Source organism: Schistocerca cancellata, chromosome 6 (assembly GCF_023864275.1).
Source record: "Schistocerca cancellata isolate TAMUIC-IGC-003103 chromosome 6, iqSchCanc2.1, whole genome shotgun sequence".
Taxonomy (NCBI): Eukaryota; Metazoa; Arthropoda; class Insecta; order Orthoptera; family Acrididae; genus Schistocerca; species Schistocerca cancellata.
In genome coordinates, this window is record NC_064631.1 from 216811868 (window position 1) to 216956046 (window position 144179).

The following is a 144179-nucleotide window of genomic DNA, read 5'->3' on the forward strand; positions in this document are numbered from 1 at the left end:
TTCATTCTAGAAACATCCCCCAGGCTGTGGCTAAGCCGTGTCTCCGCAATATCCGCTCTTCCAGGAGCGCTAGTTCTTCAAGGTTCGCAGGAGAGCTTCTGTGAAGTTTTGGAAGGTAGGAGACGAGGTACTGGCGGAATTAAAGCTGTGAGGACGGGCCGTGAGCCGTGCTTGGGTAGCTCAGTTGCTATGCTTAATAAATTACGTGCTGCTTTGATACTTCACTACTACCGTGACTTGAACATGCTACAGAAAGTCAAGACCATCGAGATCGCCATTACGAGCAAGATGAATTATTTGGCGCAAATTCTTCCAATCTCCGACCATCTAGCCAAGAGTATACAACAAGCGTTATGTTGGTTTCTTTTTAGGGGGCACATTTTCAAAGTTCAATTCGATCCCTTAACCTTACCTTCGTCCAAAGGTGGCCTTAACCTCATTAAAGTACACAAACAATGTGTCACCCTGCTCCTAAATCGCATCAGGAAGGAGTGTCGTACCCGTAGGACCAGTATCATCAGAAACCTCATTCAGCCGTGGAAGCCTCATAGCCTTGACCCACCCGTTAATATCGCCGGCATTCCACTTTCTTACCGACATGTGCGACTGTATTACATGGAAATGAGCTACATTCGACACAACATCGTCGATAACGGAAGCCTGACGAACAGGAAGCTTTATGACCTTCTCATGACAACAAACTACAGGAATGGTCTCGAAGAAAAACATCCGCATACACACTGGAGTATAGTATGGCGGAATGTGCACAGCGACATGTTACCATCACGCGGCATAGCCGACTGGTATCTAACAGTCAACGATAAAGTAGCAACGAATGAAAAGCTACATAAAATAGGCCTTCATCCAACGCCCAACTGTGACGCATGCGGAAGAGTCGATACGCTTCTTCATAGGTTCACGTGCGGGCATGCAGAAGAAATTACAACATTTCTTCGTCAACGATTGTCGGTGATAGACCGTACGACACCCTGTGGTGTAGAACTTTTAGAGATCATTCAGCCACAAAAACTGAGATACCCACGAGCAAAAAACAACGCTGCAACGTGGATCATGGGCCACACAGCATCTTTTATTATGCAGAATAGGCATGCTACTTTCCTTGACTATTATTCTTACGTAGAAACTGAACACTTTAAAATGAGACAACATTGAGACTACAGGAGGATATTTGGAAATATGCTGAAAATCATAATTAACGGTTAAATGCTTCAAATACAATATTTCGGATAGCAGAGGTTGCCAGTGACCTGTATGTATCAATCCTATTTGCTTCCTGGGACTTTAGTTCTTGCCGGAATTTTAAGATACTATTCAGACGCTCACCAATGCAGAAGGCATTTTTTCTTTCCCATTTTTGTTTTAACATTTCCTTCTCTCGCAGAGCAGCGGAGCAACTTTCCTTCAACAATGAAGTGCTAGTCTTTTGTGCACCATAAAATTTTCAGTTTACGACTTGGCCAAAAAAAAACTCAAGAAGACATTTCATTTCTTATATTGCGCACCGGCAGCCTAGACATGATTTTAAAAAAAAGTTGCTAGAGCATTTTCCCGCGAAAGGTAAAGGTCCCGAGTTCGAGTCTCGGTCCGGTACACAGTTTTAATCTGCCAGGAAGTTTCATTACAACGACTTGTTAAGTCTATGCCTCATTGAGATTCTGCATTACGCCGGACACGATATTAGCAGGTATCCCATGTGTGGTGTCACCGCCAGACACCACACTTGCTAGGTGGTAGCCTTTAAATCGGCCGCGATCCGTTAGTATACGTCGGACCTGCGTGTCGCCACTATCAGTGATTGCAGACCGAGCGCCGCCACACGGCAGGTCTAGAGAGACGTCCTAGCACTCGCTCCAGTTGTACAGCCGACTTTGCTAGCGATGGTTCACTGACAAATTACACTCTCATTTGCCGAGCTACCTAGCCTAGCCTTCAGCTACGTCATTTGCTACGACCTAGCAAGGCGCCATTATCATTTGCAATTTATCTTGTGATGCATGTACCGTCAGACCGATGTTCACCAATTATGAATTAAAGTTAAGTATTCCAGTAGTTACTTACGTTCTTTGCTACTATAAATGTTCCAGACCACGCACCAGCCTGCGTGAGCTTAAACGCGTGCCTTTCGGCTTCCTCTCCTAGTGGCTTGGCTGTCTTGCCAAGTCACAACACCATGATTTTTGTCACCTCAATGACGAGTGCCGTTCTTCGACTTCTATCTTCTTTCCTGATCCTTCCTCTCACTCACTGCAAGCATTGCTCTCTCTGTATTGCAGTTTGACAGATCTGGAGCTGATTTGTGCTGCTTGTCTCAGGCGTCATTGTTTCGACCCCGTATGTTGTTACTGGCAGATAGAGATCCTGCAAATCCCAGTACTGGATCGCTGTTCCTTCCTGCTGACCAGGCCTCATTTCAACAGTAGTAGCGCGGTCTACGATTGCGAGGTTTTGCACGCACGCAGCACCTGCTGTTGGCGCCGGCAGCTGGGCGGGTTAGTCAGCGCGTTAAGTAAGCTCTCGGCGCGGCGGGTAGCCGGCTGCCATTGTGCGGCCCCCGCCTTGTCTGAGTGTGTCATCGCAGCTAATGCGCCGCTGCGGCCGCCGAGGAGATACATTGTGCGCGCGCCTCGGGGGATCAGCTATATTAACAAACAGCAGGCCAAGGAATGCCCCTGCCCCCTGCCCCTGACCCCTGCGCCTAGCCGGGATAATGGAACGCGCGACCGCGGCCGACACCGCTGCGACTGCTTGACACGCAGAGCGGCACCCACCTTCATTAAACCGACACCGCTCGCCTAATCCGATTACAACAGCGCGTGCGCACGCGACACCAATCTGCTTCTGCACTTGCGCTCATCAATCACTGCCCGGCTCCTTACTCCGCATACACTCGGCTGCCGGCGTCATTGACACCGAGCCAGGTGGCGCACTGTCCGAGGCGCTGGATATCTATCCGCGGAGTGCGGGATTCTAACCGACGTTTGTTAGGACAGAGTTAGTTTTGGCTCTGAGCACTATGCGACTTCACTTCTGACGTCATCAGTCGCCTAGAACTTAGAACTAATTAAACCTAACTAACCTAAGGACATCACACACATCCATGCCCGAGGAAGGATTCGAACCTGCGACCGTAGCGGTCGCTAGGCTCCACCCTGTAGAGCCTAGAACCGCACGGCCGCTCCGGCCGGCAGAGTTAGGTTTCTCGTTGTTATTCTAAACCACTTGAGGCTAAGACCAGGTGGTCAATTTGAATGGTCTCGAACCATTTCCTCCAGAGCAGGCGTCAGTTACAAGCTCCAATGACGTAGACAGAATGCTAAATCCTGATCAGTCTGAAAGTTATCCTAATAAATAAAAAAGATAAATGAGATTGTGCGAATATGCACATTTTTGCTTTACTTCTACGTTGCATCTTCCTGAATGTATAAATCTCTTTATGAACGTAAGCCATTGTATACAAAAAATTCAATTCGTAGAAAAGAAATAAGCATAAGCTAAGCTGACGTTTACAGTTGAGAGCTAAAATTATCTGCAAGAACGAGAAGCTAATCTCGGTCGCAGGTTCGAATCCTGCCTCGGTCATGGATGTGTGTGATGTCCTTAGGCTAGTTAGGTTTAATTAGTTCTAAGTTCTAGGGGACTGATGAACTCGCATAGGGCTCAGAGCCATTTGAACCATTTGACAAGCTAATCTGACTGAAGGAATGCAAATGAAACATGCTCTGTCCAAACCTACATTGACGGAAAAAAAACCACCTCTGGTCTTTAATGAGAATTATTTAAGTTAACACTTCTAAATGACACTGTGAAATTGAAAAGTCGTATCTCCTGTATTTAGCTTACCTGTGTCGCAATGGAAGACACCGTGCGACTGCTCTTACTTATAGAAAAGGAAGAAAAGACGTATCTTAATTTCTGGGCTGCTACTAACTACAGAGGATCGCGGTAGTGCAGTGCGATCTCTTAAGTACGTGCAATGCAAACTTGGTATTCATAAAATTTATCTCTCCTAAAAAAGAATTTTCATCAGGCAATGGGAGCTGGATAGTGACACAGGATAATCGGAGTTACTTTCCAGACAAAAATTCTACTCAAGAAATTATATTAAGAAAAGTTTCATCTCCAAAAAAAGAAAGAGAAAAAATCTTGACACTGTTCCATTTACAAAATTTCACCCTGGAAAGCTTAACAACCATAAGAAAATATTTCATTGCAAATTAGAGTTATGTAAGAGCAACGCTACAGAAATACAAAAATGTCACTCAACATAAAAATTTATTTCAAGACAAAAGTCACCATACTAATGAATAAATTCTTTTCGTCTTTCCAAATCCATTAACATTGACTGTGACAAAACTTCATAAAAATAGCAAGAAAGCCCTGATCTGGATGTCTGTGTCGATCTAAAATTGCCTAACTAATGACTGCCGCAATAAAGTAAAATATGTTCATACGTGTCCGCAGCTCATGGTCTAGTGGCTAGCGTTGCTGTCTCTGGATCGCGGGGTCCCGCGTTTGATTCCCGGCCGGGTTGGTTATGTTCTCTGCCTGCGGACTGGCTGTTTGTGTTGACCTCATCATTTCATCATCATCGTCATCATTAGTGCCAGTGGCTAGATTGGACTGTGGAAAAGCTGGGACTTTGTACGGGCGCTCATGACCGCGCAGTTGAGCACCCCACAAACTAAACATCATCATCATAATGTTTATTCGTCATCTTAAACCTTAATGTTCTCAGAATAATATCTGCCTTAGGCAATCCATCTCATTAAATACACAATGATTTTATTTCTTTTGTAATAATATGTTCCATCAGATCGATAAAATATTTCCCAGGAGCACCATGTTCTGCGTCCTCCCTGTACAAGTTCACTGCCACGACACCCCGATACATCTTCCCCTTTCCCCTCCTCGCAAAGAAAAGACGACCTAACTAGTCTCTGACAAGGCTACGCGCACATAACTAAGACATCCAAAACCAGGAAAATTACCGATACAGTTATACACACAAACCTTTCAAGTCTTTTGTCACTGAAAATGCAGTTCATATTAATAGAAAAAAGTCCGTCGATTGTTTGTTTTTCGATTTTTTTGTTTACTTCCGATATATATTACGGAAAGAAACCTCTGTCGTCTGGATTTCCAAAATCATACAACGGTTGCCGTACCCACATCAGACGAACGAAAGCTCCAGGTTACAGAGGCAAGGATGTTACGTTGATCTGGAGGAGTGACTCTAAAAGACAAAGTAAGAAACGACCAAATCCGAGGTTCGTTTTGACAGCAAACAAAGCGGAATACCTTCAAGAGAGTCATCTACGCTCTTACTAGCATTCCATGCGCCGTGAACTGTACTTGACATAAAAGGACTTAAAAGAAGCCCCAGACGCCCAGCAAGAGATGGCTTGGGACCCTAACGGAAATCTGAAAATTATTGGGACAGTACCGTGAAATGAAGCAACTTAACAAGACTAGGAGAGCCGACTTCAAGAGACATCCGAAATAAGGCACGAAAGGAAAAGATGTATATGTGCCTTTCCGTCAAGATCTGGTGAAGAAGTAATACCTTAGAGGTATTAAGTTACATAAACAGAAAATCGCATGAGGGCTGTTAAAGACAAATTACAGCACTATATAAAACCTGTATAATTAGGGATTCTGCTTCACTAGCGGTTGATAGCGAAATTACTTTATTTGATTTCCATTGTACATACACCAACAAAAACATAAGTGTGAAAACACTCAAAATAAACGTCCCGTATCATCGAAAACAGTCACTTAAAATATTACTCTGTAGCTGTGATACAACTCAGAAAACGAGTACTGTAAAGAGGATAACTTTCTACTAGTAAGGAAAACTGTGAGATTACAGTGAAAAGTCATACAGAACATTTTTAAATTTTTGTGCTGGTTTTTGAAGAAACAGAAGATAAGCTGTAACAACACTGCAGTTTGTCTTTACTGGCGCTCATACGTGTTACATATATATAGCACGACAACATTTCTCAGCCAAAATGCGTCATGTGAATGCTGAAAACCCTGATGGCGAAGCTTTCATTTTGAGACACATGTCGGAAATAAAAATTTGAAAGCGTAAACACAGACAGACAGTGGACTTTCATTTATAAAGTATATACCTTTTACTGCCTCTGTGTTATGTAAAACTATTATGGATTGGCCAATAAAATGTAGTTCACCTCCATTAGAAGCGCAATAGTATCCTTTCTGTCAAATAATTACTCGGTTTCAAAATTTCATCTCCATTGGTCTTAAATCAGACCAGGTTGCTTTATATTTCTATTTAGTGGCTTGTTTCGGTTAAATTTGTCTGTCCCTGCTGTATAAAAGGGCAGTACAACAACCTCGACAGGGAGAGTTGTGCGAATTTTAAGTCACATAAGTTAACCCGTTAGCCCTACGCGATGCTACAGTAGATGATATAGAACACGTAACATCATAATTATATTTATCATTTGTGTATTCTATACCTTAACAGCATGTTTATTCCTTGTGCCATATACCACCACTATTTGGGACAAAGTGGGGAGACTGTTGATTGGTACTCAGTACATTAGTGCACACTCTGGAGATCTGGGAACTGAACTCCACAATCTCTTCATCCCTTATACCTCAAATTCTGGGAATGGACTTGTACATTCCTTTATTTCAGCTTCTCCACCGGTGTATGTTGAACATAACTGCAACGTAATCGCGTTGACTAAACAAACATGTGAGGACTCACGCTGTTCTTCTCTGCACTTTCTCGACCACTTCTGGTGCGTAAGGGTCCAGAGTGACAGATAACTCTGAACGACTCGTTCAATAAGAGAATGACATTTTATTAGGATTCATCTAATAAATCTAAGTCCAGGACTTAAGGTCTACTTAGTTAAATTTCGGTGATCAAACTTCTTTTAGGCGCTGCTATTTTAAATCTCTCAGTATTTGATGTTTCTGATTCATTCCTATGCTCATTACTGGAAAGTGGACCAATGGAAACGTCTCGCTTGAACGTATGAACCATATTTCTTGTTACAACAGGTCGATGGTCGTGTCTAGGTAACGCCGTCATACAATAGGACGGCTGCTCGTAACATGCACCACGTCACGGACGCAGGCTAGTGGATAAAGTGTTGTGCAATTGGGAATATTCACCGTGGCATCCATGGGACCTGTGGCAGTAATCGAAGGCACAATGACAGCTGTGAACTACGTGAACGTTGTGAGTCTCACTTGCATCCCTTCGTTCAAATGGTTCAAATGGCTCTGAGCACTATGGGACTTAACATCTGAGGTCATCAGTCCCCTAGAACTTAGAACTACTTAAACCTAACTAACGCTGATACAATAGCTCCCTACTTAGCAATCATATACAACCGCTCGCTCACCGATAGATCTGTACCTACAGATTGGAAAATTGCTCAGGTCGCACCAGTGTTTAAGAAGGGTAGTAGGAGTAATCCATCGAACTACAGACCTATATCATTGACGTCGGTTTGCAGTAGGGTTTTGAAGCATATATTGTATTCAAATATTATGAATCACCTCGAAGGGAACGATCTATTGATACGTAATTAGCATGGTTTCAGAAAACATCGTTCTTGTGCAACGCAGCTAGCTCTTTATTCGCACGAAGTTATGGCCGCTATCGACAGGGGATCAAAGTTTTTTCCGTATTTCTAGATTCCCGGAAAGCTCTTGACACTGTTCCTCACAAGCGACTTCTAATCAAGCTGCGGACCTATGGGGCATCGTCTCAGTTATGCGACTGGATTCGTGATTTCCTGTCAGAAAGGTCGCAGTTCGTAGTAATAGACGGCAAATCATCGAGTAAAACTGAAGTCATATCAGGTGTTCCCCAGGGAAGCGTCCTGGGTTCAAATGGCTCTGAGCACTATGGGACTCAACATCTTAGGTCATAAGTCCCCTAGAACTTAGAACTACTTAAACCTAACTAACCTAAGGACATCACACACACCCATGCCCGAGGCAGGATTTGAACCTGCGAACGTAGCAGTCCCGCGGTTCCGGACTGCAGCGCCAGGACCGCTAGACCACCGCGGCCGGCGAAGCGTCCTGGGACCTCTGCTGTTCCTGCTCTCTATAAATGACCTGGGTGACAATCTGAGCATTTCTCTTAGGTTGTTCGCAGATGACGCTGTAATTTACCGTCTAGTAAGGTCATCCGAAGACCAGTATCAGTTGCAAAGCGATTTAGAAAAGATTGCTGTATGGTGTGGCAGGCGGCAGTTGACGCTAAACAAGAAAAAGTGTGAGGTGATCCACATGAGTTCCAAAAGAAATCCGTTGGAATTCTATTACTCGATAAATAGTACAATTCTCAAGGCTATCAATTCAACTAAGTACCTGGGTGTTAAAATTACGAACAACTTCAGTTGGAAAGACCACATAGATAATATTGTGGGGAAGGCGAGCCAAAGGTTGCGTTTCATTGCCAGGACACTTAGAAGATGCAACAAGTCCACTAAAGAGACAGCTTACACTACACTCGTTCGTCCTCTGTTAAAATATTGCTGCACGGTGTGGGATCCTTACCAGGTGGGATTGACGGAGGACATCGAAAGGGTGCAAAAAAGGGCAGCTCGTTTTGTATTATCACGTAATAGGGGAGAGAGTGTGGCAGATGTGATACGCGAGTTGGGATGGAAGTCATTAAAGCAAAGACTTTTTTCGTCGCGGCGAGATCTATTTACGAAATTTCAGTCACCAACTTTCTCTTCCGAATGCGAAAATATTTTGTTGAGCCCAACCTACATAGGTAGGAATGATCATCAAAATAAAATAAGAGAAATCAGAGCTCGAACAGAAACGTTTAGGTGTTCGTTTTTCCCGCGCGCTGTTCGGGAGAGGAATGGTAGAGAGATAGTATGATTGTGGTTCGATGAACCCTCTGCCAAGCACTTGAATGTGAATCGCAGAGTAATCATGTAGATGTAGATGTAGAACCTAAGGACATCACACACATTCCGCGGTAGGATTCGAACCTGCGACCGTAGCAGTCGCGCGGTCATACCTTCGTGTTTTATGTCTTCTCCAACAGCAGTGGTATCTCCCAGGAGGATAGCTGCCGTGTTACAGGGCCAGAATCGTGCCCCAGTGGTTTGACGAGGATAATGATGAAGCCATGTTCGTGTTTCGGCCATCCAGTTTGCCTGATATAAACCCTATGGAACACATCTGGGACACTAACGGGAGCCAGCTTCGCGCCCACAAAGCATCGGATCGTAATTTACGGAAATCATGTATGTAGACATCTGATGCTACATACTTCCATAAACCTACTAGTGAATTGTTGAATCCATGGCACACAGATATAGATGTCAATAGGGTTCCTTTTCTCTTTTTTTTTTATCGAATCCTAGTACAAGTAATCCACAACAATGGCAATTTGAAAATTGTGAATACTTGCAGTATAAAAGAAAACTTTGTGTGCTGAAGAAGAAATAACTGACCCTGAAACGTGGTGTTTATAATGCCGACCACCAGCTTTAATACAAACGTCCAGTTTGCTTTGTAAGGAGTGATGCACATGTTCTAGGATTCCATCAGAAAATTCAGCACAGACATCAGTAACAAGTCGTTTCATATCATTTGCTGTACTCTTTTATTACCTTGTACACAGCTTCCTTTAGCTTTACGCAGAGAAAGAATCTAAGAGGGTCAAACTGGTAAAGAAGTCCGTCAAGGATAGGCCCCGTTTGTTCAAGCAAAGGATTAGAAAATAGCCTGTACGACAAGTTGTATTACGTTATGCACTACGCGCGGGCCACTACATTTTTAGCAACGCACTTTTGCTTTTACTACATGCACTTACGTTATTTACTTTTGTAAGAAATCACATGTATTGTCTTCATATAAATTTTACTATGGTTTGGCTTGCCTGGTACTAATTTCATCAAATAACATACATAGAAATATTTTATTTATTCAGTGATTCTGGGACACCTTTCCTGGTTTCGAGGTTAAAAGTTTCGTGTAGCTGTGCATGACGAGTATTGTTAGAGTCCAGTGTTCTTTGTGCTGTTGATTATGAAATGAGAGACATGGCAAATCTCGCGTCAGTCATGGTTTGCTTATTTCGGGCAGGATTAAGGGGGTCGCCAAGCTCCATCTCATCATCCAGTGCAAGAATCATTATTATTATTATTATTATTATTATTATTATTATTATATTTATTTATGATAATACTGTTTTATTATGGTACAAATAATAAAAAAAACGGACAAATGCGTGTAGGACTAGCACGCTGAGGGTTGCGTATAAATTTAATTATGTATTGCTCAGTGTCCTGGTGACAGTCCTCCTATTGGACGCCAGTTCGGCCACATGCATGCCCCGAATCTACTCCATTTATCCAATCAGGGAAGGGAAAACCACAGTTAAACCTGGATTCCGAGCCACGTGGTATTTCTGGGGACTCCTCACACCGTTGAGAGGCGATGGCTAGGTTAAATCGAAGACTGAAAAATCCGTTATCCGACTGAGACTCGATCTCGCAATATGACTGCTTTGAGACAAGGGATTTACCCTTTCATTTTTTCATTAACACTGTTTCTCATTTTTATTTTAACAGGTTTTTAGATTCCGTGCCTCCATATTTAAAAACGGAACCGTTATAGGATTGTTTTATGGCCTGTCTGTCCGACTGTTGAGTCCCCTTCTTTTCAGGAAAGTCTAGACATGTCAAGTTCAAATTTATGTCACATATTAAGGTCTATAGTCCCCTGGTTGCGCAAAAATTTTAAGCTTCTAAGTCAATGCACTCAGATGATACGGCCATTTATGTCACATATTTCGATACTCGAAAACTTACACATCAAAACCTCTAGGATACTTCCCGTTGACTTAGAATCATGAAATTTATCGGTAAGGAAGGTTTCACAGTATAAGTAAAGGAAAAAATACGAAGATCGTTAATTCGTAATTATATCATACGAAAAATATATTTTTTTTGTCATTCTTATCCATCTGTCTGCCTGTTCTTCTGTCAGGACCCGTTTCTCCCAGAAATTGGTAGGCATATCAAGTTGAAATTTATGGCACATACTAAGATCTGGTCCATTGGCGGTGTAAAAAATTTAATCTTCTAAGTCAGTGCGATGAAAAGATTGAGTCATTTATGTCACATGTTTTGAGACTCGCAAACTCACTTATCAAAACCTATTGAGTACTTCCCGTTGGGCTAGAATCATGAAATTCAGCAACAAGCAAGATTTGACAGTACAGGTGCAGTAAAAAATCCGAATACTGTTAATTTGTACTTATATCACGCAAAAAACAATATTTTTAGTTATTTTTTATCCATCTATTTGTCCATTCGTCTTTTAAAACCCCTTTTTCTCTGGAACAGATTAGCCTACTAAAGTCCTTGTTCATTAGATACATAAAAATATAAGCTCCTAAGTCTATGCAATTAAAAGATTAAGTCATTTATGTTATACCTGTACATTTTGATACACGCAGTCTCACTCATCAAAACCTAATGCGTATTTCTCGTTCATCTAGAATCATGAAATTTCACAGAAAGCAAGGTTTAACGGTACAGCCAGAATGTGTGCTAATAGCACCACATGGTGCGCTAAGTAAGTAGAAAATAATCCCGGGTTATTCTAAGCCAAGGCAATACATATGGGGAAACGGAAAGTGTGCTACGTAGCACAATGCAGAGGCGTGCGCCGCTGCTCTCCTTACGCTTGGCCATTCTGGTATGCCTTCAGGAATGTCTTAGGTTATTCCACTGGTAGCCCGTCGTGTTCTCGTCAGCTCAGTCAGTGGGTATCTTCTCCTACCTGCTGACGATCAGCTGCATGGAAGGTCGCGTATGTTGTTGTTGTTGTGGTCTTCAGTCCTGAGACTGGTTTGATGCAGCTCTCCATGCTACTCTATCCTGTGCAAGTTTCTTCATCTCCCAGTACCTACTGCAACCTACATCCTTCTGAATCTGCTTAGTGTATTCATCTCTTGGTCTCCCCCTACGATTTTTACCCTCCACGCTGCCCTCCAATACTAAATTGGTGATCCCTTGATGCCTCAGAACATGTCCTACCAACCGATCCCTTCTTCAAGTTCCGTACAATCTTAGTATAACGTTTTTTGTAGAACCTTTGTCCACCAGGCCCTTCATGTTTCAAGATAGTTATCTATAGGTTTGGATCAGTCAGTTTGCGAATATAAAAATGTGTGACATGTATCTGTCTCTTTTGATTTTACTGACTTAGAAGCTTATACGAGGGCTGTTCAGAAAGTAAGCTCCGATTGATCGCGAAATGGGAACCACAGTGAAAATTAGAAATGTTTTATTTTTAACAGTTAGCTACACCATCCAGCTACTTCTCTACGTAGTTGCCGTTCTGACTAAGACATTTGTCGTAGCGTTGTACCAACTTTCCAATACCCTCATCATAAAAGACAGCCGCCAGTGCTTTCCGCCAATTCTCTACGCTGGCCTACAGCTCGTTTTCTGTGCCAAAATGTTGTCTTCATAGCCAGCGGTTCATGTGAGCAGAAATGAAACGCAGGGGGAGTCAATTACGGGCTGTATTGTGGGTAGTCAAACATTTCCAATTGAAAACGATGCAGGAGCATCTTCATTGCCCCTTCAGAATGCGGCTGAGAATATTGCCTTGTAGAAGAAACTGCACGACAGTTATGTAATGTTGGCTGTATAGCTTCAGGCGAAATTTCTCACCAGGTCCTCGTACTTGGCGGGAGACACTATTCTCTAGCCAACTTTACGCGATCACTGTGAGCTCAGAAATGAGAGGAGTGACGTGATTCTATCTAGGGTCATACTAGAGACACTGCCCAACACATCTGTGCAAAGCTTTATCGGATTATCATAGTCGTTTCCATTTCGCGATCAATCGGAGCTTACTTTCTGAACAGCCCTCGTATTTTTTAACCTCCAAGGCATCGTAGGCCTTAGTACTTGGCATAAATTTCAGTTTGACGCCTCTACCCGTTCTTGAGAAAAAGGGGTCTTAACTATCAGACACACATTCAATCGGACGGACAGGCAGAGAGACAGCAGGAGAATGAAGGCGCGGGTGGGCAACCGGAGGCCCGCGGCCGGATCCGGCCCGCGATTGGTTTCGATCCCAGTCCAGACCGCTAAAAAAATTTGCGGGACAGAGCGGGTGGTGCTCGCATTGTACTCTGCCCGGGACGAATTTTCGGATATTTCAGCTGACGCTCGGTTCGATCGTGAGAACTGCTAATCCATTCGCCGTATAGTCTGTAACAGCTTTAGTGAGTTCTGGTGCCATGGGTTTAAGCGCTTTCGGCCATTTTGTAAAGTACTAAAAACATACGATTCGTATCTACAATTTATAGTGGTAGAAACATCACACGGACATTAAGGAGCTCTCACACATTCAATAGCATTCTCATTATAATTACCGTCTAAGAGCAAATATTGTCATTTGTCTTTATGTGAAAATTGACGAATAGTAATGATGTGCGATAAAAATAGTCTCAGTATTATCAATACGTATTCGACCAAAAAATTCTCGGCATTATCAGTACGTAGTAAGCGTGTGAGGCAGTGCATAGTTCACTCAGTATTAATCACTGTCTTTTTGCAGTTCACATCTATACGGCGCTCATACTCATTCCAAATACGTTACCCGTGCCTTTATGCACATAAAATCAATTCACCAGCCGGGTAGTCACGTTCAACAATTAGCAATCCTCCGCACCATATACTCGATTGTTCAGTCTCGATAATCGAACACAGAAAAACTGGAAATTAAAATTCTGCTATAGAAAAAGAACGATTCCGCAAATCTCGTTGGACAGCAACAAAAAAAACAACAATGACGTAATAATCGAAGAGGTAAAACAGGGACTAAACTTTATTATAGGCTTATTCAACTCTGATGGCATCTACAACATTTTTGCCATCCATAAATTTAATGTATTTAGTCCATTACTTTCATGTTTTCTACTTTTTAGCGTTGAGTGGCGTAGCTAAAGCTGAACAAAACGTGTTTTAAAGTTAAAATTTTTTGGGTTAGTCAGATAAAGTGTAGCCTACGGCTATTATACGAATAGATGAACGTGAGAAGTCTCCCAAAATCCATCTTAAATTGGCCGGTAGAATTGATATTCAGCAGCTGAACCAATGTAATACCGTCTGAAGCTTGTCATATTGCTGTGCAACCATGTCAACTGGATACAGAATTCATCGGAAAGTATGTGGAGCTGGGTTGCACCTGACAGAGTTTGAGAAGGTCTCAGATCGTGGAGAGAAGAGGACGATTCTGTCATCTGCAGTTTGGCAGAGTTGCAAGCAATCATGGCTAGAAATTCATGAAAATACGATGCTGTAATAAAGTGTTCTAAAGTGACGTGTAATTACCATACGATTAATAATGTTGTTATCTTCAATCCGAAGAGTGGTTTAATGCAGCTCTCCTCGTTACTCTATCCTGTACAAGCCTGTTCATCTCCGAATAACTGCTGGAACGCACTTTCTTTTGAATCTGCTGACTGTGTTCACGTTTTGATCTACCTCTACAATTTTTACCCCTTCCCCCCCCCCCCTTTCCACACACACACACACACACACACACACACACACACACACACACACACACACACACGTACTTTCCTCCGGTTCTAAACTGGTGATCCATCTACAGAATATTCATCATTTTCCGTTACGCCATGTTACAAAAGCCTCTATTATCTTCCTGTCTGAACTGTTTATCCTCCACGTTTTACTTCCGTGCAAGGCTATACTCCAGACTAATACCTCCAGAAAAAACTTCTTGACACTTAAATTTATATTTGTTGTTAACAAATCTTCAGAAACGCTTTTCTTGCCAGCGCCAGTCTACGTCTTATATCCTCTCTATTTCGGCCATCATCAGCTCTTTTATCGCTCAAATTGCAAAACTCATCTACTACTTTTAGTGTTTCGTTTCCTAATCTAATTCTTGCTGCATCGCTTGACTTAATTCGCCTACATGGCATTATCCTTCTTTTCTTTCTTTAATGCTCACCTTACAACCTCCATTCCAGAGACTGCCCATTCCAGTCAATTGCTCTTCCAAGTCTGTTGCTGTCCCTGACACAGTTACAGCGTCACTGACGAACCTCAAAGTTTTTATTCCTTCTCCCTCAACTTTAATTCTTTCTCCAAATTTTTCTTTCGTTTCCTTTGTTACATGTTCAATATACAGGTTGAATAACATTGGGGATAGGCTACAACCCTGTTTCAGTTCCTTCTCAATTGCAGGTTCCCTTTCATGTCTTTCGTCTCCCGTAACTCCTTTGAAAACTGAAGGTGGAGGGAAAAGAAAGGAAAGGAAAGGGGAGAAACTAATGGTATCAAGTGCGTAGGGATTTTGTGCGGAATCAGCTGCGATGAGTAAAAATGTGTGCTGGACTGGGACTCGAACCCGGGATCTCCTGCTTACTAGGCAATTGTGTTAATCACTGCACCAGCCAGACACAGTGTTTATCGCAAATACACGGACTATCTCGGTAAGCTCCCTGACTGACCCACACTCCTATGTACCGCCACCTATCTGCAGTCCCCATCCGTGTACTCCATGCTCGCTAATTTTAGGTTACCGCGGGAGGTCCAACATAAGCGTGCATCCGAACAGAAGGCTTTGGCCTAATTGCCCATCGAGGCGAATCAGTTACGTGAATGTGTGGCGTCTGTTCTTTCGGACATGTCCAAAAGAACAGATACCATGCATTTATATAATTTTACAACTGTCTTCTGGTTTCTGCGCAAGTTGTATAAAAACCTCCGATCCCCGTTGTGACGTCCCCTCTCCGCCGCGTGCTGGTGTTGCCGACGCCGTGTAGCTGTTATTGCTACAGCTCGGTCGGTGGAGTCGAGACGCGATGCGCGATGATGGATGTCTCCGTCGGAAAACGAGAGACAAGATCTGAAAAAGCTCTTAAGAAATCGTTCCTCGTGTAATAATTAAAGTTTGATTGAAAGGCCGCACAGTTTCCTTATTAATGCGAACCGCGCACTCTGATTGTTTCTTATGGTTTTAAGTTGAATTATTATGTGCCCGCTTAACACTTTAGTGCAGTAATTGATGAATCTTCCCTCATGCGCTTCGTTCATATCACCAAAAGCGAGGAAAAAGTTCAATTGCAGATCGTATTTGTCGTTGTTTGTTCGTTGCTAAGTAAAATTGTTCGCTCTATATGACGCGAGATCCACAGATACTCTTTAACAATCTCTTAATTATTTTGCGTCGTAATATTATGTATGTCCATACCTTCCTTGTCATAACTAACAGTCCATGAATTTACTTCCAAGTTAAATAGTCACTGTTCATTAACTTTTCATGAGCAATTGCCAAATATTCATAGAATGATGGAGGCGACACGATGAATTTCCACTTTTGATGAACAATTTTATTGTTCCTTTTCGCTAAATACTTTATAAACATCACACCACACGCGCACGCGGTTAATTAGCAGTGGCAGTTCTGTTAGTTTCAAGTATCGTGACAATTACGTCAAGCTTAACCCTCGGCGTAATTGTATCGTCTTGTCAATGTCTCCTACTCGAGACTAAAGGTGTATTATAGTCTTTTGAAACTTTGTCCATTCCTTTCTATAAGTTCACTTATATGAATGTTGAGTCCAGTATTGCCTACTTCCGTTAATAAAGTCCAACAACTCAGTATACACAGTCAGCATACTATCTCGGTTCAAGTCTCTAGTCTGAATATCAGTTCATAAAATCCATACGTCTACGTCACGCAAGAACGACTCTTGAAAGGAAAACAATCTCGTCGCGCTCCGTTCGCTCAACTATTGCAAGAGCTGCCCTCCTATGATTTGATAGCACGATAGCTAGCAATCGACTTACTTTTTCCGTGAATGAGTATTGTAGACGCACTGAATTTCTTCGTTGCGTTTACAACTCTCTTCCACATAAAAGTTATCTCTGAGTGACATTTCCCTGGACTTAACTTTCATGGAATTAATTTGCAATTATTACTTAGATGTTTGGCAAATGATTAAATATGACCTTTCTTTATTCTTGCTTTCTACCAAAACACACTCTGTAATGCTTAATGTTGGTGTTTATCAAGACTTTCTAATGTGTTATATCATCGGCAAAGTTGTCGTACCTGTCAGGATAACTTTTCCCTACCTTACATCATGATGGTCTTTCCTAATTTTTACACCCTCTACCTTCATAATTTCGAAGAGGGAATGCCAGTTAAAGTTTTCAAAAGTTTTATCGAAATCTACAAAAGCTATAAACGTCGGTTTGCCTCTCCTTAACCTAACTTTCAACATACGTAGTAGGCTTAGTATTGCTTCGCGTGTTCCTACATTTCTCCAGAATCCAAACTGATCCACTCCGTGGACGGCTTCTACCAGCTTTTCCATTCTTCTGTAACTACTACTAGAAAATTTCAAGTTAAGTATCAATGAAAGGGCGAGACAACTGTTTTGTGAAACAGTGTTTCGCAATTGTTGATGAGGCAAGTTTTGCTTAGTGCAAACACACCTTTAACGAGATGGAACGAATTCAGAGGTCGTGGTGTGTACAACGATGACTGGCACCCCAGAGGGACGCACAACGTGTGGTAGGCGGCGCACGCCCCACCGTGCGCTCGCGACCGCTTCCTTCCTTCCTTCCTGGGGAAACAATTAGCGCGCAGCCCGCGCGATGACCGAGCAGATAGCATTGAGTCGGCCGCCGGCTGTCGGCGCCTTGCGACGTTCCCGAGATGGACGACTCAATTACCGGCGCGGCGCGCTAATAACACGTGCTGGCCACGTGCGCGGGGCGCCTTTCGCCTTTCCTGGCGGGCGCGCCGCTCCCAGCGGACCCGGGCCTCCCCGAGGTTAATTTCGCCGCTGCGGCCCGCCACCGAATCATTAATCCCCTAATGCCGGAATGATACCCCATTTACGAAATCTCCCCGGCCTCCGCCGGCGCTGACGTATAGGGGAGCCGGCGGTCCCGGCGCCGTTAAAGCCCAAACGTTAACACCCTCACGTGACAAATCACTGCCGGCGCGGTAACCTACTGCTTTCTGAGCAGCGTAATGCCTCTTTTTTGCCGCCGCCGGCCCCCGCCGCGCCGCGAGGGAGGGTCACCGGCGCCGTGTTTATACAGCTAACGCCCCCTCGGTTTCTGCCATGAATATTGCCACCGACCCCTGCAGCCGCTGCTGGCCGCTCCCTGGGCCGCCGCAATAGATCCCCAATCTAATTACAGCGGGGTTCCCCGCGCAATATCGCGCCCGAGCAATAAATAATAACCAACAGGGCGCACGACCGCGCAACACGTACCGCGCCAAGCGGCCACTCACTCCTCTGCCGTTTACTGCCGGGCGTGAGCCTGCCGCCGAGACTCAGTAGCCCCACTACCGTAAGCATTCTCATTACTAGGAAACCTGTCAGCTGCAGCGCGTGTGCATTAGGCCTTCAAAATGCTGTTTTAGTGTCGTGTTTCGACGTGTTGTTCCACAACCTGTGGAGCCCACCACACCGAGATCTACTTCATAGTGCTCAAACTCAACTGAACTCCATCTGTATCTTTACCTCAGTGCCCTGTCGAACAACGGGTATACTCAACATTCTGCAACATCAGGAGGAAGAAAAAACGTCATGGCCGCTACCAGTTTTCCACTCCAGAATTTAAAAAGCTACAGTCGTGAAACTACCTTGGGCATACGTAGACTGTCACAACTAAGCGTACACTACGTTAGCTCTCCTTGAACCATGGTCAGTTAACATTGTAACCGCGTTACCTGTGTGTTACACTACTGGCCATTAAAATTGCTACACCAAGAAGAAATGCAGATGATAAACGGGTATTCATTGGACAAATATATTATACCAGAACTGACATGTGATTACATTTTCACGCAACTTGGGTGCGTAGATCCTAAGAAATCAGTACCCAGAAAAACCACCTCTGGCCGTAATAACGGCCTTGATACGCTTGGATATTCAGTCAAACAGAGCTTGGATGGCGTGTACAGGTACAGCTGCCCATGCAGCTTCAACACGACACCACAGTTCATCTCGAGTAGTGACTAGCGTATTGTGACGAGCCAGGTGCTCTGCCGCCATTGACCAGACGTTTTCAATTGGTGAGAGATCTGGAGAATGTACTGGCCAGGGCAGCAGTCGAACATTTTCTGTATCCAGAAACGCCCGTACAGGACCTGCAACATGCGGTCGTGCATTATCCTGCTGAAATGTAGGGTTTCGCAGGGATCGAATGAAGGGTAGAGCAACGGGTCGTAACACATCTGAAATGTAACGTTCACTGTCCAAGTGCCATCAATGCGAACGAGAGGTGACCGAGACGTGTAACCAATGGCACCCCATACCATGACACCGGGTGATACACCAGTATGGCGATGACGCATACACGCTTCCAGTGTGCGTTACCGCGATGTTGCCAAACACGGATGCGACCATCATGACGCTGTAAACAGAACCTGGATTCATCCGAAAAAATGACGTTTTGGCATTCGTGCACCCAGGTTCGTCGTTGAGTACACCGTCGCAGGCGCTCCTTTCTGTGATGCAGCGTCAAGGGTAACCGCAGCCATGGTCTCCGAGCTGATAGGCCATGCTGCTGCAAACGTCGTCGAACTGTTCGTGCAGATGGTTGTTGTCTTGCAAACGTCCACATCTGTTGACTCAGGGATCGAGACGTGCTGCACGATCCGTCACAGCCATGCGGATAAGATGTCTGTCATCTCGACTGCTAATGATACGAGGTTGTTGGGATCCTGCAACGGCGTTCCGTATTACCCTCCTGAACCTACCTATTCCGTATTCTGCTAACAGTCATTGGATCTCGACCAATGCGAGCAGCAATGTCGCGATACGATAAACGGCAATCGCGATAGGCTACAATCCGATCTTTATCAAAGTCGGTAAAGTGATGGTACGCATATCTCCTCCTTACACGAGGCATCACAACAACGTTTCACCAGGCAACGCCGGTCAACTGCTGTTTGTGTATAAGAAATCGGTTGGAAACTTTTCTCATGTCAGCACGTTGTAGGTGTCGCCACCGGCGCCAACCTTGTCTGAAAGCGCTGAAAAGCTAATCATTTGCATATCACAGCATCTTCTTACTGTCGGTTAAATTTCGCGTCTGTAGCACGTCATCTTCGTGGTGTAGCAATTTTCATGGCCAGTAGTTTAGATGTGTTGCATACCTATCGGGTGTTACCTCATTTCGATCGCTTTGTTTGCTTATGCGATAGTTCTCTTCGCTTTTTGTTTGTTTGTTTTGCACGTAATTAGGACGGCACATTGTTCAGTGTTAGTCCATCACGTAATCTATATCCTTACGAAGTGTAAATTGATTGCATTTTATAAGTAATAAAAATTAATTTGTTGCTTAAGTTCCTCGCTTTGGGGTAACCAAAGCAATTACTTTTAATGTAAGTATACTTTACACACACAAACATAAGCGTTACCGCATTTCGATTGCTATGCTCGGTATGCGATCAGCGTCTTCCTAGATTCCTCTAGAACTCAGAAGTGATGAATCGGCTGGAAACTGAGTGTGAATATACGAAATGCTTCGTAACACACGGAACATTTTTGTTCTGCATAGTTATCCTCCTGTCTTACACTTAAAAATAAACACTGTTAATAGCTAAATTGAAAATTTCAACATTTAATTGAGATTGTATTCGAAAATTGATGATTTCTAATGTAAAACAGAGGGACGTTTCAGTAAAAATTTGAAGAAAGAATACAGATTTGTCATCCAGCGCAAGAAAACTCAATTTCCTCAACAGAAATGTAAAATTAAGAAAAGAGAGATGCGAAACGATATCATACATCGCTCCAGTACCTCGTCGAGCTTATATCAAACATGTGTCTCTTATTCAGAAACAACATTCGTACTTCTCTATATTAACAAGAAGCTCTTGCCTTTGATCATGATGAACAACGTACTACGCAGTACAAAATACAACAATAATAATGTAGATTTACGTTTCGTTCCCTACCAATGCCAACAATACTGCCGGTAGTCCTACTATTTACTGTGTCACTTATGTGCTGTACCGAAACTACCGAACCACAGTTTTGGTAGAGCACAACTCTAAATGAAGCTAAGTCAGGGTAAATCTAATTTTACTGTAATTGTGACACCTACCTGCAATACATTTTGATTAACTTCGCCGGAATTCTATTTATATCTAAAGATTCCATTATTTGCACACAGTGATGTCCGTTATTGTAGTGGAAGCCGTCCTCCAATTCGGGAGAGCCGAGCCAGCAGTCTTGCGCGTCGGCCGTTCTCGAGTGCCCAGGACGAAGTGACCTTACGAGAGGTATCTTTTCCCGACCAGCTGCTACATCGAATGCCTGGACCAGCCAATCAGGGGCCTGTACTACCTTCCAAGCAACTTTAGTCTGTAATGTCATTTTATATCAACTGTGGTTCTGCAAAAGTTATTACTCTTTCCAGATAAATTGGTGGGAGATCAGCTCACTTTGAGTTTGTGTCTTCAACTTAGGAACCAGTTTTAATATTAAACTAGAGACGGCTGTCCCCTCCCTCCCCTCCCCTCCACCCCCCCCCCTCACCATTTCACGTGGGTGACACTAAGTATGTGCAGCCGGATGACTTGTTTGGTGTAGCGGTTATTTTGTTTACGGTCCAATGCGTAGAGCTATGATTAAAATTTAGGGAACTGAATGCTAGCTCCATATTCCAGCATAACTTTAGAAATGTAAGCATCACATGCCAGGAAAATTCTTAGAACAATGGTGCGTTGTATTTCGATCAATAACTTTTACAATGGTGTGACTGGACAGTTTGTTTGTTTTAGTTTATGTACGAAACAGAAGCGGCAATTCTGATTCAGGATACATTCTTCGTATCCGATCAGGTTATTTACTTACTGTGTTTGTAATGTCGGTTTACAATAAATAAAACGATACGAAATCAGATTATAAACATCAAAACTTCCGTAGTAATGTCCTTTCACGTCAGCAAGGACTGCAACTTATTGTGACGAAATGAATAACGCAGCGGGACGACAGTCCTTTTTTTCCTGTTTTGTGTGGACAGAGCTACTGAATTATCACAGCCAAAGAGTATCCTGTAATACAACCGAGGTACACAGACGTCCCGACAGGATGTCAGTGAGAGAATTCAACTGTTTTATGACTAGAAAGTGGACTGGATCTCCAAGTACAGCCGGGCAGTAACGGCATCTAACAATTCTCGCCACCTTTTTTCAACGTTTTATTTAAAGAAAACTGCTTCAACATGACATAAGAGTGAAACAATGTAAATGACATTCGGCATTATCGTATGGGATATCCCATGGGGTGGATTGAACCGCCTATCGGAAAGGTGCTATTCCTCCTTGCCCATGCACCCCTTGCCTTACGAAAATGTAATAAGCGTGACGTATGTGCATTTATAGAGTGCAGGTGAGTGTAATGGATGCGTCGTATAGTGTAGTGTTGATGCTGCATGACCGTGAGAGAAAGGAGAGGGTGAAATCCGATGCCGTTGCATAGCATACTCCTCTCGAACAGCAACTATGGGGCTGCTGAGATTAAAAACCTCATCCAACGGACGGATCACCATGAACAGAGTCATATGCCATCACTTCTGAGATACTGCGGAGAGGTTTGGAATTTAATCCAGGACATTGGCGCAAAGACTGGTGATCAGAAACTTAACGCCGACACCTCTCCTCCCCTTGCCAGCCAAATACTGGCAGTGAAAATTTCATCTACCATCAGCATTCGCCGAGTGCCACCACAAGCGTCGTGCATTAGCAGCCTCGGCTCGGTAGGCGGGTAGCGGTGCTGAACGTCGTTTAAAACGCTTGTACTATAAATCTGTCGCTGCCCTTTGTATTGGCTGCCTTATGTGAGCGTAGTTTTATTTGTCAAAGATGAGAAACACGTAGAGTACCTTGACGAGGCAGCCTAATTAGCACGAAGGAACCTCAATGAAAGAAATTACATAAATGAAGTAAGAATCCAGACACATAATAAAATAGATATATGCATGAATGAGTGTGTGTCTTCCATATCTCCTCCTAAACCAGTGGACCGATTTCAATGAAACATTGCACGCATATCCCTTACTGTCAGGTAACAACCAGCAGCCTCTCACAGATATGACGTCATGGGAGATATGACGTCATAAACAATGAGATGCGTGAAAGACTGCCTTATCATGAATGACTTTTAAATTTATCATTTCTGTGCTAGTAACCGTTTTCGCAATAAATTTCCCATACAGTATTCACACATGCCGTTAAATGCACCTACAAAATCCTATCATGATACCACACATAGTTCAGGTGGTATGTCGTCGTAAACACTGAGAAGCGTGAAATATTGCCGAGTTGTGTGTTCTGTTTAAATTTGTCACTTTTTTGCTAATAACTCAACTAGCAACTTATTTCGAAGACAGTACCCACACATGCCGCTGAAAGTACCTTCACACATATCCTTGTGCGGCACGTAGTTTAAGAGATACGGCCGCATAAACATTGAAATGCTCAGAAATGTCGGATCACGCATGAAGTTTTTATACATTTATTCTATACTACGAAGACACTCCTACGACCGAGTCAACTTAAGGAAACCTCTGAGATCTGGCAGCTCTTTTAACAGATTTCAACTGCGAAGCGCAAGCCTCCATGGGCGAAAACGTTTACAACATCGCGATGTAGACTTGCGTAGCAGTTGCGTTCAGAGTACAGAAACATTCCGGGATCACGTTTCTTAATTTGGATACCGTACGTACACATTTATACATTATGCACATTACTTTGTTCGATTGTTTCATAATTTCAAATCGACGCGCAAGTCACCGAAGTGGCGTCACCTCAAAAGACCTGCACCAGGCGATCGGGTCTACCCGCCGGAAGACCCTCGCCACACGACATTTAATTTTCATTTTCATAATTTCAAATTTGTCTTCAAGAGTGCATGGAAATGAAATTTTTTCGATCCTTCCCTACAAACACAATCCAGTCTTTGTTTTCTTTGCTAATAGAAAATTGGCTGGGTTTTTCCCACCTGGTATGGTAACAACTTCGCCAACCATCTGGCCTCTAGCGAATTTTAAACTGGTGAAGGAGAAATAAATCTTAAAACCTGACGCACACTCGTCATCACAGTTTGTAGACACGGTGCAGTAGGAAGGCACTGGAGCCGTGTTCGGGACAACGGTGGGCCAGTACGGTCGTCCGAATATACAATTGAAGCGATTCCCCTAAGTCGCTTAAAGTAAGTTACGAGACGATTGTTTTGCACGGGTGAGGCGTTCGTTCCTCCAGCTCTCGTCATTGGAAGGAGGTAGAACCTCAGCCTTACTTCATTTGATAGAACTAGTGATAGAGAGGGAGTGGTCTAGCAGACTTTTAAAACTCAGTTCTTCCAAATACCCTAACGGAAAAAAATCGTAGCACCAAGAAGGGGTTTTGCGACATAAACGAAAGTTCGTAGGCGTGTTTCTACAAGTAAAAGATGATGTCTATCAAACTGCACGCCAATCGCATAAGCGTGGCGCTAGTAACGCCACTATGAGGATGCAAATCAGGTATGCTTGAAATACCCGCTGTAACGGTCGAAGGGTTAATTACCTTTGATATTGGACATGGTGAGTTGATGTTAGTCAGGAATGCCTTTTAGGCGACAAAGACGCCATTAGCAACATCTCACAGAAATTAACGAGGTCGTCTAATGAGACTACGGGAAGTTGAATGTTCCTCCTGCGACACTGCAGAAAGACTTGACAGGAATGTAGCCACTGTACTTGATTGATGGCAGCGGTGGTCACGGGAATGTACGGTAGTACCAAGATCGGGCTCCGGACGCCCACGTGGCCCTACCGAGAGGGAAGAGCGTTGTTTTCGGCGTATGACTCTGGTGCGCCGTACTACATCTGCAGCTGCAGTTCCAGCGGTAGTTGCCACCACAGTGACACAACGAACTGTCACCAATTGGCTACTTCAAGCTCAGCTCCGCGCCAGACGCCCTATATCGTACATTCCACTGTCCCAAAACCATCGCCATTTGCGACTTCAGTGGTGTCAAGCGAGAGCTCGTTATTGGCACGGTGAAGGTCTATTGTGTGTCTGAGGAAAGTTGGTCCTGCCTCGGTGCCAGTAATGGCCGTGTGTTGATTAGAAGGAGGCCAGTTTAGGGCCTGCAACCAAACGGTATGTGTGCTAGACACACTGAACCTACAACTAGAGTTATGTTCTGAGCTACGATTTCGTACGACAGCAGGCATACTCTCGTGGTTATCCCACGCAGCATGACTGCAAAATTGTACGTCAATCTAGTGATTCGACATGTTGGGCTGCCATTCATGAATAGCATTTTAGGGGGGTTTTCCAACAGGATGACGCTCGCCCACATATAGCTGTTGTAAGCCAACATGCTCTACAAAGTGCCAACATCACCAGATCAGTCTCCATTCGACCACGTATGAGACATCATCGGACGACAACTCCAGCTTCGTCCACAGACAGCATTAACCGTCCCTGTTTTGACCGACCAAGTGAGACAGGCATCGAACTCCATGCCACAAAATGACATCCGGCACCTGTACAACAAACTGCATTTGCGTTTGCATTCAACATTCTGGCGATTACAACGGTTATAAATGTACTAGCCTTTCATATTTGCAATGGTTTATCTTGCACTTACATTAACTTGTGATCTTGTAATGTTAATCACTTAAATACGAGAATGTTACCTAGACAGATAAATCGCCAACGGCCTTGCCGCAGTGGTAACACCAGTTCCCGCCCGATCGCCGAAGGTGAAGGCTGTCGGGCTGGGATAGCACTTGGTTGGGCGACCGTCAGGTCTGCCTAGCGCTGTTGGCAAGCGGGCTGCACTCAGCCCTTGTGAGGCAAACTGAGGAGCTACTTGATTGAGACATACGGCTGTGAGAGCGGTGTGCTGACCATATGCCCCTCCATATCCGCATCCAGTGATGCCTGTGAGCTGAGGATGACACGGCGGCCGGTCAGTACCGTTGGGCCTTCATGGCCTGTTCGGAAGGTGTTTAGTTTTAGTTTTTAGACATATAAATCCCCGGAATTTCATTACTCTTCTTTAATTATTGTTTGCTGTTCCGATTTTTCCCGTGAGTGTTTCAGTGTAATATCTTAGTACCCTGGCCATCACGCGACACATGCCTATGGGACATGTTCATTTGCGACATGGCTGGCAACAGAACTTGATGTTTGCATGTTGCACTGTGAAGTCTGTAACTGCAAGACCATTGAAGGCATAAACCAGCATTTACGGAAACAAGCACTAGAACATTATTGACATTCCCGATGGACATTTGATAGTCAACTACACTCCTGGAAATTGAAATAAGAACACCGTGAATTCATTGTCCCAGGAAGGGGAAACTTTATTGACACATTCCTGGGGTCAGATACATCACATGATCACACTGACAGAACCACAGGCACATAGACACAGGCAACAGAGCATGCACAATGTCGGCACTAGTACAGTGTATATCCACCTTTCGCAGCAATGCAGGCTGCTATTCTCCCATGGAGACGATCGTACAGATGCTGGATGTAGTCCTGTGGAACGGCTTGCCATGCCATTTCCACCTGGCGCCTCAGTTGGACCAGCGTTCGTGCTGGACGTGCAGACCGCGTGAGACGACGCTTCATCCAGTCCCAAACATGCTCAATGGGGGACAGATCCGGAGATCTTGCTGGCCAGGGTAGTTGACTTACACCTTCTAGAGCACGTTGGGTGGCACGGGATACATGCGGACGTGCATTGTCCTGTTGGAACAGCAAGTTCCCTTGCCGGTCTAGGAATGGTAGAACGATGGGTTCGATGACGGTTTGGATGTACCGTGCACTATTCAGTGTCCCCTCGACGATCACCAGTGGTGTACGGCCAGTGTAGGAGATCGCTCCCCACACCATGATGCCGGGTGTTGGCCCTGTGTGCCTCGGTCGTATGCAGTCCTGATTGTGGCGCTCACCTGCACGGCGCCAAACACGCATACGACCATCATTGGCACCAAGGCAGAAGCGACTCTCATCGCTGAAGACGACACGTCTCCATTCGTCCCTCCATTCACGCCTGTCGCGACAGCACTGGAGGCGGGCTGCACGATGTTGGGGCGTGAGCGGAAGACGGCCTAACGGTGTGCAGGACCATAGCCCAGCTTCATGGAGACGGTTGCGAATGGTCCTCGCCGATACCCCAGGAGCAACAGTGTCCCTAATTTGCTGGGAAGTGGCGGTGCGGTCCCCTGCGGCACTGCGTAGGATCCTACGGTCTTGGCGTGCATCCGTGCGTCGCTACGGTCCGGTCCCAGGTCGACGGGCACGTGCACCTTCCGCCGACCACTGGCGACAACATCGATGTACTGTGGAGACCTCACGCCCCACGTGTTGAGCAATTCGGCGGTACGTCCACCCGGCCTCCCGCATGCCCACTATACGCCCTCGCTCAAAGTCCGTCAACTGCACATACGGTTCACGTCCACGCTGTCGCGGCATGGTACCAGTGTTAAAGACTGCGATGGAGCTCCGTATGCCACGGCAAACTGGCTGACACTGACGGCGGCGGTGCACAAATGCTGCGCAGCTAGCGCCATTCGACGGCCAACACCGCGGTTCCTGGTGTGTCCGCTGTGCCGTGCGTGTGATCATTGCTTGTACAGCCCTCTCGCAGTGTCCGGAGCAAGTATGGTGGGTCTGACACACCGGTGTCAATGTGTTCTTTTTTCCATTTCCAGGAGTGTAATTAAAAAACTTTGTAGTGGAGAGAGAACTGCCGCCCCTCCGTCAGCAGGAAAGTATGTCTTCTTAGTTTTGGCTCGCACCATTACCATACAGGTATGTTCATAGTCATAGCTACATGTCTACGGGTTAATTCTCTTTCTATAAGAGCTTCAGCATGGAACTTCCTGGCAGATTAGAACTGTGTGTCGGACCGAGACTCGAACTTGTGGCGATTGCCTTCCACGGACAAGTGCTCTATCTACTGAGATATCCAAACACGACTCACGGTTCCCCCCGTCACAGCTTAATTCCACCAGTACCACGTCTCTTACCTTCTAAACTTCACAAATTTAAATTGCGGAACTGCAAGGTAGGGGACATGGTACTGGCGGAAGTAAAGCTGTAAGAACGGATCGTGAGTCGTGCTTGGTGCTTAGGCAGCTCAGTCGGTCGAGCACTTGCCCACTAAGGGTAAAGGTGCTGAATTCGAGTTTCGGTCCGAAACGCGCTTTTAATCTGCCACGAAGTTCCGCATCATCGTGCTCTCCGCTGCACAGTGAAATATCATTCTGGAAACTTTAGTGTCTTGCGTAATCTGCTCTATATACTTGGATAAGAATAACAAAGTGATGTTTCGATGTTACACACTGAAACGGCCTCTCACAATCGTCGCAGAATGCGAGTAACCGTATTTCCAGTCAAGCAGTGCAGTGCAGTTTGCAGTGATTTACGTAGGTTCTCTTCATGTCTGTTTCTTCCCTTATATACGTAAGTTACTAGTCTCTGTGTTCCATTTAGCGCTATACACTGAAGCACCAAAGAAACCGGTATTGGCATGCGTATTCAATTCAGAGATATGCAAACAGGCAGAATGCGGCGCTGCGGTCGGCAACGCCTATACAAGACAACAAGCGTCTGGCGCAGTTGTTAGATCAGACACTTTCGTTTTTTTTTTATTGAGGCATCATTTTAATTCTTTCCTGATGAGTCCTCTTTTTTATGAAACTGGACACTCCGTACCGTCAGTGCAACACGATAGAGGCATCACTTTTTTTTAGTCTCGTAATATTTTGTTTAATTCCCGCAGCGTGTCGGTGAAGCAGTTGTAGTCCAGAGGGGGCGGGTCTGCGAGGAATATTTAACGGCGCACATGCGTGATTCAGGCGCAGTCTTGGGAACAGGGCCGGCCGGTGCCGATGTTTAAAATGTGTCGGTACCAGCGGTGAGCGGAGCCGGGCTGTCTGGCGGTGGCGCCTCGTGCAACATTCAGTAATTCGGCGGCGCCGCGGCCGGCGCCGACACGAAACTCCCACCAATTAATTTAGCGGACATGTAGCTCATTCTCTCGACGGCTCACAACGCTCCGTTCTACGTGCAAAATTAACCGCGATCATTCGTTAAACAATACAGTGCAGTGTGGAAGGCACCTGCATTCCGAGTGCTGTTTTATCCGGCGAGGCTCCTGCGAAAGTCACATGCACCGCCACCGGAAACGAACATCTCCCTTCCCTGTGGCTGAAAGCTCGACAGAGCGAGCAGATGCTGTCATTCATTCCATTCAAAATAAAGTACTAAATCTTGTTGATGACTGTCTGGAAAACATTTAGTCTTCTCATACCGCAGACATTATTGAGCATATTCACGATGGCACCTGATAAATGGTGGCTCTGTCAGCTGAAGAGATAGTCAGACGGTCAGAGAAACAAAAAATAAAATAGAAAAAAAATACGAATACAAAGTGAAAATGAGGAGTTCGGTTTTATGGCAGAAGAAGAATTAATGATTCCAAATGGACGAAACGCATCTTCAATATTTTTCTCGAAAGTGAAAATAGGAACGTAGTGACACATCAAAATAAAAGAGCTAAGTGAAATATGAATACAACCGGAAGACGCCTACAACCGAGATATTTTCAGAATAGCTATAGTGACATTTGGCACTTTCTGGGACACGAACAAATGGTACCAAATGTCCAGGTGAAGACTATGCTAACATAGTGCAGTGATGAAAAACATCTGGCTCAAATGGTAGAAGAAGAAAACGAGAACAACGTTCGTAGCAACTGTAAGCCTGTTGTAGTCAGATTTCCGACCAATGAAAAATACGAGGAGCGTTCAGGAAGTTCACTTTTTTTCTGTAACCAAAGTGATTTTATTCAGGATTCCAATACACCACATTAATCTCCACTCTTTTGGCTACAAAATCCTATTTTTCAATGTAATCTCCGTTCAATGAGATAGCCGTACACCATCTTACTGGGAGGGCCTGTATGATAGCATAGTACCACTCTACTCGTCAACGTCGGAACCAACGTCTTGCTGTATCAATAACCTTCACATCAATAACGTACTGCTTCACGTGGAATGCATCCTTCATTGTTCAAGACAGATGGAAGTCGGAAGGCGAGAGATGCTGGTTGTAGGGTGGATGAAGAAGAACAGTCCTATGAGGTTTTGCGAGCTCCTCTTGGTTGCGCAGACACGTTAGGCCTTGGTTGTCACGGAGGAGTTCGTTTGCATTTTTGTGGCGAGGACGACGGTAGGAGGAGGAGATTAGTGTTTAACGTCCCGTCGACAACGAGGTCATTAGAGAAGGGGCACAAGCTCGGATTATGGAAGGATGGAGAAGGAAAACGGCAGTGCCCTTTCAAAGGAACCATTCCTTCATTTGCCTGAAGAGATTTAGGCAAATCACGGAAAACCTAAGCTATGTGATCAAAAGTATCCGGACACCCCCCAAAAACATACGTTTTTTTTTCATATTAGGTGCATTGTGCTGCCACCTACTGCCAGGTAATCCGTATCAGCGACCTCACCAGTCATTAGACATCGTGAGAGAGCAGAATGGAGCGCTCCTCGGAACTCACGGACTTCGAACGTGGTCAGGTGATTGGGTGTCACTTGTGCCATACGTCTGTACGCGATATTTCCACACTCCTAAATATCCCTAGGTCCATTGTTTCCGATGTGAAGTGGAAACGTGAAGAGACATGCAAATGCGTACAGGCCGACCTCGTCTGTCGACTGACAGAGACCGCCGACAGTCGAAGAGGGTCGTAATGTGTAAAAGGTAGACGTCTATCCAGACCATCACACAGGAATTCCAAACTGCATCAGGATCCACTGCAAGTACTACGACAGTTAGGCGGGAGGTGAGAAAAATTGGATTTCATGGTCGAGCTCATAAGCCACACGTCACGCCGACAAATGCTAAACGACACCTCGATTGGTGTAACGAGCCTAAACATCGGACGACTGAACAGTGGAAAAACATTGTATGGAGTGCCGAATCACGTTACACAATGTGGCGATCAGACGGCAGGATGTGGGTATGGCGAATGCCTGGTGAACGTCATCTGCCAGCGTTTATAGTGCCAACAGTAAAATTCGGAGGCGGTGGTGTTATGGTGTGATCGCGTTTTTCATAGAGGGGGCTTACAACCCTTGTTGTTTTGCGTGGCACTATCACAGCACAGGACTTACACTGATGTTTTAAGCACCTTCTTGCTTCCTATTGTTGAAGAGCAATTCGGGGATGGCGATTGCATCTTTCAACACGATCGAGCACCTGTTCATAATGGACGGCCTGCGGCGGAGTGGTTACAGCATAATAACATCCCTGTAATGGACTGGCCTGCACAGACCCCTGACCTGGATCCTATAGAACACGTTTGGGATGTTTTGGAACGTCGACTTCGTGCCAGGCCTCACCGACCGACATCGATACCACTCGGTGCAGCACTCCGTGATGGATGGGCTGCCATTCCCCAAGAAACCTTCCAGCACCTGATTGAACGTGTGCCCGCGAGAGTGGAAGCTGTCTTCGAGGCTAAGGGAGGGCCAACACCATACTGAATTCCAGCGTTACCTATGGAGAGCACCACGAACTTGTAAGTCATTTTCAGCCAGGTGTCCAGATACTGTTGATCACATAGTGTAAATGAGGATGGCTGGACGTGGGTTTGAGCCGCCGTGCTCTAAAATGTGAGACTAATGTGCTGACCACTGCACCACGTCACTTTTTTTTTCCTACGTGTAGCGCAACACACTTCAGAGTCGATCACTGTACCATGAGGGAGGACATCGAACAGAATAACCCCTTCAGAGTTCCAGAAGACCGTCAGCATTCCTTTACCGGCTGAGGGTGCAGCTTTGAACTTTTTCTTCGAAGGTGAGATGATGGTGCCCCACTTCATGGTTTGCCGTTTTGCTACCGGTTCGAAGTGATGAACCTATGTTTCATCGCCTGTGATGATGTTAGACAGTAAATTGTCACGATCAGCCTCGTAACGCTCAAGCAATTTCGCATAGATCGTTGCTCTTTATGATCTTGTGTTAGGCGGCAAGGAACCCTGCGGGCATACACCTTCGAGTACCCCAACTGGTTGACGAATGTGTCAGCACTACTAATAGAGAGTCCATTTCAGTAGCGAGGTGTTTGATTGTGATCCGCCAGTCAACTCGAAAGAGAGTGTTCGCACTTTCCCACGTTGCAGAACTCACAACTGTGCAGTCGGTCAGCACGCGGGAGATCGGACAGGGCCGGCCGGAGTGGCCGTGCGGTTCTGGGCGCTACAGTCCGGAGCCGAGCGACCGCTACGGTCGCAGGTTCGAATCCTGCCTCGGGCATGGATGTGTGTGTTTTCCTTAGGTTAGGTTTAATTAGTTCTAAGTTCTAGGCGACTGATGACCTCAGACGTTAAGTCGCATAGTGCTCAGAGCCATTTGAATCATTTTTAGATCAGACAGGTTTGCGCGACCTTGTTGCGATGAAGACAAACGCGTCGCCTAACGACGCACCGTGTTTTGTTCTCTGCAAGTTCTTCGTAGACATTCCGCAAGCAGCTATGAATATTTTCGATGCTCTGGTTTTTCGTCAAAAGAAACTGCATAACAGCTCTCTTCTTGGTACGCACTTCTGGTATAGATGGCATTTTAAAAGTTACTTACAGCGGCACCTCTTTTTGGCTGTAACTAGACAAACTCAGTGATGTGACTTGATGGAGAAATGAAAGTGTAAATCTGACAGTACCACATGCATTGTTCAGCAGACATCTATGATCATTGCGTGTGTTACTGTTTCCCATTCGTACAATTGCGGTTTCATCATTAAGTAGTGTTAAATGAGGGAATACATCATTGGTAATTTGTTAAATTCAAACAGAGTAACATCAGCTCCAGTGTGAAAATGTTGCATATTCTGTCTGTGTTATAAGTTTAAGCGTTCTGCACGTAATATTTTCCATAGACGTGGTTCGTTAGCCATATAGATTCGTGCGGGAATCCGTCGCGTGCTGGTTGTAGGATTACGCAGGGTAATTTTAATTCCGTCGAACTTGTCGGTGTGTCTGGACTTATTGTTGTTCCTGGCGTTGACGAGACAAGGCCACTGCGCAACCTACTTCAATGACGCGTGTTAAAATCACCTCCAGAAACTCAGCGTTCCGTTCATTCGGCGTGTCACAAAGCGCGGAAGGTACTGTAACAGAAATCGGAAACGTGCAGTTGTAGAAGCTGAGTATGCACCTCGCCTGAATAATCTGCGTTCATGAAAACAAAAACTTGAAGCGACCGTTTCTATAATACACTCCTGGAAATGGAAAAAAGAACACATTGACACCGGTGTGTCAGACCCACCATACTTGCTCCGGACGCTGCGAGAGGGCTGTACAAGCAATGATCACACGCACGGCACAGCGGACACACCAGGAACCGCGGTGTTGGCCGTCGAATGGCGCTAGCTGCGCAGCATTTGTGCACCGCCGCCGTCAGTGTCAGCCAGTTTGCCGTGGCATACGGAGCTCCATCGCAGTCTTTAACACTGGTAGCATGCCGCGACAGCGTGGACGTGAACCGTATGTGCAGTTGACGGACTTTGAGCGAGGGCGTATAGTGGGCATGCGGGAGGCCGGGTGGACGTACCGCCGAATTCCTCAACACGTGGGGCGTGAGGTCTCCACAGTACATTGATGTTGTCGCCAGTGGTCGGCGGAAGGTGCACGTTCCCGTCGACCTGGGACCGGACCGCAGCGACGCACGGATGCACGCCAAGACCGTAGGATCCTACGCAGTGCCGTAGGGGACCGCACCGCCACTTCCCAGCAAATTAGGGACACTGTTGCTCCTGGGGTATCGGCGAGGACCATTCGCAACCGTCTCCATGAAGCTGGGTTACGGTCCCGCACACCGTTAGGCCGTCTTCCGCTCACGCCCCAACATCGTGCAGCCCGCCTCCAGTGGTGTCGCGACAGGCGTGAATGGAGGGACGAATGGAGACGTGTCGTCTTCAGCGATGAGAGTCGCTTCTGCCTTGGTGCCAATGATGGTCGTATGCGTGTTTGGCGCCGTGCAGGTGAACGCCACAATCAGGACTGTATACGACCGAGGCACACAGGGCCAACACCCGGCATCATGGTGTGGGGAGCGATCTCCTACACTGGCCGTACACCACTGGTGATCGTCGAGGGGACACGGTACATCCAAACCGTCATCGAACCCATCGTTCTACCATTCCTAGACCGGCAAGGGAACTTGCTGTTCCAACAGGACAATGCACGTCCGCATGTATCCCGTGCCACCCAACGTGCTCTAGAAGGTGTATGTCAACTACCCTGGCCAGCAAGATCTCCGGATCTGTCCCCCATTGAGCATGTTTGGGACTGGATGAAGCGTCGTCTCACGCGGTCTGCACGTCCAGCACGAACGCTGGTCCAACTGAGGCGCCAGGTGGAAATGGCATGGCAAGCCGTTCCATAGGACTACATCCAGCATCTCTACGATCGTCTCCATGGGAGAATAGCAGCCTGCATTGCTGCGAAAGGTGGATATACACTGTACTAGTGCCGACATTGTGCATGCTCTGTTGCCTGTGTCTATGTGCCTGTGGTTCTGTCAGTGTGATCATGTGATGTATCTGACCCCAGGAATGTGTCAATAAAGTTTCCCCTTCCTGGGACAATGAATTCACGGTGTTCTTATTTCAATTTCCAGGAGTGTACATTGAATAATTTTTTGGTTCTTCACTGTCTTGCAACTGCAGTTGCTCGACCTCAGTCTCTTACACGACCACATCAAAAACAGTCATACTACTTACAGTGCCTGTGTTTAATGGTGTACTGTGCGATGTCCTTCAGGCATGTGTGCATGTCTGAAGGAACAGACTCTGCTGCGATCTACAGCTGTGTGAGGAACGAGAAATGAAATCACTATTGCAAAAAAGGGGAGGCTCCAGATGCATAATTTATTGGCGGCATATGAAAATTTGAGCCGGACTGGGACTCAAACCCGGCTATCCAGCTTCACGCAAGCGGTCGCCTTAATCGCTTTGGCTATTCGAGCACACTTCCAGGACTGATCCAAACTTCTATACGTCACCCTGTGTCCACATCTTGCATTCACACTATTGCTGTGATTCCCGCACATGAAGTAGCTTGTTATTGGCGCGGCGCGGCGCGGCGCGGCATTTGCATTGTTTGTGTTTAGACGTTTCTAGGCAATGTCCTACAGACATGAATGCATGTCTGAAGGAACAGACACTGCTGTGATCCTCGGCTGTACTAGATACAAGAAATGTATTCGCAGCTGCGAATACGTTTCCTGGCCGACTGGTCTATCCGATGCCGGCACGGTAACTCAGCGTGTTTGGTCAGAGGGCTAGGTACCCTCTGTATAAAAAAAAAAAAAACTGAGTTAATGTATCAACAACGAACTGACATGGGTGTCTTTCGACGTCCGCCCCGAGCAGATACAACGAACGAAAACGAACAAAATGAGATTTAAAAAAAAAAAAGCGTTTCCAGGCACTTCAGTCTGGAACCGCACGACAGCTACGGTCACAGGTCCGAATCCTGCCTCGGGCATGGATTTTTTAGGTTAGTTAGGTTTAAGTAGTTCTACGTTCTAGGGGACTGATGACCTCAGATGTTAAGTCCCATAGTGCTCAGAGCCTTTGAACCATTTTTTGAATACGTTTCCTGTAAACAGCAGTCAGCCGTGGATTTAAAGGCACTGTTTCAAAGCAGCAAACAGCGTAGAGGAAGTGGAGGTAGAAACTGCACGACACCAGCCGAAAACGAATCTACATCCATAGCTTGCAAATCCCTGTAAAATACATGCAGGAGGATGCTTGATCTTGCGCACGTAATCAGGACCGGACCCTTTGTGTACGGAGCGAAGAAAGAATAACTGGTCAAATCCTCTGTGCGTGATGTGATTAGTGTAATATTGTTTTCTTTGTCCCCATTGAAACGATGCGTAGGATACTGTAGTATTTTTCTATATTCCTCTAGATACTGGCTCCTCAGACTATTGTAAGTGCGCTACCGCAGGATTATTTAGCGTGTATCTTCAAGCGCCGCCAGTTCAGACTGATAAGCGTTTCAAATCCGTCTTTTAAACAGAAATTATGTTGTCCAGTGTAATAAACCTGCGTGTTCACAATTCTTCAAACGTTTTCGTGACACATTTCCGTGAATCAAACAAATCTGAGGTTATTCGCAGTACCCTTGTCTGTATTCGTTCAGTATCCTTAGTTAGTTCTGTTTTGTGCGGGTCCGACACACTTCTAGGATGGGTCGTACAAACCTTTTGTAAGCATCCTACTTTATAAACTGCGTTTTCCCGGTATCGTACCAATGAACCGAAGTATGTTACCTGTTTTATCTACATCGAATGATGATACTACGTTGATGCGTATCGTCAAGATCAAAATTTTACATTTCCGAGTTAGTAACATAAAATACCAATCTTTGCGACCTTTAGAAATCTTATCAAGATTTGCCTGACTGTTCAATCAACATACGGCAACGCAGCCGGGGGATGTCTTTGATGACAGCAGCTATGACAGTTGATCATTCCGTCATTGTCAAGACACTACGAGAAAGCGCTGTGACAGGAAATGTAAGCCCTCCATAGGCGGGGCTACGCCGACCAAGAATCATAATGCGACACATACAGAAAAATACCGGAGTTCAGCTGTCTAAATGTGGTTGTCGGAGACGTTACTCTGTTGCATTGTCGCAAGTTGTTTGAACACTTTATTCGGCGGCGGACACTCAAGTTTCACTCTTTTTTACACCGCTGATTTCGTATAGTACGTCTTTAGAGATACGTTGATCATCCACAAATAGTCTGAGGTTACTATTAATGTTGCCTACTAAATCATTAATATTCAATATGAACAGAAAGGTCCATACATACTCTCCCTGGGCACACCTGGAATTATTTCTGCATCTGTGAGAGACCCTCCCGCCGAAGACAGCATGCTGTGTCCCGCCTACCAAGAAATCCTCAGTCGAGCCTCAGATTTCCTTTGATCCTCCACATGACCACATATCACCTACAGTGCTACTGAATCGAATGCTTTTCAGAAGTGAAGAATCCTGCATCGACTTGATTTCTTTTGACCACTTGCTTTGCGGATGTAATTTTAGGGAAATACAGTTTGGTTTTAGCATCGATTGTGTTTGAGGAATCTGTGTCGGTTGCCATGGAGAAGGTCATTTGCTCTAGGCACATCAATACGTTCGAGCTTAGAATATGTTCTAAGCTTCTACAACAGATGGATGTAAAAGATATTGAATGCTAGTTATTTGAATCAGTTCTGCTGCCATTCTTGCAGATGTGTGTGACCTACGCTTTTTTCTTTCTCTCGATAGTTCTACTGTGTATCACAGTTAAAAGAGGGGATAAATTAGTTGCACATTCCGTATAGAATCTGACAGCGATTCCCCTCGGACCTAGATCAGTTTCAGTGATTTAAACTGTTTCTCGGTGGCGCTGATACTGATATCTAATCATTCATTTTTGAATGGGGCAGTACTGCTGGATATACGAAATCTGGTATGTGTAAGAACAACGGATGTGTGTATGTTAGCTTTTTCACAAAAATTACCAATTTTGGTACATCCCAGAATAATGTCCTTTCCTCCCACGCACGGGGCAGTACGCTGTGCGAGAAATTCCTGCGTGTTGTAATAATTCTGCGACATTGTGTTAGTGTTCTCCGTCACAGCGTATACATGTCAGCGTTTGACAGGCGTGTTGATTGAAGATCTGGACTGGTCCTGCTAAGAACGTGGGCAAATACTGGTCTGCAAATGCTACTGTTGGGCCGTCAATCGCCGTGTTTAGCACCTGCGGTACAACTACTAGCGTCAACTGTCCACGGGCGAGGCGGGCGCCTTCGCTGGCTGGGCTCGTCCACACGTCTCCAGCTCCCCGCGCCTCCCTCATGCAGCAGGTCTACACACACACACACACACACACACACACACAAACAGGCGGCACCCCCTGCTCTCTTCCGCTTTATGACGTACGCCAAATATTATTTAAAATTTTATTCGATATGCGATTTACCGTTCAAACCTTTCGGTTGTTCAGAGAGTCTAGAGAGGTGTTCAATAAGTAATGCAACACTTATTTTCTCGGCCACTTTCGGCTGAAGAAAATGCGAACTGTTGTGCGACATCGTGAAATATTCGCACTTCAGCCCCTATAGCTTCATGAAGTTCCGATAGGTGGCGGCGCTATACGCACCCTGCCGCGCGGGGTAGCCGAGCGGTCTCTAGCGTCTTGTCACGGTCCGCGCAGGTCCCCCGTCGGAGGTTCGAGTCCTCCCTCGGGCATGGGTGTGTGTGTAGTTCTTAGCGTAAGTTAGTTTAAGTTAGATTAAGTAGTGTGTAAGCTTAGGGACCGATGACCTCAACAGCTTGGCTCCATAACACCTTACACAAATTTCCAAAATATACGCAACCTTCGAAATGGAGTCTGTAACGAAGGTACGCTCCAAGAAGAGAGCTGTCATTGAATTTTTTTTAGTGGAAAACCAGAGCATCACAGATATTCATTGGCCGTTGGATAATGTCTACAGAGACATGGAAGTGGACAAAAGCACGGCGAGTCGTTGGGTGAGGGGTCTGCCATCATTGCAATGAGGTCGTGCAAACCTGTCCGATCTCCCCCGTGCCGGCAGGCCGCACATAGCTGTGGCTCCTCCAATGTTGGAACGTGTGGACACTCTCATTCAAGCTGATCAAAGGATCACAATAAAACCTCTAACTGCTCAACTGGACGTCTCTGTTGGTAGGCTGATACGTTCGTCCACCAGTTGGGGCACCAGAGGTGTGTGCCAGCTCTGTTCCTCGCCGCCAAACAGAAAACCATAAAGAGCAACGAAGAACAATCTGTTTGTACCAATGAAGGATGCACTCCATGGGAAGCATTATGTGAAAGATAGGGAGGCTATTGGTGCAGCATGACGTTGGCTTCGATTCCACCAGTAGAGTGGTACCATGCGGACATACGGGTCATCCCAGTAAAGTGGCGTAAGGCCGTCGCAGTGAATGGAGATTATGTTGAAACAAAGGATTTTGTAGTCAAAAGCGTAGGGAGTAATATGGTGTGTTGGAACCCTAAATAAAACCAACCTGCTTTCATTAAAAAAAGAGTTACATAACTTATTGACGCCCCTCGTGAATTGGGCAGATGGCACTAGAGAAAATATTGGAGCAACAGTGATTCGTATGGATGAAAACGGTAATCCATGATGAAGTCTGGAAGAGAACTTGATCCATCACTGGGCGGTGAAATTATGTGACGATGACGATGATGATGATGATGATGATGATGATGATTTATGATAGTGATGATTTATGATGGTGATGATTTATGATAGTGGTGATAATTATCTCAATGACCACCCTTCGATTTTCAAAAGTCGTTTCGGTAGCGAAATGAGGCTTGTAATTTCTTTTTAACTGTAGATTACATTACACTACCTTGTTAACAACTATCATAACGCACATTTACAAAGAATTTTGAATTTGTTGTTTGCGAAATGTGAAAACTAAAAGATTTGAACGTGTAGGAGGAAGATATACCGCATCCGTTTTCTTAATGATAGCAAACATTTACATTTGCTAGCGTTCGTCTTGAGGAAGAATACGATTTTTGTGGCGTCGAACTTCCCTGTAAATCCCAAGAACATTAACTACGTATATCTGCTGAGATCGCTCTGTATGAAAGTGTCAAAGGGCTTTTTAGAAGGATATGACAGGACAGCACAACAGAATCATAATAATTCGCAATACGCATGAAACAAAATTGTAAGTGGCTCGATCACCGGCGGCTTATATGAGCCTGTCGAGGGTGGATCTTTGATCCACAGACCGTGTTGTCGTGATCGTAGAAGTATCCAACATACTCTCAATGGAAAATATTCATCCGAAACTTCTGGAAGACGCATCTGCTTGGTCTTTTTAGCGACACGCAGGAAAATATAGAGAACATATGCCATCTGGGAATGAAAGCCTCACTGAAGGTAAGTGGAGGTCCCGACCGTCGCTTATGCGTCGCAAGAAGAACTCTAGAAGGATGTCAACATGGACGTGTAGAGACAGAAGATTCCGGAAGCCGTGAAAATAAGTTGGTAATATAGGGACAAGTGAGGCAAGATACCATAATCGAGTGAGAAAGGCCTTCGAAAGTCATATAAAAGGGTAGGAATGGCAAAAGTAGTATCAGAAATGAGAAGCGATGCTGGAGAGCAGCACTACAGTCGTAGCCACAGCAGCTGTCGATGTAGAGGCAGAACTTCATTTACAAGAAGACAGTAATAATTTGGCAACGGAGACTCCACTGATAAATAAGGAGCAAGCGTACAAGTGTTTGACACACGCAGAGTTGTAAAACTACCGTATGCTACCACAGACTATCACAAAAACACGTACACTACGATAGTTTTCCTAGTAGCTTTGTTCAGTTAAGATCATAACCACATTACCTGTACGTTAGGTGTGTTGCCTACCTATCGGGCGTTACCTCATTTCGATTCCCATTGTATAGGATCTGTGTCTTACTAGATTCCCCCAGAAACCGGTAGCGGAGATCCGCCGAGAAACTGAGAGAGGATATATTAAGAACCGTGTAACCTACGGAACATTTTTGATCTACTTGGTTATCCTCCTTCGTGTTACTTGACAGTATCTATAGCAAAACCGAAATCGTCAGTATTTAACACAGCTTTCATTCGAAAAATTATGATTGCTAAAGCGAAGCAGGGAGTTGTTGCAGGAAAAATAAAAGCAATGTAGATATATCGTATAGCCCTAGAAAATATAATTTCCCCAAAAAGAAGTAAAATTTAAAAAAAAAGCACAAAACAAAAGCGCTTCAAACACCCCTCGAAAACTTCATCAAGCTCATATAAAGCACTTATCTATTGCTCATAAACAACATTCGCACTTATGAATAATAACAGGAAACTCTTGCCTTTGTTTGCGATTAAGAACGCTATAATGAGTAAAAAAAACAGTGTTAACATAGATTTTAAGTTTGTGCATATACACTGTACTTGCATCAAATGCAATTGCTTTGGTTGTACAAAAGTACAGAAGTGACGCGATCAACGAATTTTTTTTACTCATAAAATGCAATTCACACTATGTGATCAAAAGTATTCGGACAACCCCAAAACATGTTTTTCATATTAGGTGCATTGTGCTGACACCTACTACCAGGTACTCCATATCAGAGACCTCAGTAGTCATTAGACATCGTGAGAGAGAAGAATGGGGAGCTCCGCGGAACTGACGGACTTCGAACTTGGTCATGCGATTGGGTGTCAGTTGAGTCATACGTCTGTACGCGAGATTTCCACACTCCTAAACATCCCTAGGTCCACTGTTTCCGATGTGATAGTGAAGTGGAAGCGTGAAGGGACACGAACAGCACAATAGCGTGCAGGCCGACCACGTCGGGTGACTGACAGAGACTGCCGACAGTTGAAGAGGGGCGTAATATGTAATAGGCAGATCCCTCTCCAGACCATCACACAGGAATTCCAAACTGCATCAGGATCCACTGCAAGTACTACGACAGTTACGCGGGAGGTAAGAAAACTTTGATTTCATGATCGAGCTGCTGCCCATCAGCCACACATTACGCCGGTAAATGCCAGACGACACCTCGCTTGATGTAAGGGACGTAAACATTGGACGATTGAACAGTAGAAAAACGTTGTGTGGAGTGACGAATCACGCTACACAACGCGGCGATCCGATGGCAGGTTGTGGGTATGGCGAAAGCCCGGTAAACGTCATCTACCAGCGTGTGTAGTGCCAACAGTAAAATTCGGGGGCGGTAGTTCTATAGTATGGTCGTGTTTTTCATGGAGGGGGCTTGCACCCCTTGTTCTTTTGCGTGGCACTATCACAGCACAGGTCTACATTGATGTTTTAAACACTTCATTGCATCCCACTGTCGGTGAGGAATTCGGGGGTGGAGAATGCATCTTTCAACACGATCGAGCACCTGTCCATAATGCACGGCCTGTGGCGGAATGGTTACACGACAATAACATCCCTATGAAGGACAGGCCTGCACAGAGTCCTGACCTGAATCTTAGAGAACACGTTTGGTATGTTTTGGAACGCCGACTTCGTGCCCGGCCTCACTTGACCGACATCGATACCTCTCCTCAGTGCAGCACTCCGTGAAGAATGGGCTGCCATTCCCCAAGAAACTTTCCAGCACCTGATTGAACGTATGCCAGCGAGAGTGGAAGCTGTCATCAAGGCTAAAGGTGGGCCAACACCATACTGAATTGCAGCATTAGCGTTGGAGGCCGCTACTAACTTGTAAGTCATTTTCAGCCAGGTGTCCGGGTACTTTTGATCACATAGTGTATATCTTGGAAGGATATAGAATACACAACTGATTAACACTGAACGATAGTTATATGCAGAACAAACAAACGAAAACAATGAGAAGTTGTCGGCTCCTAGTTTCTCTTCATTTATGTATCATTCTCTACCAGTGCTAGCATTTACTACGTCATTCATGTATTGTACTAAAACGACTGAACTGTAGTTTTGATGGAGCGCAACTCTAGATATATTTTCATGGTTATTAAGTTAGCTGGTCTTTGTCGTTAGTACTTAGTGCTCAGTATTCATTTGTTAGTAGGAACAAATAGCTGCATAGTATTTGTCTCCAGTGAATTAGACCACTGAGCCAGTTGATTTAACACGGGATATAACGAGCGGCAGTAATTGCACTTATCTCTGAGCCCCAATTTAGTGCGTCTAATAATGTAGAGCTAGACGGTAGGTGACTCTTGTCTCTAGGTGGCGTGGTGCCTATGCGTAATCGGATGTAGCAATAGTAAAAGGGTTTCCGGCTGATACATAAGTGTTTGGGGGCTTGTTGGTCAGACACCTCGTATATAAAAGTACTAGCTGTACCCGACCACTTGTGGCTCAGTCTGCTTAAATGTGAAGCGAAAAAAAAAAAGAAGACACACGTTTCTTATATGTATGGGAATTGGATATACGTCCTAATCTCCTTCTCTTCCCTTTCTCTGTCCGTCTCCTCCTCCTCCTTCCTTTGTCCGTCTCCTCTTCCTTCTCCCTGTCTCTGTCCATCATCTCCTCCCTTCTCTCTCTCTCCATCTCCTCCTGCCCCCTCTCTCCGTCAACCTCCTCCTTCCCGATTTCTATGTTTATTTCCTCCCACCCCTCCGTCCATCTCCTCTCCCCACCTCTCTCTGACCTTGAGCCTTGTTTATTGATATTTAAAATTCAGATTCTGTTAAAGTATTCTAATCATAAACCATTAAGCCATAAATACAACTTTCCTATTTGTTAACAACGTTTCACTAATGTGTACTGTATTTATATATTAAAAATACATAATCTTTATGTGTCTAAACTTTCATTACAGTAACGTGTAAAATTTGAAATAAATCGTAAAGGTACATTTTGAAATTTTTGGTAACAATGTTTTCCCCTAAAATATGCATAAATTTAAAAAATTAAGTACCTAAAAACACTCCCGTATTAGAATTCAATGCTGAGTCAAAATTTCAAAGCAATCGGCCAAGAACTCTCGGAGATCAACGATTTTGAAGAAACCAACTTTTCCATTTGGTATTTTTGACTCAACTGTCATCAAGGAGTGTGACTAGATGAAATAGTGCCACACACAGTTGCACAGCAGATTTGGATGTGTCTATGGTCTAGGGGATTTTCTACCTACGACGGTGCGTTCATTGTGGTACGTGGTTGTGAATGGGAAGTTCGCTACTCGTCAGAGGCTACATTCCATACATCTGACGGACGACCCCTTGTGTCCGACATGCTCAGTCGCTGACTCGGACGCACACCGTCTGACGTGTGCCGCGACCAGCGAGTGCTGGCTACTGACGCAGCGCATGCTGGCGTTACTCTTGCGGCGATTGCCGGAGTCTATCTCCCCTGATGACGTATTGCGCCCCGACGGCGTATACTTTCCATCAACCAGAACGAACGCCGTTAACTGGCTAAAAGGCATGGCCGTTTACTACATATTTTGCGATGCTCCCAAAGGCACACTCGACTTTTGGTCCCTATTGATGACGACACATGCAGCTTTCAGCCGCCACCCGAAGTACGGAACTCGTTTCGCAAATTATTTAGGTTCATTATTTGCGGATCCTCCTGCTCACTGGGGCGTTCCGGGTATGAGACGCTGAAAATGAAGAAGAATCCTGGAGCATATTGATCCTCTACGGACGGAATAGGGGGGAACCCCTCCCAACAGACGAGAAGACGACTCGGACGCTTGGCTACGGCAGTTGTAGGATCTTTCTTTGTAACGAAACGAAAATAAATCTATAATACAAAAAAAGTTATAAAAATTAAAGACATAAATAAATAAAACAACATCGACAAACCCACTACATCCTCTTCCTGATCCTTCGATCCTCGAACTCGAACACGTTGCTTGGGCGTGGCGGCGGCATGGCCAGGCTTCGGGTGTCGACCCCTGCCCTACCCGTCGTCCTGCTCCTGCAGCGGTTCATTAGCTTAAAAAAAAAAAAAAAAGGTGTAGCGTCTTTGATTCATAATCAAAATGTCTTCGGCCCGCGTTCGATCCCCGCCACTGCCTAAATTTTGATAAATAATCAGCATTGGTGGCCGAAGCCTTCCGGCATAAGAAGTCAGCCTCATTCTGCCAACGGCCTTGTGGAAGAGGGTGGAGGAGCGGATAGAGGTTCATGGCACTCTCTTGTCCTAGGGGTGGGAAATTGCCCCTAAAGGCAGAAGAATCAGCAATGATCAACGACATGAGGATGCAGAAGGCAATGGAAACCACTGCATTAAAGACACGTAACGTGTATCCACAGGACATGTGGCCTGTAATTGAAGAAGTGTCATGATGATCTCTCCATTGGCAAAAGATTCTGGAATAGTCCCCCATTCGGATCGACGTCCAAAAAGTTCAATCGCACCGGAAATCATCGACATAGTGCATGATATAATTTTGTAAGATCGGTGTATAAATGTGTGTGAAATTGCTAATGCTCTAGGAATATGAAACGAACATGTTGGTCACATCTTGCACTTGGAATTGAACATGAGAAAGTTCTGCGCAAGATAGGTGCCGCGTGTGCTCACTGCGGATCATAAACACATTCGCACTACACTTTGTGAAAAGCGTTTTAATAAAAGCAGAAGTGGCTTTTTGCGTCGATGCGTGACACCGGATGACACACGGATTCGCACTAAACACCCGAGCCGCGCGCGATTAGCCGAGTGGTCTGAGGCGCTGCAGTCATGGATTGTGCGGCTCGTCCCGGCGGAGGTTCGAGTCCTCCCTCGGTCATGGGTGTGTGTGTTTGTCCTTAGGATAATTTAGGTTAAGTAGTGTGTAAGCTTAGGGACTGATGACTTTAGCAGTTAAGTCCCATAAGATTTCACACACATTTGAACATTTGAACATAAACACCCGATTACAAATTGCAGTCTATGCAGTGAACAGAAGCAGGCTCTTCAGCTCCAAAGAATGCAAGGACGGTGCCATCAGTGGGAAAGTTGGTGGCGTGGGTGTTGTAGGAAACGAAAGGAATTTTGTTAATTGGCTATCCTAAAAAAGTTAAAACCGTAGCTGCAGAATACAGCTCTCAATCGCTAACGCAACTGGACGCAAGCATTTGTGAAAACAGATCAACCTAAAGAAAGAAAAAGTCATCTTACATCAGGATAACGCACCTGCCCACAGAAGTGTCTTGGGGAAATTGAGGGATTTACACTGTGAAGTGCTGAAACATCCACCGTGTTCCCCGGATTTCGTTCCCACAGACTTCCATCTATTCTCAAAACTGAAGAAATTCCTTGCTGGTCTTCGCTTTTCGTCCAATCAAGAAGCCATAGCGGCTGTAGATGGGTACTTTGCAGCACTTCCGGAGGAACATTACGGAGAGGGGGTAATAACATTTGAACAGTGCTGAATGAAATGTATTGTTATTGTAGGAGAATGTGTTGAAAAATAAAAGTTCTTTGAAAGCATAAATTGTGGCTTTCATTATCAGTCCGAGAACTTTTTAGACCAACCTGGTACATACATCCCGTGTAGATCTGAGGTTTCATGTTTGAAAAATGTTTAAGAAATTGCCATTATATGAACGGCAGTAGTATTGTTGCTGATCAGCGTAAATAGTAAATCTTGTTATCTATAGCGAGACTAGTCCCGTGCAAGGCTACACAAATATAGTACTACGATGCTTACGTCATACATTTGCACCTCCAAATTTACTGTGGTATTTGTAAATTTATCTGGGAGGAGACTGAGCAGTGGAATATGTTATATTCACATACAAACAAGAACAACTTGTCATACAACACCTTCAAAGACATTTTTATACGTAATTGTTATCATACAGTTTCCAGATCCACATCCGCCTCCTTTACGTAGTGTATATCATGTCTTAAGATATTGTCATCTCCTTCCCTTCTGGTATGAAAGGATGAATGAGAGTGAGTATTTGTAGTTGCATGCTCGGTGGTAGCAGAGAAGTTCCGTCTGCTAGATAACAGTAGGACCAACGTTTGAGCAGGTAGATACGATTTCTAAGGCAAAGACGTATGTCTCCTTCGTGTGGTTCTGTCCGTCCCTTGTCAGGTTGGTGGAGGACACTTCCTATTGCACCTGTGGGACACCCTCGGACGGGGTCCACGCTAGCCAGTCTGCGGACAGTTTCTCAAGTGGTAACATCTCCGGGTAAGCGTGTGTTTGCTGAGTCCGAAGGACGATGAAATTCTTAAGTTTTCAGCCTAACTGAAATATCAATTACTTTTCTACATCCAAAATGTTTTATATATTATTTTAAATCGGGATGCAGTGCGATTTCAGTCTTGGTTTCGGAATGAATTGCGGCAGTTGCTTTGTTTCCACTCCAACAGAGGAAAGTGGAAACACGTTGTCATGAGGCGTAATTCTGATTAAAATCGTCGCTCTTTATTGTGAATGTGCGTATAAGTGTTTTCTCTCGTTCAAATTCTTCAAATTCATAATTTCTCTTTGTGTTCAAGCGACGTGCTGTGTGCATTGTAGTAGCAGTACCACGTGCTCGTAAAATTGTTTGTGGCATCAGGTCAATACTATGCCGTTATTAACGCAGTTCGGAATTTCTTCTGTAACTAATGTGTTAGGATTTGATTTCGTCATTAAAATCGTTGTGGGATTACACATTTTCTGTAAATGTACTTTTGCACGTGGAACATGTGTCGTAGTGACAAAACTAGCCCTCAGCTACTCTTTTGCATAATATTTCGATTATTCAGACTTAACTAATTGGTGTCGCGAGCTGTTTTCTTATTTCACAATTTCTAGAAAGATTTTTATAGAGCATTTTGGTAAGATTGTGAATATATCGAACCACGTGATCTTTGTGTAAACTTCCAATACCAGTCTGTGGTTATCCACTGGGAACACGACTACGCCAGGAGCGGAATTTCCTTGCCTTAAATAGAATGGATTGGTGATGGTTCAGTTCCTTTTTCGTGTACCCTTGAACTATCTGTGTGTGTTTGTTTGAATGCTGTTTCTCATCCTGTTTCCTATTCTTTCTGTTTCCTATTCTTTGAAACTCACATTTTTGTCAACTGAACCCCTCTGAGTAACACTTTTCTTAATTAATTCGCAACAGTAAATAAGGCACCGGCTTTGAGACAGACTTAGCACGTGTTATGCGTTTTATTGGACACCGATGAATTTTAAAATAAATATCAAAGTTTAAGCTTACTTCAGTTTTCTTCAATCTAATTTACCCCATCATCTTTTTATTTGAAATAATAGTAAAATTATAAAAAATGATAAAAAAATGAGTTGATAGTGCGGGTGGCTATTGCATAGATTGAAAAATTTATAACAGTAATAAAAATTCATATGTCAGTGACCCACACATACTTTCCACACTATGTTCGTAAGGTGTTTTAAAAACACCAGGCTCATTATAAATGTTATTGATGAGCTGATCCTGCACGTGGTGCCCCTGCATAGGTATCTGAAATAGGTACTGAACTCAACATCAGCATTACAGAGCACGAATAAATAAATCATTAATGTTGTAACGGTTATAATACGCTGTGATGCACCGATGGTCGAGAACACAGTGTTGTGTTTTTCAGAATACACGGAGTAGGTGGAGCAGTGACTGCCGCCCAGCATCTGAGCAGCGCAGGCGCAGAGGAGAGCCCGTGCTTCCTCGGGACGCAGCGGCGGTCATGTTTATTCCAACGGCGAGGCTGCGGCAAGCAAGTTGCGGGGCTTAGCGCCTGGTCTGGGCGCTTGCTAAGTGATTATTTTACGGCGCGCTCCGTACTTAGTGCTGCGTCCGCAGATGAAACTTGCAGCAGGTACGCGCCATCCCGAATTTAGCGCAACAGCCTTGCGGACCAGACCGGCCGCTGTGCCTCGGCAGGCTACACACGCTGCCCTGGAGCGCCACCTTCCCTCTGACAGTGAGCTAGTGAACCCTCTATGGACGAGACCGACAAATTTGTAACTCTCACAATACACCGCTGTACTTGCAAAGCGAGAAGCACTTTCTCGCAGTCGTCATGAGTAGCAGATTCGTAACGTTTCAAATTATTGTAAGTTGCACTGGACTGTAAGAATATCTTTAAATACTTGAACAGTTGAATTTTTGGAGTTCCGCGTAGCGTGGACGCGTGTATTTCAGCTGTTGATATTTACACTACTGGCCATTAAAATTGCCACGCCAAGAAGAAATGAAGATTATAAACAGGTATTCATTGGACAAATATATTATACTAGAACTGACATGTGATTACATTTTCACGCAATTTGGGTGCGTACATCCTGAGAAATCAGTACCGATAACAACCACCTCTGCCGTAATAACGGCCTTGATACGCCTGGGCATTGAGTCAAACAGAGCTTGGATGGCGTGTACAGGTACAGCTGCCCACGTAGCTTCAACACGATACCATAGTTCGTCAAGAGTAGTGACTGGCGTATTGTGACGAGCCAGTTGCTCGGCCACCATTGACCAGACGTTTTCAATTGGCGAGAGATCTGGAGAATGTGCTAGCCAGAGCAGCAGTCCAACATTTTCTGTGTCCAGGAAGGCCCGTACAGGACCTGCAACATGGGGTCGTGCATTATCCTACTGAAACGTAGGGTTTCGCAGGGATCGAATGAAGGGTGGAGCCAAGGGTCGTAACACATCTGAAATGTAACGTCCACTGTTCAAAGTGCCGTCAACGCGAACGAGAGGTGACAGAGACGTGTAACCAATGGCACCCCATACCATGACACCGGGTGATACACCAGTATGGCGATAACGAATACACGCTTCCAGTGTGCGTTCACCGCGATGCGACCGGATGCGACCATCATGACGCTGTAAACAGAACCTGGATTCATCCGAAAAAATGACGTTTTGCCATTCGTGCACCCAGGTTCGTCGTTGAGTACACCGTCGCAGGCGCTCCTTTCTGTGATGCAGCGTCAAGGGTAACCGCAGCCATGGTCTCCGAGCTGATAGTCCATGCTGCTGCAAACGTCGTCGAACTGTTCGTGCAGATGGTTGTTGTCTTGCAAAAGTCCCCATGTGTTGACTCAGGGATCGAGACGTAGCTGCACGATCCGTTACAGCCTTGCGGATAAGATGCCTGTCATCTCGACTGCTAGTGATACGAGGCCGTTGGGATCCAGCACGGCGTTCCGTATTACCCTCCGGAACCCACCGATTCCATATTATGCTAACAGTCATTGGATCTCGACCAACGCGAGCAGCAATGTCGCGACACGATAAACCGCAATCCGACCTTTATCAAAGTCGGAAACGTGATGGTTCGCATTTCTCCTCCTTACACGAGTCATCACAACAACGTTTCACCAGGCAACGCCGGTCAACTGCTGCTTCTTCCTGTCGGTTAAATTTCGCTTCTGTAGCACGTCATCTTCGTGGTGTAGCAATTTTAATGGCCAGTAGTGTATTGTAACTTACCTTGAAAATCGTAAGTTATGAAGTTTAAATAAATATTACGTGATGGATGTGATTTTGAGGTATTTATGGATAAAAAATGATTATTGTAGGCATTATTTAGAATTTGTGAGCCTATTTTTTAAAAGGTACAAATTTGTCAACTTGGGCATTCACATGCAAACTGTTGCTTTTATTTGGATACTGAATCCTGCAGTATATTGCGGAGAGAAGATGAATGTTGTTGCTCTTGAGACTGGTGGAGAGAGTCATGACTGCTTCATCAGTGTCTCCTCTAGTGATACCTCTAACTAAGATGAACCGATTGGTTAATAAAGCCTAAGAATGGCTTAAAGTTGACTGTCCATCAGTTATTCTCCACAGCGAGATTACGGGAGGAATAGACCTCTTAGATTCTCTAACTGCATTATACAGAGTCAACATCAGATCAAGGAAGTACTGACATCGGCTATTTTTTAATATCTTGATATTATGGTAGTAAATGCGTGGCAGGAGAAACCGTGACTCTCTTGGCGTACACAAAAATAAGGCGACGCCACTTTGTCAGTTCACAGCTGAAAGAGCTGATGATGTCATGCGCAAAATTAACAAGACGTAAGTGGGAGAAAGAGGAGATGACCTTCTTCCAGGCTAGATAATGAATATGCAAAGAAGAAGAAAATGGGACACGCATCAAAGACAGTTCCCCAAAAGGTTGTTTGTCAGCACACTGTTGGACAGTATCCAGTTGTGTCTGAGAAGGGAGATGGATGCAAGACGCCAAACTGCAAAGGAAGTCCATTAGTTATCTGCCAGAAATGTAATCTTAATTTCTGCACCGAGAGGAAATCAAACTGTTTTCAGGACTTTGACATAGAATAAAAACTATGAAGATCAAAAGTTTCTTATTCCTAAATATTCTCATATGTCAGAAAAGTATACATGTAATTATTCACAAGCCAAAAATTAATTTACCTATATCCTCAAATGTAACGGTACAAAATATACAAACATGAATTAATGGATTTTTATCAAAATTTGTTTATTATGAGGCGAAAGTAACACAAATATAGCATTTAGAATTTTTTGTCTTTATTGCTTCATAATTCTGTCCATAGACGGTAATGATTCAACGTTACACGGTCACTTATTTATCTCAGTCTTCCATCTCAACAGATCTGAAATCTGTGACAGCAGCCTTATTTTCATCACTTGTTTAAAAAAATTCATAACGCAAACTCTTATATAGTCTAGGCATACTGTCCACGAGTAACAAAACGATGTTCTTGCAACCCAATTCGTTTGCTGCATTCCTCGCGTCGGCTCACCCAAATATGTAGTTTCGTAGTCTGTTTCAGCTTCTAGTAGGTGATAACCAGATGGCTTCAACCCTCAGTTGAAAGTGAGAGAGCACATCACAATGTAAATGCTTCTCTTGGCCTCTTCAGTTGACAAGTTATCACCTAGCGAATTTAAGTGCGTAAGAAAAATGAATTCGAATGCAGTATTATAGAAACGGAAGAAGAAGGAAATGACAATAAGGTGGAACATACGATGCCAGAAGAATTTGACAGAGCACTGAGAGACCGAAGTCCAAAAAGGCGCCCGGAGAAGATGACATTCCCTCAGCAGCCATGACAAAGGCATATGAGAAAGGCGAAATACGTCCAACATTCAAGAAACATGTAATAACTCCAATTCCAAAAAAAGGTAGATGATGTTAGCTGTGAATATTGCTGAACTATCAGTTAAATAAATCATGGTTGCAGAATACTGATACGATTTATTTACAGACGAATGGAATAACCGGGTAGAGATCAACGTTGGGAGATATCGGTTTAGGTTCCGGAGAAATCTAGAAACATGCGAGACAGAACTGACCCTACGACTTATCTTAGAGGTTGGGGAACAGCTAACATACGTTTAGACTTTGTGTTTAAGACAGAACTTTATTTATTTTAATACCTAGTTCTCCAATTTTATTTCCATTGTTCTTGCACTTGAAAAGACTCATGTATTGTAGTGTAAATTGGCCAATCAAGACTTTTAATGTAAGTGTATAGTGAACACAAACAGCGTCGCAGGAAACAGTTTTATTTAAATGCATTACCTTCCTCGACCCAATAATTACACCTACACGATTCCATATTTTTAGAGATTCCGTATGTTTAGATTTCCAGAAGGCTTTCGACACCATTCCTCACAAGCGTCTTCTAACCGAACTGCGTGCCTACAGAGTGTCGCCTAGTTGTGCGACTGGTTTCGTGATTTCCTGTCGGAAAGGTCACAGTTCATAGTAATAGACGGAAAGTCATCGAGTAAAACAGGAGTAATACCCGGCGTTACCCACGGAAGTGTTATAGGCTCTCTATTGTTTCTGATCTATATTAACGACATAGGAGAAAATCTGAGTAGCCGTCTTAGATTGTTGCAAATGATGCTGTCATTTACTGTCTTGTAAAGTCATCAGATATTCAAAACGGATTGTGAAATAATTTAGATATCTGTATAGTGCGAAAAGTGGCAATTGACCCTGAATAAAGAAAAATGTGAAGTACGAAAAGAACTCCGCTAAATTTCGATTACACAATAAGTCACACAAATCTCTTTTTAATTGCCGATAGTTAACAACATTATTACTATCTAGTCACTTTACAGTTTGATGAATTGTAAATAATATTGCATGTTTCACCAACAGGACGCGTTCCAGATTTTTCTTACTTATTTAAAAGTACTTCTCTATCAATGGAAGTGCCATATTAGTATGTGAAAAGCAGAAGAAACGAATTAACGGTTCGGAACAGATACATCTTTTAAGCGGTGATAGTTTTTTTTTCCATGTAGAGCAACAATACAGATACAGTTTATTGCAGAATTTGATTTCCTGCGTCTCCACTTACAATTATATTTCGTTCGTTACACTGAAAGTCGAGCCTACTTATTGAATTTAGTTTAAGTACTGTAATGTTCTCCTGTAGCGACACTGGGTACCACTTTTGCTCGTCATCGGATAAAACCATTCTGGTCTTTCGCAGCTCTCTACAGACGCGAACGCCTCAGACTATTTTCGGAGTTCATCACATTACGGCCGCCGGGGAAGCGACTCCGGTGGCAGCGAGGCGCAGCGCAACCGAGCGGCTAATTAATGAATCAGGTGTCCATTAGCAGACGAGTATAACGTAATGTCTCCGTGATCACAGGAGACGTAATTTTAAAGGGCGTAACCTAGGGAGCCATGCTTTCATTTCACGGACACTTCACCTCATCAGAAGGTGATCCCCCACAGTGTAGCCTGTTAAAGAAGTATTACGAAGCTCCGAACATTGCCACCGAGAAATAACCAAGTAGAGCATCCTGACATCAAGACAGAATCGATTTCTTTTTCTTTGTTTTATATTAACTGTTATAATACACAACTGAAAATCTTTAAGCGCTGTGTTTTCAAAATTATAATATTTATTGCTCCACAAGAGCGCTAATTTTTATTTTTATTTTTCCATAGTACCCTACAATAAGGTAGTGCCATGCTTCAGGCGTACATTTTTAGGTCTACTTGAACCCATCTACAAATTTCAAACCTGCACTAGCTCTATTCGAATACACGACACAATCAAATATGCCTACATGAGATGAGATTTGTATCGTATTCAGTCTATGTGCTCACTTTCGTGAGCTTTTTACTAACGTTTGATTTTTATCTTCAGTCTGACAGTGAAATTTTGAAAGACGTAATGCTTAATAAAGAATTGTGCGATCAAGATCTTTCTATATTTCAAAGGTGTGCTAAATCTGAATGGTTGCCTGCCTCTACTATGGAAGCATTTATATAAGCTCGATGAAGTATTGAAGCGATGGTTCTTATGTTTTTGTTTTGTAGTTTTCTAGTCATATATGATAAAGCTACATTTTTCTTTTATTTTTCTGCAATATCCCTCTGTTCCATGTTACGAAAAAAACCTGTATTATACACTGACAATTTCAGTTTTGACATAAATATTGTTTATTTTCATGTAAGATACAGGAGGATAACTATGCAGAACAAAAATGTCCGTAGGTTACACGGCCCTTTATATGTCGTCACTAAGTTTCTTGATAGTTCACAACTTCCAGTTCCTAGAGGAATCTAGTAAGATAGTGATCACATATGGAAAGAAAGCGATCGAAATGAGATAGCGCCTGATGGGTATGCAACACACCTAACGTGCAGGCAACGCGGCTATGGTATTGTCTGATCAAAGTTACGTACTAGAAAAACCGGGAGAGGTAGCACAGTGGTTAGCACACTGCTCACGCATTCGTGAGGGCGGCTGTTCAAACTTGACTCCGGCTACGAGATTTAGGTTTTCCGTTGTTTCCCTAAATCGCTCAAGGCAAATGCCGGTAGGGTTCCTTCGAAAGGACACGTCCGATTTCCTTCTCCCTCCTTGACACAATCCGAGCTTGTGCTCCGTTTCTAACACCCCGGTGTCGACGGGGCGTTAAATCCAGTCTTCCTTCCTTTCTACTAGAAAAACTATCGTACTCTACGCTTACTTGCGAAAGTCTACAGTAGTCTATGGTAGTTTTACCACTCTAGTCAGAATTTTGATCCAAATTTTAGAGCGGGATCGATTGCTGGGGCTGTTGTCTTGCAAGTATTCTTTTTTCTCCCTAATATAAAAGGTCAGTTTCGTGACGGTTCCTTTTAATATAATTCAATTTCCGTTTCTTTTGTATTAATATTTAGGTTACTGATGGATGTATTGTCGTGTTGCGTTGACCAGAGGCTGACAGAGAGCGGCGCCACTGTTTCAGGTGTGGTTCCAGAACAGGCGCGCCAAGTGGAAGAAGCGCAAGAAGACGACGAACGTGTTCCGCACGCCGGGCGCTCTGCTGCCCTCCCACGGCCTGCCGCCATTCGGCGCCATGTCGGACGGACTCTGCTCGCCAGGCATGTTCACCGGGGACTCTCGCTGGGGCGTCTCCAGCATGGCGCCAGGTAATTACCTGCTTGCCGCCGCCTCAGATGCACGTTTTGTTAGTGCACTAACTCTCGTATCGAGTCACAGTGTGGACCTGAGACAACAAGCTGTCCCCACCATTTGTGTAACTCAAAAACCTGGTCCAGGTCTTTCTATTGGATGCCACTTAAGCGTCTTGTATGTCCCTAACTTACCCCCAGTTAACCAACTGCGAAAAAGAGGCCTACATTTTGACGCCGAATCCGAACACGTGTCTTTTCTGGCGCCTCCTCACATCGTTGAGAAGTGCAGGCTAGAATTCGATACCTCCACCTCTTGGTTTCCACGCAAGCGATTTTCCGCTCCACCGCCAAGCCCGACATCTCCACCGTGAAGGTAAACAATATAAAAAAATTTGCCAGGTGCCAGAAACTTGAGCTCAGAGGGTTCCGTAAAACTAGATTATGTACAAGGGATAGTCGGAAAAGAAGTTCCGATTGGTCGCGAAATGGAAACCACTGCGAAAATCCGATGAAATTTTGCACAGATGATGAGCAGTGTCTCCAGTATACCCGTCGATCGCAGCATTTGTCTCTTTTCAATACTGAGAGCACAATGAGCCCGTAAAGATGCCTAGAAACTAGCGTCTCCGCCAAAAATGAGCGTCTGGTGAGAAATTTCGCCTGATGTCGTGCAGTCCACATACACTCCTGGAAATGGAAAAAAGAACACATTGACACCGGTGTGTTAGACCCACCATACTTGCTCCGGACACTGCGAGAGGGCTGTACAAGCAATGATCACACGCACGGCACAGCGGACACACCAGGAACCGCGGTGTTGGCCGTCGAATGGCGCTAGCTGCGCAGCATTTGTGCACCGCCGCCGTCAGTGTCAGCCAGTTTGCCGTGGCATACGGAGCTCCATCGCAGTCTTTAACACTGGTAGCATGCCGCGACAGGGTGGACGTGAACCGTATGTGCAGTTGACGGACTTTGAGCGAGGGCGTATAGTGGGCATGCGGGAGGCCGGGTGGACGTACCGCCGAATTGCTCAACACGTGGGGCGTGAGGTCTCCACAGTACATCGATGTTGTCGCCAGTGGTCGGCGGAAGGTGCACGTGCCCGTCGACCTGGGACCGGACCGCAGCGACGCACGGATGCACGCCAAGACCGTATCCTACGCAGTGCCATAGGGGACCGCACCGCCACTTCCCAGCAAATTAGGGACACTGTTGCTCCTGGGGTATCGGCGAGGACCATTCGCAACCGTCTCCATGAAGCTGGGCTACGGTCCCGCACACCGTTAGGCCGTCTTCCACTCACGCCCCAACATCGTGCAGCCCGCCTCCAGTGGTGTCGCGACAGGCGTGAATGGAGGGACGAATGGAGACGTTTCGTCTTCAGCGATGAGAGTCGCTTCTGCCTTGGTGCCAATGATGGTCGTATGCGTGTTTGGCGCCGTGCAGGTGAGCGCTACAATCAGGACTGCATACGACCGAGGCACACAGGGCCAACACCCGGCATCATGGTGTGGGGAGCGATCTCCTACACTGGCCGTACACCACTGGTGATCGTCGAGGGGACACTGAATAGTGCACGGTACATCCAAACCGTCATCGAACCCATCGTTCTACCATTCCTAGACCGGCAAGGGAACTTGCTGTTCCAACAGGACAATGCACGTCCGCATGTATCCCGTGCCACCCAACGTGCTCTAGAAGGTGTAAGTCAACTACCCTGGCCAGCAAGATCTCCGGATCTGTCCCCCATTGAGCATGTTTGGGACTGGATGAAGCGTCGTCTCACGCGGTCTGCACGTCCAGCACGAACGCTGGTCCAACTGAGGCGCCAGGTGGAAATGGCATGGCAAGCCGTTCCACAGGACTACATCCAGCATCTCTACGATCGTCTCCATGGGAGAATAGCAGCCTGCATTGCTGCGAAAGGTGGATATACACTGTACTAGTGCCGACATTGTGCATGCTCTGTTGCCTGTGTCTATGTGCCTGTGGTTCTGTCAGTGTGATCATGTGATGTATCTAACCCCAGGAATGTGTCAATAAAGTTTCCCCTTCCTGGGACAATGAATTCACGGTGTTCTTATTTCAATTTCCAGGAGTGTAACATAACTGCAATGTGTTTCGTTCTTCTTGATAGTTCTCGCTTGCGCTCTGCAGAGGCAATGGAGATGCTTTTGAAGCAATTTTGACTATTTTTCGACCGTGACTGTCTCAAGAAATATGTAAAGGTTTTTAAAATTACCGCTACCAGTCACAAACTGCGTCAACTATTGTATTATTTATTTAGCGACATGTTTCGAGGTAAACCTCATCTTCAGGCAAAATGGCTTTACAAAAACAACTTTAAAATAAGGCCATACAGATGTTACATAGTCTTTTCATGAATACTGTGGTCATCCTGTGGAAGAAGAGAAAACTCAGTAAGGGGTGATGTCACTTTGGAAGCTGGACTGATGTTTGCACGAAAATGTTTTGTAACGATCACTCACTTTTTTCTTCATACTCTCAGAGAATGCTGATACAATAGCTCCATATTTAGCAGTTATATACAACCGCTCACTCACTGAAAGATCCATACCTAAAGAATGGAAAAATGGTCAAGTCACACCAATACCCAAAAATAATCCGTTGAACTACATGCCCATATCACTAACGTCGATTTTCAGTAGTGTTTTGGAACACATACTGTATTCGAACGTTATTAAGTACCTCGAAGGAAACGATTTATTGACACATGGTCAGCACGGATTCAGAAAATATCGTTCTTGCGAAAGACAACTAGCTCTTTATATTCATGAAGTAATGAGTGCTAACGACAGCGGATGTCACATTTATTCCATATTTTTAGATTTCCAGAAGGCTTTCGACACTTGCGTCTTCTAACGAAACTGCGTGCCTATAGAATATTGCCTCAGTTGTGCGACTGGATTCGTGATTTCCTATCAGAAAGGCCACAGTTCGTAGTAATAGATGTAAAGTCATCGAGTAAAACAGTAGTAATATCCGGCGTTCCCAAGGAAGTGTTATAGGCCCTCCATTGTTCCTGATCTATATTAACGACATAGGAGAAGATCTCAGTAGCCGTCTCAGGTTGTTTGCAGATGATGCTGTCATTTACCGTCTTGCAAAGTCATCGGATGACTAAAACGAATTGCTTAATGATTTAGATAAGATATCTGTGTGGTGCGAAAAGTGGAAATTAACCAAGAATAGAGAAAAGTGTGAAGTTATTCACAAGAGTACTAAAAGAAATCCGCTAAATTTCGATTACGCGGTAAGTCACAAAAATCTTAAGTCTGTAAATTCAACTAAATACTTGGGGATTACAATTACAAATACCCTAAATTGGAACGATCACATAGATAATGTTGTGGGTAGAGCAAACCAAAGTCTGCGATTCACTGGCAGAAGGTGCAACAGATCTACTTGGCCGCCGTATTCTGCAGTATTGCTGTGAGGTGTGGGCTCTGCATCATATGAGACTGACGGATGACCAAGAAGGGCGGCTCGTTTTGTATTATCACGAAGTATGGGAGATAGTGCAACAGACATGATACGTGAATTGGAGTGGCAATCATGAAAACAAATGCGTTTTTCGTTGCGACGGGATCTTCTCATGAAATTTCAGTTTTCTCCTCCGATTCTGATGGCACCCACCTACATAGGGAGAAATGATCATCACGATAAAATAAGAGAAATGAGGGCTCGCACAGAAAAATCTAAGTGCTCGTTTTTCCCTCGCGCCGTTCGAGAGTGGAACGATAGAGAGACAGCTTGAAGGTGGCTCATTGAATCCTCTGCCAAGCAGTATATTGTGAAGAGCAGAGTTTTCACGTAGATGTAGAAGTACTTGCTGTACACTATTCGTGCCCCCAACTGTGACCATTCACAGCTATTCCTCTGCAAAAGCTGGGAAATCTCATTCAGTGCTATTCTCTTTACAAAGATGATGATGCCGATGCACAACAAGCTGCGTATGCGCCGTTCGACGACCATAAAATCTCATGTGATGTGCTGTGGCCCATCTCGACAGTATTTCTGCAGCATTCTTCATTATTTTATTGCAAGTAAGTGCATCCCCCTCTGTACTCTCCGGGACTGTGGTCCAAAAACTGATGGCAGCACATTTTCTCTGGTAATTCAGTGCTAATTCCTCTGAAGTGAATACCGTGAGAACAGAGCATTTCATATTTCATCTTCCGATATCTTTATGTAGCAGGATGTCGACATCACATTTAACCCGAGAAATTGCAAAGTGGTACGCTTACCTGATTCTCATGGAGACCTCTGAAGTCCAATCAGTCATGACTGCCGATCAGATTGGACCCTCATGGAACTCCATTGACACCATGCATTTCCCCTTGGAGTTGCGATCAGTATTGTCTTGATTACGAATTCATATTCAATAGACAGGTTATGTATAAAATCCCGCTTGTCATAGCTGCTAAGCTCTTATACGTTACTACTGTGTCATCATGTACTCTTTAATGCCAGACTTTCCTATGGGGACAGTACGTGGAACAGTGAAGTAAAGGAGAGGGACACCGATAGAAGAGACAGCGGAAAGGATTGGAGTCCCCCTAGCAAAATGTGTAGTCCATTACCAAATTTATAATTATCTGTAGAACCACACAACATAAGATCCGTTCGCAATCTCAGTGTCTTTACAATTCGATCCGATGATATGAATCGCGAAACTGAGGAAGAAATTTCCGACAGTGTGGTGTAGAGATCACAGACAGTGAGCAAATCGGAAATTAAGAAATTGATAACCTTGTAAATGTGGTGGTAAAGAAAGAAGTAAAAAAATTAAGTGGCAAATAAAATAGAAAATAAATAGGTGATGGATGAAGTCTACGGATAAATCTCATACTTGGTTGCACACATGGTAGAGCAATCAAATATACACGGTGGTTCATTGATCGTGACCGGGCCAAATATCTCACGAAATAAGTGTCAAACGAAAAGACTAAAAAGAACGAAACTTGTCTAGCTTGAAGTGGGAAACCAGATGGCGCTATGGTTGGCCCGCTAGATGGCGCTGCCATAAGTCAAACGGATATCAACTGCGTTTTTTTAAATGGGAACCCCTATTTTTTTATTGCATATTCGTGTAGTACGTAAAGAAATATGAATGTTTTAGTTGGACCACTTTTTTCGCTTTGTGATAGATGGCGCTCTAATAGTCACAAACATATGGCTCACAATTTTAGGCGAACAGTTGGTAACAGGTAGGTTTTTTAAATTAAAATACAGGACGTAAGTATTTTTGAACAAATATCCTTCAACTTTACCCACAGAAAGAAATCCGGGGACGTCAGATCCGATGAACATGCGGGACATGGTATGGTGCTTCGACGACCAATCCACCTGTCATGAAATATGCTATTCAATACCGCTTCAACCGCGCGCGAGCTATGTGCCGGACATCCATCGTACATCGCCATTCTGTCATGCAGTGAAACATCTTGTAGTAACATCGGTAGAACATTACGTAGGAAATCAGCTTAAATTGCCCCATTTAGATTGCCATCGATAAAATGGCGGCCAATTATCCTTCCTAAGATAAGGCCGACCATATATTAACACGCCAAGGTCGCTGATGTTCCACTTTTCGCAGCCATGGTGGATTTTCCGTTGCCCAATAGTGCATATTATGCCTGTTTACGTTACCGCTGTTGGTGAATGACGCTTCGTCGCTAAATAGGACGCTTGCAAAAAATCTGCCATCGTCCCGTAATTTTTCTTGTGCCCAGTGGCAGAACTGTACACGACGTTCAAAGTCGTCGCCATGCAATTACTGGTGCATAGAAATATTGTACGGGTGCAATCGATGTTGTAGCATTCTCAACACCGGCGTTTTTGACATTCCAGATTCTCGCGCAATTTGTCTGCTATTGATGTACGGATTAGCCGCGACAGCAGCTAAAACACCTACTTGGGCATCATCATTTGTTGCAGGTCGTGGTTGACATTTCACATGTGCCTGAACACTTCCTGTTTCCTTAAATAACGTAACTATCCGGCGAACGGTCCGCACACTTGGATGATGTCGTCCAGGATACCGGGCAGCATACATAGCACACGCCCGTTGGGCATTTTGATCACAATATCCATACATCAACACGATATCGACCTTTTCTGCAATTGGTAAACGGTCTATTTTAACACAGGTAATGTATCACGAAGCAAATACCGTCCGCACTGGCGGAATGTTACGTTGGCTCTGAGCACTATGTGACTTAACATCTACGGTCATCAGTCCCCTAGAACTTAGAACTACTTAAACCTAACTAACCTAAGGACAGCACACAACACCCAGCCATCACGAGGCAGAGAAAATCCCTGACCCCGCCGGGAATCGAACCCGGGAACCCGGGCGTGGGAAGCGAGAACGCTACCGCACGACCACGAGATGCGGGCGGGAATGTTACGTGATGGCACGTACTTACACGTTTGTGACTATTACAGCGCCATCTGTCACAAAGCGAAAAAAGTGGTCCAACTAAAACATTCATATTTCTTTACGTGCTGCACGAATATGTAATAAAAAATGGGGGTTCATATTTAAAAAAACGCAGTTGATATCCGTTTGACCTATGGCAGCGCTATGTAGCGGGCCAATCATAGCGCCATCTGGTTTCCCCCTTCAAGCTAGACGAGTTTCGTTCTTTATATTTTTTTTCGTTTGATGCTTATTTCGTGAGATATTTGGCCCAGTCACTATCAATGGACCACCCTGCATAATCAACTTGACACCGCACGGAGCATTAAAAGACAGAAATTGTGCGGCATAGCAAGATCAGAAATTGTTAAATACAGTGAAGTCACTGGATGTAATGAGTATTTAAAGATGAACGATTTAACACAATATAGGAACAGAAAAAACTACAATTGAAAAATCATGTGCAATCTCAGCAGAGGAAATATAAAATTGCTGCAGCGGAGGAAATACGGAAATAATGGGAGATTGGAATATGTAGCGAGGCACCAAATAACTCAAGACAACAAAAACACACATCCAATGTTCTTACTGTAACACTGAGAGTAACATTTACAATGACGACTGTGAACCCGGCGGGGTCAGGGATTTTCTCTGCCTCGTGATGGCTGGGTGTTGTGTGCTGTCCTTAGATTAGTTAGGTTTAAGTAGTTCTAAGTTCTAGGGAACTGATGACCGTAGCAGTTAAGTCCCATAGTGCTCAGAGTCATTTGAACCATTTGAACGACTGTGAAGTGGATCGTTTGTGTGCAGGACTGGGCCAGCTGTCACAAGGCGGCGTGTCCATGGGCAGCTTCGGGCAGTCGATAGGCCAGCTCAACCAGGGCTCGCCACTCGCGTCGGGCCTCAACTCGGGGCTGCCCATCGCGTCCAGCATGGCGTCCAACGGCTCCACCGTCTACCAGGCCCACTACGGCCTCAACACGCTGGGTAAGTCACACTGGTCTGTACTTCGCAGTTTCAGTACGTACGTAACTGGGGTCTCTGGGAAACAGTTTCACAACCCTGAAGAGTAACAGGTTTGGAAATAACTGAACAGCAGAGTGATGTAGAATAATATTGCTGATACAGATAGCTTCGAGGTTTGAACACCAGTGTCAGTGTAAGTATTATTTAAAGAAGATATCATGATTTTGCTCAATAGCCAAACAATGACTTTGTCACACAATAGGTACAAAAAACTGCATTAACTATGGAATATGTGTCCAGTCATGTTTATTTGTATCTATATCAACGAAATAAATTAACTGTATAAAATTATAGAATGCGAGACGCTGTCCGAATTAGACACTATTTGAAACTTCCTGGCAGATTAAAACTGTGTGCCCGACAGAGACTCGAACTCGGGACCTTTGCCTTTCGCGGGCAAGGCTCTACCATCTAAGCTACCGAAGCACGACTCACGCCCGGTCCTCACAGCTTTGCTTCTGCCAGTATCTCGTCTCCTACCTTCCAAACTTTACAGAAGCTCTCCTCAGATGGTAGAGCACTTGCCCGCGAAAGGCAAAGGTCCCGAGTTCAAGTCTCGGTCGGGCATACAGTTTTAATCTGCCAGGAAGTTTCATATCAGCGCACACTCCGCTGCAGAGTGAAAATCTCATTCTGGAAACATCCCCCAGGCTGTGGCTAAGCCATGTCTCCGCAGTATCCTTTCTTTCAGGAGTGCTAGTTCTGCAAGGTTCGCAGGAGAGCTTCTGTAAAGTTTGGAAGGTAGGAGACGAGATACTGGCATAAGTAAAGCTGTGAGGACCGGGCGTGAGTCGTGCTTCGGTAGCTCAGATGGTAGAGCACTTGCCCGCGAAAGGCAAAGGTCCCGAGTTCGAGTCTCGGTCGGGCACACAGTTTTAATCTGCCAGGAAGTTTCATATCAGCGCACACTCCGCTGCAGAGTGAAAATCTCATTCTGTGTACACTATTTGATCAGAAGTATCTGGAGACCTATTGGTTGACATTAAATGGGGTGTGCCCATCCTTCACCATTATGATGGCTTGAACTCTGCTGGGGTCAGTGAGCTGTCTGAATGTCTTTGGAGGAATGGTAGTCCATTCTTGCTCAAGAACCGAAACCAGAGAATTTAGTACTGTTGGACGTCAGGATCTAGAGAGAAGTCGACGTCTAATTCATCCCGAAGGTGTTCCATTGGGTTCAGATCGAGACTCTGGGCAAGCCAGTGCATTTCAGGCATATTATTGTCCACAAACCATTGCCCCACAGATGCCACTGTATGACTGTATGACAGTATAGATTGTTATGCTGTTATGCCATCATCTTCGAACTTTTTCCCTACTGAACGGAGTAATCATTGCTGTAGGATGTGTTCATCTTTCATAGTCAGCAATTTCTTTAGCGCAATAGGGGGACCAAACCCTAACTAATAAAAACAACCGCACACCGTAACTCAACCTTCTCAGTATTTCATTGCTGACCTCACCAAATGATGGCAGGTAACTTTATACAGGCATTTGCCAAATCCAAACCCTTCCATCGGATCACCGAAAGGGTATAGTGAGATTCATCACTCCAAATCACTCGTTTCCAGTCACCCATTGTCCAATGGCGTTGCTCTATATTCCACCTTTAGCGTCTCTTGGCACAGACTGCAGATATGTGTGGCTTATGAGGAAATGCTCTATCGTTGAGCCCCATTCTTTTCAAATCCACACACACAGTCATTGTGCCGGCTCGACCGCTGGTGGCACTTTGTAACTCACGAACGGTTCCTTCTGCTGATTACACTCGATTTTTACAGCTGTTTTCCGCCAGGCTCAACGGTCCCTGTTCCTCAATACATGATGCCTGCATGGTCTTAGTTCAGCTGCGGTCCTTTGTGATGGATTTGTTACTCACGTGATAACCAGTGACTAGTCCACGTTCGAAGTCATTGAGCTCTCGGGACCGACCCATTCTGCTGTTCTGCTGCACTGCTGACAACGCAACACTCTCCGCTTCTTTTTCTAGTGGCGGATTCGCCAATTATGACATCTAATGGCCAATTGTGCATTACATAGGAGTGTTCGGATACTTTCCATCAGATATTTACCTTAGGCAGTACGCTCACCGGCAATGTGTTTCACCCGTTAACGTAACTGCTTAAATTTAAATCGGGTTCTCCCTGCATTGTCCAGCATCCTTACAGTTAATGTACCGAGTGTTCCAGAAGTCTTTCCGTGTTTACAAAAATGAAGTCCAGGTAACATTCACTATTGGCCATTAAAATTGCTACACCAAAAAGAAATGCAGACGATAAACGGATATTCATTGCATAAATATATTATACTACAACAGACATGTGATAACATTTTCACGCAATTTGGATGCATGGATCCTGAGAAATCAGTACCCAGAACAACCACTTCTGGCCGTAATAACGGCCTTGATACGCCTTGGTATTGCGTCAAACAGAGCTTGGATGGCGTGTCCAGGTATAGCTGCCCATGCAGCTTCAACACGATACCACAGTTCATCAAGAGTAATGACCGGCGTATTGTGATGAGCCAGTTGCTCGGCCACCATTGACCAGACGTTTTCAATTGGTGAGAGATCTGGAGAATGTGCTGGCCAGGGCAGCAATCGAACGTTTTCTGTATCCAGAAAGTCCCGTACAGGACCTGCAACATGCGGTCGTGCATTAGCCTATTGAAATGTAGGGTTTCGCAAGGATCGAATAAAGAGTAGAAAAATGGCTCTGAGCACTATGGGACTCAACTGCTGTGGTCATCAGTCCCCTAGAACTTAGAACTACTGAAACCTAACTAACCTAAGGACATCACACACACACCCATGCCCGAGGCAGGATTAGAACCTGCGACCGTAGCATGAGCGCGGCTCCGGACTGGAGCGCCTAGAATCGCACGGCCACCGCGGCCGGCAATAAGGAGTAGAACCACGGGTCGTAACACATCTGAAATGTAACGTCCACTGTTCAAAGTGCCGTCAATGCGAACAAGAGGTGACCGAGACATGTAACCAATGGCACTCCATACCATCACGCCGGGTGATACGCCAATATGGCGATGACGAATACACGCTTCCAATGTGCGTTCTCCACGATGTCGCCAAACACATACGCGACCACCATGATGCTGTAAACAGAACCTGCATTCATCCGAAAAAATAATGTTTTGCCATTCGTGCACCCAGGTTCGTCGTTGAGTACACCATCGCAGGCGCTCCTGTCTGTAATGCAGCGTCAAGGGTAACCACAGCCAAGGTCTCCGAGCTGGTAGTCCATGCTGCTGCAAGCGTCATCGAACTGTTCGTGCAGATGGTTGTTGTCTTGCAAACGTCCCCATCTTTTGACTCAGGGATCGAGACGTGGCTGCACAATCCTTTACAGCCATGCGAATAAAATGCGTGTCATCTCGACTGCTAGTGATACGAGGCCGTTGGGATCTAGTACGGCGTTCCGTATTACCTCCTGAACTCACCGATTCCATATTCTGCTAACAGTGAGACGGCCGAAGTGGCCGTGCGGTTAAAGGCGCTGCAGTCTGGAACCGCAAGACCGCTACGGTCGCAGGTTCGAATCCTGCCTCGGGCATGGATGTTTGTGATGTCCTTAGGTTAGTTAGGTTTAACTAGTTCTAAGTTCTAGGGGACTAATGACCTCAGAAGTTGAGTCCCATAGTTCTCAGAGCCATTTGAACCATCTGCTAACAGTCATTGGTTCTCAACCAATGCGAGCAGCAATGTCGCGACACGATAAACCGAAATCGCGATAGGCAACAATCCGACCTTTATCAAAGTCGGAAACGTGATGGTACGCATTTCTCTTCCTAACACGAGGCATCACAACAACGTTACACCAGGCAACGCCGGTCAACTGCCGTTTGTGTATGAGAAATCGGTTGGAAACCTTCCTCATGTCAGCACGATGTCAGTGTGGCTACCGGCGCCAACTTGTATGAATGCTCTGAAAAGCTAATCATTTGCATATCACAGCATCTTCTTCCTGTCGGTTAAATTTCGCGTCTGTAGCACGTCATCTTCGTGGTGTAGCAATTTGAATGGCCAGTAGTGTATTTAAGTTTTTGTGTACACACAATTAATAAATTTCGACGTTGCCCGATGAATGTCCAAGTAATATTCCAATTCCAACCATGTGTTGGTCAATAATTCGTGAGGGGTGGATGTTATGATGTCAGTAATTCTGCGCTGTAATGCTGCGATGTCATTCACTTGTGTTTGGTAAACGTGATCCTTGGCCTATCCCCAAAGAAATAATCCAGTGGTACTAATGTCCGGCGATCGCAGAGGCCAGTTGATGGCACACCTGGTCCATCTTCTCAGAAATGTTGTGTCTAAACAGGCACGAACTTCTAACCCTCAATGTGACGTTGCACTGTGTTGTTAGAAGATTAAGTCCAGAGTGTCCTGAATCTGGGTCACAACAAATAACTACATTATATTAAGATAAGGCCGGGCTTTTATTTTCGTTTCCTTGAAGAAAAAATTCCTATGATCTCAGTGTGCAGATGACCGCATGACACGTTCAGCCTAATGTGGTCTCGGACTGTCTCAAACACAGTGTGGGGGATCTTGGACTCCCAGATCCTAGCATTTTGTCGGTTGACAACACCGTTGGTATTAAATGTGACCTCGTCTGAGAAAAGGTCACGTTTCAGATAGTCATCACCTTTCTCAATATCAGCCAGAATGGCAACAGCAAACTCATAGCGAGTAGTATAGCCTTTCGGTTGGAGGGACTGAGCGGTCTAGACGTTACACGCACAGAAAAGAGGTTGTTTATGAAGAATGCGGTTCCCTGACGTCTTTGGAATCTGCAACTCACTTGAGTCTCTGCGAACTGACTTCTTAGAGCTTCTCGCAATGGCGTCTCTCACTGTCTGAATTGTCTATGCACTACTTCCAGGTTCCAGGGAGATCACAGACGCTCCCTATGTCTTAATCTTCACATACAACATCTTAATGCTTTTAACATCTGGTGGCAGTGATTGGTACGCCGTCTGGAATTTTCTCTCGACTGTTGTTGACGACTGTGTCTCGTGATACCAGAGGACACATCAGGCTTTCTACTGGTCTGAGACCATTTTGTTTGCAAATGGTTTCCGATTCCGCTGTTATTATGTGACTGGGCCCTATAACAGTTAAAGTAACAGTAAGTATGTATGTACAGAAAAACTCGAATACGTCGCATGCAATTCAAGATAAAAAGTATTTGTCCATGTAAAGTTTTATGCCTTATGAATGTTTGTAATCGGGTAAAGACTTCTTGGACACCCTGTATAATAACATACATATATAAATGTTCATGGTTTGATGCACGTCCTGTAAACAAGCTTTTTTTGTACCTGAGGATGGTCTATTGTCTGACTAAAGCTACTCGTTTTATTAAAGTATCATACAGCTATTGTGCCAAATCATGACATTTCAAAATAAATTAATATTTTTTTGTGAATGGGCGTGGCATGTTCATGCATATACACTATTTTATTTCAGTGCAACCAAAATTACCAAATCAGATAAAGCTGGAACTTGCGAAGTTGTACCTGTTTCCTTAGTCGAAGTCATTCACACATGTAAGTGCGGTGACGCTGAATACAAATGTTATCATTTGGAAGCTTGGTTGAGTGAGATATTTTGTATCACAAGAATAGTGCCAAAATGCTAGAAGAATTGGTAATGTGTATCCAGTTCCAGTGATCATCGACTGACGATACGCCGATTTGCTTAGTTAAATTACAAACCTTTCCAGACAGTCTTAGCGAGTGAGGGTATGAATGACTCTATTGATGAGCTATACGTCAGAAAGGTTTAGTTTGCTACAACCACCTACGCATCTTCTGTCCTCCTAGTCTACATTCTCCATGGCAGAAACACAGAAACAACATAACTCTTCACAGGCCGTCGTTGATGGCTTCCACTTTCTGCTTTTCCCTACCACCAGAATCATTGACTGACTGAGCTAAGAAGTGGCAATTACCCTTCAATCACATCTTGCCAAGAACAGTGATACGCAGCTTATGCGTTTCTGCCAATATCCAGCGATTAGTATTCGAATTCCTGTACCATGCAACCGGTACTAGTTGTGTAATACAAAATTACATCGAAATCTTTGTACTCTCTCAAATGGAACACTTGCTTTACTAGTTTCCTGTGAAGGAATTTTTATGTAATATCGCAACAACCGAGTTCAGTGACACCACCAGTGTATAAAACACTAGATTAGCTTGCGAGACACTGCAGTAAAAAAGATCAAAAAAATTCGTGAACTGGATTGACAATCCTATAGAACAGTTGACAGGAGTGCCATGAGTGTTTTTTGCTCGAAGTCTTATATAGTTTGATAAGTAATTTTTTTATGCAAAGAACATATTTTCATTTGGACCTCTAAATATACTTATGTATTACGATAAGCAACCTGTGTGTGTGTGTGTTTTCGTACTCAAAATCTTTGCTTATTGTGATAAATAAATTGTAATAAATTTTTGTCAAAGATCATATTTTCGTGGTGTAATAATAGCATTTTCGAGATATCGACCTTTCATCTCTTGTTCCACCATTGTCTTTGGCTATGTTGCTTGTAAACATTTCGTTTTGTTGCATTATGTAGGTTTCCTTGCGTATTACGAAAATGTGAAGTTTAAGTGTCACAAGACAATAAAGATGTCGTCAAAACACCTTCTTCCTCTCCTAAAATGGTGACTGGTGAGTTCTTTTGTCGTTGCGTACGTTGCATGTTTTTACATTTCGTATTTTGGAGCATTATGATTAATCGATTATGAAAACACGGTCTATAAAGCACGGAAGCTCAAATCGTTATAGGGACTGAAAGCTGGTTAAACCCAGTTCAGCCGAAATTTTTGCTAAGAACATAACGGTATTCCGAAAAGATAGGTTAAACACAGTTGGCTGCAGCGTGTTTGTTGCTGTTGGAAGTAGTTTATCATGCAGCGAAATTGGGGCAGATAGTTTAGGTGAGTTAGTAAGGGCACATGCCATTCTTGACAAACGGAATGAAATAACAATTGGATCCTTTTACCGACCTCCCAACTCAGATGATATAATTGCTGAAAGGTTCAAAGAGAACTTAAGTCTAATTTCAAATACGTACCCTGAATATACAATTATAATTGGTACTGACTTTAATTTACCCTCAGTACGTTGGCAAAAACATGTTCAAATCCGGAGGTACACATGAGACATCATCCGAAATTGTGCTAAACACATTCACTGAAAATTATTTCGGGCAGTTAATTCATGAGCCTATGCGAATAGTGTACGGTTGTGAAAACAGACTTGGCCTGCTTATAGTGAAACTGAGTGCTTATGGAATATCGTCTCAGTTACGTGATTGGATTCATGATTTCCTGTCAGAGGGATCACAGTTCGTAGTAACTGACGGGAAGTCATCGAGTAAAACAGAAGTGATTTCTAGCGTTCCCCTACGTCATATTATAGGCCCAATGCTGTTCTTTATCTATATAAACGATTTAGGAGACAATCCGAGCAGGCGTCTTAGGTTGTTTGCAGATAATGTTGTCATTTATCGTCCAGTAAACTCATCAGAGCATCAAAACAAATTTCAAAACGCTTTAAAAAAGGCATCTGAATGGTGCGAAAATTTGGCAATTGATCCTAAATAATAAAAGTGTGATGTCATCCATTTGAGTGTTAAAAGAAATCCGTAAACTTCGGTTACACGATATATAAGCCTAATCTAAAGGCCGTTCAACTAAATACCTAGGAATTACAATTAGGAACAATTTAAATTGGGAGAACACACAGAAAATGTTGTAGCAGAACACTTGGAAAATGTAATGGATCTACTGAAGAGACTGTCTACATTACGCTTGTCCCTCCCCTTTTGGAGTACTGCTGCGCGGTCTGAGTTCCTTACCAGGCCACGAGAAAGTTCAAAGAAGAGCGGCGCGTTTTGTATTATCGCGAAGTAGCGGAGAGAGTGTCACGGACATGATACAGGATATAGGATGGACAGCATTAAAAGAAAGGCGTTTCTCGCTGCGGCGGAATCTTCTCACGAAATTTCAATCACCAAATTTCTCTTCCGAATGCGAAAATTATTGGCGCCGACCTACGTAGGGAGAAACGATCATTATAATAAAATAAGGGAAATCAGTTGTGCTGAATACCTTGGTACACAGAGCAAGAACTATTTCTGACAAGGATCATCTCGGCTCCGAAATTAACCATCTGACGACGGTATTCAGTAAAAATGGATATTCCAATCGTGATATCAGATCTACTCTGGCGAAGAAACCTAGGAAGGATGTTGTTCGAACAGATGAAGAGGACTAACATATCGCGCGGCTACCATTCTGCCCTGCAACAACCAGCAAGATCGGCAGAGTCCTGAGCCGGCAGGGAATCATACCAGTCTTCCAGCCACTTAGGAAGATTAAGGAGATGTTGCGGCCCGTGAAAGATAATCTTGGCCTGAGAGAGCCGGGAATTTACAGCATTCCTTACGAGTGTGGCAAAAATTATGTGGGCCAGTCTATAAGAACTGTTGCCGATCGCTGTGTGGAACACCTGAAAAACAGGTATCTAGAAAAATCAGCGGTGGCTGAGCATAGTTTGTTAAATAAACATAAGATCTTATTCGATGAAACAAGACTACTTGCTCACGCTTCAAACTATTGGGACTCTGCCATCAGGGAAGCAGTTGAAATTAGACTCTGTGAAAATACACTCCTGGAAATTGAAATAAGAACACCGTGAATTCATTGTCCCAGGAAGGGGAAACTTTATTGACACATTCCTGGGGTTAGATACATCACATGATCACACTGACAGAACCACAGGCACATAGACACAGGCAACAGAGCATGCACAATGTCGGCACTAGTACAGTGTACATCCACCTTTCGCAGCAATGCAGGCTGCTATTCTCCCATGGAGACGATCGTAGAGATGCTGGATGTAGTCCTGTGGAACGGCTTGCCATGCCATTTCCACCTGGCGCCTCAGTTGGACCAGCGTTCGTGCTGGACGTGCAGACCGCGTGAGACGACGCTTCATCCAGTCCCAAACATGCTCAATGGAGGACAGATCCGGAGATCTTGCTGGCCAGGGTAGTTGACTTACACCTTCTAGAGCACGTTGGGTGGCACGGGATACATGCGGACGTGCATTGTCCTGTTGGAACAGCAAGTTCCCTTGCCGGTCTAGGAATGGTAGAACGATGGGTTCGATGACGGTTTGGATGTACCGTGCACTATTCAGTGTCCCCTCGACGATCACCAGTGGTGTACGGCCAGTGTAGGAGATCGCTCCCCACACCATGATGCCGGGTGTTGGCCCTGTGTGCCTCGGTCGTATGCAGTCCTGATTGTGGCGCTCACCTGCACGGCGCCAAACACGCATACGACCATCATTGGCACCAAGGCAGAAGCGACTCTCATCGCTGAAGACGACACGTCTCCATTCGTCCCTCCATTCACGCCTGTCGCGACACCACTGGAGGCGGGCTGCACGATGTTGGGGCGTGAGCGGAAGACGGCCTAACGGTGTGCGGGACCGTAGCCCAGCTTCATGGAGACGGTTGCGAATGGTCCTCGCCGATACCCCAGGAGCAACAGTGTCCCTAATTTGCTGGGAAGTGGCGGTGCGGTCCCCTACGGCACTGCGTAGGATCCTACGGTCTTGGCGTGCATCCGTGCGTCGCTGCGGTCCGGTCCCAGGTCGACGGGCACGTGCACCTTCCGCCGACCACTGGCGACAACATCGATGTACTGTGGAGACCTCACGCCCCACGTGTTGAGCAATTCGGTGGTACGTCCACCCGGCCTTCCGCATGCCCACTATACGCCCTTGCTCAAAGTCCATCAACTGCACATACGGTTCACGTCCACGCTGTCGCGGCATGCTACCAGTGTTAAAGACTGCGATGGAGCTCCGTATGCCACGGCAAACTGGCTGACACTGACGGCGGCGGTGCACAAATGCTGCGCAGCTAGCGCCATTCGACGGCCAACACCGCGGTTCCTGGTGTGTCCGCTGTGCCGTGCGTGTGATCATTGCTTGTACAGCCCTCTCGCAGTGTCCGGAGCAAGTATGGTGGGTCTGACACACCGGTGTCAATGTGTTCTTTTTTCCATTTCCAGGAGTGTAATTTCAACAGAGACTCCGGTTATGCACACAGCAATGCATGGAAGCGCGCAATTGATAAAGAAAGAGTACAGAGGGAGACTTCTTACATTCCTCGCAGTTCTTCGCCTGTTGCGATGGATGGCGCTGCAAGCAACGCTGGATAAAGCGCGCAAAGAAAATCTACGGGTATAGAGGCCGCCACCTCGGTACGCGCCGTTTTCACCGGAACGTCATCCAGCCAATGAGAAGCCGTCCACTGCTTATAAAAGCGGAAGCCTCACCGGTCCACGACAGTCAGTTTTACCCCAGACGAATATAACGGAGGTAGTCATCGAAGGCTTGGGATGTTATCCAAATTTGACGCGGCAAGTAAACCGAGAAGATTTTATGCAAGGGAAATCAGAGTTCGCACGAAAAGATATAACTGTTTGTTTTTTACCGCGCGCTGTCCGGGAGTGGCCTAACAACTTTGGAAACTTTGTAGGTAGAGTTTAGCTTCTGTGACTTTAGGTTTGTGTTCAGAGTGTTGTGTCGAATAGCTGTTTCTCCGGCTATTACCTCGCCGTGTCATCTAAATCGCTCGTGTTTTATCCGTTTATCAGGAACATTTCTCAGATTCTGTTTTCAATTCGTAATGCCACGAGAGTCTCGGCCTCCCATGCTCACGCGACTGGCTTCCCAGAGCACGTCAGTAGCTCGGGAGCTGCCTCCTGCGGCAGCCACCCGCCAGATCAGCCCGCCGGACTCGGCGGACGCATTCCTGGTGGGGCCGCGGGCTGGCGTGGCGCCCGGGGGCAGCCGACGCCACTTAGCACTGTTAGCGCCGCGCGTGACGTCACGGCAGCGGTCGTGTTTGCGTTCCCAGCGCCGCCCCGCGCCGGGCATAGCGCTGCGATCGCCGGGCGGACTCGGCCACTGCGGGGAGGAGCGACTGCATAAGCGAGGGCCGGTGGTAACACTTCATGATCTGCCGTGACTCGTGGCTTCGAGTCCCACTCAAAAATCAGCATATAACATTGCATGTCGCTTGAGACCTAACGGAACCGCGGCGCCCCCTTTATTCTTAGTATGTTGCATTGTTAATTTATCGCAGAACTTTCGTGGACTTATTATCTGTGATTCCATCCGTAGAATACGTATCTATGCAGCGAGCATAGTCTACTGCACATGTTCTCAACATCAAACCGTGTTAGTCATGTGACTTTAGGACAACGCTGCTCCTCTACAACTTGCGGTAAGAGCATAACATGAATATTATACGTATTCGCCTTATTTTATATACGTCGCAGCACGTTGAGTTCTACTGACAGCTATAGTGCGGTACTGTTGTTGCTACAAATGTAAAGAGAAGAGCCGGCCGCAGTGGCCGAGCGGTTCTAGTCTACATCTACATCTACACACATACTCCGCAATCCATCATACGGTGCGTGGTGGAGGATACCTCGTACCACAACTAGCATCTTCTCTCCCTGTTCCACTCCCAAACAGAACGAGGGAAAAATGACTGCCTATATGCCTCTGGACGAGCCCTAATCTATCTTATCTTATCTTTGTGGTCTTTCCGCGAAATATAAGTTGGCGGCAGTAAAATTGTACTGCAGTCAGCCTCAAATGCTGGTTCTCTAAATATCCTCAGTAGCGGTTGACGAAAAGAACGCCTCCTTTCCTCCAGAGACTCCCACCCGAATTCCTGAAGCATTTCCGTAACAGTCGCGTGATGATCAAACCTACCAGTAACAAATCTAGCAGCCCGCCTCTGAATTGCTTCTATGTCCTCCCTCAATCCGACCTGATAGGGATCCCAAACGCTCGAGCAGTACTTAAGAATAGGTCGTATTAGTGTTTTATAAGCGGTGTCCTTTACAGATGAACCACATCTTCCCAAAATTCTACCAATGAACCGAAGACGACTATCCGCCTTCCCCACAACTGCCATTACATGCTTGTCCCACTTCATATCGCTCTGAAATGTTACGCCCAAATATTTAATCGACGTGACTGTGTCAAGCGCTACACTACTAATGGAGTATTCAAACATTACGGGATTCTTTTTCCTATTCATCTGCATTAATTTACATTCATCTATATTTAGAGTTAGCTGCCATTCTTTACACCAATCACAAATCCTGTCCAAGTCATGTTGTATCCTCCTACAGTCACTCGACGAAGACACCTTCCCATACACCAAAGCATCATCATCAAACAGTCGCACATTGTTATCCACCATATCCAAAAGATCATTTATGTAGATACACTTCCCTGGGGCACTCCAGATGATACCCTCACCTCCGATGAACACTCACCATCGAGGACAACGTACTGGGTTCTATGTCGCTTCAGTCCGGAACCTCGCTGCTGCTACGGTCACAGGTTCTAATCCTGCCTTGGGTATGGATGTGTGTGATGTCCTTAGGTTAGTTAGGTTTAAGTAGTTCTAAGTCTAAGGGACTGATGACCTCAGGTGTTAAGTCTAGTAGTGCTTAGAGTCATTTGAACCAATTTTTGTAAAGAGAAATAGGCCTATGTGAAAAGAGGACCAGTTACTCTTCATAGATACGTACAACAAATGTGTAATTGTAAATGTCATATTGATGTGAGGCACTTCACATGTTGAAAAATATCGAGACACGGTATTATAAATTCTTATACTGTAGAGATAATTCCTGCGTGTTTAAGGTCATGTGTTTACAAGTCGCGTGTTAGATAAATTTGCATTTAGTGTATACATATTGATCCTACGTTCACAAGCAGATAAAATTTATACACGATAGTCTGATTAATTTACTCCGTTTTATGCAGATTCTCAATCTCTTCTGTGTATCTAACTATCTATTAGTGAGACAGTGTCTTATGCGCTTTCATTGTAACGTAACTAATTGGAACAGGTTCGACAATATGAATCAGCACAACAGAAAACTAAAAGCATATTGTTGGCTGTTGCCTGTTTTATTATTACAAAATTCGAACATTTGCGACTGATTGCTGTGCGCTTCACTGCTTAAAATGAATACAATCACTGGATACGACGGTTTCCCTATGGAATGAAACCTGATAAAATTAAGTGTTGCTTCATAACTCAAAGTCAGTTATTGTTAATTTGTGGGGTTGCGTATTCATCTGTAAAAACGGAACCCTTATTCACTGAAGCGCCAAAGAAACTGGCATAGGCATACGTATTCAAATATAGACATACGTAAACAATCAGAATACGGCGCTGCGGTCGGCAACGCCTATATATGACAACAAGTGTCTGGCCCAGTTGTTAGATCGTTTACTGCTGCTACAATGACAGGTTATGATTTAAGTGACTTCTGAACGTGGTGTTATAGTCGGCGCAAGAGCGATGGGACGCGGCATCCCCGAGGTAGCGATGAATTAGGGGATTTTCCCATACGATCAGTTCACGAGTGTGCCGCGAATAGCAGGAATCCGGTAAAACATCAAAACTCTGACATCACTGCGACCGAAAAAAGATCCTGCAAGAACTGGACCAACGACGACTGAAAAGACTCGTTCAGCGTGATAGAATTGCAACTATTCCACAAATTGCTGCTGATTTCAATACTGGGCAACCAAAAAGCATCAGCGTGCGAACCATTCAACGCAACATCATCGATATGGGCTTTCGGAGCCGAAGGCCCACTCGTGTACCATTGATGACTGCATGACACAAAGATTTAAGCCTCGCCTGGGCCCATCAACACTGACATTGGACCGTTGATGACTGGCAACATGTTGTCTGGTCGGACCACTCTCGTTTTAAATTGTATCGAGTGGGTGGACGGGTACGGGTATGGAGAAATCTCATGAATCCATGCACCCTGCGTGTCAGCAGGGGACTGTTCCAGCTGATGAAGGTTCTGCAATGGTGCGAGGCGTGTCCAGTTGGAGTGATATGGGACCCCTGATACGTCTAGATACGACTCTGACAGGTGCCAGGTACGTAAGCATCCTGTCTGATCACCTGCATCCATTCATGTCCATTGAGCATTCCGACGGACGTGGGCAATCCCAGCAGGACAGTGCGACACCCCACATGTCCACAATTTCTTCAGAGTGTCTGCAGGAACACTGGGTATAAACTCTTCCACTGGCCACCGAACTCACCAGACATGAACATTATTGAGCATATCTGGGGATTCCTTGCAACGTACTGTTTAGAAGAGATCTTCACCCCCATCCCTACTCTAACGAATTTACGGACAGCCCTGCAGGATTCGTGCTCCCGCAATACTTCAGACATTAGTCAAGTCCATGCCACGTTGTGTTGCGGCACTTTTGCGTGCTCGCGGGGGTTACACGAAATTAGGCAGGTGTAGCAGTTTCTTTGGCTCTTCAGTGTAAGATCGCTTTGTTCCCGTCCGTCCGTTTATCTGTCTGTCCGACTGTTAAGAACCCTTTTTCTCAGGAACGGATTGACGTATCAAGTTCAATTTTATGTCTCACATTAAGGCCTGTGGTCTCTTTCAGGTGTAAACATTTTAAGCTTTCAAGTCACTTCAACCAAAAGATATGGCCATTTATGTCACGTATTTTGATACCATAAAACTCACTCATCAGAACCTATAGTGCGTTTCCCGTCGACCTAGAATCACGAAATTTCGCAAAAAGCAATATTTCACAGTACAAATAAAGTGAAAAATCTGAAGCCTGTTGAACGGTAATTATACCACATAAAAATTTATTTTTCCGCTGGTCATACATTTCATTCGCCATCCATCAGAAACATGATAGAAGAACATTACTGCATGCAGACATAAAATGTGAGCTATAGTAATGTTTTAGTAAGTAAATAAAAACATACATAAACTGAAGTCCCTTGTCTGCTTCTTTTTGTATATTTAGGCTAGCCCGAGGAATTACTCTAGAGACTTTGTCACGGTCTTGAAATTCCTGAGACAAATATCTTGCCAGTATCGGTGCCGATAACAGGCAAAAATCGTTGAGATTCTCCATTCGCAGGATGGATGAACTCCACATATATACGTAATTAACTTAGAAAGGAACCCTCAGTGCGCAGGTCCTACTCACTCATAGCCAACCATTTTCTTCTTCAACTTACAGCAGTTTAACTATGTTTAGAGCCAGATACATTTCGCTTCTATTTATAAAGCATGTTCAACGATCATTCTGGAAATACTGTATACGTAATATTTCTATACAATATGTTATTTATAGATTAAAAACAGTACTTTTTTTTGAAATTTGGCGTACAATTTATTTACAGTGCATTTGCTTCTTGTTTACGTGTTCTGAGGTCCTTTGCTTTTTCTTTCGTTGTTAGCGAAGGCTGAAGTCAAGAAACCTAGTTGCACACTCACTTTTCGAACTTCTTCGGCTTTTGTGAACTAGCTTTTTCTTACAAAAGCGTTTGCACCTTTTCCCATTCAGTGCTCAGCACAGTGTTTTTGTTTATTCATTTCTTTTCTGAGTAAGTTGTGAGCATTGCCAGACTTATGAATACAGCTTTTCCCTTATTAAAATGAACAAAAATTAAATCAGAAAAAAACGCAAATGCAGCGAAAGAAAACGTGTGTTCATAAAAGTTGAAAAAAATCTAAAAGTGAATGTGCAACCAGCCTTATTTAGACTTCAGCGTCCGGTAACAACGAATAAAAAAAAAAACAGTTGACCTCATAACAGGTAATTAAGGGGCATAAATACTGTAAGTAAATTGCACTCCAAATCTGCAAATACCAAAATGTAGAGATGTACTGTATTATGTGTACCATATTTCCTGAATGACCAATCATAATTCTTTACAATTAATAGTGAAAAGCGTCTCGTGGAAAATAATCTTAAACTGCAGTAATCTTAAGACGGAAAACCAATAGTAATTCATATATAAAACAGCGGATGCGAAGGATGGCCATAATAGCTTCTTAAACGCGGTATCACCTCCCGGCGTGTCATTTTCCTCTGCCGCCAGCAGCCGTTGTATTCAACAAACGCTCTCGTATGTGTCTGGCAAGATTCCAGCGAAGGATGACTTTACAGACGATCTCTTCCCGGTTGGCTTCCGCCTGTTCACCTTCTGGAAATTTCCTTGTTGCTCTTTGCTATTATGCACGTACAGCACGAACATGCTGACACTCAAGTATTTCCCACGTAACACACTGAAGAGCCGAAGAATCTGTTGTCGCATGCATATTCAAATACAGACATATGTAGACAGGCAGAATATGGCACTGCGGTCGGCAACGCCTATATTAGACAAGTGTCTGGCGCAGTTCTTAAATCGGTTCCTGTTGCTACAGTGGCAGTTTATCAAGATTTAAGTGAGTTTGAACGTGATGTTATAGTCTGTGCACGAGCGACGGCACACAGCATCTCCGAGGTAGCGATGAAGAAGGGGTTTTCTCGTTCGACCATTTCACGAGTGTACCATGAATATCGGGAATCCGGTGAAACATCAAATCTCCGACATCGCTGCGGCCGGAAAAAGATCCTGCAAGAACGGGACCAACGACGACTGAAAAGAATCATTCAACGTGACAGAAGTACAATCCTTCCGCAAATTGCTGCAGATTTCAATTCTGGCCATCAACAAGTGCCAGTGTCCGAACCATTCAACGAAACATCATCGATCTAAGTTTTTGGAGCCGAAGACCCACTCGTGTATCCTTGATGACTGCACGACATAAAACTTTACGCCCCGCTTGGACTCGTCAACACCGACATTGGACTGTTGACTGGAAACATGTTGCCTGGTCGCACCAGTCTCGTTTCAAATTGTATCGAGCGGATGGACGGGTACGGGTATGGAGACAACCTCATGAATACAAGCACCCTGCGTGTCAGCAGGGGACTGTTCAAGCTGATAGAGGCTCTGTTATGATGTGGGGCGTGTGCGGTTGGAGTGATATCGAACCTCTGGTAGTCTAGATACGAATCTGACATGTTAAAGGTAGGTAAGCATCCTTTCAGATCACCTGCATCCATTCATGTCCATTGTGCATTCCGATGGACTCGAGCAATTCCAGCAGGTCAATGCCACACCCCACACGCCCACAATTGCTACAGAGTAGCTCCAGGAACACTCTTCTGGGTTTAAACACTTCTGCTGGCCACCAAACTCGCCAGACATGAATATTATTGAGCATGTCTGGGTTGTCTTGCAACGTGCTGTTCAGAAGAGATCTCATCCCCCTCGTACTCTTACGGATTTATGTACAGCCCTGCAGGATTCATGGTGCCCGTTCCCTTCATCACTACTCCAGACATTGATCGAGTCCGTGCCACGTCGTTATTCGGCACTTACAGGTGCTCGCGTGGGCCCTACACGATATGAGGCAGGTGTACCAGTTTCTCTGGCTGTTCAGTATGTATGCACCGAGTCGCCGGTCGTAGGTAGACGGAACACTTCCGTACCTACCCTGTGTAGCTGAATAATGAGAAAAACCTCTCGAATACTAAGAAATAAGACCCAAGTTGCAACGAAGTTGTAACTGAAGCCTCCTAAAAGATTTTACTTCGAAGAAACAGGACTTTATTTTAAATGAACTTACATCGTTTACTGAACGCGCTGGTTCCGAAAATAAAGCTTGAATTCCAGAAACAACGATATCTCAAAAGGTATGAGATGAAACTTGTCACATTTATTTAGCGCAACACACAGTAAAGCTATGTTAACTCGCAGCTACTAGCGTAGATGGTCACGAAGTCATTATCAGTCGGTTCGTGTGTAAGCCAGTTATAATTGCTTGAGTTTTTCAAAGTATAACACAAAATAAAATTATATGCATAAATGGTTCGGATAATACTATAAAATTTCCAACTTTCATTTGATTGTTCCATCCTATCACTACCGCTCCTGCATCAATGTGCCTTCTGTTCTTCAGCAGTTTTCCCTGAACATAGCTAATTTCTGGCACACTAGTTTGTTCGGCGGAAACTAAGTGCTCGACGACGAGTGAATTTAACGAGTCTTTTCAGCACGTTTTGTTGAAGCATGAGATAAAATGTAGTTGAAATGAGGAATACAACGCTCAGCATGAACCAAACACGACATTAGGTCCAGGATAAAGTTTAAGTTCGTATTTGGAAAATATTTGAAACGTGCAGAACGGATGAGTCACCCGGTAGTTACAACTGATGAAACGAGTGTGCTTGCGTTGACCATTAATACATCTTCATCGGAAGTGTATGCTACTTTCCTCACCTCGAAAAGTGTCTAGGTAGCAATACTCCTCCCCAATGCTTTCCGAACACTAGTGTCGTACAGGCCGCTTAATTACTGTTCAAAATAATTAATCACGAGCCGATACAACTGTGTTAGATTTGTGTTGTCTTGCAGGAAGAAATCGTGAGCTATTGCACTGGAATAAAGATAACTTTCTTTTGCGAATATACATTCCGAAGCACAGTTTAGTATCACGACTTTCATTTTAGGTTACGTATTTTCACTTTTCGTGAAGAAGCACCATTAACAACCACAAAATGGGACAGAAATTCCTACTTTCCCAGTGAATAGTTCACGGTGTAACTTTGCTGTCGTAATTATTCCTTATTTGACGAAAAAAACTTTAAAATAGAGTGTTTATTTTTCACAGCCAAAATTTCTGAAAAGTCTCGCAAAGTAACCGATTTCAACACTCAGTGGTCATTTCCAGGAAAGAAACGTAAGCCTCTTACATGTACAATATCTTAACGAAGTACGTCTGTATATCTATAGTTTTCTGATGACGGCAGAATGATTAAAATGAAATTGGCGTCAACGACAAGGTTATTAGAGATGGAACACAATTTTGGTTTGGGGATGAAATCCAGCTGTGCCCTTTCATACGAACAATACGGACTACAAATAAATAATAATTAAAAAACAGACAAAAGCGAGTAGAACTCGCGCTCTGTGGGTTCCATACAAACTTAATAATGTGTATAGATAATAATATTGATTTCGTGGGGCTCGGTGGCCTGCTGCAAGTCTTCTACATCTACATCTACATATATACTCCGCAATCCACCATACGGTGCGTGGTGGAGGATACCTCCAGAACTAGCATCTTCTCACCCTGTTCCACTCCCAAACAGAACGAGGGAAAAATGACTGCCGATATGCCTTTGTACGAGCCCTAATCTCTCTTATATTATCATTTTGTTCTTTCCGCGAAATATAAGTTGGCGGCAGTAAAATTGTACTACAGTCAGCCTCAAATGCTGGTTCTCTAAATTTCCTCAGTAGCGGTTCACGAAAAGAACGCCTCCTTTCCTCCAGAGACTCCCACCCGAGTTCCTGAAGCATTTCCGTAACACTCGCGTGATGATCAAACCTACCAGTAACAAATCTAGCAGTCCGCCTCTGAATTGCTTCTATGTCCTCCCTCAATCCGACCTGATAGGGATCCCAAACGCTCGAGCAATACTCGAGAATAGGTCGTATTAGTGTTTTATAAGCGGTCTCCTTTACCAATGAACCGAAGACGACTATCCGCCTTCCCCACAACTGCCATTACATGCTTGTCACACTTCATATCGCTCTGCAATGTTACGCCCAAATATTTAATCGACGTGACTGTGTCAAGCGCTACGCTACTAATGGAGTATTCAAACATTCACCCTATCCAAAAGATCATTTATGTAGACAGAAAATAACAGCGGACCTAACACACTTCCCTGGGGCACTCCAGATGATACCCTCACCTCCGATGAACACTCACCATCGACGACAACGTACTGGATTCTATTACTTAAGAAGTCTTCGAGCCACTCGCATATTTGGGAACCAATCCCATATGCTCGTACCTTAGTTAGGAGTCTGCAGTGGGGCACCGCGTCAAACGCTTTCCGGAAGTCAAGGAATATGGCATCCGTCTGATGCCCTTCATCCATAGTTCGCAAGATATCATGTGAAAAAAGGGTGAGTTGTGTTGCGCAGGAGCGATGCTTTCTAAAGCCGTGCTGATGCATGGACAGCAACTTCTCTGTCTCAAGGAAATTCATTATATTCGAACTGAGAATACGTTCGATAATCCTGCAACAAACCGATGTTAAGGATATTAGTCTATAATTTTGAGGATCCATCCTTCTACCCTTCTTATATACACGCGTCACCTGCGCTTTTTTCCAGTCGCTCGGGACTTTACGTTGGGCAAGAGATTCGCGATAAATGCAAGCTGTTGGACGCAAATTCTCCGACTTGCGTGTCCCTAATCTACCCCAGTTATCCAAGCGGGGAAACGGGGCCCCGAAGTTTAACGTGGAATACAGACCACGTATTGCTTCTGGCAACTCCTCACGTTGTTGAGAGTTCAAGGCTAGGTTAAAATAAAGACTGAAAAAGTCGTGGGTCGACTGAGAATCGATCCCGCGATCTTTCAGCTTCCCAGGCCCCGCTTTACTCCTATGCCACCAAGCCCATCTCCAGGTTTTCATGAGAGAGTTTGCGAGTATCAAAAATGTAACTTGTATGGCCGTTTCTTTTGATTTCATTGACTTAGACTTAGAAGCTTCAATTATTTACTGCGCCAAAGGTCCGTGGACTTTAGTCCCTGACACAAAGTTCATCTTGATCCTATATGCATTCCTGACAAAATGGGATCTTAACCGACGGACGGACAGGTAGACGGACAACAAGCTTCACGACTTTAGGTCAACGGAAAATATTCTATAGGTTTTGATGGGAGTTTGAGATTATCGAAGTGTGTGACATAAATGGCCGTATCTCTTGATTGCATTGACTTAGAAGCTTAAACTTTTCGCATCGCCCTGCACCGTAGACCTTAGTATGTTACGTAAATTTCAACTTGATAGTCTACCAGTTCCCGAGAAAAACAGAGCTTAACGGTCGGACTGACAGACACACGGATAACAAAGCGATCCAAAGAACTCCGTTTTTACTGCTTGAGGTATGTAACCCTAATAAAATGATTGTTCGTAGCCGTAAGTGGAAACAAAAGTGTTTAATATGACGATTTAGGGAAATCAAAGAAAATCTAAATCCAAATGGCTGGCCGGAGATTTGAACTGCCGTACCTCCGCGAATACCAGCCAAGTGTCTTGCCACTGTACCATATCGCTCGGCTGTTATGTTGTGAAATGGTTCATTGATTGTGTCTGTAAAACAAACTTTGCAGCGATCAGTACAAAATACCTAACAACTCGTAATTAATTTTTTGTTCAAGGAAGCCGCTTCATGTCTTCATGCTAGCAAAATTATGCTTCAGACAGGAACAATTCGGTGTTACATTGATATTTCCAATGGTATGACACGTAACTTGCTTTGCATGTGCAGAGGCATGCATGCGGTCGGTACATTTGTCGGAGAATTTGTAATTTAATTTCTTTTCTGGTGTTTTGTTTAAGTCCTTGCCTCCCTCAGAAGTCACCTGAAAATAGCAGTGATACTTTTTGCCGAAAGTTCCTGAGGAAATAACGACTCGTTTCGCCATAACACCTGAGCTGAATTGAAATTAACGCATACGAGTTGTCCGTGAAAAGGAAGCGTACATTTAGAACTATTCTGTCTGTGGTCTAATACGCGGTAAGACGTCGAGAAGAAACAATTTTGATGTGCGCTATTCCTCGAGAGATAATAGGATTACAGGGACTGTTCTGTGAGTGGGCACAGAAGGCTGATGGAAGCTCCAACCAGCGTCTGTATCGATTAAAACCGCCGCCATATTAATGCAGGACTCAACGGGAAGTTTGGAACGCGCACGCAGCAAGGCCTGTAACTTATTGATTTCACAAAACCCGTAAAAGAAATTACCATTGCGTAGGAATTTCAATGCCTTTTATTTACTTGTAGCTCAGCCAATGTTCTTTTCATTCATTTGACTGGCAGTTATCCGTACGTTACTACATAAATAGATTGTAACATTAAAGAGCGTTCAGTGTTTTCATTCATTTGGCTGAGAGTTATCCATATGTTGCTAGTTAAGTACTGGGATGGTGCAGAAGTTCGTAGCGTTTTTACATAAGTTTAATAAACACAACAGATACACATAACAGATATAAGTCGTCACTAGTATATTCTCCTTCACTATTTACAAGTCTGCCAACGTGGAGGTAGCTTTCCGATTCCGCGACTGCAGAAATCACATGGTTTTGAGGCGAAGAACTCTTCATCCGCAAAAGGAAGTTCCTTCAAGGTTCTTCAATAGAGAGTACGAAAGGCGAAAGTCTGAGGACGCAAGATCAGGTGAATGAAGTGGATGCGGAATTACTTCCCAACCTCAATTCATGTACAGTGTTTTCTGTCAGTCTAGAAAAATACGTTTTCGTGGAATAGCATCACTTCACGTCGTCTTCCTGGTCGTTGTTCTTGGACTACGTCTGCATTATTTCCACAAACAATACAAATGTTTCTGACTGCATCCACTACTGCCCCCCCCTCCCCCTTCTGAACTAAAAATGAAGAATATGTCGGAACCATTCCGATTTCTCCACAAGGTACTCTATTTTATAGAGTCTACAGCTCCACCACTCACTACCTCCAAATGACAAAGTGAGAATATGCAAACTCAAAGAGCAACAGTGAAATACAAATAAAAGATGTCAATCGATAAATAAACCCATAGCAACCGGAACATCAGCATGCACAACAAACACGCTGTGAACATATTCTTTCTTTCTTTTGCTGGGGCCTGGTCCGGCGATTTCGCAGGGTTGGCATGGTTGGGACCGGATTTGGCAAGGTTAATTTTAAGAGGTGGCCAGATGCCCTTAGTGTACCCAAGCTGTCTGCGTCTAGTGTAATCCATGGAATAGTGCGAACGTGTTTAGATGCCAACGAGTCATGTAACTGAGGCGGAACTGGGGGACCAGCCCGGTATTCACCTAGAGGGATGTGGAAAACCGCCTAAAAACTACATCCAAGCTTGCCGACACTCTGGCCCTCGTCATTAATCCGCTGGGGGATTCGATCTGGGGCCGGTGCGCCTACCCGAGTCCAGGAAGCAGCCCCAGCTCTCGGTTAACCTGGAGGGTACGCTGCGAACGTATACAGCAACCTGATATATTGTAACATTAAAGAAAATATAGTTTCGACTATTTATTTTCATAGTAATTCAAGTTTAAATGTGTATGAATTTCTAAGGGACCAAACTGCTGAGGTCATCGGGCCCTAGACTTACACATTACTTAAACTAACTTACACTAAGGATAACACACACACCCATGCCCAAGGGAGGACTCGAACCTCCGGCGGGAGGGGCCGCGGAATCCGTTACATGGCACCTCCATAGTAGTCCTGTCAAATATCATGGTCTGGGCTTAGGCATTTACAGAAAAAATAAATTGCAAGGACGGCAACGAATTTTGTTTTTCATGGAAAAAATGTATTTCATGCTATAATGTATCAAAATAATTTAAAATGTTTTGGAGAGAACAGTATTTATTTGTACAGAATATTTATTTCTGAACAAGCATAGCCTAATACGTTGTTCTCAGCCATGTTATATCAGCTGCAATACGTAACGTGTCATATTCACTTCCCATTCAGCAAGAAAATTTAGGCAGATCCCAAAGACTACCTTACTTTCGTATATTTAATTCATTTTTTCATTTTACTTTTTTGAAAATCCTTCACGAGAGAAAATTGTCTACTGGTTGATTCACACATTAATATAAGAAAACAGGTTAACTGAAGAACAACGCTATTTGCACCCAATACAATCTTCTGTTCTTTACAATCTCAGCACCATGTACAGCTGAAGAAACTTGACATGGTTAACTGGTGACTGGCAACTGGCAGCCGACAAAGGGAGATGAACATCTTGGTCAAACCCATAAAAGTGGGGCATTAGTTACAATAACGAAATTATATTTCGGAGGAGCAGGTTTAAAATACTCGTTAAGTCATCTTTATTTATGTCTTTTCCCTTTGTTCTAAATTACTTCACGCAAATGGTGGATGATCCTCCAACAGTATCTCAACTTACCTGATAACCCAAACACGATCATTACTTCCTCCTACATGTCGCTTATTTTTATAGGCACAATTATGCAAGAAACTTTGATTTACGGCAAGCCGCCTCAGGTATTGTAAAATTGCCTTGGTATCTTAGCTGAAAGAGTGTCTCAAATATGATGACAAAAAATTGTTGACATTTGCGTAGGTAGTCCCTATAAATCTGCCTTTTAACTGCCAATCCCAGTCTCATGTGTCATTTAGGTAATTATTTGCTGCCAGTGATAATGAGTGTAAACCCTGACATCAGAAGCGAATATGCTGATATAAAATTTAGAGCAACTGGGTTGATTTAGATCTTATTTTAGAGCACAGTTTGATTTACTTGCCTTTAAATATTAGTTAGACTACGCCTCCTTCGGCAGAAATAAAAGTTCCACCGACATGAAGTCGCATATAGCGATTGCTGTCCTTGCAAGGTAATGAAAATTAAATGCTCAGAATCAGTTAGAAATATAATGAAATCAGAACTATGAGGAGAAGTCAAATGAAAATTAGACAGATGGAAGAAAAGTAAGTATACTGTTTATTATTTCAAAAGTAATGGCCATAACTGTTAATACATTTATCCCATTGCGAGATAAGGCAGCCAGTGCGTTCATGAAAAAATGTTTGCAGTTGCCTACTGAATTATGATTGTACCCAGGTGTGCACCTCTTCGTCCAAAGCAAATCTACAGGCACGAATGTCTTACTTCGAGGCTCCAAAAGCATGGTAGTCGCATGGGGATAGACCGGGACTATATGGATGATGTATAATGGCTTTCCAGTGAAACTTCTGCAGTGTAGTTCAAACAACCTTGGCAGCTTGTGGGCGGACATTATCCTGCAACACAATGATACCATTCAGCGAGTGGTACGTGGGCACTTGGCAAAAACTGAAGCATGGCATCAATTCCAGACGCTCAGAGATGTTGACAGAAGGCTCATTCTTCTTCTTCTTTTGCTTGTGCCTTTACCTCACGATTTCGCAGGATCGGCAAGTTTATGTACGGATTTGGCAAGGTTAATGTTAAGAGGTGGCCAGATGCCCTTCCTGCCGCCAGCCCGTACCCACCGAGACAGAATTAGTGTACCCCAGCTGTCTGCATATAGTGTAATCCATGGAATAGTGTGAACGTGTTCAGATGTCTGCGAGTCGTGTAATTGAGGTGGGATGTAGGAACCAGCCCGGTATTCACCTAGAGGGATGTAGAAAACCGCCTAAAAACCACATCCAGGCTTGCCAGCACACCGGCCCTCATCGCTAATCCGCTGGGTGGATTCGATCCTGGGCCACTGCGCCTACCTGAGTCCAGGAAGCAGGGCATTAGCGATCTCGGCTAATCTGGTGGGTCGTGGAAGGCATCATTCTGTGGAAGCATAATGGCCAGATAATGGCCACCCACATATTGCCAAGATTGCTTCGAATACGGTGCAGAGGTTTCGCTGGGAAGCCCTTATACATCCTCCATACAGTCCAAGTCTTTTCCAACGCGATTTCCGTGTTCTTGGAGCCATGAAGAAAGACATTTGTGGACGTCAATTTGCTTCAGATGAAGAGGTGGTACACCTGCCTACAATACTGGTTCCATAATCAACCGCAAACATTTTTCCGTGAAGCTATTTACTGTCTTGTCTCACTGAGGGATAAATGTATTAACAGTTTAGCGATTATTTTCGTTTTACTTCCCCTTGCATAATTATAATACGTGTAATTTCTCACAATAGTTTTTTTTCTGTTACAGAGATCATATAAACAAGATATCTATTTATTTTTATTTTTTAAAAATAAGACTCATAATTTATTTTCAACAGGACAGTCAAGTGTTTAAAAGACCTCACAAATACTTTGAGCCTACTTAGTCTTATTGAGACAGTAAATCCTGATGCTACCCACTGACACATATCTTTCACAATAAATCCCCTTGATAAATGGGATTCCACTCTCATCAAACTGATCAAAGTATCCGCACACTTGCAACAGCATGCGCTAGCAATATGTTCCAAAACGCTACGCAAAAAATAGGAGCGTGGTTTCGATCCACGGACCTCTGGGTTATGGGCCCAGCACGCTTCCACCAGTTGAGACCTGGTAGTCAAGGGAAGGCAGGATTCGGTTACGATTGTCTACGGGGCCGTTATCGGTTACTGTTGGTTGCCTTTTACAATTACACACAATTTATTTTAAACCAGTAATTCCAGAGTCAACAATAAATTTAAAAAATGTCACATGTTATTAATGAAGGAATAAACAACAGTGTAAATAATAGTGTTTTCAGTGGGATGCAATTTATCAAATCAGCATTAAATACAGATACAATAGATAATGTTTCAAAAGCAAGCCACTGTTATCTGCGCAGAATGACGATAAATTAAGTCCGCAGCTCGTGGTCGTGCGGTAGCGTTCTCGCTTCCCGCACCCGGGTTCCCGGGTTCGATTCCCGGCAGGGTCAGGGATTTTCTCTGCCTCGTGATGACTGGGTGTTGTGTGATGTCCTTAGGTTAGTTAGGTTTAAGTAGTTCTAAGTTCTTGGGGACTTATGACCATAGATGTTAAGTCCCATAGTGCTCAGAGCCAATAAATTAAGAATTGTTTAAAACTTGCTGAAACTTACAAATTACAGGTATTGAAATATTAAATGCAAGTCGCCACAAACACATATGACGCCAGGAATGGCAGAAAATAAGGTTTTAAAGGCTTACTGCGTAAATACCAATGCCAAATTAGAATTTTGAGGCAAGCGACAACAATCACGGCTGAAGGCCTTACACGCAAAAATTTCAATAAATTAAGAATTTTTTAAGACTTCGCTGCAATTTACAACTTACAGGTGTCGAAATATTAGGGTAAGTTCCCACAAATACTGCAGAAGGCATCAGACACCAGGAATGGCAGTAAATAAGGTTTTAAGGCTAAAATACAAATACCCAATTAGAATTTTAAGGCAAATGACCACAATCACGGCTGAAGGCCTTACATGCCAGGAACCGCAATAATGTTTTAAAAAAGTTTCAGAAACCTCCGGTAACACAGCAAATACAATAGCAAAAGTTAATTAAAAAAACAAGCAACTGATCCAGACGGTGATCCAGGAATCGATCTCTGAGAAGGTCTGGCAACAAACACTTTCGCGAGCGATGACATAGGCAGCCAAGAGTTGCATTCACTTCCCAAGATGGTAACTCAGACTAGTGGCAGTCTAACGAATGACTAATGATAATCTTGCTGAAGCTACCTGACGTCCGATAAATCAAATGCAATGATGAAACAATACGCCAAAGCCGGAACCGGCGGTCTGCACTACGTACCCAGGAAACTGTGTTTAGAGTGCCCAGAACGAGAAAGGAACCACTACCACCAGAGTAGAAAGCACTCAACTCGCTGCTCTTCACCTTAGCGACACTACGAGCAGGAACACGAACCCAAGTCACTGGAAAATTGCGAGATATCACAATGGTGGAGGTTTCTCTACTCTGATTGAAATTCACTCATCTTACAGCTTGCTGGATCCGGTTTACGATGAGGTCGTGCACCCTCGTGACCACAGCCTTTCCATCCGGCAATCCATGCATGCCATCAGCAGTCCAGGCATGTTGGCACACTGCACGGACCTAGCTTCTACTGAATCGCGAACCGAAGTAGCCCACTCACACTGCCCGGGAAAGTAACGACGTCGTCCCAAAGATAGGGCAACAGTTACTACATATCGATAACCACCGCTGCTGTCACTAGTGGACAGGCAACGCTTGCGAAACCGAGTGGTTCCAGTGAACACGAGAAGAAGACAACAACCGCAACCATGCCAACTAAACGATACCGTCTGGCCTCCAACAGAGAGCGGAAACCTACAAACAGCATCAACGCGAGCCGCAGCACGGTTCAACTGACCCATAAACTTCTTTTCTTGTGAGTGACATGCGGTGCTGTAGCAGAGAAAAGAAGGGTACCAGCAGAAAAATGCCACTATCGGAGAACAAAAATGGCGAATATGCTGCTGTTTAGAAGACTCTGAAAAATATGGTACCAGCTGCCTTCTTCAACACCTTCAAAAATTTTCCCAAAAAATTTAGCTTACGAATATGTTGGCACTTTCTTGTGCTGAGAGAGAAGGAGATAGTCGCAGTGGGAAAGAAACAGAAAAGTTATAAATATTGGAAGATAGTAGAGAGTGTTTGAGGCATAGAAAGACCAAAGGAGTGTGTGAGTGAGAGGAACACAGTGGCCATGGAATGTAGTTGACAGTGACAGAATAGTGCTAGAAAAAGAGTGAAGGAGACAGTACCAGTGAAAGAGAAATAAAGAAAATGGCAAAGTGGAAGTGGCTGAGAGTGTAGGACAATGATCATAGAAAGAGAGAGATAGTGGCAGTGTGAAGAGGCAGCAGCAGTGGGAAGGAATGAAATAGACAGTAGCAGAAAGAGAGAGCAAGAGGGAGACAGGGACAGTAGTTGTAGCACAGAACAAAGGATACTGGCTATAATACAGGAAACAGTTGCGGTTAGAGACACACAAACAGATAATGACAATGAGTCGGGTTTGAATGAGTGAGTGGATGCGTATGAACTACTTACAGCGATGGGCTGGTGGGTGTGAGAAGGTTACAATTAAAGGAGTTTGTGGGAGTGAGATGAGGGTTGCATGTTAAAACGAGCACGCCAAAATTTTGGGAACATTTTTGTAGGTACTGAGGATGGTAGAATGAAATTGCTGGTACGCCTCTCTTCAGTCAGAATCTTTTATTTAAGCTGGAGGATATTGTCGTTTCTCGTGCCGCAATAGGAGCATTTTTCCACTGGTTGGTTCTTAGGCATTCCAGAAACTGTATGTGCTTAACAAAACTTCATGGCAGCTGCTTCAGATTTGCTGCAGCAGTCTCAACACATCTTACAAAAATCATCTAATTTATTTCAGTCATCAAAAGAACCTTTACCACTGAGTAAATCGTCCTTCAAAAGGTCCGATATTGATTTCATTCCTGGCGTACAAGCGACGTTAGCCGAGTAACCACAGTGCCTGCTTGAAATAACAGCTGTGAACAACACGCGAGCATTCCATCTATCAATTGTGAGCAGCCAGTTTTAAGTAGTGGCAGTACGGCCGTGGTGTGTAAACGCTGTTTTGTCGTAAATCGCAATGGTACAACATCTCTAAATCAGGTGTTCAAGGCGATATCCAGAATTTTTTGAAAAAGAGAGAAGTGTGTGCAAAGTTTGTCCCAAACACGCGACTCGCCAAAGAAAACAACGACGCGTGGGCGCCTGCCACGGCTTGAATACAATATGCAAACAAGTCATCACGGGAGACGAGACTTAGTGTTATGTTTATGAACCTATCACAAAAAGACACAGTGCGCAAAGTCATGAGAAGGGTCAACGCTTTGACGACGTACTCGACGTTCAAGCCATTGTACCGTGCTAGTTGAAGAACATCCCAAAAGACTTTTCTGGCAGTACCACTTCTCAATTTCTTGTTTTTTTTTCTTCTGGCAGTGTTTGTTCCCTGGGAGTGACAGTGGTATCATGTACATCTACATCTATGATCTATGGTCTGAGAAGCGCTATGAAGTGAGTGAATGGCAGAGGGTACTTCTTATTACGGCTTTTTCCCGTTCCTTTCGTATATGGAATACGGGAAGAATGATTGCTCAGAAGTCCTGTGCGCTTTGAAATTAGTCTAATGTTTTCTCCCGGTCTATACAGGAGCGATTCGTGGAGGGCTATCCACATCTACATGATTAGTCTGTAATTCATAATTAAGTGCCTGGCAGAGAGTTCATCGAGCCATCTTCAAGTATTAAATCTTCCCGTGCGAGCTCTTATTTCTCTTATTTTATTGTGATGATCATTTCTCGCTATCTAGATGGGCGCTAACAAAATATTTTTTTACACTCTGAAGAGAAAGATGGGTACTGAAATTTCATGAGAAGATCCTGTGGCAACAAAAAACGCCTTTGTTTTAATAATTGCCACCCTAGTTCGCGTATCGTAACTGTGGTACTTTCTCCTCTGTTTCGCTATAATACAAAACGAGCTGCTTTCTTTAGTACTTTTTTGAGGTCTTCCGTCAGTCCTATCTAATATGAATCCCTCACCGCATCGCAGTACTCAGAAAAGGTCATACAAGCCCGCAATGTTAGCAGTCTCTTTAGTAGACATGTTGCATTTTCCAAGTGTTGTGCCAATAAATCGCAGTCTTTGGTTTGCTTTACCCCAGAAAATCATCTATATGATCGTTCCAATTTCTGTTATTCGTAACTGTAATTCTTAAGTATTTACTTCAATTTTCGGCCTTTAGTTTTGTGTGATTTATTGTGTAACCGAAATTTTGCGGACTCATTTTAGTACTCATGTCGATGACTTCATACCACTCATTATTTAGAGTCAATTACCACCATCCGCACCATACAGATATCTTTTACAAATCATTTTCCAATTGGTTTTGATCATCTGATGACTTTACAAGTCAAAATGACAACAACATCTACAAACAATGTAAGAGGGCTGCTCAAATTGTCTCCTAAATCTGTTACGTAATCAGGAACAGCACAGAGCCTATAACATTTCCTTGGGGAACGCCATCTGCTCTTCCTCTTCACCCCACTCTCGGTCCATTTTCTCCCCCCTTCTTCCTGTCCATCTCCTCCTTCCCCCTCTTTGTCTAACTCCTCCTCTTCCTTTTCTCGCCACAGTATCGCCCCCAACCCCATAGGAAGCTGGTGGGTCTTATCTCTACAGCTTTTTTTTTTTCAAATCGTAACTAATATGTGCATCAAATTTGACTCATATCATTCCAGGGGTTTAGGAAGAGCTTTTTATCCGTGGCTTTGCCCGCGTACTCACATATATTATATATTCACATATATTTAACATGTTTCACACGTATTTCTACACATATTTCACCTGTATGTCTTGCGAATTTCACCCTGAAGTTTTATTTTCACGCAGCTCAATTTTTACGACGTATATCCTGAAATATGTGTCGTACAATGATATAATTTTGCAGGGAGAATGTGACTAGTGCCTGCAAAATGTGTAGTGAATAGAGATCTACATCTACTTCTACATTTACGTGATTACTCTGCTATTCACAATATAGTGCCTGGCAGAGGGTTCAATGAACGACCTTCAAGCTGTCTCTCTACCGTTCCACTCTCGAAGGGCACGAGGGAAAAACGAGCACTTAGATTTTTCTGTGCGAGCCTTCATTTCTCTTATTTTATCGTGATGATCATTTCTCCCTATGTAGGTGGGTGCCATCAGAATGTTTTCGCAATCGGAGAAGAAAACTGGTGATTGAAATTTCATGAGAAGATCCCGTCGCAACGGAAAACGCCTTTGTTTTAATGATTACCACTCTAATTCGCGTATACTGTCTGTGACACTATCTCTCCTGTTTCGCGATAATACAAAACAAGCTGTCCTTCTTTGAACTTTTTCGATTTTATTCGTCAGTCCCACCTGATGCGGGTCCCACACCGCACAGCAATACTGCAGAATAGGGCGGATAAGCGTGGTGTAGCAGTGTCTTTAGTTCACCTATTGCACCTTCTAAGTGTTCTGCCAATGAATAGCAGTCTGTGGTTTGCTCTACCCACAACATTATCTATGTGATCGTTCCAATTTATGGTATCTGTAATTGTAATCCCCAAGTATTTAGTAGAATTTACAGACTTAAGATTTTTGTGACTTATCGAGTAATCGAAATTTAGCGGATTTCTTTTAGTACTCATGTGAATAACTTCACACTTTACTTTATTCTGCGTTAATTTCCACTTCTCGCGCAATACAGATATCTTATCTAGATCATTTTGCAGTTCGTTTTCGTCATCTGAAGACGGTAAATGACAGCATCATCTGCAAACAACCTGAGAGGGCTATTGAGATCTTCTCCTATGTCGTTAATACAGATCAGGAACAACAGAGGGCCTTTAACACTTCCTTGGGGAACACCGGATATGACTTCTGTTTTACTCGATGACTTTCCGTCCATTACTACGAACTGTGACCTTTCTGACAGGAAATGACGAATCCAGTCGCACAACTGAGGCGATATTCCATAGGCACGTAGTTTGGTTAGAAGATGCTTGTGAGGAACAGTCTCGAAAGCCTTCTGGAAATCTAATAATATGGAATCAATTTGACACCCCCTGTCGATAGCACTCATTACTTCATGAATATAAAGAGCTGTGTTTCGCAAAAACGATATTTTCTGAATCCGTGATATGTGTCAATAAATCCTTTCCTTCGAGGTACTTCATAATGTTCGAACACAGTATATGTTCCAAAACCTTACTGCAAATCGACGTTAGTGATATGGGCCTGTAGTTCAACGGGTTACTCCCACTTCCATTTTTGGCTATTTGAGTGACTTGAGCAATTTTCCAGTCTTTAGGTACTGATTTTTCTGGGAGCGAGCGGTTGTATATAATTGCTAAATATGGAGCTATTGTATCAGCATACTCTGAGAGGAACCTGACTAGTATACAATCTGGACTGGAGGCCTTGGCTTTATTAAGCGATTTAAGCTGCTCTGTGACACCGAGGACATCTACTTCTATGTTTCTCATCTTGGCAGTTGTTCTTGATTGGAATTCAGGAATATTTACTTCGTCTTCTTTGGTGAAGGAGTTTTGGAAAACCGTGTTTAATAACTCTGCTTTCGTGGCACTGTCATCAGTGACTTCACCGTTGTTATCGCGCAGCGAAGGTACTGATCGCGTCTGCTTTATGTATGACCAGAATCACTTTGGGTTTTCTACCAGATTTAGAGACAGAATCTCGCTGTGGAAAATGATTAAAAGCATCTCGCATTGAAGTACGCGCTATATTTCGAACTTTGCAAAACTTTGCCAGTCTTGGGCATTTTGCGTTCTTTTAAATTTGGCAAGCTTTTTCGCTGCTTCTACAGCAGCGATCTGACTCATTTTGTGTACCATGGAGGATCAGTGACATCACTTATTAATTTGTGTGGTATGTATCTCTTAATTGCTGTTGATACTACCTCTTTGAAATCATTCCACAACTTTTCTACGCTTACATGATCAGATCGGAAGGAGTGAGATTGCTCCTTAAAAAGACGTTAAGAGCATTTTTATCAGCTTTTTTAAATAGATATACTTTGCGTTTCTTTTTTATGGTTGTAGGTGTTACTGTATTCAGCCTAGCAGCAACTGCCTTGTGGTCGCTAATACCTGTGTTCGTCACGATGCTCACTATTTGTCCAGGATTATTTGTTGCTAAGAGGTCAAGTGCGTTTTCGCAACCATTTACTCTTCGAGTGGGCTCATGAACTAACTGTCCAAAATAATTTTCTGAGATAATAGTAAAGAGGTAACAACTTAAAAGATCGTGCATGATGCGGCAGGTTCTTCGCATCTCAGTGTTTTTGACGTCATACATCCTGAACTATGAAACGAACAAGGATATAATTTTTCTGATACTTTCAGTGATGTATGTGAATACTGTCTGCAACATGTCACGAAGGCTTAGTAATAACGAAGAAATAAATTAAAACGTCATGGTTCATGCGGTAGTTTTACTGCACGAACAGCAAAAATGTAGTAAGCGAGAAACTTATTTCCATTTCATCATTTTATGGCGGTTGTCAGCGAGAAAAAGTTTCATAAAGGTTTGAAATTATGTGTAAAGTTTGTTGTAAGTCATCACGTGCTCTCATCCTCAAGTACAGGATGAATAAAGAGTAGATATTCAGACGTCGTGGGCTACACTGCTTTTTCACCCCCACCCTTGTGGTAGATAGGTTATTCTGATCCCCACAGCGATTTTTTCCAGACAGTGAGTAATGTGTGTACGAAGTTTGGTTTAATTCGGTCCAGTGGTTTAGTAGGAGATGTTGAAAATACATCCGTCTTTATCCGGGTCCAAAAAGCACTAAAACACGTTATAAACCTAAAAATACATTCTAATATTAATGATTGAATGCACACTTCGTCCCGTGTTCATCAGCCAGAACATTCGCTGCAAAAAAGTCTTCCAAATCAAAGGTTCGCTCAGATTACTGCAAACCAACAACTATTCCGAGTCCTGCCTTGCCCTACACTCACAAACGTCATCATCACTGATACCCCATTTCTTCAGATTAGTCTTGCACCTTGTCACCTCTGTTGCTAGTCTGTTGACGGTCTTCCAAGTCCCGTATTGGAGATGCGGGCCTGATAGTAGCTTCTCTTTTGTTCTCCATAATCCTCTAGAGGACTTCATTCCACACCTCTCAGGGAGGCGGGCTTCTGCTGACGTTGGAATTGGTGGAATTTTTTTCTGCATTTCAGTCGTAATGGATAAAATCTAATTCCAAACAAAAGAGGCCTTGGATCGGTTTCTTGCTTCTTCTGTTCAGTCTCTGCCGCTACGTGTCGTCTGACACTTGTGGGTCTTCTCCCAAGAATGGAAAGACCTTATCGGCTCGAGTTGGTATCGGGCACCCTGTAATTAAGCAGCCTGTCTCATGAAGAAGTATATCAACTTGATTAACATGTGCAAAGTTCCTCCGGACTGGAGCGGTGTACTCTAGAGAAGACAAACACAGACCAGAGCGACGAGCGGAGGATATTGGGCTGTGTTACCCGTGGTAAAGAACGTGTAACTGAGCAACAGATTTATATATAATCTGATAAATATCCCATCTGACCACCGGGCTTTGTTTTAACAACCTCAGCTATTTCTCAACGCCATCAATCTTTGCAGTGGTGCGGAAATTTAACTTGAGCAGTACTCATGGGTTTTCCTTTGTAAAGTAACATATGTAAATGGAGTTCATAGTATCGATTTTGCTTTGATACCACCAATTCTAGTTCCTCTGTTAACCATACCCTCCCTGACACTTGACAATCTGGCTTGCGGAGTATAGATGTACACCGACGGGGGAAAAAATCGCAACACCAGGAGAAGTTGTGTGACATAAATGAAAGTTTGTAGGCGTGTTTATACATCCGAAAGATGTCACTAGTAGCATAAGAGTGGCGCTAGTAGAGCCACTATGAGGATTCAAGCCAGGTTTGCTTTAGATACACGCTGTAGTAGTCGTGACAGTCAGTTACCTTTGAGGCTAAATGTGGTGAGTTGATGTTAGTCAAAAATGGCTTTAAGGGGCGACAAAGATCCCATTGTCAGCACCTCGCTGAGATGCTGGATCTGCGATATTGCATAGAGACTTGGCAGGAATGTAGAAACTGTACGCGATTGCTGGCAGCGGTGGTCAACAGAATGTACGGTCGCGAGAAGACAGGGCTGCGGACGGCCACGTGGCACTGCCTAGAGGGAAGACCATCGTGTCGTACTGCTCCTGCAGCAGCAATTTCAGCTTCATTTGGCTCTACAATGACACGACGAGCTGTTGCAGTTAGCTGACTGTGGAATCGGTGGATTCAGGAGGGTAATACGGAACGCCGTGCTGGATCCCAACGGCCTCGTATCAGTAGCAGTCGAGATGACAGGCATCTTATCCGCATGGCTGTAACGGATCGTGCAGCCACGTCTCGATCCATAAGTCAACAGATGGGGAAGTTTGCAAGACAACAACCACGTGCACGAACAGTTCGACGACGTTTGCAGCAGCATGGACTATCAGCTCGGAGACCATGGTTGCGGTTACCCTTCACGCTGCATCACACACAGGAGCGCCTGCGATGGTGTACTCGAGGGCGAACCTGGGTTCACGAATGGCAAAACGTCATTTTTTCGGATGAATCCAGGTTCTGTTTACAGCATTATGATGGTCGCATACGTGTTTGGCGACATCGTGGTGAACGCACACTGGAAGCGTGTATTCGTCATCGCCAAACCGGCGTATCACCCGGCGTGATGGTATGGGGTACCATTGGTCACACGTCTCGGTCACCTCATGTTCGCATTGACGGCACTTTGAACAGTGGAAGTTACAGTTCAGATGCGTTACGACCCTTGGCTCTACCCTTCATTCGATCCCTGCGAAACCCTATATTTCAGCAGGATAATGCACGACCGCATTTTGCAGGTCCTGTACGGTCCTTTCTGGATACAGAAAATTTCGACTGCTGCCCTGGCCAGCACATTCTCCAGATCTCTCACCAATTGAAAACGTTTGGTCAATGGTGACCGAGCAACTGGCTCGTCACAATACGCCAGTCACTACTCTTGATGAACTGTGGTATCGTGTTGAAGCTGCATGGGCCGCTGTACCTGTAGACGCCATCCAAGCTCTGTTTGACTCAATGGCCAGGCGTATCAAGGCCGTTATTACGGCCAGAGGTGGTTGTTCTGGGTACTGATTTCTCAGGATCTATGCACCCAAATTGCGTGAAAATGTAATCACATGTCTGTTGTAGTATAATATATTTGTCCAATGAATATCCGTTATCATCTGCATTTCTTCTTGGTGTAGCAATTTTAATGGCCAGTAGTGTGTATTCCAGAAATGTCATTACTTTACATTAATTATTTTTTTATGTTGCGATTTTTTTTCCTTATACTGCGCTACACATATGACGTCTTTCCGTTGTTCTGTCGGCAGATCCGGTCTTCTACGGGCACGAAGGCAATGACGCCCTCAACTGAGAGCCAGCGCCGTGGCTAGTGCGCCGGTTCGACTAGCGCCCTCCTCGCCGCTGCTGCAAGAGGAACCACGGCAACAATGACCAGCGTTTCATCGGAGGGAACGTGCCCAGGCCGGCCGGCGTGGCGACGTCAGTGAAGTGCGCGTGGCGCCGGCGTCCGGCGACGGGGACCTGTATAAGTGTTAGCGGCATGTTGCGATGCCTCTCGCCCCGGGAACCGCCGGGCTTAACGACAATTTAGAGGACATATTAGCAACACGTTTCAGTTAGGTTCTGAGAATTTGTCGATTTATTAGCTGGATGTTCTTTATAAAACCATCGATGGGACTGCCACAATTGAAAATAAAGTACGTGTACGCCTTACATATTTATATTCAACCCTCGAGAAATTGAGTCAGAACGTCTTCGACTAAAATAGCCTGTAGTTTGTAAGGCGTCACACGGAGAGCACTGCATTCTTTCACGTTTTGTAGAAGATTAAGTGACCTGTCTCATACGAGGGCTGTCCAGAAAGTTAGTTACGACCGGTCGCGAAACGGAAACCACTGGGAAAATCCGGTAAAGCTTCGCACAGATGTGTTGGTCAGTGTCTCTAGTATGCCCGTCAATCGTGTTGCGACGCTCTTTTCAGTTTTGAGTGAACAGTGAGCACGTAAAGATGCGTAGGGAATAGTGTCTCCCGCCAAGCATGAGGGCCCGATTAGAGATTTCGCCTGTGTCATGCAGCCCACATAACACAACTGTCGAGCAGTTCCTTCTTCAGGCCAATTCTCGGCCGCACACCGCAGGGGCAATGAAGACGCTCCTGCAGCGTTTCCGATGAGAAGTGTTTGATCACCCACAATACAGTCCGTAATTGGCTCCCCCTGAGTCTCACTTCTACTCACAAAAACAGCTGGCCATGAAGACAAAATTTTTCGACAGACAACGAGCTGCAGACCTGGCCGAAAGCACAGGCGGTTGCTTTCTATGACAAGGATATTGGAAAGTTGATACAACACTACGACAAAACTCGAAGTTGGAGCGGCGACTATGTAGAGAAGTAGGTGGAAGGTGTACCTAACTGTTGCAAATAAAATGTTTCTGGTTTTCACTGTGGTTTCCGTTTCGCGACCGATCGTAACTTACTTTCTGGACAGCCCTCGTATTTGAATTATTTCTTACATCTTACCAAAGAGCCTTTGTTTGATTTCTGTAACCGTTTTAGACATGTGTGTTAGTGGTAGTACTTATTATTATTTTCCTGCCCAGGCCATTACTGTACAGTTATTTAAAAATTCAAAATAACGCAATACAATACAATACAATACAATATTGACAATACATACACTGGACTTTGTACATGTCATATTGATTTTGAGGCTTAAAATTCGGCAGTCTTGATTGCTGGGACATTCGCTGTAATCAGGTCCTCCAGCGTGCAGGCTTCACGCAGCTTCGGGCAGTCCAGGAGGTGTTCACTGTGTTGAAGCTCTCGACATTCTCAGGCTGCATCTCCAGTCATGTGGACCCATCCGTTCAAGTTCTGTTTGCACCACTTCAGTTCGCAGTCTATTTAAAGTCTTCCAAGTCTGGTAGGGTTGCTGCAAACAGCAGCGATTTCTCCCTTTCAGGTTTTCTTGTTACTTCCAGTGGCCTTGTTTCACTACATTTCTATTCGGAGAGCGGAAGGTGATGATGTAATGGCTTCAGCTGTCCGAAGAAAGCTGTCTCCCTGAAGATCGCTCCGCTGTTAATATACTATCACAGACTACCGGGCGTACCCTGGGCCACGTTAGGAGCTACCCTATCGGGAGAACCTTCCACCACCAGGACGGCAACAGTAATGAGTTGCAATAATTTCATACTCACTTAAGACAATACAAGATTGAACTTAAGAGCAAATCTTTGTAAATTAAAACATTCGTACAAATCGTCGTCATTCTTATCTCATGAAAGCAAGCTTTCCAGATCAACTTTTGTACGATTAGATTTAAAAGTGGCAAGGCCTCTCAGACAGTATAAAAGAGTATATGTGCACTTTTTTCGAATTGTCTAATTGGAGAAGCTTTTTTTCTTTTGAACAAAAGGCAACAATACACCAAGAGTAGAGTAGGATTTCCCCGTGAACTCCACAGGTAAAACATACCGAACTGGCGTAGTGGTTAGGTACTCGACTCATATTTGGGAGGATGGCGTTTCAACCTGTCTGTATGTTCAGATTTATGTTTTCTGTGATTCCCTTGACTCGCTGAAGACGAGTACAGAGATGGTTCCTTTGAAAGGACGTGGCTGATTTCCTTCTTCATCACTAACCGCTCCGAGCTTGTGCTCCGTCCCTAGTGATTTCGCCGTCGACGTGTCGTTAAAACTCCCCTCTCCCTTCCTTCCTTTTTCCTCCCGCTTATAAACGAAACTATCGACTTGCAGATGGATGAACATTCATATGCCATGAATGTTGTGGAAGGTCTTTCAAGTTCTAGTGTTTTCACCAGTTCACTACCCACATACTTAATTTAATGAAATAGGTGAAAATATTTCTTTCTGCTATCCCTGTAATGCTAATTTTTTCTATTTGTACTTTCGTGACCATTGTCTATAGGGTAATCTAATAGAAACAGTCTATGTAAGATGGTAACACTAGGAGTAAATTACTTAGAATGGCAAGTCTGTTAAAGTGTGGTTCGGTAAACGGTAAAGCTCATATATCAGATTTTCAATACACGAGTTTATAAACAAGTGTTCGTAAGTGTAGCGACAATTTACTAAACACGTAGCTTCCACATACACCCAAATTTTTTAAATCTAGATATTGCGTGTTAATCTCAATTTTGATTTCTTAAAGAGTGGTTAAAATACAAATGAATTACTGCAAAGTCTTTGTATTTTTGTATTTTCAAGATATGAGTCGGTGTGTAAATCACCTACAGCAGGTATGCGAAAAAACGTTGTCAGCTTCTTTGTCAGCTTCTTCATAAAGGCTTCCGCAATTTGAAACTCGTGCACGACGAACATTCTACGCTGAAATAAGAGTTTGACTGGTCCAACTAATTATGAAGTTTTGGACTCCAGAATGAATAAAGGAAGTAAATCAAATAGTGTGTGTTTAGTAATTTATTTGCGTTTTAAGAGCCAAATATTTTGGTCGTCAATCCGACTGCTGTAGTCCCTAGGCTGTTCTTAACGAAATTCAGATACAACTCAACAAAAAATCATTATAACTAGCTAGTTCTGTAGCGTAATGGGTTAGCATAATTTTTCTGACTCTGGAAAAGCTTCAGATTATGAATCAGAACAGGCGATGAAACATTTCTAAGGTACTTTTCTAAAGTATTTATACTGAAGAGATTGTAAGTTCCATCCTAAACAATGAGCTGCTGGTTCGTGGAAACTACGTTTTCGTACAAAATGTTTACTGGGCCATGTCAAAAACAGCAAAATAAAAGTTCAACACTGCCCTTTTTTTAACGGAAAGCAGGAGTTTTAGAAACACTTAGGACTTATTAACAACTGCATCCATCAGTCATATCATACACAGGTGACCTAGTGAACTTACGTGTTTTTAGAATAATTACGTCAGAAATATAGCAGTATAACTACTCTCTTGTAATTTTAAGAGCAGTTTATAGCATTTCAGGAGATTCTTGTTAGACAGAAACTTAACTGGTAAACTACAGTGTCATTCGCAGTCCTCTGCTTGTTGCCCGTGAGAAGCAAACTCGCCAAATTTCTCATCTCGTCGTGGTCAATTTACGCGTCCGCAGAACTGTTATTAAAGATTTAAACCCGTGATTGCGTTATTTTTTCGAATTAATGACACTGTCCTCAATTACGCCGCGTCACGCCGTGGAATAATTATGTCATGTAATAGGCACTGCAGCAGAGCCACGATGAACCCAATTCGAAATAGGAGTCAGGTTGTTTAGCCCAGCGGTGCGGTGTAATGGAATATATAATTTCTAATCTGTTTCGAATGGAGTGCAAACATCTGCGGCAACGCGAGTGACACGGAATGAAAGACTGTTCGCTGTGAATTCTGTTCCAATGACAAGCCGAAATTTCACACCTTAATATCTCCGTTTCGATTCACAGTTTAAAAATACTTATCGTCTTCGCATGACATGTAAAATTTATGTGATTATTTATGAAACACTTTCTGAAATATCAAATATATCACTTTATCCCGGAACACCTCTTCTTCTTCTTTTACACTCTGCTTCATAAATGATTGTTTTGTTAAGAGAATCACACAATCCCGTTACATTTTCAGCTCTGTTAGTACTGCTGGAATAAACTGTACCACAAAAAAGTCTTCAGGGGTGGTGACGGGATATAATATACACTTGGATTTGGAAGTCACATCCGAAACAATTCGTTGAATGCATTTCATTGGGACAGAAAGTATCATTTACAGCGTTTGTATTGATCACTTGTTGCATGATTCACTTACAACGAAATTATATACGTAACAACTAAATAAGTCAAACCTGAGCGGTTATTTCGTTATAATCTGCGTTATATGAAAATGTTCTTGAATATAACTAGCGCTGTCATCAAACAGCAGGCAGTCTAATGTCTGTCTGATAAAACTGAAATTGTTGTACCATGAGTAACGTTCAGCTAAAGACAGAAATGTATGATGAAATATCTCGTAACATTTTAACATTTCTTTTTATGTTTCTCTAATTCCAACTTCGGTTCATCCACAGTATTACGCTTTTACAGTTTGTCATGTAATATTTTCAGCAGTGTATTCTACTCGCGTTTCTTCTATTCTTTCCGTTTCGTCATTTAAGTATTTTACTGCCGCATAACAATAAGAACTTTCTCGGAGTTTCTGACCAAAATGACGTTACCTTGGGTATCTGAGTAACTGCTTCTTATTGAGATAATGACGTAAAAATTTTTTATTACTTTATTAGTGTTCACGACGAATATTACATTTAGATTCATTTCAGCAGCCTTTCCGCATTTGGCGCACATTTTTATCATTTATTATGATGGCTGCGAAAGAATCATGCCAAAGTAGATATCTTCGAAGCTTCTGAAATTCTCCAAGTCATCCACATCAAAGTACGACAGGTCTACTTTGCAATTTACCATATCTGAAATGTCACTCTGCTGCACGTTTCTTCAGCTATTTCTGCGGAACGGTGATATGGATATTTACGAAAAAAAAAATCGAACAGTTTCTAATATTCTTCCTTTCTCTCTTAATCATTTCATAGTTAATTTATACATCGAGAGAAGTGTTTTTGTCCAGGTTTCAAAATATTCTCTCTCTGTGTACATTAGCCTGCAAAGCTCTTCAACAGTATTGCATTGCTCCTGTTGTGACGCCTTGCATGTTGTAAACCTAAGTTTTGCCTATATGTCGCCATTGCTCGCTCTCTGTAAAACAAATTGTCTACCAAATCCTTCATATAATTCATTAGCGAGTAGAAGATTTTTACTGTGTCGCCTTCTCCTCGAAGGTGCTAAGTTATTGTTTTACATTTCACAAGTCAAGGCAGCCCATCTTTGCAGTATACGACGTAAGCGTACAAATCTGCTAAAATGTTACCTCTGCAATAAGTATACTCAAGTCAGTCTCCATGCGGGCAGCTGAATATAAATTGACATCATGTTTTCATTCATTGCGGTATTACAGTCATTTGAGAGAGAGAGAGAGAGAGAGAGAGGTATGTAAATTCACCTGTGTTAAAGAGCTAATTTAAGAAATTATGAAGCAATTCGTAATTTTTGTAGGTTCACAGATGGGTGTATACAAAATGAACTGTAAAGAGACTGACTCTGCCTGTGGCATTGTTCTGAATGGACAACGCTTTCAAGCGGTCGCACAGTGCGTGTGGGGAAATGTAGTCAGCGTAGCAGGCTGATGTGCGCAAGGTGGCGCAGAATGCAATCTTGTAGGATGTAAAATTATTGTACAAAGTGTGTTTTGGACGAACTTGAAATTTTACTAACAAATTTGTCGTTTATGAATATATCGAGAGAAGTATTAGTTTTATCCATGTATTAATATTTACAGTTAAGTATATGAGTGTACAGATTTTTTCGAGAGAAACGTAATTTAATATTCGTGTAAAGAAGGCACAGCATTCTCATTCTGAATAAAAATGTGTTGTAAAATGTATGATGTATGTAGATTACGATGTGTTTCTTGTGACATAGCACGATGTTTGACAAAGTGGGTTGTGCAATAAAGCGTGTACATACAGTATGTTGCGTGAATGGAGTTTCCTAACAGCACCTAACACATTTTTTCAGACAGTCGCTGCCTTCTTTACAGTTGGTGGCTTCTAAGATATGATAAAGCTCCATGTAAGTATTCTCACCAGTTCTATAATTTCGCTATACATGATGATAGCTGCTTTTCTTTCCTGCGGTTTATTTCCGGCAGCCAATGCTATAGTACATTCCTAGCACCTTGCAACCAAATGAGACAGATGATAGTTGACTGAGAGTACCCTTTGTATTTCGAATTAGGACACCAAAGTCTCAAAATTGTGTAGCTCTAGCACAACGTGATCGAGAATGAGGGCCGTATTTTGTATCAACCGCTTGAGTGGACATCGTTATCCCGTGTCTCAGTGCAATGTGAGGTTCAAATTTTTGGAAAATATTCTTTTGGTTGTCTGTGTGTGCACAACATGACAGGCAGTCAGCCTAAGGTACTAGCTGCCTGAGATTTTGACCAGCAAACACCAAGTGTCTTTGAATAAGAGTTTAATTTCAAGCACCGTTATTCTGGATCTATGGAGGTTGATGTTGTCGATAATCACTTTAAACTGGTACTCTGAGTAATACGTTGTTTGAGGGCATAAACATGTGTGGCAGCAGATTCGTTGATGAAACGTTCCGTCTGGCGTGAAAGTGAAGTATGATTATTCTAGTTATATAACGAAAATTATTGGCTTTCCTACAAAAAATAACAGTTTTTACACCAAAGTGCTCGTTACTCTGCCGTACGTATTCTTACGTATGGATATCGCTGCCCCCTGCGTGACTATTATCTGGACGATTGGGTCAGAAAAATACATTATCGATAATGAGTTAGTTTTATTCCCCTACTAGCTGAGAAACCCGGCGTTGCTCTGGTCTTTATTTATAGTTGTGACTGAAACTTCGTTTGGGTGGATTTATTTTTGACTTATAAAGCTTCCTTGTATCCAATATTTTAAGCTGTATGATTGGGGACATAAACGGAGAGCTTCTTTGTTTCATTAACATGGGAGAGAGCCACATAGAGCTGGTCATGCAAAAAATGACTAAGGTCCACGCTTGCAACACATTTTGTCTGTCCTTGTGCTTTGCTTATGATCTTGGCGTAACAAGCTCACTGGAAATTGCATATGTTTAAAAAGCAATGGAAAATAGTTAGAAATAAGCAGGATTCAGGGTATAAAACTCGTCCTTCTGGGCCAGTTCCCGTCAAAATTTCCACTTCTTGGTGTTACGTTGGAGGGAAGTAACTTTAAACCTCTGTGAGTGAAGGTTTCTGAGGAGCGAGACAATGCATGATGCTCTTGATCACAGTTACGTCGTGCTTCGGTTTTGGAAGGAGTCTCCAGATGTTCTCTAGCTGCAACAAGTCTCACCTGACGATCTTCATTGGATTCTTGAGGCCGCATAGTCCGCAGTTTTTAGCCGTATGGTTTATTCGGAAGACTCGACCGTTTTCTAGGCATTTTTATTTCTATCAAAACGTAATGAGTAGGCACCCAAATCACAAAGCAAACTCTATAAATTCGTTTTTCCTAGCAAAGAATGTAAATGAAACCTATTGAAAGAAGCAAAGCAATGTCGTTAAGACTTTGACACACAAGACGAAATCAGTAAATCCGTATATCCTAACTAGGTAAATTTACTGTTAGTTTCAATTTGTAAAGGTAAGACTACAGTGCTTATCTTCTGTCACTGAAGTCAACTTCCGAAAGTATAATCGTCACTATGTTAAAAAAAACTTACAGTGACATCTGTTAGTTCTTTGGCGTACTACTAAGCTACCAGCGCCATCTATTGGTTCTTTGATGTAGTACCTTGACATGATTTAACATCCAAATACTAAACTGAGTAGATGATTTTAGGTAAAACTTTAAATTACGGTGTCTTTTTTTTCGTGTTCCCATTCTGATGAAATAAAGCCTACTTGCTGCTCAAGCTACGGTCAAGTTAGCCGTGAAAACCCCATGAAAATTCGTCTAGTGATACCGGAGATCAGTGCATTTAAACAGAAAGCCACGACGGTTTTACAGTTTCATTATTAGTGCAAGGAGACCGTTTATTCAATCATATATTGCTACAGAGACTGCGGTCTAATACGCGTTGTATCATGTCGTCATAGGTACAGTATGGGTTGAAAATGGTTTCCATGTGCCTCAACGAATGCGTACATGTTCTGTCTCACACGTTCACGTCTGCCGGGTTGCGTCCGAACAGTGTCAAAGGCAGCTCCAGTACGCTGCTCCAGTGTCTCCACATCTGGAATGGGCTCTGCATACACGATGCTTCTGAGATGGACCCATAATCAGAAATTGCACAGGTTGAGATCCGGTGAACAAGCAGGGCATGCAACTGCACCCCCTCGTCCTATCCATCGACCAGACAAGACACAATTGGATGCGTCCGGACGTTAACGGTGAAATGGGCTGGAGCACCATCATATAGCAGCCACATAATCCTTCGAATCATAAATGGCACTTCTTCCAGCAGGGGAGGTAAAGTCACAAGCAAGAAAGGCCGATAGTTTCGGCCTGTTAGGTGACGTGGAAGGAAGACTAGTCACAAAATACGGTTGCCAATTATCCAGGCCTACAAATTCAGGCTGCACCGATGCTGATGATTCGCTGTCACCATACTAAGGGCGTTCTGCATGCTATCCCACAGATGACTGTTCTGAAAGCTGAAGATACCACTACGTGTAAAGGTGACCTCATCTGTTAATAGGCTGGATGACGCAAATCCCGGAATCGTGGTTAACTGGTGAAGAAACCAGTGACAAAACTGCTCCCGCTGTGGAAACTCTGTCGCTAGTAAGCCCTGCACACGCTGTAAGTGATAAGGGTACCGTAGTAAGAATTGTCATGAAGAATGTTCCACATGGTCGTCAGGCTTACCTTGTACTGGCAGGCCAACTGCCTGGCATTGACGCGACAGTCGCCTTCCACAATGTTAATCACATGTTCCCCCAAGTATGGTGTCCGAACATTTCGGGTACGCCCGTCATGATTTCCTGCTTCTTGAAACAAGCCTGTCTCAGACAAACGGCGAAACACTGTTGCAAACAGTGAATTCTGTGGTTGTTGTCGGCGGGGATAGAACTCCTGATACAACCTTGCTGCCCGCTTCCTGTTGCCATTTGCCTTTCCGTAAGTAAACATCATGTTGCCAAGCTCTCAGTCCGAATACGGAACTACTGTGTACAACGCTGTATCACATCCACTACAAGTTGAGTCAGCAAGAGAAGTGAATCGGACACAACATTACCAATTACTATGCCAGGAGAGAGCGCTAGGTCATGACGTATGAGGAACAGTACCACCCTCCAGGAGGAAACCATGCATACTCTAACTGTGGCTGCAAGGTACAGCGCCTATTAGACCGCAGTCTCTGTAACAAAGTATGATTTAATAAATGGTCTCTAGCATGGAAACCATGCATTTCCGGACATAAGTTCATTAGACCTTTCTTGTTCCATATCCTCTCATCGATTAGTCCCTAGAGTTTGAACACGGTGAAAAAAAATCACCCTACATACCTATGGAAAGACACTCGGATAAAATATTCAGTACATCGTATAGCTGCTTCTAGCTGCAATGTAGCACAATTATCGTACATTGAGTCAATAGTAGAGGTGCCAAATACCATCCTGGGGGATGGTATTATTATGGGTGGAGGTTACACTCAACAACCGAGCTAGGTTAATAATTGGCTCCTTTTACCGACCCCCCGACTCAGCAGCATTAGTGGCAGAACAACTGAGAGAAAATTTGGAATACATTTCACATAAATTTTCTCAGCATGTTATGGTCTTAGGTGGAGATTTCAATTTACCAGATATAGACTGGGACACTCAGATGTTTAGGACGGGTGGTAGGGACAGAGCATCGAGTGACATTATACTGAGTGCACTATCCGAAAATTACCTCGAGCAATTAAACAGAGAACCGACTCGTGGAGATAACATCTTGGACCTACTGATAACAAACAGACCCGAACTTTTCGACTCTGTAAGTGCAGAACAGGGAATCAGTGATCATAAGGCCGTTGCAGCATCCCTGAATATGGAAGTTAATAGGAATATAAAAAAAGGGAGGAAGGTTTATCTGTTTAGCAAGAGTAATAGAAGGCAGATTTCAGACTACCTAACAGATCAAAACGAAAATTTCTGTTCCGACACTGACAATGTTGAGTGTTTATGGAAAAAGTTCAAGGCAATCGTAAAATGCGTTTTAGACAGGTACGTGCCGAGCAAAACTGTGAGGGACGGGAAAAACCCACCGTGGTACAACAACAAAGTTAGGAAACTACTGCGAAAGCAAAGAGAGCTTCACTCCAAGTTTAAACGCAGCCAAAACCTCTCAGACAAACAGAAGCTAAACGATGTCAAAGTTAACGTAAGGAGGGCTATGCGTGAAGCGTTCAGTGAATTCGAAAGTAAAATACTAGGTACCGACTTGACAGAAAATCCTAGGAAGTTCTGGTCTTACGTTAAATCAGTAAGTGGCTCGAAACATCATGTCCAGACACTCCGGGATGATGATGGCATTGAAACAGAGGATGACAAGCGTAAAGCTGAAATACTAAACACCTTTTTCCAAAGCTGTTTCACAGAGGAAGACAGCACTGCAGTTCCTTCTCTAAATCCTCGCACCAACGAAAAAATGGCTGACATTGAAATAAGTGTCCAAGGAATAGAAAAGCAACTGGAATCACTCAACAGAGGAAAGTCCACTGGACCTGACGGGATACCAATTCGATTCTACACAGAGTACGCGAAAGAACTTGCCCCCCTTCTAACAGCCGTGTACCGCAAGTCTCTAGAGGAACAGAAGGTTCCAAATGATTGGAAAAGAGCACAGGTAGTCCCAGTCTTCAAGAAGGGTCGTCGAGCAGATGCGCAAAACTATAGACCTATCTCTCTGACGTCGATTTGTTGTAGAATTTTAGAACATGTCTTTTGCTCGAGTATCATGTCGTTTTTGGAAACTCAGAATCTACTATGTAGGAATCAACATGGATTCCGGAAACAGCGATCGTGTGAAACCCAACTCGCTTTATTTGTTCATGAGACCCAGAAAATATTAGATACAGGCTCCCAGGTAGATGCCATTTTCCTTGACTTCCGGAAGGCGTTCGATACAGTTCCGCACTGTCGCCTGATAAACAAAGTAAGAGCCTACGGAATATCAGACCAGCTGTGTGGCTGGATTGAAGAGTTTTTAGCAAACAGAACACAGCATGTTGTTCTCAATGGAGAGACATCTACAGACGTTAAAGTAACCTCTGGCGTGCCACAGGGGAGTGTTATGGGACCATTGCTTTTCACAATATATATAAATGACCTAGTAGATAGTGTCGGAAGTTCCATGCGGCTTTTCGCGGATGATGCTGTAGTATACAGAGAAGTTGCAACATTAGAAAATTGTAGCGAAATGCAGGAAGATCTGCAGCGGATAGGCACTTGGTGCAGGGAGTGGCAACTGACCCTTAACATAGACAAATGTAATGTATTGCGAATACATAGAAAGAAGGATCCTTTATTGTATGATTATATGATAGCGGAACAAACACTGGTAGCAGTTACTTCTGTAAAATATCTGGGAGTATGCGTGCGGAACGATTTGAAGTGGAATGATCATATAAAATTAATTGTTGGTAAGGCGGGTACCAGGTTGAGATTCATTGGGAGAGTCCTTAGAAAATGTAGTCCATCAACAAAGGAGGTGGCTTACAAAACACTCGTTCGACCTATACTTGAGTATTGCTCATCAGTGTGGGATCCGTACCAGATCGGGTTGACGGAGGAGATAGAGAAGATCCAAAGAAGAGCGGCGCGTTTCGTCACAGGGTTATTTGGTAACCGTGATAGCGTTACGGAGATGTTTAACAAACTCAAGTGGCAGACTCTGCAAGAGAGGCGCTCTGCATCGCAGTGTAGCTTGCTCGCCAGGTTTCGAGAGGGTGCGTTTCTGGATGAGGTATCGAATATATTGCTTCCCCCTACTTATACCTCCCGAGGAGATCACGAATGTAAAATTAGAGAGATTAGAGCGCGCACAGAGGCTTTCAGACAGTCGTTCTTCCCGCGAACCATACGCGACTGGAACAGGAAAGGGAGATAATGACAGTGGCACGTAAAGTGCCCTCCGCCACACACCGTTGGGTGGCTTGCGGAGAATAAATGTAGATGTAGATGTAGAGTAATCCATACTAAATTCAGTTTCTGTACTTTCCATCCCAGAGCTGGTGTACCCCAACACATAGCGCTCTCCCTACTCGTAAGTATCCTGTATACCGCTGATAAACAGAAATATCCTCTTCTGTGCAACACCTGCAATAATACAGTGGCAGCGTCTTTCTAGCCCTCTACCCACCCACTAAAAATCGCAAACAGTCCCTTCAGATTCACCTCAAATAATCCACCAGGTGCTATCAGTGGCTCCTCAGAATAAATTTTTCCAAATCCCAGGTCACAATCATAAAACGCACCATCCATAGATTCCATCCCCATGACTAGTACTTACCAATACGACCATCTATCGAGTTAAGTAAAATATTAATACATCTTCGACATACTCTTGATCGTCAAAAGCAGAACGCATTACGCATCCAACAGGAATCCTCGGACAGAGTAAAGTTAGTATAACTAATGCATGGGTACTGTATCATTCCACTGTTCATGATACCTACAAACCTTCCATCAGACCAATCATGTAGCAGCTTCGTCTAGACCTCCATGCCTCTACATCTACACTCCAACAGTCACCTGACGGTGTGTAGCGGAGGGTACTTCTTGTATCACTGTCATTTCCTCTTACTTGTTCCAGTCACGAATGGTTTGTAGGATGAACGATTGTTGGTAAGCCTCCGTGTGGACTCTAGTATCCCTAATTTTACGTTTGCGTTCTTTCTCCAGATAAAAGTAGGACGAAGGAATTGGCTCTGAATTTGAAAGAATTATTAAATAAATAATTTTCTGAACCATTAAGGTCAGACAACAAGTTCAGAATATAATTTCCACCAAATATTGTAATCAGAAAGCCCCTTGCTATTACGTATTCCACAATACAGGTTGTTTCAATAATACTTTTACAAGCCTTGGGGATAGGTTCCTTACTCCGAAACTAGAACAAACTGTCTAGTAAACATAGGCTATACAATGTGTACCGTTAAGAGCAATGAGCACTTGTTCATCTTCTGTAGCGTGGAGCACGTCTCCTCTCCTGCAAGCTCTTTGCTCCATATTGTCGGAGGAGGTAGTATGGCCCAAAACAAGAACAAATGTCAGGCAAATAATGACTCTAAAATGCATGCCTTAGGAATTATGAACACTTGTTCGACAGAAGAGATGTTTCACTGTAGTGAAGATGAAAGAGTGCTCATAGCTTTTAAGGTACGCATTTTAGAACCAATGTTAACTGAACTTTTTTTTTTGTTGATCCATAGATCCATACTATCTCCTGCCAAAATACGGCAAGCAAAGAGCTTGCAGCAAAATAGATGTATCACAGCATCGAACATGAAGTGCTCATAGCTCTTAAGTTATGCATTTTAGAGCCCATGTTTGCCAGACACTGTGTTCTTGTGTTGGTACAAGGAAATTCTCCCCAAAATTTGTAGAAATGTTATTGAAACACCCTGTATATCTCGGTAATAAGCCAGCTCATCCTGCAGTGTATTTATAAAATATTGATCATCCACAGCAGCAGTGATAACCTACCTTTCTTCACCTGAAACCTAATTTCAGGCAAAGAAATATTTTTTTTGTTGCTAGTGGTTTGTGATTCCAGAATATAATTAATTCAGTTAACTGTTGATACCATCTTAGAACATTCACATGTCACCTTTGTCTTCAGCAGGGGTGCTCAATATGGTAACGTGGAAGTATGCAACTGTTTTAAGTAAACATAATAAATCAAATGGGTTGCATGGAAACAAATAACTGAAAGAAAAGGTTATGGACACTGTGATGTACGGACGGTAGCAGAGCCAGGATGGGGAAGGTGTAGGCACATTTATTTGGTTCAAGCCTTGTTGACACAAATTTATTATTTAACAATAATTGGTTATACATCCAAGTTAATACAATTAACAGTTTAAAAGGAAATTTTAGCTATAAAAAATTTTTTTTAAACATATTTTAGAAGAACATGCAGCCCCACTCTGAAACATTACATAAAGGTACTGTTAGTAAAAGGTATATTATATCGTACAATAGTGCAACATGTACAATTATTAACAATTACACCAGAAAAATATTGAACTTGTGATTTGTACTACATGTAAATCAAACCTTAAAAAAATCCAGTTTGGCAAGAGTGCAACAAATCTCCTACTGCCTGCTAACAAAATATGTGGCACTGATAATCAGTTGTTTTTTTTCCATCCTGATGTCACTTAAGCTTACGTAAACCCTACACAAATGTCAATGCCATGCGACATCAGTTCACCTTTCGTGACAAATACACAAAATTTGTAAATTATTTTATATCAGTTAAGTAAGCCACAAGACAGAAATAACATTAACGACTGGTGACATCGGTTAACACTGTCAAGTTTTCAATTTCTAGACGGTTGTGTTACCTAGCAAATTTTCATTTAAATACTCGCCCCACGTGTTCCAAAATCAGTTCAGTCAGTCTCGAGAAGAAACACAACTTAATACACAAATATGGCAATATCAAGAAATAGATGGGTTTATCCCAAGCAATATTAGTAGAATTAGGAAATTTGCAATTTAAACGCACCAATTTTAACAAAGTCTAATGTAGTAATAATTTGGACAGAACTTTCATAAAATGATCGATGATAGTGGATACCGTGCCATACACTATGAAACAAATTAAGAATTATTCACAGTAGACCCCTGGCACATGATGATATTCTCTGAAGTATTTCAAATCACAAAATGTTGGCTACAAGTACCAACCATATAATAAAGTAATGATCATGAAATATGGTAAAAGTATATGAAAATTTCGGCCTTAGCCAGTTAACGAGAACCACACCAATGCAGTTTCCTGTTACACTCGAGTGCTAGGCCCAACAAACAACAGCTGGTCATGGAGAACCACGCTAAGCAAGCGAGCATTCCGTCCTCCCTACATGCTCGCAAACAGGCGCACTCATCACAGTCCTTAATCGGCAGGCACCCGTTGACTCCCCGCCGCTTCTGTCCTGTCGCCATATACCGACCGAGCCGTCCTCCAAAAACTGTTGCTTCTCGCACCAGCGCCAACAGCGCTCAGTGATCACGCCCCCTATCGCTGCGGCGAAAACAAGTGAAATAATCTCACGGGTAAATCAAAAATGCTGAGTCGTGACACAGCTCAGACACATGTATATTGTCCTCAAATAATTAAATCGGTTTAAAAATCCCACATGGATTATCAAGAGGTAAATATAAGATAAGCTTCTCGGAATGAGTAGACTTGCTCGCAATGCAGTACTTCCAGCAAGACAACTTATTTACTGTCCAGGAGAAGATGAAAAGTTTGAATTTACAATACAGCTGATTGAAAAGATAATGTCCGCTCCTATTACCAGCTTCCATTTCACAAAGAATAAGCAACCTTTCAGGTTCCATTTCGTCACGTGGAAAGGTATCCCAGCAAGTATGAAAACGGAGTAATCACAAGTTAACTATGCATAACTTTACAATACACTTCTGAAATAACTTACACGTTCGCCTAATTGTTACTACGGCAAGTATTTGAGAAGATCTCACCCGATATATTCCTTGTTGTAGAAACTACGAACTAATTCAAAGCAACATCAAGGCCAGCACTACTACCCAAAGAACTCGAAGAAAATGAGCACCTGCATCGCGAATGCACGTTCAAAAACTAGACCACCTCGTGGTTCCCAAATCACGAAAGCTCCTCAGCAAAATCGACTTCCAGTGATAAGATATGCCTCAGCGATGACACAGAGAGTGACTGTAGCAAAAACACGTAAAACATTGTGAAGATAATGTAACAGTTTGATAAAAGCAGAACTATTGTGAACAAAAAATGAAGTTTCAAATGAAGAGCCAGTTTTGATTATCCCCTCGTTGTTAAATGTAACAGTTTTGTGATGTGCTCTGGAGGAGGTTTTAAAAAATTAAGTTATTTAATAATGAAAACCCTAACTAAAGAATTGTGATTTAGGCGAACTAAGTCAAGGTAATATCATGGCAGAGCCTATCGGATTTATATCGTACAGTACTGAGCCATGAGTATCCAAATTTCTAACTTCACGGCCGTAGTATGCTTTGTAATTAACATCATGGCAACACCTTCAGGTTTGTTATCACAAAGGTTAAGCCATTCGTCTGCTTATTCAGAAAACTTCTACGCCTATGAAAAGTGTAAGGTGATTCGGCGAAAATTGAAGCAAGAGGTTTCTTGCGAAACGTGGACTACTTTCGAAGACGAAATGCCTTATAACATGGACCTATCCTGGTGTTAACTCCACGTGAAATTCAGCATGCAGTAGTGTTTGTCCAGCCTATAGCGGTGCTTAATGCCCACTTGGTGTGGCAGCCATGATACTAGATACATGGACCGTGCCTGGGTTATGTGCTTGCTTGCATATGGTGTAATAGGGCAGAAGTTTCTGGAATCTTCTCCTGACAGCGGGACGGTGGTTTGCGGCGCTGTTACCTCGATACTGCCTGATAAAGACCCATACACGTTATGTCGTTGAAATTCTCTTTCATTTCCATTTCGGAAATGGAATTACTTTTCAATAAGACAGTGCAATGAGAGCACGTCATACAAAATTACTTAATAACACAAAATGCACGTAACAACAATAAAATTATGATTTATCAGTAGACATTTGTTACAAACTGCATCCTTTAAAACGCTCTGCCACTATCACTGCAGAAAGTTTGTGATGAGACAGTACGTGTAAGGTGGTTTTGGGTTCACTGCATCCTTTAAAACGCTCTGCCACACTGCATCCTTTAAAACGCTCTGCCACTATCACTGCAGAAAGTTTGTGATGAGACAGTACGTGTAAGGTGGTTTTGGGTTCATTTCTCCCTAAGTACTTCAGATTCACTTTGTGAATCTGAGGCTAAGTTTACAATTAATACATGAGTTTTCTCTAAAAGAAATATACAACTTTTAATATGTAAAACTTCTCGTTTTGAGGGCTGTTGCCAATCATGGAGCTATTTAGCATCTCATCTGGACAGTCAAGTGCTCTCAGCGCTAATATGGGATAAGTGTAATTCTGCTCTAGACACCATAAAGTCCACCATCTGTGCCCCCATCCAACAGGTAATCAGAGAGCCCATGCCTTGTGCAGCAGTGTTTCTGCTTCAGCCATGTCATCCACTCCAGTGATGGATACACGAAAATATGCAGGAAAAATTAGTTTATCAGCCTTACACAGCATATCTAAACATACATATAAGTTCATAATTAACACATACCTTCTCCTAAAGTTTCATTCCCTCTTCTTAAGAGAACTAATCTGTCTAGTCTTTCTCAGATTATACAAATTCTTCAGCTCATAACAGTAAACGTAGAGTTTGTAATACGTAGTCTTGACTAAAAAATTGATCACATAATATCATAAAAAACTCATTTTAAAGTCAAAACAAAATAAGTAGTATTTATTACTAGTTGGTACAAAGTCAGCATATCACACAGAAACATCACATTATATTCATTCTACGAGTAATTGCATGAATTTGTTAGACATTCTCCAGCTCACTACACAAGGCATATTTTTGGAACATTAAGTTTAAAGCAACCAAAACTACTATTCCACATTCCACATAAATACCAAATCCGATTCCAGCGTCATCTAAAACCATTCTAATCTAATTCAGTAAGCGCCTCTTCTTCCTATGACGTATTCCTTACCTGTAGAATAACTTCAAAAATCAAGCAAACAATGCATCATCACAAAAATAGGTAAGGCATGATCAGATTTGTTCGGATTCTCCTTTTAACCTTATGTCAACAATTTCATCTAAAGAGTACATCATGTGTAAGAGAAATTGAGTTGTAAAGTTTTTTATTTATGATTAGCAATCCTACAACTTGTCTTCGTTTCTGGAAATCACATTCAGTTCATGACTTTCCCGCCTGTACCAAGAAAAACAATAGGGCATAGCACAATATTCATTTATAGAACGAACATAAGCTTAACATATAAAACATATATAACGAACATAAGCTTAACATATAAAAATAGAGGTCACATAAGCATCCACAAATATACAAGAAAATTACAGAAATTAATGGCTTAATAATAACCAATCTTACTCCTGTTCCTCCATCAGTCACTTTTTTGTTCCACTTCACCAGTTAGCTTCCTCATTAATTTAAGTTCCTCTTCATACCAATTTACATGGTTTCAATCCTCTCCTCATTTGTTTTTATGTCTTTCCGTCTTATTTTCGTACTTCACATATCCACAGGTCTCTTCAGAAATCCTCATTTGAGCATAAAGATCTGGCACCCACATTATTTATACAGTTTCATCGTTCTGCAAATATCAAAACACATTAAAGAAAATTCATAATGTTATAAATACTATCTAACATTCTAATGTAATGCAAGGCATTGTTCTCTATAGTTTTACTCCCTAAATCTCTTTATTTTGCAGACTTGATGAATTCTACGAGACCTCTTGCTCCTAAGTGTCTCGATTAGATTAGATTAGATTAGTACTGTGTTTGGATGGACTACACGTTTCACTTTATGAGGTCCTAAGTGCAAGTGGCCATTGTTTGCTGGATCTTTTATGTGACTTAATTAGCATTTTCTTCCCCAATCTCATTTACTTCACTGATGTCTGTGTCTTGCTGTTTCTCTTCCATCTCTCAGTAGCCTTCCTGATGTTTTCCAAAGCAAATCTTACTACATCACAATGTGTCAACCTAGTGAAAACTGGCAATGATACATTTTTCCATATCTTATCTGTTGGAAGGTGATTCTTTAGAACTATAACTGATGGTAAGGATGTCGAATTGTTTAGCAGTGCATGTTAGATTTCTTCAAACAGAAACATGTACGACTCCTATGATTTGTGGCACCAATGGTAATAGAGTCTATACAATTTGTTATGCTCTTTCATGACTCGCTGAGTTGTATTAGATGCCAGATGGTATGATGAATGTAAATTGTCTTTATCTTGCTACTATCGAAAGCATAGACCTTGTGGGTACGTTTCTCTGTGTTCCAAAAATTGCACATCTCAAGATGTTTATGAAAACATTTTTTTGCTCCAATATGTGCATAACACTGATGAGTATGCCAAGTGAATTTCTTTACTAATTCTACAGAAATACAAACAACCAAATGTGAATCATTTCCATTTCCATTTCTTTTCGCAAACAAAATTTCATCTTTCGCCAAGTAAAACTGTCTGATTGCAACATTATTGTGATCTCTTCACTTCACGTTCACCTCTCTCCATGAACGATCTTTAACCTGCTCCTTTCCAATATTCTCTGGCAAGCATTTAATGAAATGATCAAATGCTATATTTCACAAATACATGACTCTGACATTATTTGCGTCATGATCAGTTCCATGATTCAATGGAGATCTTGAAAGAGCATCAGCAGTGACGTTATCTTTAACTAGAATGTACATAATAGTGAAGTTGAATTCTTGTAAACACAATGCCTACCTGGCTAAATATCCATGAAGCAACTTTGCACTCATCAAAGATTCTAATGCTCGGTATCTGTATCCTTAAAATATACTGGAACTGCAAAAATCCCACACAACAGCGAGAGCATCAAGTTCATTGGTTGAAAAGTTGTGTTCATTCTTAGTGAGCACCCGGCTCGCCAAAGTGATGGTATGACGAACCATAACTCCATTTGCATCAAGTTCTTGGGAGAGCTCAACAGCAACACCCAATTTAGAACTGGCCGAGCTTAGGCAAAAATCTTTATTAAAATGAGTATGTGACAGGAGAGGAGCCTCTAAAAGTGCTTATTTCATACTCTCACTTCCACTTGTACTCAGGCACCCCAATCCCAAAGAGTATTTTTACTCATCAATGCACACAGTTTGCTAGCACAAAATGTTTAAATTCATAAATCTTTTATAAAAGTTAATTAATGCCAAGAATGCAAGAATATGTTTCCTCATTTTGGGAACAGGAAAATCACGAATCACCTAATTTCATCTGGATCATGATACAGTCCCAATATCTCCAAGGAATTTCACCTTACTTGTATCGGACTTTCGCTTCCCAAGGTTCACAGTGACACCATACTCTCTGAAGACAACAAACTGTCTAAAATCTCACTTTCTTTTGTTCACTACCATCAGTGATTAATATATCGTCAACATAGGAAGGTCTCCTGCCCACTGGAAGGATACTGTGAAAACCTCTGATGAATGTAACCAAACTGTCATTCAGCCACAAGACCAATTTGCAAAATTTATAAATAGAGCTATAGTACGAAAACGCTGCTAATTTTCGACATGAAGGATGCAACTCATTTTGCCAATTGGAAGACAAGACTGTAATATTATAAAATCTTTGCAAAAGTTCATTCAAGCCAATGGACTTCAGCTTCTGGCAGAATAATTGTACTTATCTGTGTAGAATTTGACACCAGTGTAATGACGCATCCCTTTTTAGGAACCACCTACAATGAGCTGACAGCAGCCTCAGTCACACTTCGCTATGACATGATTTTGGTTTCAGCCTTCACCACTCTCTCTCTCTCTCTCTCTCTCTCTCTCTCTCTATATATATATATATATATATATATATATATATATATATATATATATATCAGCGGAAGAGGATATAGTCTGAAAAAATATCTTTGTGATCCTGAATTTGAACTGATATCAAAAGTTAATTGTACCAGGATGTTAAGAAAACATCAAAGAATAACGCTGCAGTACACTTCACCAATTTTCTTGTGTCCTCAAAGCAGTCACCCCAGTTCCACATTTCTTATCAGTAAAATCACTTTTTTTTAATCTATTAATAGAATTACACAAACAGTACCCTCATTTGCAATAGGCTTTGACCCAACCAATAACACAGATGTGCTGAGAAATTTAGGGCAGTAGTTTGAACTCATATCCCTAACAGTGTATTCATCAAAACTCAGCATCACTGTAGCATCATTGTGCTTCAGTATACTTCACCGCAACCTGTTTGATGTGCCGACAATAATCAGTCCTTAAAATCGATCAATCACCGACCTCGACACAATCACAAAATATGGAGAAAATCTATTATCTTGACAAAGAAATTCAAAATCCACTTGTCTCATTACCTCTACATTTATTCCAATAACTGTCCGTTTTCACTTTAGCCTCTTGTAAACAAGAATAGGCCAAGATCATAGACCTTAAAACCTCTGAAATACTGAATTTCTCAACTCAGACACCTAGCAGCTCGTATCTAGAGAATAAAATAGTTTCATCAGTATTAATCTGCAGCACTGGACTCGATAAAGAGCCTACATTTTCGTCTCTCTCACTAAGAAAATGTTCCTTCAGATCTTCAAAAATGCATCACATTCACTTATTCATTACTATTGTATATTATACTTGCAGTCAGCTGATGGCAGCAACTATCATTCGTGTGGCTGCGAGCTCTCTACATGTACGCTTTTCTGTGGATCAGCTGATCACTCTTCCGCAATGTACAGAACTCAATAATTATCGCCCAAGCGACCATATTTGCCATTCACACTATTACCTCGATTGTGACCAAAACGCCTCCCATTTCAGTCATCTCTGACTCTTCTAAAATAGTGTTGCTTTCATTGTTATTGGACATGACAGTGAACCCATGGCATCGGATTGTTGCAGATGTCGCAGCTCTCGTGTGTGGTCTGGCATTGTCATGCTGAAGAAGAGGATGCTCTATGTGTGGGCGAACTCCTCGAATTTGAAACTCGATTACAGAATGACGTTTCTCACGCACCCACATTACAGACCATCATCTTACATACTACAATTCAGAGTCTTCCGGTGGCAGGGGGCTGCAAATATGTAGACATGAAGAATAAAGATGTAGAATTTTATTTAAAAAGCTGTAAGAGGTTGCACTACTTTTCAGCATCCCTCACATCAATAGTTCCTTCCCTTTCCTTTCCTTTCTCCCCCTCGCCTATATCTTCAGTTTACATAACATGTATCACATGTCTGAAAGAACAGGCTCTGTGCATTCGTACAACAGAACAACAATGTCAAAGTGAAATCTCAGTACACAAATTCAACAGAAAAGTTCACTAGTCCAAATTATGTGCTAAAAATGAAACATCGTGCACTAAATGTCCAACAGCTCACTACAAAAACTTCCTGGCATATTGAAACTGTGAGCCAAACCGAGACTAGAACTCGGGACCTTGGCCTTTCGTGGGCAAGTGCTCTACCGACAGAGCTACCCAAGCACGACTCACAACTTATCCTCACAGCTTTAATTCTGCCAGTACGTCGTCTCCTGTCTTCCAAACTTCACACAAGCTTTCCTGCGAACCTTGCAGAACTAGCATTCCTGGAAGAAAGGATATTGCGGAGACGTGGCTTAACCACAGTCTGAGGGATGTTTCCAGAATGAAACTTTCACTCTGCAGCGGAATGTGCACTGCTCTGTAGCTTCCTGGCAGATTAAAACTATGTATGGGACCGAGGCTCGAACTCGGGACCTTTAGCCTTTCACTGTGAGGACGGGTTGTGAGTCGTCCTTGGGTAGCTCAGTCGGTAGAGCACTTGTCCCTAAGCCCCAAATATGCAAGTTTTATGAAATAAATAAATAATTGAGCAAAACTGTAGTTTTTTCAATACGTTAAGTACATGAAAGGAGGAAGTGGTGGAACGGGGGGGGGGGGGGGGGGGGATGGGAGAGATTTCGAATTCTGTGCCTAAAGGTACCAAAAATTAAATCGCCAAGCAAAATTACACTACTGGCTGTCTTATAATACAATAAATTGCTGAAAAAGCCACAAGAATCCCCTACAAACCATCCCGTATTATCCCGTGAATCGCCAAGTTGAACAAAATAAATGGCAAATTCACCAGTGTACTGAATCGACAAAATACAGGTCATCTGAAATAAATTATACATAGATACTTTTCAGGCATTAAATAATAAGTAAAGATTCATTTTTTTTTGACCCGTCAAACAGGTGAATTGTGTGTCTTCTAGCTCCAAGCTGCGCAGATGAAGATGTTTCCTCAGCTAAGTCATTCTTGACTTTGAATTTTAAAGAATAATTAAACTAGTAGTTCCTGAACCAGTTTTAGCAGAAACACTCAAAGCAATGCAAACATTTAAGGTGTTACGTTGTAGGCAAAAATATAGTGAGCAAAAAATGAAATTTCAAACGAACAACCAACTTCCATATTCGATGCTCCGAAATTATAACAGTGACACTTTGATGCAGAACGTACCTCTTGCAGAATCTGCCTCTGGAGCTGATTGAGCATCTCTATGATGCTTTTGCTCTTACTAAATGGACCTATAACGAAACACACTACTCTTATTTGGATGTTCTCTATTTTCTTTATTAATCCCATCTGGACAGATTCCAGACTAACAAGCAGTATTCACATATTGGTCGGTTTTGTAACATACGCTTCCTGGGGATTTTTCCAATGAAGCTCAGTCTGATATCTTCTTACACGCAATTAGTTTTATGTGGTTGTTCCACTTTAAATCGCTCCATCGTGCTCCTAGGTATTTTATGGAAGTGACTGCTTCTTGTGATTCTTTTGCAATCGCTTAATGATACAATAATTGCTCTTTCGCCCATTTAGGCGTAATACGTTACAGTGGTGTACATTAAGGGTCGACTGCGAATCCCTGTACCAAGTGTCGATCTCTCCCAGGTCTTCCTGCATTTCGGTACCATTTTCTAGTGTACCTGCTTCTCTTTGTATAACAGCATCGTCGGTGAAAAGCCTTACGGAACACCTGACTTATCCGCTAGGTGATTTATATGTATTTTGAAAAGAAAAGTAATGGTGCTACAACATTGCCTCGGAAAATGCCCGAGTTATTTTTACGTCTGATGATTTCTCTCTGTTGAGGATGACATGCTGTGCTCCATTTGCTAGAATATTTTCAATACAGTTGCACTTCAGGTCTGATATTCCATACACCTTACTTAGTTGGCACTGCAGAACTGTATCTAACACGTTATCGTTGTTTTCGGAAAACCTGTCATTTCATACAGAAGATACTTTCTCTCTTCAGAAATTTCATAATAGGTTGGATTAAGGTATGTTCCGATATTCTGCAACGGACTAACATCAGACATACAGGCAAATAATTTTCTGCGTCACTTAGACGACCCTCCTTGAAAATGGGAACGACCTTTTTTTTTCAAACAATAGCAATGCTTCACCCCTCCTGTGACCTGCAGTACACTGCTGATAGTAATGAACGAGTTATTTCACATGCGGTACTTTATGCAGAATTGTATTGGTATCCCATGAAGTCCAGTGGCCTTCCCTCTGTTGAGCGATTTTAGTTTCCTTTCTATCCCATGGTCATTTATTTTGATATTGTCATCAGTCTCTTCGCCGTTCATGTAATGATGTAAAGGAGGAGGCACACTATGACCTTCTTCAGTGAAACATCTGCTTTCCGAGGTCGGCGAGTTTGAAAGCCCACCGGAGCGCATTAAACTCGTCGTAGGTCTCCAGCGTCGCCGCCTGAGGAGGCAACCACAATTCTGCACGCCAATTAGGCCGGTATTACACTATCAAATTCCTTTGTCAAATATCTTTGTCCAATATCTTTGTCAAAGATATTTGATGGTGTAATAGGGAACTCTGTCAAATGTGGTCCAATATTTGATCAAATCTAGGGCCTCGCTGTAGATTTGATCAAAGAAGTCGCTTGTCTTCTGTTCACTGCAATGTAACATGTTACCACATGGAACGCTACCGTCGCTGCATTCTGTCGTCTGTAGTGTTTTTATAATCATTGCGGGTAAATACAGTTGGTGTGTGCCGACAACTACAAAATTAATAGAGATGTATGAAGCTGATGAGGCGCTTTACAACGTGAGGCACGCTGAATACAAAAATAGATTACGAAGATTGGAGACCTGACCTAAGCTAACCTAACCTAACCCTCTCCTGTAGCAAGGAATCGGAGTGTTACAGTGAGCTTGTCTTCTGCAGATGTAGCAGTTCTTAAGTGAATATTGTGCTTTGTGATATGAGTATACACTTCATTGAGCACATACAGAAATGTATGCTCATCCATTCTTAAGTAATTGATGTATGACTTGACGTTCTCCACTATAAGCTCACATAACAAGTTTTGTTGGATACTTTTATCGTATCGCCGTAAAACCCACGGCTTCACCCAGGTATGTTTCCTTTTTTTTCCCCCACTGCTCTTCTGCATATGCACACAGTGCAATTGTGGTACATGCAACTGCTGTGGTTAATAACAACTTGTTGTTGTCAGCCATCTTGAACTTTGACAAAAAATATGATGACAGTGTAATTCCCCTTCTAGCGCTACGACAAAGATCTTTGTCAAATATATTTGACGGAATATTTGATCACATCTTTGATCAAATCTTTGACAAAGAAATTTGATAGTGTAATACCGGCCTTATTACAGCTTGCAGCCGCCCTATACGCTCCGCCGCGCAGCAATGCGAACCTCTTAACGACGCCATCGCTGTCGACCCACGTGACCTCACGTGCTATCCCACCAACGGAGGAAGATCAAATGTCTTACGTACAACCAATACGAAGTCGCTACCATGTGACACCACGGCGAGCGTGAGAAATGTATTGTCTTTGAATCATGTTCCCATAATATTCGACGTTGAGGTGGACTCCGTGCCAACATGACGTACATGACTTGATATCCGCTGCACGCATGAGAAACTTTCCACCGTAGACTGAATTACGCTCTCCAACATGCTCCTGAGGAGCCAGAGCAGATTCAGTTCTTCAACATCCAACCCAAGAAACGCTCCAAGGGGCTCAGGACGCCCCTCCAGCACCATCAAACGAAGAAACCAGAAGACCCCTCACCTGCAGGAGGCAGTCAAAAAAGTGAATAATTACTTAGGAAATTGCAACTCACTTGCAATCTGGACGCTAAGGGATTACTCAGTAGGACGAGGAGGGACATTAAAACTGTCGTGGAAGAACACAGAATTCAGTCACGGGCAGACAAACATGCAAATTTGTTGTTTGAAGATGGGACAGCATGGAAAGCGACGCGACTGTTCACTAAAAAGTAATACAGAAACCCTTCTCTTCTCGTGGACAACGAAACCATCTGTGAACCTGAAGTTAATGTGAACGTCCTGGCTGATGTCTTCACCTGCAATTTTACATCCATCACCGACCCAATGGATCCGCAACACGTCGTCATCACAGCTGACCGACTACCAGTTACCAATATTCCTAGCTGAACGGTCAGGAGACATCATAGAACCAATAATACCCCAAGAAGTCAAGGAACGATAGTAAATTCCCTTGATGTTAACCTACTAACCTACTAAGACTCCTGCCACCTGTAGCAGATGACCATCTGGCAGTATCCTTCAAATCAAATTCTCAATTCAGGAGAATCCCCGACAGCCTGAAAGCATGCTGAGATCATCGCGGTTCCTAAACCTGTCCAGGATGTGCAGTCTTCAAAGAGTTGTCGACCAATAAGCTTTCTTGCTGTGATGTCAAAGCGGGTTAAGAGGCTATACCTGTTATGTCAGCAGAGGCACGCTGACATTGAAGGGCCTCTCACAGACGACTGATTTCCGTTGTGGAGACGCCATTTCACCAGCTTCTCCTATACCTAGTAGCAGACGCTGTGCAAGCCATGGAACCTTGGGAGTGTTTCAGCGCATCTTCCTTGATGTTCCACGAGGACCTTTTATACAAATTACTTGTGAGAGGAGTCCCCATGTCACGCTTTACTTCAGAGTTACCTACAAGGCAGAAGTTTCTGCAGAGGGCCGACCACGGTGTCTCCACCCGTCGTCTCATTCGTGCAGTTGTTCCCCAGGGATCTGTACTTGGCACCCTGTTGTACACGTTCAACATGCGCAGACCCTCCTCAAACTGAGCGGATGCGATTTGCCTTAAATGGCAGCCACATTGCTCTGTTCACATGCGACACAGACGCTGACATGATGCGCCGCCGAATTCAGCAGGCAATCGACAACCCCGCCGAATGGGCAAGGAAATAGTAACTCTCATAAAACGCCTCGAAAACACAAAGTATCTTAGTTACTCTGAGAATGGTGCCCAATACTTACAGAAAGTTGAGAGCTGGTTTTTCAGGATGGGGAAGGGTAAGGTTACGATTGTGGACGGGGCTGTAATCAGTTACTCCCGGCTGCACAACAAATATGTAAACTTTATTTAAAGAAATTAAAATTTTAAAACAGTCACTTAAAAAAACACAGCTGACTGTGTGACGACTGAAGGCCTTGTCATCAGCAAAAAATTTCACAATTTTAGGGCAGAAGGCCACCAACAATAACCTCAAACAACAAACAGCTCAAAGCCTGAATTAGAAGTCAGAAGAACAACAAGAAGGTGAGCTCTCAGAATAGTCGAGGTTGCATTAGCAGTTAACTCTTCACTCAACTTAAATGTCCAGGGTTCAGTGTGAACGAAGTGGTCGCTCTTGTAGCTTCCCTTCCTCGATCTGGCAGTGGCAGCACACCGCCAGCGGCCCCAGCTTGCCCTTACGCTGCACGGACCTGCTCGCTGATGCGCCCAAACCGAATTGATGTCCGTTCGCAACTCCTCTCCAAATCCAGTGCCGCGCGGGATTAGCCGTGCAGTCTATGGCGCTGTCAAGGACTGTGCGGCTGGTCCCGGCGGAGGTTCGAGGCCTTCCTCGGACATGGGTGTGTGTGTTTGTCTTTAGGATAATTTAGGTTAAGCAGCGTGTAAGTTTAGGGACTGATGACCTTAGCAGTTAAGTCCCATAATAGTTCACATTTTTTTCACAAGGACGGTTCAAATGGCTCTGAGCACTATGGGACTAAACTTCTGAGGTCAACAGTACTCTAGAACTTAGAACTACTTAAACCTAACTAACCTAAGGACATCACACACATCCATACCCGAGGCAGGATTCGAACCTGCGACCGTACCGGTCGCGCGGTTCCAGACTGTAGCGCCTAGAACCGCTCATCCACTAAGGCCGGCGGATGAATTATAAGTCGGCACGAACACAGAGAAGCCAGAAACGGTCGGAAGACCAAATGCACGTCGTCCGCTGTGACGACTGACCGAACGACCAACCAACGGTCGTCCCCCTAAGTTAGGCACGGGAAAGATCCCAGCATAAATCGTCGACTGACAACTTATTGCCATGAGGTCACCAACGAGCGGACACACACACATACACAGGTGAAAGTTCAACTACTCGAATATCGCGGTCCATTCAACTAAAACTCGCTGAATCCGGTCCTTGACGTGGTCGTGCACTCTCGCGGCCACATCTTTCCGTCGGGCAGTGCATGTGTGTCGACAGCGGTCGGGCGAGTACTGGCTGTCCGGACCTCACTGCTGATCCGTCCCAACTCAACTCGCTCGACACACGGCGACCCGGAAATACTAGAGGCCGCTCCAAAGAAGATACCACAGTACGCGCTATCGATAAGCGCTGGTGCTGCTACTCACGGACAGACAAGGCGAGCAAACGTAGTGGCGTCAGTGAACACACTAAGAAAACGAGACGCCACTATCTCTGTTACAAGATGCCAAGCTACGAACGGCATCAACGCGAGACGCACACGGCTCAACAGCAATTGTGCCAGATAAACCTGTCGAATGAAACTTCCTGGCAGATTAAAACTGTGTGCCCGACCGAGACTCGAACTCGGCGCACACTCCGCTGCAGAGTGAAAATCTCATTCTGGAAACCTGTCGAATGATCCCTGACAAGTATTTTGGGTTCACGTTGGACAGGATACTGACGAGTTGCCTAGGTCAAAGTAAAGGCAGGAGGGCTGAGTGAACCTTACTCCCTCTTAAACCACATGTGTTTTCTTCCTTGTCACCTAGGGCTCACCCTGTGTAAAATTACAGTGTTGCCAGTACTGAAATATGCTGATGTTTTATGGGGCAATACAGCAGGATGGGACCTTCGGATGCTGCAGACAGTATAGAATCACGTCTTAAAAAGCCCACTAAAAATAGTTTCTTGCTATCTTACTAAAACGAGTCACGAAATGTCTGCGATGATGCTCCTGCACGAGCGCTCCAAGAAATCGATGCGACAGCTCTACGAAAAAACTGCGCAATGAAATATTTGCACTCTGGGCCACAAGGTCCATCTACACGAGACAACGATCTGCTGCGCACGTAAAGGTTTACTGCACAAACCTTTCAGGGCGAAATGACGACAGCAACGGCTAACATTTGGTGCGCACTATATCCATTATGCCCAGTGTTCCACAGTTGAAGTTACAATTGGAGGAATAGCATGATGTGTCCTACGTTTGTAGTTACAATTAGAAGAATAGTTCGACGCGCTTGCATCCACCCACACCTCTACATCCAACATTTCCAATTTATGTTAACAATAACACGGGTCTCAGTGGTGTGTCATTCATTTCGCTGTAGTCTCGTCATAGGAACTTTTAGGACCTCTAATAACTAATACAATGCGGTTTACCTTCTGAAATACACTTCACAGTGGTTTGCAAAATATGGATGTAGATGTAATGCGAATGTAGAATTTTAGTTGTAGATATTTGATATCTAGCGATCACCTGTCGTCTCTCCAATACATATTTATACCTTGTCCCCAGAAGTACAGTTTCAAATTTCTTTTGTGATGTGTTGAATGCTATTTACGATCCCCTGAAGACTCACCTGGAAGCTAACATTTTCACTCTTGCACCTGATACCAGTTAAATAAGAGGAAATATTAAAGTTATTTTATACTAAATTTTGGAGTTATACTTAATGCAAGTGCACTAAAAGACATAGCAATGCTGTTGGCCATTGGATATTCTTGATTCTTTATGAAAAGCTCCAGTCAAGCTTAAATTACACGCCACCAGAAAACTTGTTGCTTCCTTTCACACATTCGCTAGACAGTTGTTTAACTACATTTGTGATGCCAGGACTAGAATCTGAATATACTGCCAATTATTAATTTTCACCATCTGTAGAATTAACTGACCTGCTGTAAAGCTACAAATCATCTTTCACTAATTACTCACTTTTCGTGTATTAGATTATAGAAATGTTATATGCTTTCATCATATAGTTTAGACCTTATGTCCTCATCTGTGGGTGGAGCTCTCAAGCATGTTGACATATTGCATACAGCTTGGCAACCCACCAGCAATAATGAAAAAAATGTTGTGTGAAATTCTGTTAAAGCAGAGGTGTTGTTATTGTGGGCTTCAGTCCGGAGACTGGTTTGATGCAGCTCTTCATGACACTCTATCCTGTGCAAGCCTCTTCATCTGCGATTCACTGGTGCAACCTACGTCCCTCTGAATCCACTTACTTTATACATCTCTTGGTCTCCCACTACGATTTTTACCCCCCACACTTCCCTCCAATACTAAATTAGTTATCCCTTGGTGTCTCAGAATGTGTCACATCAACCGATCTCTTCTTTTCAAGTCCCTTCTTGTCTCTTAAATTCTATTCAGTACCTTCTTATTAGTTCGTTGATCTACTCATCTAATTTTCAGCATTCTTCTGGAGTGCCACATTTCAAAAGCTTCTCTTCTCTTCTTGTCTAAATTGGTTATTGTCCATGTTTCACTTCCATGCATGGCTACACTTCAGACAAATATCTTCAGAAAATATTTCCCAACACTTCAGTCTATATTCTATATTAACAAATTCCTCTTCTTCAGAAATGAATCTTGCCATTGCCAGTATACAGTTTATATCCTCTCTACTTCAGCCATTATCAATTATTTTGCTGCCCAAATAGCAAAACTCATCTAGTACTATAAGCGATTCGTTTCGTTATGTACTTCCCTCAGCATGACTTGACTGAATTCGACTACATTCCGTTATCCTTGTGATGCGTTTTTATGTTCCTGTTATATCCTCCGTTCAAATGCTCTTCCAAGCCCTTTGCTGTTTCTGACATAATTGCAATTTCATCGGCGAGTCTCAATGTTTTTCATTTCTTCTCCCTGACCTTAATTCCTACTCAAAATTTTTCTTTGGTTTCCTTTGCTACTTGCTCAATGTACAGGCTGAGTAAGTACAGATACATGATCTTATTTGCCTCGTTGCATATTCCCCACAGTACATAACGGAAACATGCAATATCACTTTCATTTTGTACTGATTTTCTAATGGTGTCTTTAAATTAGATGATTAGATTAGATTTACTTTCATTCCAATTGATCCGTAGTAAGGAGGTCCTCCAGGATGTAACTGTATTGTAATAGTATTAAAAATGAAAAAAATCGCATTTGTAAATCAGAATCATTTCCCAAAACACTTCATGCAGATATAAATACAAAGCATGTTCATAAATGGGTGTACTAGATCTTTATTTTTTTTTAGAAAAAGAGTACTTGAAAAAATTACAGAATATTATTGACACACATAGTGACTACTTCTCCCCACCATCATCCCATCCAGTGGATGTCGTGAGCCGTAGCACAAGCTTCTTCATGCCATTCTCGAAGAAATCTCCTGCCACCTCCTTCCCTCACTCCAAACCTCTTCTTGTGCCTGCCCGTCATTTGAAAATTTAAAGTCACTCACGTGATAATACGGAGGCACCAAGTTTGGGGAATACGCAGTTTGGTTCAAAACATCCAGACCAAATGAGTCCAAGAGTGCCTTGATAGCTAGGACTGTGTGAGGACTGGCATTGTCGACCACCAAGGATTCCAAATTTTTAATGCGCATTTTCAGTTTCTTTAGCACCTCACAATATTGTTGTGCTTTGATTGTCCCATCCTGATGCCGAAATGCGATCGAATCGACGCCTTTTCGGTCCCAAAACACTGCAGCCGCGATTTTTACCCGAAATTGTGATTTTGAATTTTTTTTTAGCAGATGGGGAACTGGTGTGATGCCACTGTGACTGTGTCTTTTTCTCTCAGGCGTCTAATGAGCCACCCACGTTTCCTCTCTATTCACAATACAGTTCAGGAAATCCTCACCTTTCAGTTCAAGTCGGTTAACAAACTTCCGTACTCTACTGACCCGATTTTACTTTTGCTACTCTGCCAGCTCTTTTGGGAACTATTTTGCGCACAGTTTCCAGTATCCCACCGTTTCCGGAAGTATCTCGTATAAGAGAGTTCTCGAAAGTTGTGGAACCATCACGGAAATTTCATCCACTGTCAATCGTCAGTCTTTACAAACAATTTCTTCGATTTCTTGCATCAACTCGTCAGTCAAAATGGAAGGTCTTCCACTCCTCTGTTCGTCATGAACATTTGTTCTGCGTCAACTTAACTTCCTGCATCACTTAAAACACACTCCTTCTGTTCATAACACCTTCACTGTAAATCGTTTTGATTCCCGAAAAAAAATCGGTAGATGTTATTCCTACCCCAAGTAGGAAGCGGCTCGCACTTAACGGGATTTCTTACCGACATCTTTCCGCAAACGGGCACATAATGTGAGTTTACGTTCTACCACGTTCCTGCGATGCTCGCTATGGTTAGAGGGTCCTCCTCTACCAGTCAGTGTTTCCAACCCTCAAAAAACAAATAACCACAACCCGTTATGGTCGGAGTACACTTACTTTCTGAACATGCTTCGTATTCGCAGTCTTTTCGGCTATGGATTACCTTGGATACAGCAACAGGCACGAATCAACAAGTGGGTTAACCTTGTACTGACCAACGAGAAAAGCGCACACCATTTCACGTCGGAACAATTCAGAGATGATCTTTTCACGAGACGTTCTTGAGAAAAGTTAGGAGACATGATACATTTAGAACAGAGCGCAGATTCGAAGGAGCAGGACTTAACATGACCATCACCACTCCTCTCTACGACTCATTCCGTAAGACAGTCACCTCTCTACTTACTATAGTTATCACAGACATCAGATTTAGTGTTTGTTATTCCCTTTGGCTTATTATCAGTCATTCTCCATATTGTAAATAGGTATTCCAGCGGCTTATATCTAACCTAAAGCAATCACGTCCACATAGTGAGTTATACAAGGTCAGAGTTTGCTGCTTAACGGAAGTAACGGGAAAGTATTTTTATGTCATGCTGTATCTCTAATCATACACTGCTTCGTGCAACACTATCTTCCTGCGATGCGGTAACACACAATGCAGAACTGCTTTAAGAGTACAGGAAGATTATACATTTCAAGTGTTTTGTGTAGTGTAATATTCTCTCAGAATCCGATAACGATGCTGCACTACCAGATCCCCGTAACAATCATCGATCTTCTGCAATTCGATATCTTATTATAGACAGCTTTAACAGTGATATATACTAAAACTGCAGTCCATAAGCAACGATTTCGACGATAAATCCTGCACAGAAATCATTGACTGATTGCTGAAGTGTTCCGATGACTCTGTTAGCTCTATTTTCCCCGATTTCCTCATTGCAGTCATTTCAGGAGACGAATGTTGTCCGGAAAGTGATTTTAAATCTCACAGGGAAGGATAAGCGAAAGACGGAATTTTATTGGCAGAACACTCAGAATGTAATGCAAACGTACTAAACAGACACTACCTACTACTCACCTGTCAGTCCTCTTCTGTTGCGTCGTATTGCATGGAATCCCTAAGAGATATGATTGACATCTCCCCATCCACAATGCACATGAAATGATAATTTAATACCATCCAGCAATCCATATTATTAAAGCAGAAATCAGCACAATAGCACTGATTCTGTCTAAGCTACCAGTTATTTTATAAATTTCCGATTATGCCAGACATGCCTCTTGCTGTCATCGTATTATCGCGAAACAGTGGAGATGCCAAGAACTATTGATCTCTATTAGCACTCTGTCCGTCGCATCTAACGACCTACCAAGCTGTTCCAACAGTCGTCAAACTCGGCTTCCCCCCTGTCTCGACTGTTCCATTTTTTCACTGTGTATCTGGCGTCAGCCCAGACAAATATCGCTCATCGCGTCTTTGATGCAACATCCTGTGTAGACGGAAAGATTCAGATTGTTTCCCCTTTACGAACAAAATGATTTTTAAAGCTGAATGTGATGTGTCTGTTTAAGGGGCTCCGGAAAGGCTCAAAATCATGAAAAGTTCAATTTTTACTTTTTTGCGTTTTCTGAATCTGCAGACTATTACCTTTTAATAGATATATAATTTATTCAATTCCGAAGACTACAACTATTTTTAAATTTTTTTTGAAATGTGTTCTACATGGGCGTGACCCACTGTGGCGCTGTTAAACTGGTGTCAAATGGTGTTATTATTAACGTCCGTGTTCATCAGGTACATTTTAGTGATGTGAGATAAATTATGTGTTGTGGCTAACCTGTGATGGTTCAATATATATCGCTGGTGTGATTGTCGATTGTTTCATGTTTATTTACTCTGTCGTTATCTCGAAAATATTCGTAATTAATTCTGTTTCTTGAGTCTCTGTTTTGTTGAAGTATAATAATGAGTAAAAGTAAAGTTGCTGTTGCGACTTTCAATGATGGCAACATTGTAAGGTGCAAGGTATTTAGAAATATGGGAATGAAGATAGGTTCTAACATGGTACGAGCGATGCTTGCTTTAGACAAGGAACGCCTTCGGGCTGCAGACAGGGCTGTAAAGAGTCTAGAAATACAAGCAAGAGTAAACAGGAGGAGGAACAAGAGGAAGCTGGAGGAGGAGTTTGCAGAGGATGAAGATAATCCATCCTATGGACTTGGAATGCACTAAAATGTTAATCCAATCTTTGTCGCTCGATTCCCAAAACTTTTATTTTCTCATACTAATTACATGTTTTCTAAGGATCTTCCAAACATATTTGTTTCAAACTTTCAATAAATGTTACACAGTACCTTCTGCATAATTTAACACAGCCTTTTTTCCAAAAAACTGTATATTTTTGAATATATAAATAAAAAATTGCAAAAAAATGTTGTGAATTTTCATTACAATTGAAAAAAATCAGCTTTAATAACTGAACTAAAATTTTGTAAAATCCCTCTGTTAAGTTGTAGCCCATATTCCAATAAATAATCTGTAAAAAGTTCAACTTCCTACCTCAAATACTTTGTGAGGAAAGATGTAATTTATAAGCGTTATTTTAACATTGCAAGTATAGGGCGTTCCGGAGCCTCTTAACAGAGCTCTCTAGTGAGATATTCGTTTAATCTGCGAGGGCTATTCGGAAAGTAAGTTCCGATCGGTAGCGAAATGGAAACCATTGTGGAAATCTAAAATGTTTTATTTGCAATAGTTAGCTACACCTTACAGCTACTTCCCTATATAGTCGCCGCTCCGACTTAAACGTCTGACGTGACGTTATACCAACTTTCCAGTACCCTCGTCATTGAAGACAGCTGCCTATGCTTTCCGCCAATTTTCTACACTTGTCTCCAGCTCGTTGTCTGTGTCAGAATGTTGTCTTCATAGCCAGCGGTTCATGTGAGCAGAGACGAAACCCAAGATGACCCAATGACAGTTTGTGTTGTGAGTGATCAAACACTTCTCAACGAAACGCAGCAGGAGCATATTCATTGCCCCCGCAGAGTGCAGCCAAGACTGTCATGAAGAAGGAAACACATGACAGTTATGTTACGTGGGCTGCACGACATCAGTCGGAATCTCTCACCAGACCCTCATACATGGAGGGAGACACTACTTTCTAGGCGTTTTACCATGCTCAAGATGCGCTCAGAATTGAAAAGAGCGACGCGCCGCCATCGAACACTATCCAATAGATCTGTGCATAACTTCACCAGATTTTCACAGTGGTTTCCATTTCGTGATCGAGCGGAATTTACTTTCCGAATAGCCCTTGTGTATGTGTCAGAAAGACTTCAGACTGACTTTCCCTTGGTTTTATTATTAGTCATTCTCCACATTGTGCTGCCTCTCCCTAGCATGATAATCTGTCTGAATTTATACACTGCGGAACAAAATTAAAGGATCACTTTTTCGAAACCCCATAATTCTCTCCCATTGCGACGCATAAGATTGAAATTTGGCTCAAAGTTATCTACAACCGGCCTTTGTAATGACGTAAAAGCGTGGCACCCTGCGACATCACTCTTTGCGACTCTTAAAACAGCAAGGAGTCGGCACATGCTGAAAAAGCCACAGTTCTGGAATTCACCTGAGCTTTAAGGTGGCTTAATAACATTACTTTGCCACCTAGTTCACCATAATTGTGGCCAATGCCACCGAGGACCTGTCACACGATGGAAATGTCATCTAACCTCTCTTATACCACCTCTTACGCACATTTCACCCCCACTTTTGACGCCTCTGCGATGGAGTTGATGGAGTTCAGAACTGCGACATCCGCACAGCAGGATGCTACATTAAGATATGTGTGAGTAAAACTATAAAGGGTCCCTCTAAGACACTATAGTTCAGCAACGCCCTCGGTGGCATCCACGTACCTTTGTTGACGAAGTTAAAAATATGCCTACCAGATCTTAGACACTACAGAGTCCACCAGAAAAATGTGTAAACTCTTTAAGAAACGAAAAGTATTACTTATGCGATGCGTTTATTTTACATTTTAATAATTGGTCACACGTGTACTACAACCTTCAGTTTAGCGCATGGTTACTTTAAATGTTCAAACTGCTCACCGTTGGCGACTATACACATAATAGGACGACGAGCGGTCACCGCAACTACGTCATTCAATGTTACAGTGGAGATCGCTGCACATGTCGCTGTAATCTCCTGGAGAAGTTTCTCCAGCGTAGGTGGCTTATGTCGATAGACGTTATCTTTCACAGTTCCTCACAAGTAAAAGTCCATAGGTGTTAGATCTGGCGACCGTGGAGGGAACTCAATGGGCCCTCTTCGTCCAATCCAGTGCCCTGGAAAATTGTCATCCAGGAAAGCTCGCACAACTAGGTGGTAGTGTGGTGGCGCCCCGTCCTGTTGGCAGAAGACGTCTTCATCAGCTCCATAAAGCGCACGCATACCTGGCAAAATTGATGTGCGTAATATTTCCAGGTACACTTCTCCAGTGATGGTTCAAATGGCTCTGAGCACTATGGGACGTAACAGCTGTGGTCATCAGTCCCCTAGAACTTAGAACTAATTAAACCTAACTAACCTAAGGACATCACACACATCCATGCCCGAGGCAGGATTCGAACCTGCGACCGTAGCAGTCGCGCGGTTCCGGACTGAGCGCCTAGAACCGCTAGACCACCGCGGCCGGCCTTCTCCAGTGACAATAGCAACAAAGAAAAAGGGTCATACTAAACCCCTAGAAGTTAGTCCACACCACACATGAACCCCGGGTAGAATGACTGCTTTATCCACATAAACTAGCGGATTTTCCGGTGACACATTATTATGCCGATTCACAGTTCCATTAAGTTTACATTGTGCCTCGCCACTCCACACTATCTTCGTCACAAATTGTTCGTCATCAGTTACCATTTGCTGATATCATTCGCAAAATTGCATTCGGCGATCAGGATCGTCATCATTAATCGCGTGCAGTAATCGTGGAATGTAAACTTTCCACTTTGCAGCTTTCAGAATTATTCGTACACTTGTACTACTAACCCCCACTTCACGTGCACATTGCGTAGCAGAATTCTGGTGGAAAGTTAATAAAGGTATCCAACACGAGAGCCGACGAAGCTGGACTTGTAGCTGTACGCTGTCTTCTTGATCTTCCTTTGTGAATATGACAAATCGTTCCATGCAATTCAAACTTGTGAATGATGCGTTTAATTGTTAGGCAGGTTGGCAGCTCTGTTTCAAACTCCCTCATCCACTGACGTTGCACTTCAGCGGCATTATGAGATTTGGAAAACCACTTCACAATACTTTTTCTGTTGACCCAAAGACCATATTAAAACTCACTCGTAACTCGAACGACAACATCGAAATCTCTATAGAACCTGACAAAGAATGTATACATTTTTCTGGTGGACTCGCAGTTCAGCCTCACAGCTGCTTTAGCACCTGAGGGTCAGGCAACCCTCTGACACTCATTACAAGCGGTTTGTCTACTTTCAGATGTTAGCTGAATTGGTGTCGAAATTACTGAGAGGAATATTTTTAACTTGCTCAACAAAGGTGCGTGAGTTACACCGACGGTGTTGCCAAACTAGGTATCTTAGAAGGATCTTTTGCGGTTTCATTTACGCACATGTTGATGTCGTACCTCCCTCACCACCCTACCCCCATGATCATGCCACAGGAGAGCTCGAAAATGGGGACTGAAAAGGCTGAAAATGCATAACTATTCTAAATACTCTTTGCAACTTCGAAGCAAGTTCTTTTCAACGAACGGTATTGAACGATCCTTAGTGATTTCACCCTGTATACCAGAGCGAATACTGCGGCCGCACGACGCTCCAAAGTCGTCAGATCACTTTTAGTGGGGTTGCAGCCCCACGATGGCCTCAGAAGTGGGCTCAAATGTCCAGTGTGTAGCAGTAGTGTCAAACGTTGTCAAGAACGTCGTACTGTTAGTCATCAAACTGCGAACTGTCGTTTTAGATCGCGAAGTGTGTGGAAGTCAACGCCCCAAGGATCGCAGTGGCTTCACTGACGCTCTTTATGCCGCCCCCCTGAAGCCTTTCCGTTTCGATTCTGGGCAGCGATGTGTCTGATATGTTTTCCTCTGCCAGCCGTAACGAAACCACGTGATATCAACGCTGGTTTTCGCGTTTATAACCTCCATCGCAAGGGGGCCAAAGAATGGATGAAATGTTGGTAAGAGGGGATGTGATGACCTTCCCATCGTGTGACACTTCCAAGGTGGCGTTGGACAGAATTGTGGTGAAAGTTAGTGCCATAGCGGCATCAATAACCAACCTTACATCCCACATGAACTTCAGAGCTGTGGCCTTTTTTTCGCATATGCTGACATCTCACTGCTTGCAGCGTAGGCGAGCCCGAAGGTGACGTCGGAGGACGCCATACTTTTGGCCCATTACAGAGGAAGGTTGTAGGCAACTTGGAGCAAAATTTCACACTTACGAATCGCAGTGGGAGACAATGACTGGGTTTCGAAAAAGTGTTCCCTTAATTGTGCTGCGCAGTGCTGTTCGTATTTAACATCCGCCAAATTGATCGTACTATACCTGATAGTAATGCGACCTTGCAGAGTCACCATTGGGATCATGGGATACCACGATATGGCTGCCCAAATCATCATCGAAATCCAGCCATGTTTCGCTCTTCGGACGTAAACTCGGCCTTAAGTTGGTAACAGTGTGAAACAAGACTCATCCAACCAAATTACTTTCGTCGCTCCATAATCTCGAGCATAATGCACTCACAACTACATAGAACACTGTTCTGATCATGAAACCTCTCAAATAACTATAAGTTTTCTGGCAAATGTTTTTCATACCATTGCGTTCACTGTGAAATCTTAAGAAACTCAGACATTTTTCCTTGTTCCTACTCTTTTCCTAATCCTCAGCCTTCCGAATTTTTTGATGTTAACGTCCATCTCTTTCTATCTTGTGTTCGCAATTTTATCACAACCGTCTACTACTTTAACAACCTCAGTAACGCGATTTATATACAACGCTAATCTTTGTATCTACCAAGTGCAGCAGTTTTCTGCAGTTCTTATACGTGCCAATTAAACTATTCCTGAGTGTCTAATCCCACATCCCAATTCCACGTTTATTCTTCTAGAAACTGTTTTCCGTAGTTTTCGCTGTAATCTAACTTCCGTAAAAACAAGCTACTTTTTATCTTTAGGAGCGGAATTCAATTCAATCACTCTGTTAAAATGGTCACCTGACTCTAGTTTTCCAAGGCTACTTACTTTGTTCGTCTCTGTCCACAAGCGCTTGAAAACAAACTCTTTACAGCTGTAACAGGTCCTATAGCTCGTCGCTTGAAAACTTGCTAGCTGTAGGAGGAGCGCCTGGTTCGATTCCTGGGCTCAAGAAAGGTATCTGTGCAGAAGGATGGTTGTTTCTGACCAAAATAAGTGTCCAAGGAATAGAAAAGCAACTGGAATCACTCAACAGAGGAAAGTCCACTGGACCTGACGGGATACCAATTCGATTCTACACAGAGTACGCGAAAGAACTTGCCCCCCTTCTAACAGCCGTGTACCGCAAGTCTCTAGAGGAACAGAAGGTTCCAAATGATTGGAAAAGAGCACAGGTAGTCCCAGTCTTCAAGAAGGGTCGTCGAGCAGATGCGCAAAACTATAGACCTATCTCTCTGACGTCGATCTGTTGTAGAATTTTAGAACATGTCTTTTGCTCGAGTATCATGTCGTTTTTGGAAACTCAGAATCTACTATGTAGGAATCAACATGGATTCCGGAAACAGCGATCGTGTGAAACCCAACTCGCTTTATTTGTTCATGAGACCCAGAAAATATTAGATACAGGCTCCCAGGTAGATGCCATTTTCCTTGACTTCCGGAAGGCGTTCGATACAGTTCCGCACTGTCGCCTGATAAACAAAGTAAGAGCCTACGGAATATCAGACCAGCTGTGTGGCTGGATTGAAGAGTTTTTAGCAAACAGAACACAGCATGTTGTTCTCAATGGAGAGACATCTACAGACGTTAAAGTAACCTCTGGCGTGCCACAGGGGAGTGTTATGGGACCATTGCTTTTCACAATATATATAAATGACCTAGTAGATAGTGTCGGAAGTTCCATGCGGCTTTTCGCGGATGATGCTGTAGTATACAGAGAAGTTGCAGCATTAGAAAATTGTAGCGAAATGCAGGAAGATCTGCAGCGGATAGGCACTTGGTGCAGGGAGTGGCAACTGACCCTTAACATAGACAAATGTAATGTATTGCGAATACATAGAAAGAAGGATCCTTTATTGTATGATTATATGATAGCGGAACAAACACTGGTAGCAGTTACTTCTGTAAAATATCTGGGAGTATGCGTGCGGAACGATTTGAAGTGGAATGATCATATAAAATTAATTGTTGGTAAGGCGGGTACCAGGTTGAGATTCATTGGGAGAGTCCTTAGAAAATGTAGTCCATCAACAAAGGAGGTGGCTTACAAAACACTCGTTCGACCTATACTTGAGTATTGCTCATCAGTGTGGGATCCGTACCAGATCGGGTTGACGGAGGAGATAGAGAAGATCCAAAGAAGAGCGGCGCGTTTCGTCACAGGGTTATTTGGTAACCGTGATAGCGTTACGGAGATGTTTAACAAACTCAAGTGGCAGACCCTGCAAGAGAGGCGCTCTGCATCGCGGTGTAGCTTGCTCGCCAGGTTTCGAGAGGGTGCGTTTCTGGATGAGGTATCGAATATATTGCTTCCCCCTACTTATACCTCCCGAGGAGATCACGAATGTAAAATTAGAGAGATTAGAGCGCGCACAGAGGCTTTCAGACAGTCGTTCTTCCCGCGAACCATACGCGACTGGAACAGGAAAGGGAGATAATGACAGTGGCACGTAAAGTGCCCTCCGCCACACACCGTTGGGTGGCTTGCGGAGTATAAATGTAAATGTAGATGTAGAAACAAGGGGCAAAGCATGTTAATTATTTGTTTCAAGGCAAATCAACATATGACAGCTAATTTATTAACAACACATAATGCACATATTCGCGATTCACAATTGGCAGTATTACATAAATGCTATCATACCTCTGACTGCAACAAAGAACAATGAATGTAATAAAAATCGTAAATGATGTTTCCTCAAACCCATGTTATAGGCTGACAGATCTTTATACTGCATTATTCGTAACACAAATATTCAAATACATGTCCTCATCGTTGGGGGCATTGATGTAAGCGCCTCTCGGTATTAGCCTGCGCACCTCGTAAGCTTTCTGCAGATACTGAAGCGCAAGCATGACGTATTCGTTCTTTTGACGCATCTGGATTTCCCGCTTCCGTTTCGTAAACCCTGTCTTTGATATAACCTCATAAGAAAAAGTACAAGGGCATTAAATCAGGCCATCTCACTGGCCATAGAATGCAACCACCAAGAATTATCCACCGTTCGGAGTACACATTGTTGAGATATTCCCTAACCTCTCTACAATAATGGGAAGGTGCACAATCTTACTGAAACCAGTGCCTCACAGCTAACTGAAGTGGGATGTCTTCTAGGAGATGGCCATGACTCAGCTTATTCTGTAAGAATTTCAAATACAGCCAACCAGTTAGTCTGGAAGTCAAACAAACTGTCCACTGACGTGGTCTACTAGAATGCCACACCATCCCTGTGCACTTGCATGTAATGTGGTTGTAACCAGTGAGGATTTCCAGGAGCCCAGTAATGTAAATTGTGTCTATTGACAGTTGCGTCACTGGCGAAATAGCATTCATCTCCCCATAAAATATGCCTGATAAAATCCAGATATATGGCTACTTTATTTACGAGACATCTGCAGAACGTCAGACGATTTTGGAATTGGTTCCATATAGCTGTTGGTGCAGGTGCAGCTTAAAGGAATGCCATTTTCACTTCTGCAGAATCCTTTGTACCGAAGACCTCGATATCCCCAGGTCCTTTGCAGCTCTTCTTTGTCCTAAATGCGATGAGAAATAGGTACTACTGGATGATATCTAATGGATTTCATAATATTAATAATAATGAATAATAGTATTATTATTATTATAGGTACAGACAATACTGCAATCTAAATGCAATAACATGATAACACTTTCGTTTATACTGAACTGCACGTACGCGCTATTTTCATTTAAACTCTGCTTACCATGCGTCGGATGTGCCCCAAAATAATCGATAATGTTCCGCCCAATATAGTGTGCGCCACGGATTGGTGTTTCCACGACACGCTGTACCTGGAAACCACCCTCTGTTCTACGAGGTGCATTCAAGTTCTAAGGCCTCCGATTTTTTTTCTAATTAACTACTCACCCGAAATCGATGAAACTGGCGTTACTTCTCGACGTAATCGTCCTGCAGACGTACACATTTTTCACAACGCTGACGCCATGATTCCATGGCAGCGGCGAAGGCTTCTTTAGGAGTCTGTTTTGACCACTGGAAAATCGCTGAGGCAATAGCAGCACCGCTGGTGAATGTGCGGCCACGGAGAGTGTCTTTCATTGTTGGAAAAAGCCAAAAGTCACTAGGACCCAGGTCAGGTGAGTAGGGAGCATGAGTAATCACTTCAAAGTTGTTATCACGAAGAAACTGTTGCGTAACGTTAGCTCGATGTGCGGGTGCGTTGTCTTGGTGAAACAGCACACGCGCAGCCCTTCCCGGACGTTTTTGTTGCAGTGCAGGAAGGAATTTGTTCTTCAAAACATTTTCATAGGATGCAACTGTTACCGTAGTGCCCTTTGGAACGCAATGGGTAAGGATTACGCCCTCGCTGTCCCAGAACATGGACATCATCATTTTTTCAGCACTAGCGGTTACCCGAAATTTTTTTGGTGGCGGTGAATCTGTGTGCTTCCATTGAGCTGACTGGTGCTTTGTTTCTGCATTGAAAAATGGCATCCACGTCTCATCCATTGTCACAACCGACGAAAAGAAAGTCCCATTCATGCTGTCGTTACGCGTCAACATTGCTTGGCAACATGCCACACGTGCAGCCATGTGGTCATCCGTCAGCATTCGTGGCACCCACCTGGATGACACTTTTCGCATTTTCAGCTCGTCATGCAGGATTGTGTGCACAGAACCCACAGAAATGCCAACTCTGGAGGCGATCTGTTCAACAGTCATTCGGCGATCCCCCAAAACAATTCTCTCCACTTTCTCGATCATGTCGTCAGATCGGCTTGTGCGAGCCCGAGGTTGTTTCGGTTTGTTGTCACACGATGTTCTGCCTTCATTAAACTGTCGCACCCACGAACGCACTTTCGACACATCCATAACTCCATCACCACATGTCTCCTTCAACTGTCGATGAATTTCAATTGGTTTCACACAACACAAATTCAGAAAACGAATGATTGCACGCTGTTCAAGTAAGGAAAACGTCGCCATTTTAAGTATTTAAAACAGTTCTCATTCTAGCCGCTGGCGGTAAAATTCCATCTGCCGTACGGTGCTGCCATCTCTGGGACGTATTGACAATGAACGCGGCCTCGTTTTCAAACAATGCACATGTTTCTATCTCTTTCCAGTCCGGAGAAAAAAAATCGGAGGCCTTAGAACTTGAATGCACCTCGTACAACGCATCTCTGCTCGTCTAAATACATCCGCAGAAGGTAGACGTCGAGCTGGAAAACGTTGTGAATACAGCCTTCGGGCCTCAGCTGCATTGCAGTACGTATTATTGGTGTAGTCTTCGCTGGATTACATTGCAGTGGTTACCTGTTTGACTGTAAGCCCTGATTCAAACTACAAACAGACGGCCCCTCGACCTTACCAGAGCGGTACAAGGAGGAAAACGCACGCATGTGGCGGCACAGCTCGGTGGAGGTTCGCTTGTGCGAGCGCTTCCTCTGTGGACAGCAGTGACGAGGTAACACTTCTTGCATTAACGTATGCAGGAAACATAAAACTACAGATGACGGCTTGCGTGGGCCACCGATGGCATCCTGTCATTCTTCTTTAGTCCATGATACGCACTGACATTTGCTGTTATATCGAGAGTGTCTAAAGTGCTATTAAAACTACTTTGTACTAGACAACTAGCCGAGCACGTGGCCTTGAGAGAGTGTGGGACAATCCCACGCTGAAATTCAGCACCCTCAACCTGCATAGTTGGCGCTACTTATTTCTTGGCGCTCAACAGCTGCTAACACTTGACCTTGTGTGCGCAGAGTCGTGTGAAATGAGTTATCTTAGCGTGTGCTTTTCATCTGTTTCCACTGCGTGTATGTGACAAATTGCTCCAGTGGCTTGGCTGCACAAGAATGTCCGAAAATAAAAAGCAGGGTTGTCTTAGAATCCACAGCCGGCCGAAGTAGCCGCGCGGTTCTGGCGCT

The 144179-nt window shown here is 43.5% G+C and overlaps 1 protein-coding gene across 1 annotated transcript; it reads left to right on the forward strand.

Moving 5' to 3' along the window:
• The first annotated feature begins 40080 nt into the window (after positions 1-40080).
• LOC126088256 (homeobox protein orthopedia-like) lies at positions 40081-99033 on the forward strand. Its single transcript, XM_049906386.1, has 4 exons — positions 40081-40098; positions 54844-55027; positions 62268-62444; positions 98990-99033. The coding sequence occupies exons 1-4, from the start codon at positions 40081-40083 to the stop codon at positions 99031-99033; spliced, it is 423 nt and encodes a 140-aa protein (XP_049762343.1).
• The last annotated feature ends 45146 nt before the right edge of the window (positions 99034-144179 follow it).

Bases quoted from the DNA above. Each gene is read 5' to 3' on its own strand.
- LOC126088256 (XM_049906386.1), top strand. The intron at 55,028-62,267 runs GTAATTACCTGC...GTTTGTGTGCAG, and splicing joins CGTCTCCAGCATGGCGCCAG to GACTGGGCCAGCTGTCACAA. The intron at 62,445-98,989 runs GTAAGTCACACT...TTCTGTCGGCAG, and splicing joins CTACGGCCTCAACACGCTGG to ATCCGGTCTTCTACGGGCAC.